This window comes from Homo sapiens, chromosome 2 (assembly GCF_000001405.40).
Source record: "Homo sapiens chromosome 2, GRCh38.p14 Primary Assembly".
Lineage (NCBI taxonomy): Eukaryota > Metazoa > Chordata > Mammalia > Primates > Hominidae > Homo > Homo sapiens.
This window is the reverse complement of record NC_000002.12, coordinates 163,237,075-163,381,253: the sequence shown is the minus strand read 5'-3', so window position 1 is coordinate 163,381,253 and position 144,179 is coordinate 163,237,075. Positions and strand designations below refer to the sequence as shown.

The 144,179-nt window shown below is 35.7% G+C and overlaps 1 long non-coding RNA gene and 1 pseudogene across 1 annotated transcript, besides 3 other annotated features; both read right to left on the bottom strand.

Annotated features, from left to right (window-relative positions):
• Positions 28,636-28,805: an enhancer, noted in NCBI's record as "experimental_55577 CRE fragment used in MPRA reporter constructs". NCBI's record gives its function as "activates a minimal promoter by MPRAs in K562 erythroleukemia cells, with activity observed for the introgressed 2:164209044 variant allele {active_cell/tissue: K562}" and the evidence as "EXISTENCE:reporter gene assay evidence [ECO:0000049][PMID:34662402]".
• Positions 32,014-32,183: an enhancer, noted in NCBI's record as "experimental_55575 CRE fragment used in MPRA reporter constructs". NCBI's record gives its function as "activates a minimal promoter by MPRAs in K562 erythroleukemia cells, with activity observed for both the introgressed and non-introgressed 2:164205666 variant alleles {active_cell/tissue: K562}" and the evidence as "EXISTENCE:reporter gene assay evidence [ECO:0000049][PMID:34662402]".
• Positions 32,676-33,275: an enhancer, noted in NCBI's record as "H3K27ac-H3K4me1 hESC enhancer chr2:164204489-164205088 (GRCh37/hg19 assembly coordinates)". NCBI's record gives its function as "activates a minimal SCP1, AML or CMV promoter by ChIP-STARR-seq in naive H9 embryonic stem cells {active_cell/tissue: H9 hESC(naive)}" and the evidence as "EXISTENCE:reporter gene assay evidence [ECO:0000049][PMID:30033119]".
• Positions 51,835-121,930, bottom strand: LOC105373727 (uncharacterized). The gene is made up of 5 exons (XR_923547.2): positions 121,763-121,930; positions 63,956-64,029; positions 57,676-57,750; positions 55,051-55,137; positions 51,835-52,023 (listed from the first exon to the last, which is right to left on the bottom strand). It is a non-coding gene; the product is annotated as an uncharacterized LOC105373727 (long non-coding RNA).
• Positions 92,158-92,259, bottom strand: RNU6-627P (RNA, U6 small nuclear 627, pseudogene; annotated as a pseudogene).
• Positions 121,931-144,179: the final 22,249 nt, after the last annotated feature.

The window sequence follows — 144,179 nt, the reverse complement described above, 5'->3', positions numbered from 1 at the left end:
CTGGTTCATCAGTATTACTTACATCTTTGGTGGGCACATACACATATATGTAATCATTGTTATGTAATAGATCAGTAATATAGAGGTTGGTGTCAATAATTAATATTTATTTAAAGAGAGAATGCCAGCATATAAACTAATTCAGTTCATTTTTTTTTTGGATCTGAAACTCACTAACTTCTTCCTTTTATAAATTGTTATTTGCTAATATTTCTTATAAAATAATTAAATGAAGCTCTAGAAAGTCTGCACAATGCAGGACGAATAACAAAGCACATATGTTGTTTTCATGGGTCTTTTAAATAATCCATTACATTTTGGGAAATAACTATTTTTTCTCCATTATTCCTACATTTTGGGCCCTGTCTCTGCTCAGTTTATATAGCACCATAGTTTTGGAGGATGCTGAATAAATAATACAGGTCAGACAAGACAGTTGTTTTTCTTGTAAGCAAAACCAGCAAGGGAGAATGTAGAAACAAATGTTTACTGAGCTCCTAGCCTATAGTAAGCATGATGCCTGGCAATGAAGAATCCAGGATAACAAGACATATTACTGTCCTCATGGTCTACAAGGAAAAAACAAAAAATCTACTTACTTTCAGACACATTACAACAGCATGGAGCTTCCTGAACATGAGAATATTGATATGTGTTGGTTACGAGACATAACATAGTGTAAAAAGTGCTCTAAATAGAGTTCCATGTAATGTATTGTCCGAATACAGAAGAAGCAGTTAATTTTGTTTGAGGAGCTGTGGGAGAATTGGCCTTTAAGGAAAGCTGCTGAATAGAGGAGTTATTTGAGCAGAACCCTAAGATGAGTTAGATTATTCCTGGAAGATACTCAGCAAGGTGTGAAGAAGATGGCACATGATGGCAGAGGTGTCTGGTCATAGACGAAATGCATTGAAAAGCCAAATATAGACATGCACTGCTGCATAATGACATTTCAGTCAATGACAGACTGCATCTATCATGGTGGTTCCCAAGACTACAATATCATCTTTTGACTGTCCCTGTTCTATGTTTTGATATGTTTAGATACACAAATACTTTCCATTGCATTGCAGTTGCCTACAGTATTCAGTAGAGTAACATGCTGTACAGGTTTGTAGCACAGAGGCAAATAGCCCATACTATATAGCCTAGATGTATAGTAGGGTATCCTAGCTAGGTTTATGCAAGTACACTCTGACATTCACAGAATGAAGAAATCACCTGAGGATACATTTCCCAAAACATATCCCCATAATTAAGTGATGCATGACTGCATACTGGTGCTTACTGCAGAGGTTTATTGACACCTTGATCCACATAATGGGTCTTTACTTTTTCCCACCGAGACAATCAAATGATTAGAATCTGGAATGAGGAGAAAGGATTGCCATCAGACAACACTATTGTTATAACAAATTCCGTTAAAAATTATATTTTCTCAATTGGTTCTGCAGTCTGCCTCTGATTTCAGTGTCATCAGACGATGCTACAATAAATCTTAACATGGTTTAGTTTCTCCTAAAGTCTAGGAGGTGGGCAAATGTTGATATATAATATATTTCTAAAGCATGTTCCTAGATCGTAAGATAATGCAAAGTGTTGACAGATCTTAAGAATACGGAATTGGCAAGGCAATCCTAGGTAAAAAGAACACAGCTGAGGGCATCACACTACCTGACTTCAAACTATACTAAAAGCCTACAGTAACCAAAACAGCATGGTACTGATACCAAAAGAGACATATAGACCAATGGAACAGAACAGAGACTTCAGAAATAACACCACACATCTACAACCATCTGATTGATCTTCGACAAACCTGACAAAAACAAGCAATAGGGAAAGGATTCCCCATTTAATAAGTGGTGCTGGGAAAACTGGCTAGCCATATGCAGAAAACTGGAACTGGACCCCTTCCTTATACCTTATACAAAAATTAACTCAAAATGGATTAAAGACTTAAATGTAAAACCCAAAACCATAAAAACCCTAGAAGAAAACCTAGGCAATACCATTCAGGACATAGGCATGGGCAAAGACTTCATGACAAAAACGCCAAAAACAATTACAACAAAAGCCAAAATTGACAAATGGAATCTAATTAAATTAAAGAGCTTCTGCACAGCAAAAGAAACTATCATCAGAGTGAACAGGCAATCCACAGAATGGGAGAAAATTTTTGCAAGCTACACATCTGACAAAGGTCTCATATCCAGAATCTACAAGGAACTTAAACAAATCTACAAAAAAAACCAACCCCCTCAAAAAGTGGGCAAAGGATATGAACAGACACTTCTCAAAAGAAGATATTTATGCGGCCAACAAACATGAAAAAAAGCTCATCGTCACTGGCCATTAGAGAAATGCAAATCAAAATCACAATGAAATACCATCTCACACCAGTCAGAATGACAATTTTTAGAAAGTCAAGAAACAATAGATGCTGGCGAGGCTGCAGAGAAATAGAAATGCTTTTACACTGTTGGTGGGAATGTAAATTAGTTCAACCATTGTGGAAGACAGTATGGCAATTCCTCAAGGATCTAGAACCAGAAATACCATTTGACCCAGCAATCACATTACTGGGTATATAGCCAAAGGAATATAAATCATTCTACTATAAAGACACAGGCACACGTATGCTTATTGCAGCACTATTTACAGTAGCAAAGTTATGGAACCGATGCAAATACCCATCAATGGTAGACTGGATAAAGAAAATGTGGCACAAATACACCATGGAATACTACGCAGCCATAAAAAGGAATGAGATCATGTCCTTTGCAGGGACATGGATGAAGCTGGAAGCCATCATCCTCAGCAAACTAACACAGGAACAGAAAACCAAACATTGGCTGTTCTCACTCATAAGTGGGAGCTGAACAATGAGAACACATGAACACAGGGAGGGGAACAACACACTCCAGGGCCTGTCAGGGGGTTGGGGGCAAGGGGAGGGAACTTAGAGGATGGGTCAATAGGTGCAACAAACCACCGTGGCACACACACCTGTGTAACAAACCTGCACATTCTGCACATGTATCCCAGAACTTAAAGTAAAAATTAAAAAGAGAGAGAGAAAGAATATGGCATTGGGACAAAAATACAGGGAGAACAAATTTTGATATTGATGTTAGAAAATTCTAACATGATGTTAAAAATTCATGTGCCACAAGAAGGAGCAATTGTATTTAGGAAGGGAATAGTGTGTGTGTGTGTGTGTGTGTGTGTGTAGTAACTATGAATTTAGCTTTAATCTAGGTTGGTGAACTATAATTGGCTCAGAGGTATTTCACAGTTGCAAGTTACCACTGGCATGACTAAAGAAAAAAGTCTGGTTTAGATACTTGTATTTGATCAGTGCCAGGAGGGAGATATGGAAATGCCAGTGTAGTCTCCAAACAGATACCGGAGAATGACTAGAAATGTGTCACTGTGGTTGATAGAAATTTGGTTCCTATCTATAAATCAAATGTAATGTGACAACTTCTTCAACAAACTATATGACACTGGCATTGCCCCAGAGTTCTTAGTAAAGCAGAAATGCTTAATACCTTTTGTTCATTAAATAAAACTTGAGATTTACTTCTGAATTGTTACATTTGAAGGCCCTGGAGTCTATTTCACTTAGTGAAGGATTCCTGGATATAGAATTCTGTAAAGGCTGCCATTGTTTGGAGAAGCATGGGAAGATGTGGACATGTGTGTGTAGTGGGAGCAACTGCTAATGGCTGAGGGAGCCACTGAGAAAATGTAAGATCCAGGAGACCTTTTTGCTCAGTAATGCCACCTAACCATCCACCCTGGTGGTTTTCTTGTGTAATTCTCACCAAAGGAAGTAAAACTATAACTTCTGACCAGGGAACCAGGCTCAGATTCAGGCTTAGGCACTATCGGCGAAGATTCAAAGCGAGAATGGTGTATATAGCAAGAAAATTGGCCTTTGGATTCTGGGCTGGAAATGTATGGTCTATGGAAAGAGAGTTAGTGCTGAAATTACCAAACTTCCAAGCATTTTTTTGTTTCATTCTTCAAACAAAATAGACACAAGGATTTGTGGGTACATTGCCACTGTCTGTTTACTACTACCACAATCAAGAAACAAATCTATTGGCCTAGATCTTAGCAGATTAAGGTAATGTTATTCTCTTTCATGAACTTTTTCTTTACTTCAAGTTGTCCATGTCTGTGAGAAAACATTAAAAAATTCTTTAAAATTACCTGATTTTCCCCAGGTTTGCCAGATTTATTTCCATGAACTGTACAGAATGGAAAACTACACTGTCTGCAAAATAGGATGAAGACATTGAGGTTTAGAATAATTTCTGTTTAAAGAAAAGTTAGGGAAGAAAATGTATTTTTAAGTGACAATGAGGTCTTATAAAATCAGAGTATTCTTTAAATAGTCATGCTCCCAAATGCTGATCAACAGAACTGCTATCTAAATATGACTATTCTTCTCAAGATGTTAATCTGGAAAGAGAAAATATGCAAGAGTGCAAATGTTCACTTGTCTTTAGAGAAGACCCTGGACTGTTTAAAAATAATTTTTGTTCTGTTCATAGGCATTCTTGTTGCCCAATTTTATGTGAATATGGGTGACAATTTATTTATATTCAAGCCCAACTTAAGCTTAATAAGGTTCATGAGTGGAGAAAAACTTTATTTTCAGCTTGTCTAATTATTAAAGCATACATATCTGCTCTTAATCAGCAACATAACATTTCAGCATTCCAACTTCCTACCAGAAATATACTCTCATATTTGCTGCACTGAGTACCAGACAAAGATTATGTGGTCTGTCTATTAATCAAAATCAGTGTTTCACAATGTTTTAAAAATCTAAGCTCTCATTAATAAACATTCATTCCCAGAGTCTCAAAACCTTTTCTATTGAGCGTAAATATTTTGTGCATATTCCTATCAATTAAAAACTTAGCTTTACATTCCATAGGTATTGTTTTATAAGTATATGAGAATGTGCTTTAAATTTTATGAATATTAAATAATATTTTAATCCTGAATATGCTTCTTCATGATTCATGCTTCCCTCCTCAGATTATTCTACCTGGTTGTAGTGGGGTGGGCAGGCAGGTGAGGAAATGTGCTACCAGTTGAGACTCACTTCTTGAGACATTCTGATGTTCTAAATGTTACCTTTGGACCCAGCCAGAGCATCAGAGATCTCCATAACCAGCTTGCACTATCTCCTTGCTGCTTCTTCAACCTACAACAAATGATATTAAGGAATTCTGTTTTGAATTTTTGCATTGGCTTACATCATGACACCTGATGAACAAATGTACAGAACCTGATCCTGTATTTGCTACAGGATGTTGTCGAGTATAGACTCTACTGTATTCTACATACCCTTTTCATGAATACATGAAGAGATGTATGAGGGGACAGGAGTGAAGATTTTGCTTTTGCTAAGTTAAAGTTTTGTTTGTTTAATCTCAATTTGCATCTTGTAGCTGTTCTGTTTTCCTCATTGCTCTGGCCACTGGGAATGTTAGTCCAAACATCATCCCAACCCTCTTATTGCACAAGACTTTATGATGGACATTTTAGGCCACCTAACCACTAGATGGTTACGAGTATCAACTTTGGAGTCAGCCAACCAGAGACCGGAATCTCAACTCTTGGTATTTGCTGGCCCTGTGACCTTAGGCCAGTGAGTTGAATTTTCTAAGTTTTTGTTTTCTCATCTGAAAATAAGAAACTAAAAATACCTTCCTTACAGAGTAGCTGAGATTAAATAAGATGATTTATTTATAGTGTCTAACAGTACATGGCACATGAAAAACCTATCATTAGAATAATTATGATTTATATGATTTTCCTTTTGCCCTGATACCTTTATTTTTGTGTTTTTGTTTGTTTTGTGCCTTATTTTGATTTCCATCTTGGTGTTGTCATGTTACTTCAGGTACCTCAAATACCTTTTAGAATACAGTCGAACAGAAGTAAATAAAGATTGTATCATGCCTGTGAAATTCTTCCTAGCAACTTAAGGAAGTGAGCTGGAGGCTATAAGGAGAATAGGAATTCTAGTGATGGTGTATAAGCTAGTTTTGGAAGGATTGGTCACACGCCATGCTGTTAAGTAGATAAATTTTTTTTTAATGTTTTAGTATCCTTAGTTTGTTCTTTTAAATTTCTTCTTTTTATAATTTTCTTTTTTCTTTTCTTTTTTTTTTTTTGCTACTTTGTCCTACCCATTCCCAGCAACACCCCCACTGCTTTTAAGAACTGAATCAATGGCCTCCTTTTGATCTCTGCTGAAGTGTTAGAGGCTATTTAAAGTATTTGGTGGGACACTAGGTGGGGTAAATTTGAGATGAGAGTGCCATACCTAAGAATGCTGATTTTTTTTCTTTTTATTGTTAATGGAGTTTCGCTCTTGCTGCCCAGGCTGGAGTGCAATGGTGCGATCTTGGCTCACTGCAACCTCCACCTCCTGTGTTCAAACGATTCTCCTGCCCCAGCCTCCCAAGTGGCTGAGATTACTCACCACCACGCCTGGCTAATTTTTGTATTTTTAGTAGAGACGGGGTTTCACTATGTTGGTCAGGCAGTCTCGAACTCCTGAGCTCAGGTGATCCGCCCACCTCAGCCTCCCAAAGTGCTGGGATTACAGGCATGAACCACTGCGTCTGGCCTAGAATGCTATTTTTTTAGAATTGGCAAAGAATTTCCCCTACTCCATCTGTGTTGGCTTGATGATACCTGGGTATTCAGGGCAGCCTCTGCAGAATAGGGTTTACCTTCCTCTGCCACACTTCCTCTATGGATGTGAAACCTAAGAAGTGAGTCCTAAATACCAAAGCTAATGCTCCACACAGGGCTCAATGTTGAAATGGGATTCCAGCATATTTAAATAAGAATAGTTAAATGCTTCAAGCTTTATGAATGGGCAAAGCCAATTGTATATTTGTTTTTCTTCTAATAGTAATACTGATTAAGATCATATGAGTGACACTGCAGTAAATTCAACTACTAATCATGAGGGCATGAAATTTAGGCAGAAATTTTTTTACATACTTCTATGTTGGAGCTAAATAAAATTGTGTTAGAGCCATTATGCAACTTAGGCATACATTTTCCAAATCTAGCTGAAACAGAAGAAAATAGAATGAAAGATAGTAACTAACAGGGCTATTCATAGACAATAAAAATACTTTATTCTTGAAGTGATTGTCTTTGATATCGATGGCTGAGTTCTTCTTTTACCATACTATCTTAAACCCAGTCTAAACAAGATTTCATTCCCACCACTTCACAAACATTGCTTTAATCTGTTTCCAGTGACCTCTACATTACTAAACCCCATTATCAATTCAGTCTTCATCTTAATTATCACTATCACTTAATATAGTTGATCACTGCTTTTTTTCATATACTGTCTTCATTCAAATTCAGGAACATCATGCATTCTTTCCTACCTCATTGATTCCTCCTTTCTGATTCTTCCTCTTCTACTCTAACTCTTAATACTGGAGAACCGGAGAACCCCAGGGTTCTGTTATTGGATCACTTCTCCTTTCTGTGTACACCCACTTTCCTGGTGATCTCATCCAGAGTTGTCACTTCATAATCTTACTGTAAGCTGATGACTCTTAGATTTGTATCTCCAGCCTAGGCCTCTGCTGTGGACTGTAGACTAATATATTTGACTACCTGTTCAACACCTCCCTGTCCATATCTAATAGACATTTCACATCACATGCCTAAAACAGAATTCCTGATCTCTCTCATTTTGAATCTTGTTCCTTCTGCCTTCCCATCCTTGATGGGTCTCAACTTTGATTTCCCAGTTGCTCAGGTCAAAAACATTAGAGTCATCTATGAGTTTCACTTTTCCTATTCCTTTAATCCCATTCCCCCAATCCAATTCATTAAAAAATTCTGTTGACTTTTGTCTCCAATTTTTTTTAATAATAATTTCAACCTTCATTTTAGATTTAGGGAGTACATGTACAGCTTTGTTACATGGGTATACTGCATGATGCTGAGGTTTGGGGTAAATAAACTGTAAAATTGTAAATAGTAAAACATTTTAATAATTGGATCACTTCTCATCACTTCCTCTGCTGTCATACTGATACAACCCACCATCATCTCTTGCCTGCATAGCCATAATATCTTATTTAACAGGCCTCTCTGTTTCTGCTCTTGCCCAAAACATTTTATTTTCAACACAGCAGCTAGATCAACACTGTTATAATATGGCATTCTTCTGCCCAAAACTCACATCTCCAGCTCCCCATGTCACTCCAAGTGTAAGTGTAGCCATTACAATGCCCCAGATGCTCCATGCTCTGCCTATCTTTTGCCTTACTAATCTCCTCTTACCCTTTGCTCACTCTGCGTGGACAATATTGACTTTTGTGCCATTCCTTGAACATCACAGGCACGTTCTTACCTAAGGGCCTTTGCTGTGGCTCTACCTCTAGCCTGGAATTCTCTTTCCATGGGTGCTTGTGGTGCTATCTTTCTTACTTTCTTTAAGCTTTGCTCAAATATCACCTTTTGAATGAGGCCCACTTTGACTACCTTACTGAATATCACAGCCTGCCACTCCTTAGCAATTCCATTCCCTCCTACCCTGCCCTACTTTTTCTTTTTCCTTCTTTAGCACTTATAATCCTCTAACATACTATATAAATAACTTATATATTGCATTTATTATTTATTGTTTATCTCCTCAAATAAATATAAGTTCTCTGGAGGCTATTGTTGGACATTTAATGTTCCTTTTACTTATTGATTGATTGATTGCGATTGTTTGTTTTGATACAATAAACATCTTTTTCCATAAAACTTCATCTGGTTAAGGGATTATTTTTCTAAAATGGATTCCCAGAGATGGGATTACTAGGAAAAGGACATTTTCAGGCTCTTGTTAAAGGTTATCAAATTGTTTTCCAAGAGGATTGTACTAACTCATGCTCTAACCAACAACGTATTAGTGTTTACTTCATTGCATCCTCAATATTGAGTGTTGCCATTGTTTGACAGTTTAATTGCCAAAAAATGTTTTATGCTAGTTATTTACCTGCAATTCCTGACATTAAATATGTATCCTTTTCTACTTTTATAAATTTCCTGTGTTTTTTAAATTTATTTATATTTTTAATTTTTTGGGGGACGGAGTCTCGCTCTGTCACCCAGGCTGGAGTGCGGTGGCCCGATCTCGGCTCACTGCAACCTCCACCTCCCTGGTTCAAGCAATTCCTCTGCCTCAACCTCCCAAGTAGCTGGGATTACAGGTGGATGTCACCATGCCCACCCAGCTATATATATATATTTTTTTTTTATTTTTTTTTATTTTTTTTGTATTTTTAGTAGAGATGGGGTTTCACTATGTTGGCCAGACTGGTTTTGAACTCCTGACCTCAGGCAATCTGCCCACCTCAGCCTCACAAAGTGCTGGGATTACAGGTGTGAGCCACCGCGCCCAGCCTCTTTTTTTTTTTTTTTTTTTTTTTTTTTTTGAGACGGAGTCTCGCTCTGTCGCCCAGGCTGGAGTGCAGTAGCGGGATCTCGGCTCACTGCAAGCTCCGCCTCCCGGGTTCACGCCATTCTCCTGCCTCAGCCTCCCAAGTAGCTGGGACTACAGGCGCCCGCCACTACGCCCGGCTAATTTTTTGTATTTTTAGTAGAGACGGGGTTTCACCGTTTTAGCCGGGATGGTCTCGATCTCCTGACCTCGTGATCCGCCCGCCTCGGCCTCCCAAAGTGCTGGGATTACAGGCGTGAGCCACCGCGCCCGGCCCCAGCCTCTTTTTATTTTTATAAGTCACCTGTGTTGATCCGTTGTCCAATTATTTACTGGCATTTCATGTTTTTTTCTTGTCAGTTTGTCAATACTTTACTTAATATGTCTTAAAATCGATAATCATGTTATATGGGTAATTGTATAACAGTGTACATATATTTATTATCATTAAAATGGAGTTGTTTAAATTTAAGGAATGTAAATCCTCAGTGGCTTTATTCATAGGTATTACAGAGAGAAGCTTGTTTTCCTTGGGAATTTTAAATGTTTGTAAAAATGTTTGCCATCTTACAGTACATGGAGCTCAATGCATATCTCTAAATGTAATCCTGAAGGAAGGGTTTTAAGTATTTGTAGTAATTACTCTTGAGCAATGTCTGGTGTCCCTACAAAAATGTGGCAAAAGTGCATAGCAGGTGGAGCAGAGAAATAAACAGAGGGTTGGTGCATAGATGAGCGTGGTTTAGCAACGCACTTCCATTGATAAACTGTCAGCATCAATTGTACTTTTAAAATTTCCTCTTTTTAGAATTTATTCTCTGGTACCAATTTCTAGTCGAGGAGAATGACATTGATTGTAGATAATTGAGACTGAACTTTTGGGGTGATTTTAAAGGTGACTTTAAATCTCTTCATATTTTGCTTTTGGTATTTTAAAGATCTGGTGATAATGATCTTCCATTTGCAGCCAGGCCCAGCTAAAAGAATCTCCCATTACTGCAGAGACCCTGTCAGAGACAATTCATTCTATTGGATTTTTTTTCCCTGTATCTTCCGTTAAGAATGCCATATGGCTTCTTTTACTTTATTACATTACGTGTTCTAAAACCTTTACCCTAAAAGTGAATTTATACTGATACTTTGCAGAAGGATCAAGGTTTCACCACAGAGATGCCACCATCCCCAGGGTTAAATGTGGCATCTATTTAGCTATGTGCAGCAATATCACAAAACAGTGTGAAGTGGGAATGAAGAATGTCTTTGGGCCCAAAGAAGATCTAAGTAGGCAGAATGTAATTACCCAAGTTGGACTTAAGCCAGAATGACAGGGTTAACATCCTGACTAACATCCATCCTAATTGAAGAAAATTGAAACTAACAACAGCTACTTTCCCAAAATGTGAGTCATACACCTTTTCTTAGTGTGTTTCATTTTCTCTTTATTGATAGAATCTCCCAGGCAAGGACCGGATTGTATCTAAGTCAACTGTCTATTACTAACTAAACCGTTGTTGTTCTTGAAAGATATGAAAATACAATCTTGTTGTTACTCAAAAGATTTCTGAAATGTGAGGAGACATGGAATTTCTCTTTTGGTTTCCAGGTAAAAACCAAAACAAACAAACCCCCAAGCCCTGATGATGCAAAATGGTATGGAACCTAGATTTGTAGAGCTTGAGATTGGTTTTTTTCTCCAAAGTTAAATTGAATAAAATGATACTTGGCTAATTCTATGGAAACATTAAAATATGTAATTCTGAATAATATCAGCTTTTAAAAAAATAATTCACACCTCCTATAAAGATAATATTCTTTAAAATGAAGTATGTTTTATTTATTTGTATATTTATCTTTGTTTCCCTACAGTAAAAGGCGACCTCTTGAAAGTGGAGACTGGTTTTTTATTTGAATATCATCAGCACAGAATACAAGCTCCTGGCAAAAATAGGTGCTCAATACAAATTACTGAATGCTTCCTACATGCGTTTATTTTTACTTGCACCATGACAAATAACTAGAAAGTTTGCAAGAAATGAATAACTACAATTTCTCTTTTTTTGAAATTTAGCTTTTCTTAGATTCATTAATCCTTATTTTCTTCTTTTGATAGAATATTCCCAACTCATCCTCCGCTAAAGTTCAAATATTTTCATATTTTTCTTTTATTGGAAGCAATTATTATCCTATAATTAAATGCATTTGATTAACGACGAGAGTTTCTAACTCTTATTCTCATGGAAATTATTTTAAACTTCAATCCCAGTTAAAAACAAATGCAAAAAAGACCTTACTAGTGCAGGGGCATATTGATTTACAGTCCAAACTAGCTTTTAGCTATTTGTTCTTCAAGTGACTCTTTAGACAGACATCAGGGTGCTGCCCTATGGTATAGGCTGGGTGTACAAACAGAACAACTTGAAGAACCAGTGAAAATGAGATACAAGGGAAAGATATAAGCTCCTGTGGTTTTCCCTTATGTGCATATTACCTTTCTCATGATGCCTGGCAGTTTTGAAACTCTACTGTAATACAGTTTGTAGCCTGTAGCATAGAAAGACAGAGATGTAAGTGTGATATGGTATATGGGCCCAGAGACAAAAAGAACACTTATAAAAATTGAAGCGACAAGCTTACATAGATAACTTATTTATTTAAGGCTTTCACACTGGGTAGCTACACTGTGATAAGGGTTGAGCAATTTGGCTTAACTCTAAAGGAATATCTAAACTTTAACTCTCTCAAGTCAAGAGTTTTCTTATTTTTTTTTGTCACTTTTCAAAGTTCAAAAAGCCTGGTAATTTATTTGATGCTGCACATTTCATGAAGCTATACATGCATGGCCTGGGATTAGGATAGGTGGCAGTTAGAAATACTGCAATACTGTAAAAAGTGCCATTCTTGCAAAATTTTCAACCTAATTTAAACCTATCCATTCTTGATACCTTATGAGAAATATGTAGTATCATGGGGCTTACAGCCCAATTTTCTGACCAAACAAGTTCAGATATTTTCTAAAAAGCTTCTGATAAGCAACTTCAAAGTTGTGCCCAAACCTCTGACTCTAGAGGTCCTTCCAACCACAATAAACTCTTGGAAATGTCTTAATCTTTGGTTAACCAGCCTTTGATTATCTCTGTGTAGATCGGGGTGTCCAATCTTTTGGCTTCCCTGGGCCACAGTGGAAGAAGAAGAATTGTGTTGGACCACACATAAAATACATGAACATTAACCATAGCAGATGAGCTAAAAAAATTGCAAAAATACCTCATAATGTTTTAAGAAAGTTTATACATTTGTGTTGGGCTACATTCAAAGCCGTTCTAGGCCGCATGCAGCCCTCAGGCCGTGGGTTGAACAAGCTTGGTGTAAATGGTTAATGCCACTCAGCAGGCTTCTGAGCTACCTTCCTCCATGATGACTGGGTGGTATAAGCTCAGAGAATTGCTAGTTTTATTTTTATTACTAATATAGATTTATGTTTTTTACTAGTTTAAGCACAATTAGGGGTAAATTTGTTATAAAAATCACATAGTAAATTCCAATGGCAAATGTAAATGATGCTCACAGTTTGCAACATTTTTCATTATTTGTAATACTGCCTCTATTTACACAGAATTCAATTCAACAAACATTTATTTAACGCATACTGTTTATGTCAAATCCTATGCCAAGAGTGGACTCTGTACATTTCAGCACCTTATTTATTTAGACTAGAAATGCCAACTTATTTCCCCATGGTCAAATAAAAAAGTACAGAGGCATTTGTTGTTTTGGCTGTGCTGCTTAGTTCTGGTCTCTATAAATGGGACAGGAAGGCATAATCAAATGCATGGGAACCCAATGGTAATGATAGAAGTGTTGGCAAATAATTCACCTCTACCTCCTTCCAGAGAGGAGGACAAGTGAGCTATGTGTGCCTAGTCAGGTGTTTCTATCTGAGAGTTTGAATCTTGTGAGCAGGTGACAAAGGCAATCAGTCTGATCAGGGTTATTTTTATAGAAAATCTGGTGGACTTAAGGATTTAGCAGTGTTATCCTCTGTAGTTTTTAGGTGTCCTTAGGTGACATTCTAAACAGAAATAGAAGATTTGGGCTGTGCCTTTCCTGTCTTGGATTCTTGCCAGGCCTTGTGTCCCAGTCTTTCTGGATATTATTTGTGTTTACAGCCTTCCAATAAATTCCTTGTCTGTTTAAGATAATGAGAGAAAGTTTCTGTTGTTTTCAACTAAAATAGTAAAGAAATGACCAATAGTAAAGGAATATGATGGCATGATGATATGACTTGCTTTATATCTGAGATTGGTATTATAAAGTTATAAATATCAATTTAAATTGTCTGTAATCATTATTCAATAAATATTAAAACTGCAACTAGATAAAATTAAAATAAAATACAACTCAATAGCACATTTTTTCTTCTAAAATTATCTTTATGAAATGTAATTGAGGCCAGGTGTGGTGGCTCATGACTGTAATTCCAGCACTTTGGGAGGCCAAGGCAGATAGATCACGTGAGGCCAGGAGTTCGAGACCAGCCTGGCCAACATGGCGAAACTCTGTCTTTACTAAAAATACAAAAATTAGCCAAGTATGGCGGCCCACATCTGTAATCTCAGCTGTTTGGGAGGCTGAGGCAGGAGAATCACTTGGACCTGGGAGGTGGAGGTTGCAATGAGCCAAGATCGCGCCACTGCACTCCAGTCTGGGTGACAGAGCGAGACAAATGTTTGAACAAATGTTTCCAGTTTATCTAAAAAACAGCTGTGGGCCGGGCGTGGTGGCTCACGCCTGTAATCCCACACTTTGGGAGGCTGAGGCGGGTGGATCACGAGGTCAGGAGATTGAGACCATCCTGGCTAACACGGTGAAACCCCGTCTCCACTAAAAATACAAATAAAAGTTAGCCGGGCGTGGTGGCCGGCGCCTGTAGTCCCAGCTACTCGGGAGGCTGAGGCAGGAGAATGGCGTGAACCCGGGAGGCGGAGCTTGCAGTGAGCCGAGATCACGCCACTGCACTCCAGCCTGGGTGACAGAGCGAGACTCTGTCTCAACAACAACAACAACAAAAAACCAAAACAGCTGTGATGTTTGTTTCAAGGCTAGCATGTAAGGAGTATAGAAATTATCACTCCATCCTAACAACAAGTAAAAAAACTGAACAAATGGAATAACAGCTCTTGGTCCATCAAGGAGGTGAAGTCACAAGGCAAACTGCTCCCCCCAAAATTGGAGACAGACAGGCAGATACAGATAATCACAACTACTAGGGCAGAAGCCCCCTAGCAGAAACCTCCTTAAGAACTAGTTTTGGGGGTAAGAGAACATGAACTGTCCTTGATGAATGGCCAGAGGTGAAGACTAGACACTCCTGAGATTTAAAAAAATCCAGGGGACCCCAGTCATAGAAGAGGCCCTACACTTAAGTGAGTTTACCTCCAGGAACTTAACCAGGTTCTCACAGTAAATATTGGAGAAAAATTTCCTCATGCTTCAGACAAGAAAAGAGAGAAGGAATCATTTTGAAATATGACAGGACATTCTGTTCTTCTTAACAAGGACTTCCCTCAAGAGAAACTATTTTTTCAGAGCCAAACTATTGGGATTTTGTCAGAGTCTAAATGACTAGGAAAAAGGGAAAGACCCAATTCCTACCCACTGTAGTTATCCTGCCCCATCTAAGTTGGGGCTGACTCAGAAGTACCTGTGAAGTTCACAGTTCAGGGGCACAGGCCCACTAAAAGACTGAGACATAATCATAGAACTATAGAACACCCCCCCTCTCTCCATACCTTACCACCACATCACTAAATGCCTATGTACCACAGTCCCTTTCACCCAGTACAAGAAGTCTGGCTGTAAAAAAAAAAAAAAAAAAAAAAAAACTTACAAGGCATATTAAAAGGCAAAAAATATAGTTTGAAAGAACAGAAAGAGTATCAGAACCAGACTCAGATATGGCGGGGATGTTGAAATTATCAGACTCAGAATTTTAAAACTATGACTTATAGGCCAAGGACTCTAATGGATAAAGCAGACACATGTAAGAATAGATGGGCAATGTAGGCAGAGAGATAGAAATTCCAAGATAGAACCAAAAAGAAATACCAAAGACAAAAATCACTATAAAAAGCCAGGTGTGGTGGCTCATGCCTGTAATCCCAGGACGTTGGGAGGCTGAGGCGAGAAGATCACTTGGGCCCAGGAGTTCAAGGCATCAGTGAACTACGATTGCATCACTGCGCTCCAGTCTGGGTGACAGAGTGAGACCCTGTCTCTAAAAGCAAAACAAAACAACAACAACAAAACCCACTGTAACAGAAATGAAGAATGCCTTTGATGGGCTCATTAGTAGAGTGGATATGGCTGAGGAAAAATGTCTGAGCTTGAAGAAATATTAATAGAAACTTCCAATATGGAAAAGCATGAAGAAAAAAGATGGGAAAAGCCCAAAAGAGTATATCCAAGAACCGTGGGACAACTACAACAGATATAACATATCTAGAATGGTAATAACAAAAGTAGAAGAGAAAGGAACAGAGGAAATATGTAAAGCATTAATTACTGAGAATTTTCCCAAATTCATATCACACAACAAACCACAGATCCAGGGAGCTCAAAGAAACACCAAGCAGAATAAATGACAAGAATAGGACAAAACAATAAAACCCAAAACCTACAACTAGGTATATCACATCAAAGACAAAGAACATTGCATTTAAGGAAGTCAGAAGATAAAATACCTTACCTAGAGAGGAGCAAAGATAACAATTACATAAGACTTCTCCTCAGAAACCATGCAAGCAAGGAGAGAGTGTAGTGAAATATTTAGTATTGTGAAAGAAAAACAACCACAACATACCCATCTAGAATTCTGTACCCTGTAAAGTCATCCTTCAAGAGTGAAGGAGAAATGAAGACTTTCTCAGATAAAAAAAAATGAGAGAATTTGTTGCCAATAGACCTGGCCTGCAAGAAATGTTAAAAGAGACTTCAGAGGGAAGAAAAGTAATGTATGCCAGAAACTTGTACTACATAAATAAAAGAAGAGTATCAGAAAATAAGTGAAGGTAAAACAAAAACTTTTACATTTTTATTCTTAATTGATCCAAGAATTAGTTTGTTCAAAATAATAATAGCAAAAATGTACTTAATTATACATGGTTATATATCTCTATATATTTATGTATAACTGGAATGGATGACAGTTATGATACAAAAACAGGATGGAGGAATTAAAATTATTTTGTTATTATAGTGTGTTTGTACTATCAGTGAAGCAGTATAGTGTTTTTTGAAAGTGGACTTGGGTTAGTTGTAAATGTATATGGCAAACTGTATGGCAACCACTAAAAAAGTGTTTAAAAAAAGAGTATAGCTGATGTTAAGGAAAAATCTCATTGGTCTAAATACATCAATTAAAAGACAGAGATTGTCAGAGTAAATCAAAGCACAAAACCCAACCTGTTGTTTACAAGAAACCTACTTTAAATATAAAGACACAAAGAGAGTAAAAGTAAAAAGATATAGAAAAACATACTATGCTAACACTAATCAAAAGAAAGTGGGAGTGGCTATATTAACTTCAAATAGAGTCAGCTTTAGAGCAAAGAAAGTTATCAGGGATAGAAAGTGGCACTACATAACAATAAAGGGATCAATTCTCCAAGAAGTCATAACAATCATTAACTTGCCTATGCCTAACAACAGAGCATCAAAATATGTAGGCAAAAATTGATAGAACTACAAGAAGAAATAAATCTATCCACTATTGTAGTTGGGTTCTTCAGCACCCCTTTATTAGAAATAAAGTGATCTAGAAGGCAGAAAATCAGTGAGGACATAATTGAACTCAACAGCATCATTAATCAACTGGATATAATTGACATCAATTCACTAATCCAAGAATGGCAGAATACACATTCTTCTCAATCTTACATAGAACGGTCATCAAGATGGATTATTCTGGGCCATAAAACACACTTTAACAGATTTAAAAGAGTAGAATAAAATCATATAATGTCTTCTCTCAGATTACAATGGAGTTAAACTAAAAATCAATGAAAAAATATTTTTTAAAACCCCAAATACTTGGAGATTAAACAACATACTTCAAGATAATAAATGGGTCAAAGGAGAAATCTCAAGAGAAATTAAACAATATTTTGAAATAAATGAAAATGAAAACATAATTTATCAAAATTTGTAGTATACAGAGAAAGCACTGCTTAGATTTATAACATTGCATATATATATATAAACAGAAGAAATATCTAAAGCCAAAAATCTAAGTTTCTACCTTAGAAAACTTGAAGAATACAAACAAATAAAATCTAAACTAACCAGAAGAAAAGAAATAATAAAAATTAGAGCATAAATAAATAAATTAAAAACAGAAAATCAATAGAGAAAATCCATGCAACCAAAAGGTTATTATTTGAAAAAATTCATAAAATTGATAAGCCTCTAGCCAGACTACAGAAAAAAAGCTTGGTGGGGGGGAAATATGAGCTAACAACATTAGAAATGAAAGAGGGAGACATCACTACAGATCCATTGACCATTAAAAAGGTAACAAAGGAATATTATGAACACCTGTATGGCCACAAGTTTGATAACTTAGTTGAAATAGACCAATTCCTTATAAAACACAATCTGCCAAAACTCACACAAGAAGTTGACAATCTGAATAGGCCTATATCAATTACAAAAATTGAATCAATAGTTAACCTTCCAAAACAGTAAGCATTGGACCCAGATGGGTTTACTGGTGAATTCTATCAAACATTTATGGAAGAAATTATTTTATTTCTCTATAATATCTTCCAGAAGATAGAAGCAGAGGAAATACTTCCTAACTCATTTTATGTGGCCAGTATTACCCTAATATCAAAACCAAAGACATTGCAAGAAAAAAAAACCAACAACTTAAGACCAATAACTCTCGTGGACATAGATGCAAATGTTTTGTTGAAGCAAATCATATCTAACAATGTAAAAAAAATAATTAAACATCATGACCAAGTGGGATTTATCCCAGGTATGCAAGGTTGGTTGAACATTTGAAAATCAACAATTGTAATTCATCACATTAGGCTAAAGAAAAATCACATGATCATATCAATAGATGTGGAAAAAGTATTTGACAAAATCCAACACCCACTGATAATAAAATCTCTCAGCAAACTAGGAATGGAGGGAAGCTTGGTAAACCTGACAAAGACCATCTACAAAAAACCTTCAGCTAACATCATATTTAACGGTGAGAAAGTAGAAGTTTTACTGCTATATTCTGAATCAAGTCAAGAATGTCCCCTCTCACCATTCCTTTTCAACGTCATGTTGTAAGTCTTAGATAATGCAATAAGACAAGACAAGGAAGTAAAGGGAAGAAGGATAAATAAAACTGTCTTTGTTCACAGATGACATGATCCTTGACACAGAAAATCCAAATGAATAAACAAAAAAATTTCTGGAACATATAAGCTATTGTAGCAAGACTGCTAGATAGAAGGGTAATATACAAAGGCCAATTGCTTTCTTATAGACGAGCAATGATCAAGTGAAGTTTAAAATTAAAAACACTATACCATTTACATTAACACCCCCAAAAAGAAGTACTTATGTATAAATCTAACGAATACATATAAGATCAATATGAGAAAAACTACACAACTGTGATGAATAAAATCATAAAATAACTAAGTAAATGGAGAGATATTCCATTTTCATGGATAGAAAAACATTGTCAAAATGTCATTGTTTTTTCAACATCATCTGTAGATTCAATGTAATCTCAATAAAAATTTCAACAAGTCATTGAGTAACAAGTCATTCTGTGGATATTAACAAACTGATTCTAATGTTTATTCAGATAAGCAAAAGACTCAGAATAGCCAACACAATATTAAAGGAAAAGAGCAGAGTCAGAGGATTTCCACTGCTTCACTTCAAAACAATATAAAGCTACAGAAATCAAGACAGTGTGGCAAAAGGGAAGACAAATAGATAAATTGAACAGAATGGAGCAAATATAGTTTTTCAGCAAATAGTGCTGGAACAACTGGGCATCCACATGCAAGAAAAAAATGAATCTAGATTCAGACTTTATACTCTTTACAACAATTAACTCAAAAGAGACCACAGAACTACACATAAAGTGAAAAACTATAAAACTCTTAGAAGATATCATTGGAAAAAAGTCTGATGCCCTTGAATATGGCAATGCCTTTTTATATTGAACACCAAAGTCTCGACCCAGGAAATAATAAATTGATAACTAAACTTTATTAAAATAAAAAACTTATGCTCTGTAAAAGACACTGCCAAGAGAATGAAAAGACAAGTCACCATGGGGAGAATATATTTGCAAAAGATATATCCGATAAAGGACTGTTATTTAAAATATACAGTAACAATAAGAAAACTAGCAACCCAATTACAAAACAGACACCTCAGTGAAGAAGGTATACAGAAGGCCAATAAGCATATCAAAAGATGCTCAACATATGTCACTAGGGAAATGTAAAGTAAAACCATGAGATAAGAATACTACTATTAGAATGGCCAAAACCCAAAACACAGACAATACAAAAAAGCTGACAAGGATGTGGAGCAATTGCAACTTTCATTAACTGTTAGTGGAAACCACTTGGGAAGACAATTTGGCAAAACTGAACATGTTCTTTGCCATATGACCCAGCAACTGCACTTTATATTTACCCAAAGGAGTTGAAAACTTACGTACACACAAAAACATGCACATAGATGTTATAGCAGCTTTATTCATAACTACCAGAATTTTGAAGCAACCAAGATGTTCTTCAGTAGGTGAGTGGATAAACTATGGTATATCCAGACAATGAAATATTATTCTGCACTAAAAAGAAGTGAGCTATCAAGCCATGTATAGTCATGGAGAAATCTTAAATGAACATTACTAGGTGAAATAAGTCAATCTGATAAGGCTACATACTGTATAATTTCAACTACATGAAATTCTGGAAAGGGCAAAACTATGGAGACAGTAGAAGAACCAGTGAGTGCCAGAGGTTAATGAGGGGGCATAGAGAGGAGGAGGACAGAGGATTTTTAGGGCAGGGAAATTACTCTGTATCATACTGTTCTGTTGGACGCATGCTATTATAAAGTTTATAAGTTGATTACAAAGTCAAAACCCCTAGAATGTACAACGACAAGAGTGAACCCTAATGTAAACTATGGACTTTGGGCGATAATAATGTCAATGTATGAGAGATTCATTCATGAAACAAATGTATTATTATGGTGTGGGATTTTGATAGTAGGAAAAACTGTGCATATGTAGGAGTAGAGGGTATATCAAAAAATCTCTGTACCTTCTGCTTAATTTTACCAGGAATCTAAAATTACTCAAAAAAAAGTCATATTTTAAAAAGCAACTTTCAAGGTACACCATGGAGTCAATAGACATCTAAATCAATCACAACATCTGCAACATTTATTTATCTGAGACAGTAAGTAATGATTCTGGATCCTACAATATCCAATATCACATTTGCTGCAAGAAAAGAAAATTCATTTCTCTTCATTATAGTTTGTGTTAAGTGTGTCAGCTTATAGACAAATATTTTAAAATTATTATTTTCTACATGGCACATTTGTAGATGAATAGTTATTAGTTTTCAAAAATTCAGAGTGTTATACAAAATAAACCAGAGTAATCCATTTTCAATTGCTCAACTACTATAATCAAATGACTATAGTGCTAGTGATGGGAACTTCCCTAGATCTAGTGTTCTCAGAGTTGAATTGGCTATGTCCCTAGTTATTAAAGAAAAAGGTGGCCAGGAGCGGTGGCTCATGCCTGTATTCCCAGCAATTTGGGATGCTGAGGTGGGTGGATCATTTGAGGTCAGGAGTTCAAGACCAGCCTGGCCAACATGGTGAAACCTCGTCTCTACTAAAAATACAAAAATTAGCCAGGTGTGGTGGTACACACCTATAATCCCATCTATTCGGGAGGCTGAGGCAGAAGAATTGCTTGAACCCGGGAGGCGGAGGTTGCAGTGAGCCAAGATTGCACTACTGCGCTCCAGCCTGGGGGACAGAGTGAGATTACCTCTCAAAACAAAACAAAACAAAACAAAAAGAAAGAAAAACGCAATACTTCCATTTAGTCATCTTCAGAGAAATGCTATATAGTATCTCCAACCTTCAGTTGATTCACACTTCTTACCTTCAAATTTCTCCATTAACTTACGGGAAATTATTTAGGGGCTGCTGTTTTGGTAAAGTGAAATTAGCCTGCCTTTTCCCTCTATGTATGTGTATGTGAATGTATGTGTGTGAATACACAATGCACGCATATACTCATTTCTATAGTGTTTTATAAATTACCAAATATTTTAGAGTAATTAAAAAGAACTAGTGTCCTTGAGTCAAAAATCTGCTCTGTTTCTTACAATCTATATGATTTTGGTAAGACTATTTAATATCTCTAAGCCTCAGTTTTCCCATCTGTAATAATTTTTTTGTACCTCATAGGCCATTACAGGATTTTAAATGTGATAACATATGTAAGGATCTCAATATCCTATGTATTATTATTTTTAGTTCCCTACTTATATTCAGTAAGTAAATTATACTTATTATTAGTACCATTATTGTCTAATTTAGGCCTTACAAATTTTTGAATTTTATTCTCAGGTCACCCTCACTGTTAATTTTTTTTTCTCTGGCCTGCTCATTAGGCATCACTATTCTCTCTTTGGACTTGATATCACATCAAACCAACTCTCTCTTTCTGTTACCACTGAACTTAATGAACATTTCTACTACTTGCCGCCTTTTCCTACTGATACTCAACTCTTCCCAATCTGGTTTCTCTTTGCCATTGCGTTGAAGTTTATCTCATCAAGGTTGCCGATAACCTCTCAATTGCCAAACTAGCAACGTTTTTTTCCGCACTCGTGTTACTTAATTTCCTTGTAACAATTAATCATGGTATTCAAAATCTCATTATTCCAATGCTTTCTCCATTGGCTTCAGTGAGGCAGCTCTTTGCTGTTTCTCTTATCTTTATGATTTCTTATTATTGGTGCTTTCCAGGATCTTGATTCTCTCACATTCTATGTATTCTTCTTAGTGATATTATCAACTTCTTCAGCTTCATTTGCTTCCTGTCCTCTTGCTTAATTGAAGTCCCCAGTTCTAAGGCCCAACTCAGCATTGCCATCTCCAATTCTATGTTTTCCTAAAAAAATTTTTATTTCTGCCCTCCTACTAAATTGGAGACGTATTCATCATCCTAAGATACTTCCTAAGTATCTATTAGGTCTCAGATTCCCCCTCCCCACTCCTCTGCAGCAGTTTTTATTTAAGTTCTTGTAATTTCTTGCCCATTATTGTTACAGCCTCCAATATCAGAGCCCTGAAGGTATCCAATTAACTCTGGCCAAACTTACACTTTTGTTAAAACAAGTCACCCAACATATAAGTACTTAAAACATCAATAATTTCTTTTCATGAGTCAGTGGGTCAGCTTTCTATGCTGGGCTTGGGGGTTTTGCCGATTTTGGCTGGGCTTACTTGTTCATTTGGTTGATCTGTTAGGATAAGCTGATCTGATAAGCTTCACTCTGCTCCATATGGCTTTCTCCTCCTAGAACAAGCATACAGGCCTGGCATGGCAAAGGTATCGTCATATTAGCAAGAGAAACAATTCTACAGGCCTTTTGAGTCCTAAACGAGGAACTTGTTCAATATCATTTTTGACTATATTATTGCTAAAGCAAGTCACGTTGATATGTATGCCAAGCCAAAGAGTGGGGAAAGATATTCTGCCTCTTCTTTCATGTGGCAAAGGTTAGAGGTGCAGGGATGAATTAAGAATTATGACCAGCAATGCAATTTATAACACTGAGTCTAGCTCCTTCCCAACCCATTCTCTTCTTATTTCCATTGACTTAAAAAGGTAAACTTGACCATGTCAATACCTGGTTGGTTGCTTTTTGAATAAAATACAGACTTCTTCACTTGGCTTACCAGACTCTTTAATTGCCCTAACCTACTTTGCCAACCATAGTGTTTATCTATTGCTTTATCTGCCTAGAATTTGCATTTTCCTGTAGGAAATCACTTCTTCACCATTCTATAGCATCTGTATGAGGCACAGTGATGAGCATCGGATGCAGGTTGAACAAAACAGGTTACCCTTTTCCCTTGCAATGAGAATTCTGCCATTAGTGGAAAAGACTGAAATCCAGGAGAAACAAATTCCTCTTATTGCTGAAGTTCTTGTCAATAATTTTACTTGCCTCCTGAAAAGAGCCTATCAGCAGAATAAAGACAACATACAGAGGAAAGCAGAGCTGAGAAATAGAGACTAATAGAACAAGCTCTAAATACATCTCTTTTCTTTTGCTCTTGAATGCATCCATGTTTGCATCCCTCTTCTCTCTTTTTTTTTTTCTCAACCAAAATCATTTAATTTAGTTTCTGTATTGGGTAATAAAAGTTCCTGGCCCAAGCCCACATACATACATGTAAACACTCACACTTTCCCTATCAGGCCACAAACCAACACCCTCAAATGTTTTATAAACATAATTTTTCCACCTTCCATTGATGGTGCTTTCATTAAATTTTCCAATGATTTACTAATTGTAAAACCCTGAATTGTCTTTTTCCTTTCTCCCAGATAAAAAATTTCTAGTTACTCTAGTGACTCTTCAATGTCAAATGCCATTTTCCTGCAGTCTTTCCTAACCCCTCACACAAAATTAATATGTGGTGTATGCATATTTAGAAGGGGTAAAAGGAAAGAAAAAAAGAGACTCAGACTCTTGTTGCATGTTTCATGAAGTGATATTAGAGCGATTCCTCCTATCTATCAGTATATGCAGTCAACTCTATCTTCACAATCCATCCGGAGTCAGATAACTTCTAACAACTTAATTTCCAACAACAGGGGTCAAGCCATCATCACTTCCCTCATGGACTGCTGCAATTGTTCCTTACTGATCTCCCAGTCTCTGTCCTTCTTTCTCTACACTCGATCCTTAACACACTGGGTCCCTGTAATACCAAGAGAGATTGTGCCATATTTTGTTCACAAACTTACCTAAACTGTGCTGAACAATCTGGCCCCTCTTCCATTTTTCTGATCTCATCTTCTCTTGCTTGTCCCCTTGCTTTCTCTGATCTGGACACAGGACTTTATTGCTGTTTTTCACATACATTACACATGCTCCTGCCCCAGGGTGTTTGTGGTTATTATTCCTTTCTGGAATTCTCTTCCTCCACACACCTCTCCGGGTTTTCTCTCGCCTTCTTCAGGCCTTTCTTGGTGTGTCATCTTCTCAGTTAGACCTTCTGAGACCAACATATTTAGAAGTTGAATCTCCATTCTCCTTCCCTGTATTATATTCTATAGAATTTATAAGTCTATAACATATCACATATCTCACTATGTATTTTTTTCTGGTCTGTTTTCTGGTCACGAGGATATATGTTCAATGAGGTCAGGTTTTTGTTTTTGTTTTGTGGGTGATCTGTTCCGTTCAGTGTTCTGCCCCTGTTGCCTAGAATAGTTCCTGATGTATAAGAGGCTCTTAATAAATATGCGTAAAATAAATAAGTGAAGGGATGCATTTACTTAATATGTATCTCCTCCGTTGCATTGTGGTGTGGAGGTCAGCGAACACATGTTGTGTATCTTACCACCACTGGACACCAGGATGCATAACAGGTACGCAGTGAATGGGTTTTTGTTTACTTTTTTGTGAATTGTTTATTGCCTCATTTTGTTTTTGTTTTTGGTACACAAAACTAGTGAGTGTCAGAGCTGAAAATGGAACGTATATTGTTAAAAACCAAGTCTCTCTATGTCTGCCTCCTTGATGTGACAATGAATCTCAGCCTCAGAAGAATATGGCTGAAGAGGCTTGAGTGCCATCCTTTGACTTTCAAATAATACTACCTCATTCATGATGATTTCTTGACTCTATCAGAAGTATATTTGATGCTTGATTCATATGTAAGAACTGTGTGATCTGGTAGTAAAATATTGCAATGCATGTGGTGAAATTCAAGCAAATTACAGAGTACATTTTTGATACATAGCACAGCTTTTTGCCACATTAATAATTATGTGTCCTGTTTGGGGGATGGGAAATGCATTTTTGGCTGGCAGTGTCTCTACCTATAAAGACTGGATAAAAATGTGTGCCAACCTCCCGTTCCAGGTATTTTCTGACCACTTTGTCCCCTTTCCCACGATTGTTTTGATTTGCTGATGGTCGGATTTGCTAGGTAAATATTTTTCACGAAACAATTATCTTCATGAAAAGTTGAGATATGGAGAAGTGTATGTACACATGCATGCACGCACACACACACGCACATACAGAAAGAAATTGAGCAGCGAAAGTGTAACTTCCTTGATTAGACTTTTTCCATAGTTATCTGAGGCTTAATTTAATATTTATTTTCTCTGTTTTATATTCTTACTGTCTCCTGGGAGAAACTACTGCTGCTCATAGCACAGGTTTTTATAGTTTGATTTATGTATCATTTTTCTCCAGTATATACCAAATAAACAATGTTTCACAGCTTTACACTCCATAACAGAATGCTCTAAATCTATCCCTATTTTTTTTTTTGGTAAAATCTTTGGCACCATATTACTACAATATTTTTTCTGTTAGGAAAATTATAAAAGTTAGAGGATAAAGAAATATTAGTGTTTCCCCTTAAAAGAATGCAGTGGGCAATAATACAGTGTTTTCAAGATCATTCAACATTCTTTTCAAGAATCCTACTCTTGTAAGGGAGATTAATATTACTACAACCACCATGATTATTACCATTACCTCTGCTACGTTAACTACCATTATTGTGTTCTCTTACTTGTATATATTGTTTAATCCTTAGAACTCTCCTAGGAAGTGGGTAGTATTTATTAACTCCATTTTATAGATAGGAAATTAAGGTGCAGATTGGTTAAATAATGTTCCCAAGGTCACAAAGCTAGTAAAGGCTGGTGTTATGATTTGAACACAGCCCTACCTTCTTTCCCTCTAAATGTATGGCATGAAACTCATGACATTGCTACAAATTCCTTAACCTAAATAATTGAGATATTCCAGGGTATAATGAATATATTTTAGCAATCTATTGAAGAAATTCCAATATAATTCATATGTATTCAATATGCTATGTCAGAATTTTGTTCTTTTATTAAAATTTTTAGAAAATTTTTAAAAAGGGAAAACTCTCACAAGATTATAAGCAATAACAGAATTATATACATTTGAAATTTATAATTGTAATAATATTGTAATAAATGAAGGCAATTCAATGAATTTTCTGAGGATAAAATAAACTACAAAGATTTATTTTGAAATCCGATCCCTACTTTAGACTATAATACAAATCATTAGCTTTATAAATTAATTATGACTCTTTGTTTTCAAGAAGAATGTGTATTAGTTCAAAGTAAGAGCTCCTTATTGAATTGGTTTTAAAGGTGATTGAATAAAGAAAAAGAATAAAATTTTACATCACCTTTACATGGCAGGCATATATCTTGTTACATACCATTGACAACCCTTTGAAATGGGCATTTTATTCTAGTTTTACACATGAAGAAACTGATGCTCAGAGAGATAAAATAATTTGCTTAAAGTTCCAAGCCAGATGGCTAGCTGCAGAGCCTGGAAGTGGTCCCAGGATCACCTTGACATTAACCTATACAATTCTCTTCATTTATGTTGCTAAGTGTTGAGTGTCTGATGAACTAGAGGAAGAATGGTAGAGGATGAAGTAAGATAGGTCACCACAGGGGGCTTTGTCGTGTAGGTCCTTTTAGGCCATTATGAGTTTGATTTTACTTTGACTGAAATGTAAGGCACTAGAGGCTTTTGAGTAGATGGTCAACAAAATCTGACTTAAGTATCAACAGTATTTCTCTGTTCTCTTAAAATAGACTCTAGGATAATAAGGGCTAACATATGAGATCATTCAGAAACTATTGCAATAATTCATGCAGAAAATATTATTTAACCCAGCAGGATTTGCTCATGGATTAGATGAATATTCACAAGATCATACTAGGCATAATGTTATGTATCTTCTTAGCTTTCTCCTTCACCCTAAATAACACATTATACCTCTGTATTTGTAGCCAGACCTGTATTTTAGAAAGAACACTGAGGAGATAGTATTTGAAGAAAGTATGACTAGAGACAAGCAGATCTGCTAGAAGGGTATTGCAACAATCCTAATGATAGATCATGGTGGTTTGAACCAAGGCAGTAGTAATGGAGATGGAGATAAATCTGTAGATTTAGGATAAGAATTAGAGACTGATTGGTAGTAAGACATGAAAGAAAAGAATGGTTCATACCTTTCTGACTTTAGCAACAGTTTGGGTGATGATACCACTTTAAGATAAGGAAACACAGGAGAAAGATAATAGGTTCAATGTGGGAGACGGGGGAAGATAACATGCATTCAGCTTTGGACCCACTGAATTTAGAGTGCTTGTGGGGTATCTGGGTGGTTTTCAGGAAAGTGTGGGCTTCCTTAACTGTGGGCTCAGAGGGGGAGATCAGGGCTAGGGTTGGAGAGTCAGCTTCAGAGGATAGATAATTAAAGCCACAAGAATAGCTGAGGTCACCCAGCCAGAAAAGTTTAGAATGGGACAAGCAAAGGGTTGAGGACAGAACTTAGAGGAATACCTCTACTTAATGAGTAGGCAGAGGAAAAGGAGTCTAAGAAACAGGATGTAAAAGTGGCTAAAATGAGTTGGGACAAAATTATGAAGGTGAAAGGTAGGAAAGCCAAGGAATGAGAGTGTGTGGTCAACAGTATCAAGTGTTAGCAACCACCACAGTAAATCAAGGATGGAACATAATTCAGTCGATTTAGCAACATAGAACTAGCTAATTTCAATAGCAAGGAGGGAGAATATTACTATAGTTTGCCTACTGGCTTGTCCACTAGATAAAGAGTTCCTATAGCATGCTGCTGTGTTCTTGAATCTTTGTTCAATTTCCACTCCCTCCACCACTTCATGGCATGTCAGACAGTAAAGATTTGAGATTTGACTGTCCGAAGTGATCACTTAAACTTCAACAATAAATCACTGGCTCCATGTTGTATGTGCTATGCCCCTTATTCCTCTTAAAAATATTATCCTCTATTAATTTTCTGTGAGAGACTTAAGAAAATCGGAATATATAGTGTCTTGAATTGCATTTTTCACTTCCTGCTTAATCATAGATGTCTCATCTTATTTTTAGTGCCACTAAGAATTACTATCTTTGGTTGCTAATTGCTATAGAGTCACAAAGTGACAGTTATTTGTGATTTGTACAATCTATTTTGATGACTACACAACTTACATCCAAGGAATGCCACATTCCACTGAGTACTATGTTGGATGACAAGATCATTTTACACTGAATTCCAAGTTCTCTATACTCCATCACTAGTATATCTAGATGTGAATACCCTAATTTGTGAGCTACATAACTCCTTTGTTTCCTTGCAATAGATGTTGTATTAAACTGTCCTTCATACCCAAAAGACAGTGTTCCTTCCCTATAAAGCACCCCATTATACCCAATTGCAGTGTCGGGCTTTTGTAGTCTTTCTCAGAACTCCATTCATGTCCTCTCTAATAAAGGCCTCTTTGTAACATGCACATTAGGGGAACTCCCTAAATCTCAGGTTGTCTGGAAGGAATCTAAAGAGAAGAAAAGGAGAAATGTTAGGATATATATCTGGCGCAAACATACATAAATAAAAGGTTGACTAGTTCAAGATGTTGTTCCGTTTGCAATAATCCCAATGAGATGAAAAATTTGTGTGCCTGTTTTCATCACATTGTTGTGACTATAGTACCTTTCATTGCCTGTCTTAAAAATGTTTACCTACTTACTATACCTTTCACCTTTGGCCTCACTTTTTTGACACAAAAAACTTATGCATATGCAGAGACTAAAAATTTCCATAAGCTCCTTCGTTTCAAATAAAACATTTGCACAAATATAAGGATTTGGGGGGGGGGTTAGTTAAATTTCATACCCCATCTATATAACATTTCGAAAGAAATTAAGTTTGATTTTGAAAACAAAAGCATTTCCTTATTTTATCTAATTTTTAATATTTCTAATGATTCTTTGTCATTTTTTCTATTTGTTACAAGAAAGAGAAAGAAAACATAAAAGGAAATAATGAAAGAGGGAAGAAAGGATTAAAGAAAGGAAGCAAGGGAGGAAAAAAATATAGCGGAAGAAAGTCAGACCAGCGATTATATTAAGCAGTGGCAAATGGTATTCACCTTTTATAGGCTCTATGTTTTATAATGAAGATACTTCATTGAAACAATGATGCATACTTCAAGGGTTCCCTGGAGAGCAGTGAATCCTGTTTGGAGAGATTCATGAATATGTGCATTAGCACAATCCAACTGGAACTTGCCCTTAAAAAATGAACCACAAGAGAAACTGATCAGTTTTTGCTTATGTATATAATCAGAAGGTTATTATATTATCTCCCTCTCCACGGGAAAAGCAGATGCATATTTTTCTACCACCTCAGATGAGAAATGCCAAAGGAAACAACAATTTTTCCCCTTCTGTGATGTTCATTATGTGAAATGCACATGGAGACTTTTTAATACTGGGTCAAAAGAGCAGAAAATAAATGTAGATTCAATTTTTCAAAATTTTTTTTTGCATAAGATGAATCATAAAATAAACCTTTAAAATACACATTTCTGCCTTAACTTGCTGAAGGTCATTAATAAACTTGCACTGAGTTAAAAGATTGCTAGAGATTGCACCTATGAGACAAATATTTCAAAATCAAAGCTCACAAAAAGTTACATGTAACTTTGTGCCCTAAAGATGAATGAGGGACACATGGCAGATCTTGAAGTAGTAGTTTATTTAAAGTACAAAGAATTCCATGAAAAATATTTCTAACCAGCAGTTGGTGCCCAGTTATCATGAAAAATGGCAGATCACCACTAAGCTATTTACAATGATAAAGAGTATCTAGGTATATTTGCAGAATTTATCTGTAAGTTTTTAGCTCCATTAATTTTAAACAAAAGTGAAAGTATAAAAAAGAAGAAACTCAAAGAAATTTGATCATTGTAAAGAAACAACAGAGAGAAACTGTTGTTACCTAAAGACTGAATGGATATTGTTAAATGGTCACCTTCTATGCTTTGCCAAATAAAAATATTATTAGCAAATGTTAATTGCTGAAGGAAACTTGTTTTTTCTCTAGATATGGAGAAAATGGTACGAGCTCAGAAAACACCTTCTCTTATGCTTTATATATTGTTATTTTTATTATATGTTCTTTGCTCTGAATTTGACTATGTCAGTATTATCAGCACGTTCAAACATAGAGGGGAGAAATAATTGTCTTAAAAAATCACAATCATATTAGTGTTAAAAATGACTTAATTCCTGGCTGTCAATTTCTTTTTTAATGTGACAGTTAGTCATTTCTTAGGCATCTGGTAATGAATTGCCAGAAACGGTTTCAATTCATCATTTCTAGTCACCATATTCATGGAGAAAACTGTGTTTAAATTTGTCCATGATGTTCTCAAACTTCTGGATTCAAAAACTTCCTGGACATTTTAAGTTTTTCAAATGTGATTTGAGGGCCTGCACTATTTTCAGTATGTAGGGAAGGGCCAAGGGAACACTGTTAATTCGAGAGGGCACAATATTGTAGTCAGGCATTTAAATTATTTGTAACTTTTCACCAGAAGTCGTATTCATGTTTTGGAAAATTAGTACTTAGCTAAGCTCCAAGGAAGAAAGCATTTTATTTAGTAATAGTTCAAATAATGCAGTAAAAATGTCTCTCTGTGCATTTGAACTGGCCCTTGTGGCCTGATTCAGTGTTTTGCCCATTTTCTCGGCTTTTTGAGCTTCGCACTCACAAGAAATTGTACAAAACACTTAGCACTATTTTTTTCATAGCTGGTAATGGGGCTTTCACCGCACAAAGGCAAGGAAAAATTATTTGGAAAGGTGAACAGGCTTTTAGAAAAACTAGAAAACACTCCTCATACATTTTAGGCTCAGCTTTCTGCCCCTTTCTTGCATGTTTTAAATCTAGCCACTGGGATCCCTGAAATAATATGCTCCTTAATGTTAAATACTGAATATGATCATTCATAACTGGTCCACAAAAACAAATTTCAGAAAGAAGAATGGTGTTAAAGGAAGATGACTATTTACTGATAGTTTTCTTTTTGTGCCTATGTAAATAAAATATATTTATCGCTTTGTTTATTTATCAAACTATCTCAGAATTCACATATGCATCACCAAAAATGTGGCTTTCGGCTCTTTTTGTAAATAGGTCCTATCATAAAGATTTTTAGAAGTTTTATCTTGTACAAAAAGGCAGTTTTCATCAGCAACGCGGCCATCTGTTTAGTGAAAATAGAGCTAGTTAGTGAACTGCAGACTGTGTGTGTGCGTGTGTGTAGAGGAGGTGGCAGTGAGGGAGTAGAAGGTCAAAGGGTAAATTCCAATTGCTGTGACATATTTTTATGAGCTGAATCATACCCAGCTTTTAGCCTTGAAAGGGGAAGAGGATCTTAGAAAAGGGAAGTCACATGCAAGGGCAGGTCAGGAAAATCCTCAAGAAGTGCTCTTCCAAATTAGCTGTTGATTGTTCTCCAACCCGCCATATCCATCCGTTTGAATTTTATTTTATTGTCCCAGGACTTGAAAAGATCTGTTTTCTATTACGCGAAACCCAGTTCAAATTTGTGTGGCAAAATATACAGTTATCTTGGAGCATTTATTTCCCTTTTATACCTTTGATACTGTTCTCCTCGTTGGAGGGGATGAGGGGGTGAAGCCTCCTTGCAAGTGGGAAAGGAGGAGGAGACTACGCGGGAGTTCTACCCAGCACGAGGCTGACAAAGCATTGCTACCGCAGGAAGGAAAATGCTAACGGGAGCGGGAGAAAAGACAGGAGGGGCCCCAGGAACCAAGCCTCGTTAGAGACCCTAACGACTCCACCTTAGCCTCCCCTCCCTGCACCCACGCTCTCTGGCAAATGTAGAGGCTATTTCTGCTTTTTACAAGAGGTGCTGCCGGGGTGGGGAAAAAAGAAGAAGAAGAAAAAGCTGATGCTAAAATCAAGGAAGAAACAGCAGAAGGGTCAGGGGCAGCAGTCAAGGCAGAAGCAGCTGCCGTGGCCGGCCCAGCCACAGTCATCTCAGTCCCAGCGGCGCGGCAGCCAACAGCGGCCGCCGCGGCGACAGCCCGAGTGGCAACAGCTGTGGGGAGGCTCGACTTCTTCCCTACGCCTGTCCGCGCCAGGAGTCAGAGTAGGGAGTCCCTATCGCTCCCATCTTCTGAGCAAGCAAATTCTTCTCATTCCTTCACTCGCGCCTTCTCAGCGTCAGCTGACCCGCTGCTCCCTCCCTTGCTTCGGGGATTGGCGCAACTGTCCGCCCCCACCGCACCGAGAGGCACGCGAATGACACCCGGGGTTGTTCTAGTAGTAGTAGGTGGGCCTGCGGCTTCAGGAGTGCGTTTCCTGAGCCAGCCAGACCTGGGCCTCTTCGGCCTCTATCACCCTGTTGGCTGAACAAAATGCCCGAAGGCGTTTTGGTGGTGCGATTGCCAGTGACTAAACAGGACCTTAATTTTCAAAGTTGATGGGGACAAACCCAGGCATAACTGGAGAGGGTGACCATTTCCAAGGCGTTGAAAGAAGACGAACAAATTAGGCAATTTCAGTATTATCAGAGACAGCATTATGACCCTTTTTGTTGTAAAAGGAACATAAATGTAGCTACAGATTGAATGAAGTTATAGGCCATAAAAGGGCAGGAGAGAAAAGGGAAAAGATAATAGGCACTGTCCATTTGAGCCTGTTACACTTACTGTTTCAAATCTATTCAGCTAGTGTTAGTGACAAATACATAATTTACCGGCAATAATAAATGAGGGAAGGAGTAAGGATAAATATTATGGAACGCAGCTGTGTGTTTAGAATAGTGACAATTGCTGTTTATTTGCTTTTCACTTATGAAAATTACACAGGGCAAGGTCATATGTGAGACATACATCTTTATATTATTTTTTCTCATATTTTTGAAAGTTAGGGTGAGTGGAAGCATTCAACTTTATTTTCCTTATTTAGATAAGCAAATATCAACAAACCTTTCTTAAAAGTGTAGATTTCTTTCTATTAAATACTTAGGCAAAACTGATTGTACTTTTTTTTGGCATTTAGAGCCATCTTGTTTACCTTCAGTAAGGTTATCTTATAATGATTGCTAAATTCTATCCAAAAGCTTATAATATTTCATATACGTTAACTTTAGCTCTCCCATTAAATTATGTATTTCTTTATGTACTTGGGCTTTTCACGAGGATTTTAGGCACATTATTCACTTGCTGGAAAATTAAATTGATTTATGTTTTTCCTCTTCTGTTTTTAAGTATAAACTCTTTAAAGGCAAAACTGGGGGTTTCTCCATAGGCCAGAAACTACTAGACTCACAATGATCCTTATGTAGATGCATTTTTGGTTGGACCAAACAAATAAGTTAAACTTCAAATTTTCAGTTTGTACACTTAGGGTAACTGGTTTCAATTAAATGGGGAAACACTTTTTTTTTTTAATGTTAAAGAACTTAGTGCCTTAAATTTGAAGAGGTAATTATTTGATGTGGTAACAAAAGAATATTAAAGAAGTAACAGTTTATTTTGAAATTTCAAAATGCATTAATTTTATATTTTGATTATTTGAAATGGAGTGGAATATTTACAAGTAAGATTGTATAGTCACATTAATAAATGTGATCAAGTTATTAATTTATATTAGAAAAACAATTATACTACATTTAGATAAATTATTTTACATAAATTTCAGCAACACTTTGAAGCATTTTATAAAAATTTGAAAAAAATTTCTTAAAGACAAGTGAATTGATTGTCAGATAGATCATTGTAATGTTTTTTCCAATGTACTATTAAGGAATTTTTATAAAATGATATATAAGATTAAATACAAATTTATATTTCATTAAGAATATTTTTTCAATAAAAGAAGAAGAAGAAAGCATTTATATATCTGTGGTGAGTTGGGTTAATATAATTTTTGTGTCTGATTTCATTTAGATATTTTATATTTTTATTCTTTGATTTTAGGATTTTGGTGGTTTTTTTGAGGTTTCACTTAATGTATACATAGGGTTTTATCCCTTATTGTCTCTTTTCATTAGAGAAAAATCAAAGATTTATTGACTCATGAGTTGATCATAATTTGTTATATTATTAAATCATTAATCTTTTCTAGATACAGCAATATTGCATGAAATTCATATTACAGTATTTTTATAAAATAACAAAATGAAAAACTGATTCATATAAAAGAAACAAACTTTTGCATCACATAGTTTAAAAATATGCATCATTTAAAATGTAGACTAAAATTGTATTTTATTTCTTTATAGTCAAACAAAAGCTCTCTGAATGAAGATTCAGGAAGAGATTTCTCGAGCTTTCTCTAAATTCAAAGTGCCCTCTACTGTCAAAAAAGTGTACTGCTCTGGAAGAGAAAGTGACAAATCTGAAATCAAAATCTAGACAGTGAGAGACAGACGGAAGAAAACTACAATAGGTAATGGCGCTGCCTCTCAGCCCTGGGGCGATGCAGTTTGGAATGTTCCATCAGTAAATAGTTACGCTCCCCTTCAAACTTAAAAGTTACATTAAAATTATTTGGAACTTTATAACTGTTGCTAAACTTTTATTTTCTTAGTCTTGCTTTTACAATGAAATTTTACTTTGGTGTTAACATATGATTTACTGTAAAGACTTGAACAATGCATATTGTGGACTACCCGACTAAACTTCAAAATTATGCATACCCAGATGTCTTTACTCTTGAGAAGTATTATTTAGAGGTTCTTTATGTATATATATACATATACAGTATTTTTATTTTTATCTTGGGTTTTATATATATATCAAAAAATAAAATATCATTACTATGACAAAGCTAAATAATCAGTTGATTCAGTGTGTGAAAAGAGATTTTTAGAAAGATCATGTACACAAATAAGGTGTTGCATATTTTGTTCATTCTTAAGAAGGTGTTTAAGCATTATGAAGACAGTCTTAAACATGCTCTGTGTATTTAGGTGCAAGCTTGTTACCTTCTTTTAATTAAATTCAGTGACCCAAAGAAAATTTTGCCGTAAGAAATTCAGGCTATTCCACAATGTTAAGTTGTATTTTGTAACATACTGAAAAGTAATGAAATTTAAGTTTTGCGATGGATATAGGTGAAAAATTTTAGAAATGTTTACTATGTTTTATCATATTAAAAACCATAATATGTTAATAAATGCAGATATGTTAATACAATATTAATATGTTACAATATATTAACAATGAGATAATTCTGATTGAATTCATAATTTTTATAATAATGCCAATAATTTGAAGTTAAATTAAAGAGGTTCTGACATAATTGAGGTGAGGGAAAGCAAATGATTTGTCAAGTCTCCAACATGTGTAACAGGCCTTGGTTAATTAGCTCCAGGAAATAGTTGGTCTGTATTTTAAGCAAAAGCAAAATAAAGATTTAAATAACTTGGGGAGGGATTTTGTATAAAAATCAAGGGCTATAGATTTTATATCAAATAAATATTGAACAAGTTTGCAGTTTAATCGACTGAAATCTATTAAATTGATCGAATTGATACCTACATATTTGTATTACATGTAGGTGTCAAATGTTATACAGTTTAGTGCAAGAAATAACTTTCCCAGAGGAAGTGAAATTTAGTGTATTTAAGTAAACACAAATAATGGAGGGAGCATGTTTGGCATCTGTATGTTTATGTATCTGCATAAATAACAATCTATTTACAACTTGAAAAAATTTTAGCAGTGGCTGTTGGGTGGGGAGAGCCTCCCTGTTTCCAGTACTTTTCTTCTCTGTTCCTCTTCAGTTCCTCTGGTTGACTATGAACTTTGCCCCACCCCAGATGTCCTTGCTGCCTTCTGTGAGGAAGAAGGGCATTTAACTAGCACTCAACATTAATGCCTTCCTGATAGATGGTTGTAATTAAGAGGGGCTTTTGTGTGCTGACAAACAAACAAATGAACATATAAATGAAAGAGAGAGGCAAAATTCAGCCCAAAGCAGTGGTTCTCTGGTGGTGGAATTTAGAGGCAATTTGGAGGAGAAACTTGTTGGGTAAAATAACATTATATGCCATTGAAGTTTAGGGTTGGCTTTACTGTCACAAACAGCACACCAGTCTTCTCAATTGTTTGAAAAATCTAGCACATCCAGTATACCTAAATATTTCCTCTGGTTGTTTTCAGTACTTTAGGGTAAATCAATAAACACAAGTATGTACATGAACCTAATTTCTTTTGAATCACCAGTTCCCTTGATCAGTGCACAATTATTTTCCACTCCTTGAAAACGAACTTTCATTTGTAATATTAATCCTAAATTTAATAAAAATGTGCCCATATTACTAAAAGTCTATTGATATGGTATATTAGATGGCCAATGAAAGGCCCTATGTTTATATTTCCTCTGTTTTTTAGAATCAACTCTTCTTTTCTGAATTCAATTTAAGATAATCTAATTTATAATTAATGTAATTGAATCTATCTAATAAGAGACCCTTGTTCTTGGGCCTAAGAACTCTTCCTCATTATGAGTCCACTTAGGAAAACGTTAAATCAAGGGACTTGATGTCCTCTAACCAATGATGTGCCGAAGTGGGTCCATAGGACTCTTTCCTCTGGGAATATGAATTTTGAGTTAAATGTTATGATGATTTAAAAAGCAACAACATTGCCTTCCAGGAGAGATTGCTCTTTATTTCCTATTACCTGGAACATGGTCGCTGCTTTTTTTGAGTGTGCTTGGCCAACTATCTCATACTTTCTGTGTGCTACACAATATCCTTTTGATAAATTTCATTTCTGCTTAAGCTAGGTTGTCATTTTCTTTGTTTGCAACCTAATAAATCTAACTGACATAATGCAATGTCTTTTTCAGGGGGCAATTTGTAGATTCATAGGTGACATTTACAGAAATTTCACAAATTTTCATTTCAAAGGATGGGAGCTTGGTTGAGTCAGGTCCTTGGCCCAAGCCAAGTAACATGCTTGCGCCGTAGAGTGGGATACAGTTCTAAGCCTCCTGGTGGCTACAGCGTTATGCTGAAGCACGGATTAGTCACTCCCATTCTCATGATCTGCTGGGTTTTATGTATAGCATGGTTGACATAAATTCTTATCTTCTTCATCCTTGCAATCTAATATTAGGAATGTTGATTTCGATGGAAAAAAAAACAATGTATGTAATGGAGATGAAGTAATTTTAGAAAACGAAATTATTACGACAGCATGAGATATTTGTAGTATATGTAGGTGTCAAATGTCATGCAGTTTAGTGCAAGAAGTATCTTTCCTAGATGAAGTGAAATTTAGTGTTTTTAATAATGGAGGGAGCATGTTTGGAATCTATATGTTTATGTATCTGCATAAATAACAGTATATTTACAACTTGAGAGGATGTTCAATGAAATTCCTCTCTTTTTCTTAAGATAATTGTTACACATACAATTATGTGTAACATAATTAAGTATGAATTGTGGAAAATTGTCTTTCTTTAAAACATCAACAGTAACAAAGCATGACACAAGCATTTAATAAAGGCATTATTGTAAACTTTCTTCATTCCTGAGAACCAACAGAAAAATCTCAAGAGACAGACCATTAAATCTTCTTCCTCAGTGTTAACTTAGGCAGCAGCTCAGGAGACATCTCTGAGGGTGCAAGACACTTATTAGAAGCACGTTTAGGAATTTCTGACTGTTTTTCAAAAACTACTTCTGCAGAAAACAACTGCATTGTTACCAAGCATTTCTGGAAACCATGTATAACTGAAGAGATTCAATTCATTAGAAATATGATAAATTATAAATGGTAAAGGTTGGAAAAGGGTAACTTGTGGGGGAAATATAAATTAAATATGAGAGGTATAATGTAACTATCAGAGATCACTTGGTATATATCACTTTATTATGTTTTATATTATACTTTTTGAGATAAGTCAATTACCACAGTATTATTTTATGCCTCACTTCCTTTATAGGAGAAAAAGCAGAGAAAAAATTTGGAAATAAAAATGTCTAAAGTGTGTTTTGTTTTCCTTTTTATACTATTATCTAAACATTCTGATATTCGTAACATAAACCATATTTATTAATCCTTCATCAACTATAATTAATTCCCATTACTTTTTTCTTCCAGGAGGAATTATTACTAAAGCCAAGATTTTTCTCACAAACCATTATCTTTCCTTGATCTGGCATTGTATATTTTTTTCAATGGATTCCAAATAATAAATATAATGTCTTCTATTTGTGTATTGATTCGGATTCAGTATTTTCATAATTAAAGTTTCACTTGCTTCTCTTAATCAACGGGTGCTTCATTTTGATTGGTAAATTTGTTTGACTTCTTCAAAAATGAGACTTAATGATCAGCCCAAGATAACCCACATATTAGGAGATTAAATACGCTTAAAGCACAGATCTTGAGGCTCACAGTCTGGCAATTTTTAATTTACTCACTTACTTATTTAGTTTTAAACAAGTATTTATTGAGCACCTACTTACTCTTCCAGGCACTGGTTAGCACTGCTTTCTATCTGAAACAACTTTTCCTTGCCCAGGAGTAAAGCAGGCAAGATTATTAGAGTGATGTGTTTCACAAGCCACTGCCTCAGGGATCAATTGAGGCTACACCTTCAGGCAACCATTTTATGACTACTTGCTTGTAACTAATTCACAGGAAAGATCTTTTCTGTTTGGTTTTGTTTTAATTCTGTTCTGGACTGTCCACCTGGGCACGTTGGAATTGATGCTGAATATGATTTCATAACAGCTAGGCCCAACTTTGCTCCAACCACTCTTACATCTCCAGACCCAGCTCTGAGAAACCTGAATGTGGGGCCACTTCAATCTCCTCTCCCCACTAGGCCTGATTCACCACCACACAAACCCTAACCTGTCTGGGAAAGGAGTTCTTTATCTAGAGCCAAACCACATATAAATCTGTAATTCTGAACATCAGGAAATGCCAGCTGCATAAGTATTCACATCCCCTCCCCCCGACTTTTTCTTTCTTCTTTGTGCTTTCCTGCTTCAATAGGCTAGATTTTCATCCAGTTGCCTTTTCATTTCCTTTTTTTTTTTTAAATCTCTCCTTCTACTGACCTCTGCCATTTTAAAAATCATTTTTATGCGATGCTGGGCAAGTCACTTAGCCTTAATGCGTCTGGCTTTGTTACCTAGATACGAATAACTTTACCTGAAGAACTGTTGTGATTAATATATTTAAAAGTGCTTCACTTCATTCCTTTTACATAGTGGTGTGATTGGTGAGTGCCTTATGAAGACTGGTCTTCCTGGGATTCCTGGACAAAACCTGCAGACAGCTTCTAAGCTAATTTGAGGTTGGTATAATGATATCAAGTGTTCATTCTATGTAAACAACTTACTCTGTTCTACTACATTGTTATTTTAGACCGCACATTTCAGCTATTCCTATAGTGTTTGCTATCCTATTATTGTTGTTGTTAGATTTTTAATTGACAACTTTCTCACATATTGAAAACATCAGTAACCAAGTAGCAAGTTGGCTATTATATCCTCTAATTTAAACTTCTAAATTAGAGAGTGCAAGGCCTCAGTATTCTCAATTTATAATCACTTGTTAAGAGATCTTACCCTTTGCTCTAAATTCTTGCTATATAATAATAATTTCCAAATGTATGTCCTTTATCTGATCTATTTCCTAAACTTCAAACTCATATATCCAACAGCCTACATGACATCTCCACCTGGATGTCCAAGGAGCATCCCAAACTTGTATCTCTAAATCTAAATTCTTGATACTTCCCCCAAAATCTTCTCCCTCTAAACTTTCTTTGGCTTAATTATGTAGGCTAAACATGTAGAGCCAATTCTTAGATGTTTTTTACACTCATAATTTAATCTAATCTTTAAGTAAATCCTGTCAGTTCAAATTTCAAAATGTATCCCAAACCAACCACATTGATGCTACACACCTAATCCACTCCTCCATCACCCTTGCCTCAACTTCTATAATACTCCTGGAGGGTGTCCCTGCTTTCAGTCTTGCCCCTCTGCAGTCTGTTCATCATATAGCAACCAGACAGGTGTACTTGAAATGTAAATTAAATCATATCCCTTTCTGCATAATACCTTTCAAATGCTGCTTCTACTTAGAATAAAATCCAAAGTTCTTATGTGGACTCAAAAGTTTCTGTCTATTGAACAAATAATCTAAATTAATGAGAAAAACTTGTGCTTACTTCTAATGTATTTCTGACCACTTTTCCACTTTTCCCACTGGCCTCTTTGTATTACTAGAAAAGCATTCCGACTAGTCGCATTGCTCTGATTATTCTATCTGCTTGGAGAGTGCTTCATCCAGATATCTATATAGTTCACATCTTTGCTTCATTCAAGGTTTTGCCCAAATGTCACTGGCTTAAAGAAATATACTCTGACTATCCCGTACATTTTATTCAACCAGATATTTGCCCTTTCTGTCTCTCTTGCTACAATCCTGGTGTTTTAGGTTTCTCTCTAATTATTTCCTTTCCATTTGAAGAACCTCTTTTAGCATTTCTTTTAAAGCAGCTCTACTGGTGACAAATTCTTTCAGTTTTCCTTCATCCTAAAATGATCTTATTTTGTTTTACTTTGTGAAGGATATTTTAATTGGATATAGGACTCTGAATTGACAGTTTTTTTTTTCATTTCATCACTTTCTGAATGCTATTTCATTGTCTTATGGCCTCCATGGTTTCCAGTAAGACATCTGCAGCTATTCATATTTTCATTTTTTGGTACTGTGTGTTTTTCTTTCCCCTTCTGGCTGAATTAAGTTTTGTTTGTTAGTTTTTGATTTTTTTTAACTTATCCTGTTTGGGGTTTAGTTTCCTAAGCTTATATGATTTGTAAATTTGCCTTTCACCAAATTTGGAAAAGTTTTAGTCATGATTTCTTTATGTATATTTTCTATACAAATAAATTTCTCCTCTCCATCTGAGACATTTCTGATATGAATGCAAGACTTTGATATAGTCTGGTCCCTAAGGCTCTGGTCACATTTATAAACTCTTTTTTAAACTTTTTAAAACTTTTTCTTTATATGTTTCAAAATGGATAATTTTTATTGCTCTATCTTTGAGTGCACTAATTCTTTCAATTCTACTATTGAACTCCTCAGTGAATTTGTAATTTTTTAAATCATATTTTCTACTTCTAAAATTTCTGTTTGGTTTTGTTAAACAGCTTCTATTTCCTTGCTGAGAACTTTTATTTTTTCTATTTGCTTCAAGAGTATTTTCACTTGCTTCTTACATCATTGTTACAAAGGGTGCTCTAAATTCTGTGTCTGAGAATTTCAACATATGAGTTGTCTGAGGGTTGACATTTGCTGATTGTGTTTTTTCTTAAAAATTGTTTAGGTTTTCCTGGTTTTATGTACATTGGGTAATTTTGGATTTTATCCTAAAATTTTGAAAATTTTAAACAGGGAATTCTATCTTATTATAAGACTCTTGGTCTTGTTAACATCAGGAAAACATTACTTTTTCATTCTCTCTCTCTGTCTTTTTCTTTTTTTTTTTTTTAAGTAAGCAGTCAATTCAGTGAGTTATAGATTTCAAGTCCATAACTTTTCTTCTATGGCCTCTGGTTCCAATGTCAGATTACTTTCCAAAACTTGTTTCTGGTCTTCCCTGATTATACATCCATCACCCAGGGGTGAGTCTGGAACCTGTGCAGTGTTTTACTCTGTAATTCAGTTTTTAAGTCATTGCTGCATTGATGCCTTTTGCTTTCATTCATGTTCAGTTCAGCTTGGGGGTAATCTCAGAATTTAATAACAGATCCAAAAAGTTCCTTTCTCCAGCTGCATCCTTTCAGTGATCCTGTCCCCAGTCTCTCTTTCTAAGGATTTCCCCTTCTGGTGTTCCGGAAAGAAAGCTGGGGTTTTAGATTTCTATGCTATTGCCCATTTTCCATTTCTTGGCTGGCTTAGTGGCAAAGCTGCAAGACAAAGCATTTGAGAGCCTCCTGAGTTGCCCGTACTGCTGCTGCTGCTGCTGCTGCTGCTGCTGCTGCTGCAGGAGGTTGTTTTTGTTCTTGGCTCTCACCTGGAGGAGGGCCCAGAGAGTAAAAAAAACTTTACTCTTCAGGTACTGCTGTCATAAGGTGGGAATGAGGGGCGCTGCATCTTCCTTGCTGCACTTGTGGAAAGGAAAGTGGTGCTGCTTTATGGCTGCTCTGTTGTTAGTTCTCACCTGGTATAGGGCAGCAAAAGTCAAAAGGGATTGCCACTGCAGCTACCACAATTACATGCCAGTGAGAATATGGAAAGATGGTATGATTATCTCATATGAAGTCTCTTTGCACTTATCTTCTATCTGCTTATGTCACATTCTATGCTTCACAGCACATGTACACACTCACACAAACACACACACACACACATATACACACACATGTAACATAGGAACAACTGAATACTGGATGGTAGCAAGAGTACACAAGGCCTGCTTGTGCTTCCTGACAGGACATCTAGGAGGATCTACTTTCTCATCTTCTTGTGTGTGTACTTGAGATTTTAGTGGGAAGATAATCATTTTTGTCATTGGAAATGCTGGGCAAATGCTTTTCTCCCCACTGGGAATTTAGGGAAACTACTGAGAGATGGGATTATGGAGTTAGAGTCAAATAGGAGAATAAAAACGTAAGACTTTGGATGTACTAGCAGATCTAAAGTGTCTGTATAGGAGATACAATTCCAAAGTAATGATTTCTCTAGAAAAAAAAAAAACAGTGGTTATGCTGCTGAATAGTGGAATTGAAAAAAGAATGTGGCTGAGAAGAGGCAGGCATAAGCAAAACTGCCAAAATATACTTGTCATTTTTCATATCTGAGCAACCAGGCTAAGACTTTTCTGCAACATCCCTTTTCTATGAAAATAAAAACTTATAAAGTTAAGTAGTGTTCTCACCTATAGGAAGCCTAGTGAGTTTTAAGGTGGTCCTCATACAATAAAATTGCACATATCCAGCTTTCTTGATTAAATAATGACAGAAGTGTATTTTTTAAAACATTCTGTTTTCTTTCCATTCTGTGCTGTCTATTGCTGAAACTGTAGCGGTTTCCTTGGAGACTAATAAAGAATGAAACTTGATTGGCTATATTGGCAGAAATATTGTTGGTGGACATTTTGAGAAATATTTACATATCAGCTGTACATAAAAGAAAAAATGCTTAACTCATAGGAGATTTGTTTTAATTGCAGTACGAAAAATCCCGTGGACAAACTAAAATTAGAGATGGGAACAATAACCTAGTATGTCATCTTGTCAATCATCCTGGCTATTATTCATTTAATTATTCTCTTCCTTGTCTGATACAGTTAAACTAATTTTATTCTTTTAGAATATTTTTCAACTAGACAATTTTAAAACAATTTTCTATATATTCTATATCTTTCTCTTTTTAACCAATCCAGCCTGCAAGATTATCAGAGGGAAAAGAAGATGTACAAAGAATGACTCTCAATTCCCTTCTGATACACAAGAGAGGATAAAAACAATCAACAAGCAAAAACAACCTTAAATGTGCATGCTATACAATGTTCTCCAAATCCAGAAGCACTAGATTCAGGTTTATTTATAAGACAATGCAGTAAAGCAGAGGATGGAATCAAGAGGTTACTACATAGGAACCACTTATATTTAAGGTTACAGATTGGAACCAAGGATTCAGTTCTAGCTGCCTCTTCATTTGAAAATAGATAGCTAAGTAGGCTTGTTTCATAATTTTACTTCAAGATTTTGATACAATATTTTTACTGTTTTCTGCATCTGTCAATTTCATTCCCAAAACATTTTCAGTCAAGAAGAAAAGCCCATCAAATTTTTTTCTTGAATAAAGAACTGCACCATTTATTGATAGGTATATATTTTTAAAGGGGAATGCAGCAAAACAAATGGCAAGGGATATTTTATCTATGCTTGATCTTAAAATTGGATTCTACAAAGGACTTTAAGATGGTTTCTGCTGTGTACATTTTGCTTACTTAAGTCAGTTTTTAAATTTAATTCAGTAATTATAAGAGAACAACTGATGTTCCTTACACTGACCTAGGTGCAAATGGAAAAACAAGGGCTCTAAGTGTCTGACCTGAAGGAGATTTAATCTAGTTTGGTAGACAATGAAGACAAGGGGAGATGTAAAGTAGCATGTGATTAATTAAAAAAAATCTGTCCAGATGAGCATATTATTGTGGCCAGACTGCAGTATAGTTAGAAGTCATTATGTAATATTAAAATAGCAAAAAGGAGACAAATACCTCACTATATAAAGTGTTCAATTGATATTTTTGGACAAAATTTACTATTTACTCTCAGATAATAATTTTTATATACTATCGTGGTTTATAGGTTGACATACTATATTGTAAATTCTGTCTCATTGAAAACATTTCATTCCCTGGATGTTTCTTTCAATGCAGAAATATGGTTTATGGGAATACTTTTCTAGTATTTAGAGCTGTTCATAAAAATAGAATGGGCAGGAGGTAGTGAATTTTTCATCACTGAAGGTGTAGAGGAGGGAGTGAAAGACCACTGCTGAGAATGTTGTAAAGATATTTCATGGTTTTGATAATGGCTGGAATTGATGACTTCTGATATCCTTAAAAAATCTGTGATTTCATGAGATTATGACAGTCAATGACATGCTATGACATTCAAATAAGGGGGTCTTCATTGTGAACTAGAATAGTCTGGGAATTCTCAGGCAGATATGAACCATAGGCTAGGTTTTCAATATCAGGTAGGATTTAGGTAGATGGAGGAGCAGTGTAAGATCGTTATAGTGAGAAAGTAAGAAAAAAAAAAGCAGAAAAAAAGAGATACACAAATGAGCTTCGCATCTTTGGAGACAATGAATAATTTGGCCTTACTAGATTATAAATTTGATGCTGGGAATTTAGAAGATAACAAATTGTGCAGCTCAAATTCTGAAGAGCTTTTAGTACTAGGCAATGGGCAGGTCGGAACTTATTTTATTTAGCTACTATAGAACTTTTGGATTTATGTCACTATTAGGATAACCTGTTGATATAGGTAGTAGAAGGGAGAATAAGATAGGTAGGTAATTTAGGCATTAGATAAGGATTTAGTCTTAGAGGATGCCAGTAAGAACACGATCTGTGTACAAATTATTTTGAAATGATTCTATTCATGTTATCTGACACAGAGCAATGAACATAGACTATTATTCCTCTTCTCATCTAGAGTGAAACAATCCAAAAGTGAATATCATTTGCATTATGACACTAAAATCACCTTTTGATCATGTGTATTAGTGAGGATTCTCCATAGAAACAGGGAAGAAAATGAAGAGAGAGGAGAGAGAAAGAGACTGATTTTTAAAAATTGACTCACACAGTTGTAGGGACTGGCAAGTCTGAAATCCATAGGGCAGACTGACAGGCTGGAGACTAAGGTATGGGTTGATGTTGCAGCCTTGAATTCTGAATTCCCCAGGATAGCAAGCTGGAAACTCTTTTGCTCTAAAGGTCTTCAGCTGTTTGGATGAAGTCTGCCCATGTTATGGAGAACAACTGTTTTACTCAAAGCCCACTTATTTAAATGTTAATCACATCTAAAAAATACCTTCACAGTAACATCTAGACTGATGTTTGACCAGACAACTGGTTATCACAGCCTAGCCAAACTGACACATAAAATTAAACATCACAACATGTAATAGTATAGGCAAGAAATGACTTGCTGTTTGGCATTGATGAACAACTATATTTGTATACACTCACACACAGGTATGTGTATAGTTGAAAACTTATTAGAAAGAACTATAGAAACATGATTAGTGGGAGTAAGTTCTCTCTAACTATCCATAACTATAGTTCATTAAGACATGACTTCTAATAGCTAGAGTAATTGATATAACAACAGAGTAAGCCCAATATAAACAGCACTTTTAAACTTACTTTAAAAAAATATAATACAGAATAACAGGAACCTACTACATACTCCCCCCATCTCATCCCACCCCCCAAAAGGAAGTAACTAGATGCTCCCTTCTGATAATTTTCTACATTCCCTGTGACGTGGAGAGGGGGAAAAAGATATTTCACATGGGCTTTCCAGTATTCCACTCCATGGTAATTAGAAATGCCACATCATTATTGCTTTTTTCATCATATCTTCTGATTATTTTTCCTTTCTTAATTGAATTCAATCCCTATATATACACACGCAAAGTTTCTCTTCCATATTTTCCTTACTTTCTAAGTTTCTTTATCTTCACAATTAAATTATTAGGTGTAATTAATCATTACACTTAATAGCTAAAGCTTTAGAATGGCTTGCTCTGACAACAGAAAAAAAAGACTTATTTGGCTAAAAGTTAAATTCATTGATATTCTTATCTAGTCACCACATTTAAAAAATCTAAGAAGAGAGTGAATTTTGCATATGAAGAAGTAATTAGATTATTACAACTTAAAAAAATCAAATTTGCATTCTAGTAGGTTATGCTCCAGAGATACATCGTATAGACAAGTGGTTTGGGGTAGATCATTCCTTCTTAAATCTAACCAGAATGATTTTCACACACCCAGACACACACACACATGGCAGAAAGGGAATAAAAATGGTAATATTCAATTTAGTGACCCCTGGGCAGAACAAACAATTTAACTTTAAAGTAAAATTAGACAATATGGAATAAAATTTGATATTACACAATAAGATACGCATCCCTGAAGAAAGCATTCAATTTGTGATCATACTAAGGGAAAATGTTCAACTGGGAAGAATGCCCAAGGAGAAAAACTTGGTAATGGGGCAACCTAGAAAGAAAGCCCAATAAACGAGTTATGAAAGAAATATTGCTGACAGCATGGTCTGCTTAAACAATAAGAACAACAAAAACCTGTCAGTCAATTTCACTTCTCAGAAATTTATTCACTGAGTCTTGATAGTAAAATGGTCTTAGTGATGACTAAAGAGTCAAGATTTGTTAGTTCCCCTCCCTCAAACACAAGGGTGTAGCAAGTCATTTTATGATAATCATTTTTGTTTTTTAAAAGAAAATAACATCAGCAAAATAAAATTAATCAGATTATTTATCTGTACCTCACAGAGAATATAAGGATTAATGAGTTAATTATTGTGAAATAGTAAAACACTTTGAGACATCTGAATAAAAAACTGGAATAGTTATTTATGGCTTTGCTAGAATGTCTCAGTAATCATAATTACATTTTAGTATGGACTTCTTTTATAGGTTAGTTACCTTATATATATTTTTCCTAGTAAAAATTAAACTTGTGGCATAATTTAGTACCAGAAAACATGTTAGAAAGAACAAAATTACCTGAATAAGACAATGCCAAAAATAACATACTATTGATTCCCTCCTGATAGATTATCATTTTCTCCTATTAACCTAGTAATTTCCTTGTCTATGATTATGGTTAGATGATTAGACAGGAACTATATAGATCAGTGCATGCTTCTTAAAATGAGACATATTTGTGGGCATTTGGTTATTTTCTCCTTAAAAGATATACTTAAAAACACTTTGAAACAATTTGATAAAAAAATTAAATGAAAATGAATAACAGTTATTAGCTTACAAAAATGTAGTATGCTTAGTATTTCTTTAGTTGAATGCAATAGAAAAAGACCAGTTAAGCCTGGACAGATAAAAGGAGAAACAGAGGAGCAAACAGCCAAATAATTCAAGGGTTGGAAAGACCTGGAGAGGTCATGAAGGTTACCACCTTTCTGGCAGGACCACACTAAAAACTACTAAGCCAGTGAGAATGTAGCCTGGTGTTGAGAACAAAACAAAACAAAACAAACTAAGCTATAAACTAAAATTCTCTAGTACGAGAAATAGCTTTAGGTGTCTTCAATTTCCCTTATTTTCATCCTGGCAATTAAAAGATTTATTTTGATTTTAATATTACTCTTTATTAGGCATTGACGATCTTGTTGTAAATGTACCAAGTATATCCTTCTATAGCATTCATTTCATTGGGTAAATAAAATTAAAGCTTTGAGTTCTGAAAAATAGGCTTCACATCTCTCCTGTTCACGTTGACTCTTTGATACCTACGCTCTGGCAGGCTTTAACAAGTTTTTTAAATAACTTGATAATATTTTCTAGATAGAGGAGGACTAGGCATCCTTTGGTATAGGTGTTACTAAAATGCAACAAAGGTGATTTCTGCTGACACACTAATACTTATCAGCACCTCTTTTCTCCTTACTTTATCTTTCTTCTCAACTTTCACACAGCCTCTTCATTCTCTCTGCTCTACCTGCCCCAATTTGCCCTCTTGTTTTCTTTTTCTTTCTTTTCTTTTTTCCTTCTGCAAACCTCACCTTATCATCAGCAGGTATCCTTTTGGCACTTAGGGTTAAAGATGTCGCCTAAAAAGTATGCTCTGCAGAATCAATGACATTGACATCACCTGGGAGTTTATTAAAAATGAAAAACCTTGAGACCCACTACAGAGCTTCTAAAACAAGACCTGCCTTTTAGCAAGATCCCCAAATAATTCATATGCACATTCAAATTTAAGAGGTGTTGGCTAGAGCACCTACATGTCCAAGAGGTATTTCAAACTCCACAAGTCTCAAACAAATCCACCGTCCACACTCTCCTCCTTAGGCAAGACTGTCTCTTTCCCTGCATTCTCTATCCAAGTGAAGAACCATAGATTCACTGGAAACTCAAGTCAGAAAACCAGTGAGTCTTTCTCGATCCCTTTCTCTTCCTCACTACACATGTAAAATATGTCACCAATCTTGTCATTTCTATTTTCTAAATAGCTTTTAAATATTTTCTCAACACATCCTCACAACTGTCACGTCCATACATCCCATATTTCTCACATGGTCTTGACCATAGTCTTTTAGCTATTGTCTCTGCTTCTAATCTCACTTTTCTCTAATTCCATCTCCATGTTAATGGTAGTTTTTTTAATTTAAATCTGATATTAGCTTTGCCACACTCAAAACATATTTTCATGATTTCTCTTTTACTACAGAATAAAATTTGATCTTTATACCTTTTTAAAAAGTTTTATTTTTTATTAACAAATAATAATTGCATATATTTGTGGGGTAAAAAGTGATGTTTTGATACATACGTACATTGTGGAATGATCAAAGCAGGCTAATAAACATGTTCGTCACCTCAAATATTTATCATTTTTAAAAGAAGAAAGATCTCAAATAAGCTAACATTATACCTGGCATAACTTTTTAACAGACCTCATCTCCCACAGCTCCCCAACTCACCCTGTATGCTATAGGCAGAGCCAATGACTTGCATTTTCCCAAATGTTTCATATTACTTGGTGCCTCTACATTTTTGTATACTTTTTTCTGGGACTGAAATACTCTTTTCCACCCAAACTTGTGTACCAACTGAACCAGATGCAAGTAACTGTTGGTTTGTAATGCTTTCTCTCATCACCTTGCCAGATTCATTTCTACCAAAACGTTTATCACACTATATTGCACTGATTCACTTATATCTTTACTCTGAAATGAACTAAACAGCTAAAGGAAATCATATATTGAACTTTTTTTGATCATTGGTAATATAGTAGATGCTTGCTATTATTGAATTGATATAGTTGTTATATTAGAAAGAAATGCTATAAACAAAAATAATTGTCCATATGACCAGAAACCATGCATTACTTATACAAAATCTTTTGTTAAATATATTGGGAAATTACTGAATTTCATGTGATAGACAACTGTTATAGAAATGATGAAAAGCAATATGAGAAATGAGTGAGATTGTTCTTGGACTTAGGCTCTGGAACAAAAAATCTATTTTAATTTATGACTTGCATTAAGATCAATAAATAAATACAAATCAATCTATGAAAATGTGTGTACAGGTTTTTTGTAAGCATATATTTTCATTTCTCTCAGATAAATGCCCAAGAGTACAAAAGAAAAAATTGATAAATTGGACCTCATCAAAATTAGAAAACTTTTGCTTTGCCAAATCCCATGTAAAGATGAAGAAATGAGAAGCTAGAGACTGGGAGAAAATATTTGGAATCACATATTATACAAGTAACTAGTGCATAAAATATATAAGAAACTTTCAAAATTGAATATTAAATATCAAACAATCCAATTAGAAGATGGGCACAAGTCATGAACAGATATTTCACCTAAGAGGATACACAGATGGCAAGTAAGCACATGAAAAAGATGTTTCACAAAATTAATCGCTAGGGAAATGTCAATTAAAATTGCAATAAGAACTGACTACACACCTGTCAGAATGGCTAAAATAAAAAATAGTGACAACATCAAAAGCTGGCAAGGATGCAGAAAAGCTGGATTACTAATACATTGCTTGTGAAAATGTAAAATTTTATAGTCACTCTGGAAAACAGTTTGGCAGTTTCATATCATATCATATCATATCACAAACATCCATATCAGTTTTTAGGAATAGACTGTAACCATCATATAGAACATCAATGTCAAAAAAATCTTCATAGATTAAAAAAAGTAACTTAATAAATTGACATTTAATATCTGTGTATTGTAGATAGTAGATCACATTCAGTAAAATAAATCTGATGTGCTGGTATTGAAAATATATTTAAGTTCATGCAGAAACCACAGAACTGAGCGATAAAATGATTGATGAAAATATGAACATCAATAATGTAAGTGATGGTGGTGTACAGTCTATAAAGCTAGGAATGCTGAATATCTCTGCTATTATTTATTTCACAGGGTCATTGTGAGAATCAAGTGTGGCAATATATGTAAAGTCACTTTGAAACTGGAAAAATAATGTGAACATATGAAATATTAAGAATTATTTTGATAATATTAAGTTAAATATCAGTACATGGAGATTCAGAAGAACATTTAAATATTAATATCTGTTAATTTATCTTTATTGTTCTCATTAATCTTTAGATACTCTTTGTAAACTAATAATTTTAGTCAATTTCTTTTACCTTAATTAAGTGAATATATTATTTACTTTTAAAATATGATAAATTTTCTGGTTATTCTGATGTCATAATGCAGATTTGTTTTTTGACAAATTTAACATTATTTTCTCATATCACTGAGGCCAAACAATTCTTTAACCTCTCAGAAATATTCTTTCTTTGTGATTGCTGTAGCTGTTACCGTAGTCCTAGCCATCACCATCATAGTACATAATCACATTTTAGCTGTTCACTTTCCTTGTGGCCTCTCTTTCTCAAGTCCTTTCTTCTAGAAGGTGCTCAAATTCACTGTTTTCATTGTTTCATGTAATTTTAAATGACTTGCCATTACAGCAAACCTGATAACACAAGGAAAAATATATAAACTAAGTGTAAGAAGGAAGTATATTAATCATCATTTGTAGATTATAGAATTTATACCAAGAAAACCTGAGACAAATAATTCACATTTTAAAAACTTTCAATTAATTGCTTTTCTATAGGACATGTATTGGAAAATGGACTTCCAACATAAAGATTCTGGACTAGAGGAGGGAAAACTGGTTTTGGGGGGTTTTTTTTTGGTTTTTTTTTTTGGTCTTAATTTTGTGCCTCACTTTATAGCCTGAACTTTGATGAAGTTCCACTTCTGTCTGAGGTCTCATAGATTCTCTTATAAGAAAAGATCCATCAATTTCTAACATTTACAATTCTTAAATCCTGTTCAGTAAATATCATGACATCTCTTCAAAACCTTTGGGCCTCACAGAGAAGACATATTTTCTCTAAAGCTCTCTTGGTCTCATGCATAGATAGTATTTATAATCTAGCACCTGGAGGAGTTCTGGTTTCCATTTCCAAAGAAGGTCTTTGGATCCTATTTCATATTTAAAGGACCATTTGGGTGAGTTTCTCACAACTAATCTTCCCTGAAATCTCTATCTCTTGTCAGATAAAAACTTTTTGCTGCTTTAAAATGATAGTTTTTTTTTTGTTTTGTTTTGTTTTATTGAATACTTTCTTAACTTTGACCCACCAAGGTTACAAGAATCATAGAGTCCTAGATTCAGCCTGGACATCTCAAATATTGCTGTGGGATTCAGTAAGACTCATGAAGTGAATTAGTTTAGTTCACCTTCCAGACAGAAAATTGAGCTTGGGGAGCATGGCAACCTCTCCTAATCAGCATTGGCTATAAAATGGATTCTAAGAAATGGAATCTGTTACTAGTATGTCTGCCTAAAAGTACCAGAAAGGAGATGGTTTCTTTGAAGTCTAGTTGAGGCAGTAAGACATAATGAAAAAGAACAGGGGTTTAGACTCAAGTAAATCTAGTTTTATCCCAGCTCCACTTCTTTTGAAATGTGTGGTTCTATCCAAATTACTTAACTTTTCTGAGCCTTTTTTTTTAATTTGGAAAATAGAGATAATAGTTGTACCTATCTCATAGCTTATTGTGAAGACTAAATTAGATATATAAAACACATTGCATGTATTATCGGGTATGTAGCAAGAGCTAGTTTTTTTTTCTATTTATGTAAGTCTGGGAAGCAGAGCCAGTATATAAAAAATAATTTTGACAACTGGTAAAATTTGAAGGTCAAAGAGAAAAGTTGCAGAAATAAAGTTGAGGTGTTGAATGAGTGATCAGAAATGATCCCCTACTTCAAAGAAAAATAAATACAGTAAATGAATGGGACAAGGTGTTAATGGTTGTTTCAAAAAATGTTACACTAACATCAGATCCTTCATGTCCCAGGTGTACTGAGTGGGTCCTGGGACATGTTTATGAAACATTAGCATAGAGTCGGGTGATAGATGTGATAAACACATCACCTTGACTTTTGTATATTTCTGGTTTTGGTGCAAATCCTTGAAAATTAATTGTTTTCTACAATTAATTTTGTGCTTTCTATAGTGCTTCATGCATTGAGTACTCTTCTTTGAACATCCGTGCAATCTGTGACTATCTAAAGCAATGTATATTATTCCCAGGTGGGTTACAGGAGGCTAGAACAGTCTAGTAAAGAGAAGTTAGATACTTAGAGAATGTACTGATCCAAAGTTTATTCAGTTACCTGATTTTACAAATACCAGCTATTTATCTTAAGGGGAAAAAGCTTTTTAATTCTCTTTCATTGTAATCTAAAAAAAATTTTACCATAAGTTTCAAAAGTCTAACATTGCTCTATTTACATTCCTAAACCCTGTTCTAATTTATAGATCATCCTACTCCAAGACATATATATTAGTTTGAGGTTTCCAGAGGAAAACTCTAAAGAGGAACTTTTTAGTGAATGGTAGTTCCCTCTTTTGATTCAATTAGCATGTAATGTTCCAACATCCAATATATGCAATTTGTTTTATAAATTTTAGAGCAGCTACTACAATAAATAATAAATGTACTATTAGAACATAGGACAATAAAAAGCTAATATGTTTAAAATATGTACTCACAGTAAAAGTTCCGTGTTTATGCTGTAGTATTTGACAAATGATAAATTAGCATCTTTCCATAAATTAGTATCTTTCCATGTATTCAATATTGAGGACATGGAGTACTGATTTGCATAAATAGCCAAGGTAACATATGCATATCACTCATAGATTTTTGATTTCTAATTTTAAATAACTACACTCTAAAGACATATTCTTAAATCAGAATGCACAGTGATGCTTAATCATCTATTTTTTTTCTTTAAGAACTCAAAATCATGTGTTACAGCTATCCTGATAAGTCTCAATTATCAGCACACAGTACTCAGAAAATGGTTTTGGTTACTTGAGCTTTATACATTTTGAATGAATTTAAATTTGGGGTTAAGGAAGATTTACAACATATGAAAAAGAAAAAAATCCAAAATTACGTTAATGTCTTCTATAAACTCTTCCCTAATGAAAGTGTAATACTGGAAAATGCATGCATTTGAAATTGGATAGACTGGGCTCAAATCTGAGCTTCTCAATTTGTCAGCAACGTGACTTTGGAAGTCACTTGACCTCTTGAACTACAAGTTTCTCATCTCTAAAATGAGAATAATTTCATTCAGTGATGTGTGGACGCTTAGAGATAATGCATGTAAAGTCTTTAGCACAAGGCCTGGTTTACAGTAGATATTCAAGAATGGAAGCTACTGATATGAAAAATATTAACACTAATAAAATTCTAATCCAGCATTATTATACTAAAACTACTAATTAAATTAATCATAATACACCAAGATATAATGTAGACTCACTAGCCAATAACTAGTTCATGACCAACACTCAATCTTAAGATAGAAAATAAACAGAAACTTTTTTTCTGTCAACCATAAAAATATTTTTCTTGAATCAAGAGTTCCATGTATACCAATAAACTTATGTTTTCAAGTTCTGTCTTTTACCTATTCATCCACTTATTTATTCACTCTGGCATTCACAGCTTTCCATAATTGATGTTCCTCTACCTCTCTGAATTTGATTTTCTTCTCCTAAGTGAACAAAGCAATACCATGTGAAATTCTGACTTAGTAGCTGTTTGTCTCGCTTTTATTTATCTGAAAAATACTCAGTAAATATAAGTAGGCTTAAAGTATGGAAGATTTCCAGTAGCATAAAAGTAAAAATTATCACTACTGTAGGATAGTCTATTGAAGAAGAGTTTGCATTTTATAGATAAATAGATAATACATTACCTACCTATATTTTATATCTATATAATTGATTAGCTTTATTTAAAAAACAGAGATAAATTATTAATCCCTAAGGTTATTTAGAGAATCGAAAGTAAAAGTCTATACAATATGCAATGTTTAGTTCCTTGCAAGTAATAAACATTCATTAATTATTAGTGATTACGATCATTATAGTGGTGATGGTGATAATAACAATGATGATGGGGAGAAGTACCAATAGAATTTTGAGACAGGGAGGAATAGTTCAATGTGATATATTTACAGCTTTATAAAATTTTTCCTAAATAATTGGTGTCATGTTTTGGTATCTTTACATAGAATGGATATCCAAGACAAAAATTCTGCCCTGGAAGATACATATTTTAACATCTAATTATTTAGATGTACCATATAATTAGAACAGATCCGTAAGTGTGTTAAAAAAATAAGGCAACTTATCTAGCTGAGATGTAGCACGTGTAATACTCATACAATTGAAGCAGCACAAAGTATGATGTAAATCATTTTACTAAGTCAGATTAAAGGTGCTATTACTCATAGTTATATAATACTATCTATAATTTCTGTGTTAAACTTGACATTATAAATCCTTTAATCTCCGTATTTAAAAGCCATTCTATGGCTCATTTTTCAAACAGATTCCCGTTAACACATTTACTGCTAATGAACCACTAACGTGTTCTCTCTTTCTTAGATAAACGCTGTTGACCAACATTATTTGCTCCTCGTATAATTATTTTTTTGGCTTTTTAATTTAATTGCTTCAATAAAAAATACCCCAATAATGCATTTTTAATTACACTTCCCAGGTGACCTATGTAAAAAGAGGTTTTATAATGAAGCCACAATAATTAGCCTGTCACAGTCCAGTTTGGGGCTATTGTCTAGTTGTCCTTTCCATGGCTTGGGTGGCATGACTAGAATTCTAAAGACCTTGTGTATTATCTCCCATAATACTTAGGAAGGTATTAAAAATGTGTGCAATACTGGCAGAAGCAGGCTTTCTAATTATTGTCAGCTATTTCTAGTGTGACGTGGTAAATTCCCTGGAGAACAGAAACAGCAGCCCACTCCAGGGTTTGTAATAGGCCCTAGAGCCTAAGTAGTTGTAGACAGAGCTGTTTCCCTCCGGATAGATAATTGGTTTACATAGCAGCTCAACATCTGAATCAAATCCATTTTTTTCTATTGTGATTTCACTGTTTACTCTAATATGCATAAACTATTTTGTTATATTAAATAGCATATGACTCATTCTTTAATGGCTGAGTAAATTTGCATGTTCTGCCTCACCTGGAATACTAATGACTGTGATGTCTGCCCATTTTTCATGCATGAAATATTAAATATTTGGTTTGTTAAGCATACATGCTTACTGTAAATAATGTGTTCTGGCAACTTCTTAAGTATGATTTGTTTGTTTTATTTTTTCTTTTATGAAACATGGCTTCAACTGTAAGAGAAATGCAGGTGATTTCCAAAAAATTTAAGGATGGTTGTCATTAGTGCAGTACAATCAACTACAGAGAATTGTTTGTGAATGTTTGCATACTATTTTTAATAGTAATATAGTGACAGTTTGTTGTACAAAGAAAGTATATAAGATTCTCAAGAATGTGCAGATAACTTGCTTCATAGCAATAAATAAATATATTGCGGTATATTGAAGTTCCAGTTAGACTTGGTTTGAATATCTCTGGTTCTGTAACTGATAGACTGCTATTGCTGAGTGTTGCACCTAAATTCTATTACAAATGCTTTTTCTTTACAACATCAAATTTTCAAGTCATCACTTTTTTCCTCAGGCCTGAAAGGAGTAAAGGTAAAAAGCATTATCACATACAGGGAGGCCAGCGCTCTTCAACAGAATCTAGAAACACTTTCTACTGTTTTGCACTCCTTTCTCCCAGCCCTCACTCCTTCTTTTCCTTCCAATTCAACAGTATAATAATCAGCCTACGCTTTCTTACCCTAAAACATAGGCCTTTTCTATGTGTACTCAGTGGAACTCCATGTAAGATGTTTATTACTATTCAATAAGATAGTTCCACTTGCCATCTGTATTTCTTTCTCCACCACTAAGTAGGCCCTGTAGATGTTTAGGGACTCAAAATAATAAGATTATTTGGCTAACTTGTATTTAATATCATGTGAATGGGCACGAAGATAATATGCTACGATATTCTGTTTTTTAGTTTCACAGAAATAAACACATTATCTTCAATGAATAAGAATATAAGGTTGGAATTAAAATACTATGTTGTTGTATCAGGCAAATTAATTGCTTCTCTGTGTTTTGACATCATGTCTAAGAGAAAAGAACTCCTCCCCCACCTCACAGTAAATGCCACAAGTAGCTCAGTGACTTCAGGCAAGCTCCTTAAATCTCTTGAGCCTCAGTTCTCTCACCTGTTAATGGGAGACAATAACACCAGCTTCACCAGGGGATAAAAATAGTTTATAGCGCATAGCACAATGCTCAAAACAGCATACAATAAATGTTACCTCCTTTCATTTTTCTTAAGTTAATGTTTTTATGCCCAATCCTGTTTTATCAGCTTAAAACCCAAATGTTACGTAAATATAACATATAGTATGACTATCATTTTAATCAGTGATTCAGAATCTGGCTTTGAAAACAAAAATCTCCCAAATACTTTACTTATACTGTATGCATTTGACATCTTATGAAATGTACATACCTCTATGTCATTTCGAATATGAAGTACCTGTGTTTTTATTTTAATAAAGGTTCAATGAGAATTGATTTGTACTTTTATTAGCAGATTATAGACATTTGAAAAATGGTAAAAACAAACTAAGACTAGAACACTTTACTTCATTAGCCAAAAAAAAAAAAAAAAACGAAAGAAAGAAAAAGAAAAGAAATATTTCTTAGAAGTATGGAAAAACAGAGTAAAAAAACCAGTCATGTGAGTGGTCAAATATCACCTTTTGGCATTTTAATAAACTGTTGCTTAGATAGAAATATCAAGCTATTACTAATGGCTATTAATGTGTACATGCTTCATGTAATTTTATAGTATCTTATTTTAATATCTGTAATTTTAATGAATTGCAATTTAGGAAAGAAACAATTTTCATTTACTTTATATAACATAATTATGGATCAAATTAACCCCACACTAGTCTTAATTACATTTAGTTTCATTTGGCTGATCAAGCAATTAACATGCTGCTGTATTTTGGAAGTAAAAACCAAGTTGCTATGGTCTTTCTTCCAAAAAACATGTACTTGTTCATCTCAAGTGTAGCAACCGTGTAAAATTATTCCTTGGAGTATTTTTTTTTCTTTTTCTTTTTCTTTTTTTTTTCGGGGGGTGGGGGTGCGGTGGTTTACCGTACACTCAGGACATTGCTGCCCAAGAATAGGTATAATGAGGAAGTGCTGCACCTGGGGTCCTGTTATATGCTTCTGCTTAATAATCTCTCCTTTATGCCACCCTTTATCTGCTACGTTCAGATTAGTTTCCATGCATTTCTCTTTTAATTGGAACTAATTTTAGGTTTGCCATTACTCGTGATTAAACAGCCTCTTTACCACACATATATTTTCTTCCGTTTAGGTATTGTTACCTTCACAATTTTCTTTAGAAGAGAGTGATTTGTCAGGGAGAGACCATCTTTTTACTCCATTAGCTAAGTTATATTGGTAAGGAGTATAATTTTAACAGCAATAAAAAATATTGAGTTTAATAATAATAGCATTCAGGACCATATGTGTATGACTGCAACTAATCCTTTTCAACTAATTGAAAATGAAAATGGCCCTTTGCAATATGTGTGTATTGTGAATAATCCTAATTAGGATAATGCAAGGTTATTTTAGCACAGTTCAGAGGCAGGGTACAGTCTCAGAAAAACAGCTTAGCTGAAGTGTAGTCCATTTAGAATTACCTTGGAACCTATGAGAAATCACAGGTTTCGAGTCATGAACACCACAGAAGAGAGGTCTTTTCAAAAGCACTGGTTCCCATTGTATTTAAACAGGTTTAAAAACTGAAAAGGCCCCATCTTGTGCTACTCTCGAGTGGGAAAAAAATTTCTAAACTTCATATAATATCCATGATAGAGTATATCTCAAAAAGGCGAAATATAAGATATTTGAACAAACTCCATGAAGTGTATTATTTGCTCATTTTCCAAAGCCTTTGTTTTTATGTTTCATGAGAAGTTTTGTTTCTCTTCAGGCTGGATAAATATAGTAGCTTTCCCTTGTTTTCCTGTGGCATTTCATATTGTGTCTAGATTTGTTAGATTGCATCAGTCACATTTGATTACATTATATCATGTCAAAGAACAATGAAAAATAAGGGATTTTTCTAACTCTTTACTGAAAGAAGGAGGATTCATGGTCTGCCAGATTTCTTTCTTTCTTTTCTTTTTTTTTTTTTTTTTTGAGATGGAGTCTCACTCTGTTGCCCCGGCTGAGTGCAGTGGTATGATCTCAGCTCACTGCAACCTCCACCTCCCCGCAGGTTCATTCTCCTGCCTCAGCCTCCAGAGTAGCTGGGATTACAGGTGCCCACTACGACGCCTGGCTAATTTTTGCATTTTTAGTAGAGACCAGGTTTCACCATGTTGGTCAGGCTGGTCTTGAACTCCTGACCTCAAGCAATCCACCCACCTCGGCCTCCCAAAGTGCTGGGATTACAGGCGTGAGCCACTGCGCCCAGCCCAGATTTCTTATGTAAATATTCCTTTTCATATATAATGATAGAAACAAAAATAGAGTAGTAAAATATTAGCAGAGGGAAACCAATAATGGCTGACAATTTCAACAAGACATGCTAATTGTAACTAATTTTATTTCACTTGTCTGACAAAAAATTAAAGCTCTATTGTGTACAGACCTATTAAGAATTTATTATTTAAAAATTATGGTTAGGGTTTGAGTGTTTGAAATTAGTAATAACTAAAGATAAATTTTATGTATTAATTTTTTGTTTGTTTGTTTTTTTGAGATGGAAACTCGCTCTGTCGCCCAGGCTGGAGTGCAGTGGCATGATCTCGGCTGACTGCAACCTCCACCTCCCGGGTTCAACCCATTCTCCTGCCTCAGCCTCCTGAGTGGCTGGGACTGCAGGTGCCCACCACCACGCTTGGCTAATTTTTTTGTATTTTTAGTAGAGACGGGGTTTCACCATGTTAGCCAGGATGGTCTCGATCTCCTGACCTCGTGATCCGCCTGCCTCGGCCTCCAAAAGCGCTGGGATTACAGGCATGAGTCACCACGCCTGGCCTTCATGTATTAATTTAAACAAGCATTTTGAGAAGTTATGTCATTAGATTAGTAAGATTTTCTATTGCTTCTACTGTTTTGAGTTTTCTTTCACAGTGAAATAATCATCCCAATCAGATATTTTGTCAATAAATAGGTTGTATAGCTAAGTGCATATTGACTATTTTAAATCAAGTCAAAAAGAGTACCAATGCAAAGTGTTTAATACTTTAATTTCTTACTTAAAACAAAGCAGATAAAATAGGAAAATATATCTAGGAATTCTCTTTACTCTCAATGACCTCCAGCAAAAGACTACCAGGAAAATACCTGTACTTGACTAAGTTGTGATTATTACTCTTTGTCATGAAGGAAAATATGCCCACAGGAACTGTGGGGTATCCAGTAAGATGTTGTTAGAAAGGATTTATGAGATTCAGAGTTTAGTTGCATGATGTGTGGGTGGGTCCAAGTAAGTGAAGGTTTGCTCTGGAGTGGGTACTGTCAATAGGTGGGTACAATTCTATGGCTGGGTGTTTCCATAATTCTCATTTAACTGCAGGGTAGACTAAAACTGTACTTGGTAAAGAAGCAGTAGTAACTAGTATTAGCTAGGATAGCGAGATATTTGGTCATTTTTATGGTTTGGAAAATGTTCATGATTTGTTTTCAGGTATGATTACAGAGTGGTCTTATTGCCTAGTTCTGTCATGATCACAGAGTGGCCTTGTCTGATATTGATGTTCTGTGAAACCCTTTGTATTCAACAGGAGAACTAAGTCTTGGCTGATGGTACTAGGCCAGCTCATAGCAACACATCAGGGCTCAGATGTTAATATCAGGCCACCAGTTCCTGATGTCAGAGGCTGCCTTCTCCTTTCTGTTCTATGCCTTTTTATCTTGACCCTACTGTTGATCATAGTAGGTAACTGCCCAGAAGAAAAAGTGAGAAAAATCTTATTTCTTTGTTTCTACTACTCTTTCTAGGACAACTTATCACATCTATGGACACCTCTTACTTGTGTAATGGAAATTTCAATCTATAATGTAGTTTTGATTCCTATCTTTAAATCTAGACCTTCATTTGTGGGGGTGGGGAGGTGGGGGTGCTGCCTAATTCTTATCACTCACTTAAACGTACATTGTCTAAAATGAATCTCCACGTCTACCTTCTTAGATCTGCCCCTCCACAGAGCCACCCTGGACATCCATCTCTCTTCCGTGTCCCATCACCAGGACTTATTGATTCTTCTCCTAAAACTCTGAAATCCATACTTAAGAACTAGCTCAAAAGTTATTGTCTTCATTCTCTAAAACTAATTGCTACTTTCTCTACAGTCTGTATTCCTTTGCAAGGGTGATTATTACATTACTTATGTTTCTAGATGTGTTTGGTCCTCTTCCCTATGTCTGACTCATTTTTTCCTCTTCAGCCTCTTACACAAGAGGAAATATAGCATACAAGTTAAGACCATAGGCTTCAGAGTCATGCTGCCTACGTTCTTATCTTGGCTCGGCCAGTTCCTAGCTGTGACATCATAGCCACATCATTTAGCCTCTCTGGGCTTCAATTGCATCATCTGTAAAATGGGGTTGTTAATAATGGATCTATCTTAGAGTTGTTCAGAAAATTAAATGAGACATTCATGTTCTTGAAACAATGCCCCAAACACAATAAGCCCTCAGTAAGTTTATTATCTATTATTACCACTTGCCTGCCTCATAGACAAGGCTCACAAAATCTTTGTTGAATTGGGTCAATATTGAATTTCCAATCATTATATAGGAAAGGGGCAGTCAGTTAGGATACGAGGACAATATTTCATCTTCACATCAGTTGAGTTATGCTAGTGAGTTTCCAGGTGGGCTGAAGTCTGACCCTGGTACTCTACTGAAAAGCAAGAAGCCAGCAGATGAAGAGGTTTTATAACCACGAAGGGCTGGGTTTGTATCTGGGCTCAGCTTTGAGTACACTCCTTCATTTTGCTGAACTTCCTCTGTAAAGTAAAAATATTACCTAATTCACAGGTTATTTTGAAAATTAAATGGGCTAATAATGCATGTGAACTAATGAGCTAAGTAACAACCAGTTTATTTCATATATATATTTGTTAATTATTAATATTTTACCTTAACTTATCCTTCCACTGTGCAAGGACATACCCACCCACATACAGCTTTCCTAATAGTATGGTAAGGAGCCAGCTAGATAGGGCTACGGTGCAATTCTCTGATGAATGTCTTTGGAAGTTCCCATGAGACATGTCACTTGTTTAAGTGAGGCCTTGATCAGTAATGAAATCCATCAAGCTAGAAGTAATATGGCTTTCGATGGAAACACAGGATGTAAATTGAGGTTGGATTACCTAGTCAGAATAATTAAGAGATGATGAAGTCTGCGTCAGGCACTAGTTAAGAGAACTGGGCAGGATCCAGGCCCAGGTGGAGGGAAGGTTTTAAGGCAAACAGATCAGCATAAGTCACAGCATTTGACCAGGGCTGGCACCACCCAGTGGTAGACCCTATGGGATTTGTAAGGTTAGGAGAGCAAGAGAAGGTCAAGCAGTCTGTCTTTGTCAGGAAAACATAACAATGAAAATTTCAAGTAGACAATTGTCTAAACTGGTATTGGAGGGCAGGAAAGGTAACAGGAAGATACAGAAGTTAACACAGAGATAGTAACAGGAGGGGGCACATACTTCCCCAGGGATTAGGGGTAGGGGACAGAGGGAAGAGCTGGAGGAACCAACAGCACTCCAGGTGGATTGATGTACTGCCAGCCCTCAGATCTATACTCTCAGGTTCCCAGTGCTGATTAGCTCGAAACCTACTCTTCCATATTGTGCTTTGTGATATTGGGACTAAGACCATGCAAATTTCACCTCTCATTTTCAAGCTGTTTCTCTGCTAAGTTCTGCTATAGTATCACTAACGTGATACTATAAAACTGGGGGGTGGAGAAGGAACTTGCTCTGACATGTTTTACATGACTTCCTATGACCAGCACCCTGGCAATGACCCTTCACCTTGAGTATTGGAAACTGGCTAGAGTTTCCAGCTTTCCCCCTGTATTCCTGGAACCAGCACCGTTACTTTCACTTAGAATCATCAGCACTACGTGGAGAGCATTTCTTCCTCAGAGGGGACCCAGCTTTATACAATTCACCCTCCAAACTTCTAAATCTGGTTCCTTCAACCTCTTCTCTCTGTTACCCCATCCCTAGGGAGTTAGCTTCTCCCTGAAGTTACTATGTCTGTGTTACCTCCATGTATTCTTGTTAAAAGTCCAGTTCTCCAGTGCCCAGGTAACCAATTCCCTATCGAAATGCTGTTTCTGTTTTTCTGACCTGACTCTGACCGACATATACTCACATGCCCTTAGGACATCTTCGGATTTCCACACAAAAATTAGATGGCGCCAGCTCTCTTTTGTGCAAACCAGACATCTAGAGAGTGAGAGAATGTAAGAGGGAGTTTGGGAGTGTTATGTTCATAGTAGTATCTCAGATGAAAAGCTTCCTGAGCTTCTCATTCCTAACACCCACCATTACTCTTTTTCCTTGTGCACTGCCAATCTTTTTTTGTATGCTGTACACTCTGGGAGATATAGTTCCCATGGCAGCATCTAGACTGGCACTTATTAAATGTCCACTGATAAATCAAGTAATTAAATAGGGCATGAAAATGTTTTTGTGTATTTGTGTGAAAATGATGACAATTACCTATATCTAATGCCCAATAATATAATCATTAATAGAACTCTGTGCCTGTAATGCAGTACTCTTCCATGACTCATTAAAAAAATCACACAATAGTTTTATTTTTTGACTATAAAGATATTTAAATTACAAATATGACATGATACGTATCTTGTGGCATTTCCTAGGTATTAAGGAAAATAAATGGACCTTGCGAACTTTCTATAGCCAGATTAACAATGACAAATTTGGAAGCAAGTATATAACCCATTCCTTATATTTTCTGTTAACTTCAAATGTATTCAATAGAAAACTCAGATATAGACGGAAAGTCATTACCTATTTTACAAAGAATGCAATCCACATCAAGCACATTTTGAAAAATTTAAAATAATATTATTTAAAAACAATCGTTTAGGAAGTGAGTTTTACTGGCAACTTTTTAAGTTTGCAGTTCATGACTAAAGGAATTTGTTAAAATTTTAGCAGCATATTTTGAAGATAAGTATGTCATTATAATAGAGACAAGAGACAGCCAAATGCCTAGGCAAATAGGGAAGGGTCCTCAGGGAACCTCTGACCTGCCCAGGTCATTGTGCACAGAGGGCTTGCCTAAACATGACCACAGTGAAAAATTCCATCCCTTAACACGTGCGCAGTAAGCTGAAATAAATCAATGTGGGGTGGCTCAGACCAAGGGTTGCATATGCACTGGGAGAATGTCGTGGAGCCACCAGGAATTTGTGCCTTATGGAGAGGAGGAGCCTGGCCCTTTCAACTCATGTGTGGTGGCCTGGTATTCAATTTGTGAGGGGGAACCTGCATGCAGGACCCCTCTTTTAGTTGAGAGCTTTCCTTTTGCTTTCAATGTGTCTGCATGCCTAATTTTTCCTGGTTGTGAGACAAAAACCTGGATTTAGCTGAACTGTGGAGCAAAAAATCCTGCCTCAACTATATGGATGTATGAATTATATTTTGCATATAATGAATGCAAAAGACTTATTCTCTAGTAACTAAAGGAATTAGTGTGTTTTCAAATAGATCTAAAAATATCTACTAAGAAATTATGGAAAAATGACTTAGCACTTAAACATTTGTGGATAATGAGGGTCAGGTAGTTTTGAGTGTTATATGCTTATATAGTTCTTTGTAGTTTTCAAAGGATTTTCACACATGTATTTCACTGAATTTAATTACAGCATTTTGAGGTAAATACATGTACATAGAGGAAACTTCTGGGAATCCCTCGTGTACCTGGCTTTCCCTGACTTAATGCACCATATAACAAAACTCCCTTTAAATAGCTACTAGATTAATTACTATCTTAAGCTTATGGGCTTAAAATTGTTATGATCATAGAACCATTGACTTGGATACAGACTGTATGTTTGGTTAGGATGGAGCAGAGAGGTAGCATGGACTGTGGACATTTCTGATGAAGACTGATAAGACCCATTCAGTCAGTCTTTTAAAGGAGAAATAAAGCACAATGTCTGATGTGGCAGCCTGACATAACACAACTTGGTTCTGGCATGCTAATACTACTGTTTATGCTAGGAACTGTTGCTGGAAGTTCTCTTTCTTCCCTGACCAAAAAAAGATGACTTGTTATTCTGGAAGACCCACTGGCTCCTGAGCTTCTATTTCCCATTCATCTTTATTTTGTTAGATCAATGAGCTCGGGCCTCCCTAAGTGTCTACAAGAGTGCCTAGGGTATATTTGCAGGAATAAAATAATTGGACAAATCCAAGAGGAAAAAAATGTACTAGATTTTTAAGCAAGTGTTTAATGCAAGCTATGGCTCCTGGCTCACATCCATTAGTTATGGATGAAGAGGCAGAATGTCAGAGAGGATAAACAACTGGTCCCATTTATGTCCTCTAACTCCTAGTTCTAGGTTCTTTTGCAATGGTGTGCACCCATTGGAGAAGAAAATTGGTAGGAATCCACCCTTACTAGCACTTGCACAGATAATAGGAGAGCTTAAGTAGGTGTGTATATGCACACACATACACACATATGGTATGTTTTTAAATCTTATTACGTCATTAAATAATGTGACAAGATGATAAAGGTTATACAAGACTTGAGGAGAAAATACTCTGAGGCTGAATTTTAAGACATGATTTGGGAATGAGGGACATTGTGGAAGATCGATAAACTAGGGAGATGTAATCCCCCTCAAATAGGTAATTAGGATATTTATAGGGCTTGAATAAAAAATATAAAAGAAGAAAGGCCTCATTGGTTTAGTTAAGATGACCTAATAATTTCTTCCAGTCATGCTGTAGATTTTTGGATGGAGAGAAACATATACAGTTAAAGCATACACACAACATTGAACTTGTTTTCCTGGTTAACCCCTGGGTAGAGTGTGTGGACTGTGGAATGCTTTAACATTAGAACCTGGTTATAGAAAACAGGAAATGGTTGAAGGACTAAAGATGCTGCCAGGTTAAGTCATTCTCCCTACCAGATAGAATAAAAAGATAATTTTACATAGAAAAATTTATGAATATTAAATAAATAGTAATCATTCATAAGACTATTATAAATGATGATAGTTATTTCACCTTCAAAATAAGCATGTTTGTGTAGTAATGTGATAGGTTGTTATAAAATTCTAAATTTGCAGTACATGAATTGGGAACACTTACTCAGTTCTATAATTTGTGGAGGCAAATGAAGCCTTTCAGATTTCTAGAGCAAAGAATTATTGAGATTTTCTACATGAGGTGGGAAATATATATAAACCTTTTTCCCTTGCTAATATGTGTGGGTAGATGCACTCTGTGAATGCCTCCTGAATTTCTAGCATCCGCCACTGTAATGGCCACTTGTGTTAGTTTAGTCTGCTATAACAGAATACCTACCATAGATTGGGTGGCTTAAGCAACAAACATATACTTCTGGAAGCCGAGCGTTTGAGATCAGGGTGCTAGCATAGTTCGGTTCTTGATGAAGGCCCTCTTCCTGGTTTATAGATGGCTGTCTTCTTGTATCCTCACATTGCAGAGAGAAAGATAATCTCTTTTGCCTCTCTTCTCAGAAAGGCACTAATCCCATTCAGGAGGGCACCACCTTCATGCTAATTACTTTTCAAAGGCCCCACCTTCTAACCATCACACTGGGGGAAAGAATTTCAGCATATGAATTTTTGGGGTACACAAGCATTCAGTCCATTAACACCACTAAACCATTTTGAAGAAACAAAATAACCCATTTTGGCACTGTCTTAATCATCTCTAAGGAAAACATGTACTACCAGCTGTGGCTTGGTCATTTTCTGTAGGAATAGACTATTATAAGCTATATATACCCTTAGAACCATAGACTGTCAAAGTTGGAAGGGGTATTTAAAGTATTTGATCTAACCAAAATCCCAATGTCTTCCACCTTGCTTTAAGCTGATCATTCAGTTTATTTTTAGATATCTGCAGTGACAGAACTTTATCTTTCGAGGTAGTTTAGACAGAAACCATGATTTTTGTGACCAGTTTGACCTCAGGAGGCTAGAATGAAGCTAATTCTATCTATGTGAAGAGAGTGTTATACCACTTTGGAGTAAGTATTTCCATGAAAAGTATCCATTTTTGTATCAATTGTTTCTCCTTTGACAGTTTCAAGTTCATTTTGTATTTTGGCCAATTGTTTTAGAGGAAGAGTTAGCCTTTCCAATTACCTACTCCTCTACCTGCCTCCTATATTTAAAGATGCACGCAGCAGTCACATTACAGTTACTTAGTTCAGTGTTTCCTAAATTAGGTTCTGGGGAACATTATTCTCATAAGCATATTCTGTGAAAAAAGTTTCAAAGGACAAATGCATTCTGGAAGTTTTGCAAATCTATATGCTTTTCGTGGGGATTCACAGTGAATATTATCATACCAAAAACTCTAAGAAGCCCTTGAGAAAAGAAACCTGTTTAACTTTCTATAGTTTAGTATTTCCCAAACTTATCTGATCTCAGAACTCTTTTTCAAGTAACATCTGCTAGTATTTCTTTGAACCAACTGTTCTTTAGAAATGCATGTTGAGAAATGCTGGCCATAAATTTACTGAGATGTCAGATCACAGGAGGAGGGTGGAACAAATATTTGGTCGAGTAAGTTTTACTAATGGGAGATATCATGTAATGAGAAGAAAAGGCAACATAATCACTACAATACAAGTTTTTGCCTTTGCTCTTCCCTGTTTTGACCAAGCCCCACTCTGTGCCCTACTGTTTTGCTCCTGTTTGTTTTGACCAATGCATGAGCACCATAGCCTCATATAGAACTACAAGTCAGTGAACATTTGTAAGAGCTCTATGGAGCCTTAAAACATCATAAATAAGATCACAACTGTTCTTTTTTAAAGAAGGGCAATGGATTAGAAAGAATTAGCCACAGGGAGTATTACAAGCATTCATCTTCTTTCATTATACTTTAGAGACACATGGTTATATGGCATGCAATTCCTTGCCAGACAAAAATAAAATGGCTAAAACCCTCTATGAATATTTAATAATTAAAGATTATTTATTATCAAGCAGAATCGACCAGAGTGGTTTCCAGAAACAGTCCCTTTCATTTGGATAGCAAGTTATAGGAGAAATGTAAAATCTTAATAAGCCAAACCAAGAAAGAAAAAAAAGAGGCCTATTATTTAAACCATATTTTACAGGTAAATGCTAGCAATTGTGGCTTTCAGATGATATTTCCCTGTTATGATTTGGTAATATTTGCAACAAGGGTTTAATACTTTTGACCTGTGTTTTATTACTTACCAGTAATTTTATAGCTAACAACCAAACTGAAGCAAAATCAGAGAATGGACACAATTACAGTAGAATTTACAGAGCACACAGTTCGTCTACCTCTGACTAGCCAATATAAAATGTCTCCATTAACATAAAGGGTCACCCTCAAATCAGGGTTCTCTAAATTGTTTGATTAGATAATATTTTAAAAATTAAGAGAAAATATTGTTATAATAACAGGGTAGGTTTATTGACTAGAAAATAAGGATTCCTTTTTAAAATCTCCTTTTTGTGGAACGTTAACCAATACTCTTCATTACGATAATTATTGTATTTCTAAATTGAGGAAACTGGTAGAAAATAAAGCCTTTTTTGTTGACAGTCAATAAATGTTAAAAAAAAATAAAAAATGAAAACTGCAACAACCCTGAAAAAAGAAGCAGGATCCCTCAGAAGGTAGAACTGAGAAAATGAGGTTGACTGAGATGTTAACCAACAATAATAATTGATAAAGTGCGATGTTGTTTCATATCTATTACACACGCACACACACACACACACACACACACATCAGCTCCAAGAATGTATATGAAAATATGATAGAAGAAAAAAGGAATAGGGGCCTCCTTTATTTTGTGGTTTTAAAAATAGGAATTTATAAGAAGGGAGTTCACATAAAATATTAAGAAAAGCAGAAGAGAATATCTCCACCTTTATTTCAGTGCTTTGACAATGACACTAGCAAGTATTGATTAAGAGGTGTTATCATACTGATAAATACTCAATATATCCTGTGCTGAGTTAGTATTTTTAGATCATAGAATACTTACACAAATTTTTCTAAACGTAATACAATTTCATTAGAGATACTACTTTCCTCCCACAGCTTTTGAGAAGCGGATACCCTCAGTGATTAAACTGTGTGGGATTTTGAATCCTAGTTCTACCACTCGTTGGCTGTATGATGGAAGGTAAGCTCTTTACATCTTTGAGCCTCAATCACTGGTTATTTGTATGTAAAATGTGTACCAATGCCATCCTCACTGTGTTATGGTCACAATTTATACAAGACACCAGTGTGTCTTTCCTTTTCTAAGTGTGTCGTAAACCTTATATCTCTTTCTTTGCTCTCTTTCTCTTTCTCCTTTTCTTCATCCTTCTTGTCTTCTTTCTACTTGTAATTTCCTCCCTCTGTCTTCTTATTATTACTACTACATTCCCTGCTTCTGACATCTCATTTAGAATCACCATATGATTTCTGGCCCCTTTTGAATCAAAATTCACTAGATTAAAGACAAATGTGGCACCACAGCAGTAGCTAAAAATAGTCACCTTAATGGGTTAATGAAAAAGAAATGTTGGGAAGAGAATAGTGGTATCTCAGTTTCTCAGACTTTCTTCTTCCATTGACTCCACCTTTAAAATAGGCCCAGTGATGCAGTGAAATGACTCTGAAGGAGCCTGTCAGAGAACCTGGCCTGAGGATTGCATTGGGTGGTATATGTCAGACTGAACAGCCTTGCTACCAGCAGAACTATATACATGGTACCTCTTCTAGCTTCTCTTCTGCCCCAGTATACTCACAGGCTGGGGGCAGCGTGGGGGGTTGGGGAAGGAGTTAAGAATTCAGTGGCAAAAGTTGAAGAAATTATGAGGATTCTGACATTTAAGAATTTCTTTTTGCTGTGCCTTATAATTTTTAAATGTCAGAGAGAATTGGAATGGCTACTAAGTCTGAAGAAATTAGCACAGAGTTAGGTCAGTTTTTTTTCACTAAAATTGGCTTGTTTGTTTCTAGCAAATAAGCATTGTACTCTAATACGACCATTTCTTTTCTTCCTATGTAACTGCTCCACCATTGGTTGTAAGACAAAGGGCCACAATTTCAAAGACAAGGCAATAAAAACAAAAGCAGATTTGTTTTATTGAGTATAGAGACTTTTGCCTATTGAGGCAATAAAACAGGAAAGAAGCTAAAATGTTTGATGTGTTTCACATTCAAATAGTTTTATTATTGAGAGGCTTATCAATAAGGCATAAGTGCACCTATTCAGAGACCCTGGGGTCAACTTTAAAGTAATATTGATATTTAGATTTTCTATACTAATCAATTAGGCTGTAAAATAGTGTTCTTTGAAAAGTGAGCCCAAAGAAAAAACCCAGTAAACTACATTTTCACTAGATTTACTACCAATAAAAGACAAGAAATTTCTGAAGCCTGTAATAAACATCAACTTACTTAGGATTTGACTTGCCAGTAGGAGGGAGAAATTCTGGATGTAAGAACTTCTGCTCTTGATTTTTTTCTGTTATCTTGTCCACATACAAAGAATTTTGATATGATTTGTTCTCCATCCTTAAGGCTTGGTTCAAAGGCCATATTCTTGATGAAACCTTCCATGTGTGAGCTCCCCTATATGGGAGCATTTTATCCTTACTCTGAATGTCCAAAACACTTCACACTTCTTGTTCACTACTCATACATATTATTTTCTATCTTATGTTGTCATTATTTCTATACGATTTGTATAATACCTATTAAATGTTAGTCTAGGGAAGCAAGACGTTCGTCTTACTTTTATATTCACCACAGTGCCTTACACAAAATAAACCATCAAATTACTAAATATATGAATGAATGAATGACTCCCCGCTTGAGGTCTATCACTTTGGGGCTAAATGTCAAGGGGAGATACAACACACACACGTACACGCACACACACACACCACATGAAACAGTCTGAAATGTGTGCCATAAACAGAGATTGAGATTTTAGAGTCTCGAGAGAACCCAGAGATCTTCTCTTTAACTATTGGCCCATATTTGACTCAATAAGATGCTAAAGCTCAGGGAAATTAAATACAAATAGTAAGATGAGCAGTATGCCTGAGAACATAAAACAACATAATATATAATAATATAATATTTATGTGTAAGTTGATATTATTATATTATTCACTTATACTGTTCACTTATTCAAGTGTTCTTGAACTGTAAGAAAAGTTTAGATTATGTTGTTTTATGCCTTTATTATTTTCTGAACCATTTATATGTGAATGTATGTATATATGTAACTATGTGTCTATGTGCGTACGTGTGTATTTACTATTTTTAGTGAAAGAGGTCCTAAGAGGCAAGTGAATAGTAAAGGCCATATCAGGAATTCCTGGCAGAGCCCATACTAGAATCCTGTCTCCTAGCCATGGGTGTTTTACATCCTGGAAATATTACTGGTACTCTATTGCCTGGACCTACTAGTTACTCCTCTATCTGGCTCAACTAAAACACCCAGCTCACAGATGTTATATGGGATCTGGAGTTGAATGAGGATTCCCAATATAGATAAGTGTAGGAGACAGGTAGGATAACACAGATTTCCAAGATTGCAAAAACAATTTAAATCTCATGGGCTACCATTTATCTTTATATTACTATATCACTTTACTCTTCTTAGAAAAGAATCTTTCTAGAGGTTGTTGCAGCTATAAGGAACTCTTCTTAGAAAAGAATCTTTCTAGATGTTGTTGCAGCTATAAGGAACTCTTCTTAGAGAAGAATCTTTCTAGATGTTGTTGCAGCTATAAGGAAGATATGAATTCTCACAAATCTCCTCTCACATGTGATGAGGAAAGAGACACAGAGTTGTTTTTAGGGTTACATACGTAATTGCAGATAGAACCAGGATTTGAACCTAAATGTTTAAAGTCATGGTCTTGTGTCCTTTCATCTTCTGTTGATGCCTCCAAATATGTCTGAATAAGGAGCATATGAAATGAAGAATGATTACATTTATTTAGAAATGTAAGCAATTGTCCTAACAGATTACCTTTCTATTGAGGAAATCAAAACATTTTATGAACATGCAGCATGAAAATGCCAGCAGCTATATTACATAGGTCATGAAAGTTAGAAAAGGTACTTTCATGTCGTATTCTTTATCCAAAGAGAGATTCAAGCATAAACATTCAACTTGTATTTATTAACAGATTCCATTGGCTTTTGTTTACCAAGTATTGCAAATATCTAAATGGCTTTTTTCTGTAAACAACAAAAACAACAATAAAATAAAACAAATCAATTTAGTAGGTGTTATTTTTCTGAATTAGTCCATTCTTGCTTTGCCATAAAGAAATATCTGAGATTGGATAATATATTTAAAAAGAAGCTTAATTGGCTCACAGTACTGCAGGCTGAACAGAAAGCATGATGCTGGCATCTGCTGGGCTTCTGGGGAGGCTTCAGGTAACTTAGAATCATGGTGAAAGGTGAAGGGGAAGCAGTCACATCACATGACCAGAATGGGAGCAAGGGAGAGAGCAATAGGGGTGGGTTGACTACACATTTTAAACAACCAGATTTCACAAGAACTCACTCACTATCATGAGGACAGTACCAAGAGGGATGGTGCTAAACCATTCATGAGAAATCTGCCTCCATGATCCAGTCACCTTTCACCAGACTCCACCTCCAACACTGAGATTACATTTCAATGGGTGGGGACACAGATACAAACTATATCATTCTGTCCTGGCCCCTCCTGAATCTCATGTCCTTCTCAAATTTCAAAATACAATCATGCCTTCCCAATAATCCCCAAAGTTTTAACTCATTCCAACATTAACTCACAAGTCCAAAGTCCAAAGTCTCATCTGAAATAAGGTTAGTCCCTTTTGCCTATGAGCTTGCAAAATCAAAAAAGAGATACTTCAAGAAGCAATGGGGGTATACACATTGTGTAAATACTATCATTGCAAAAGGGAGGAATTGGCCAAAAAAATGAAGGGCTATAGACCCCACTCAGGTTCAAAACCCAGCAGGGAAGTCATTAAATCTTAAACCTCCAAGATAATCTCCTTTGACTCCATGTCCCAAATCCAGGGCACACTGTTGTAAGAGGTGGGCTCTCAAGGCTTTTGGCAGTTCTATCCCTGTGGCTTTGCAGTGTTCAGCCCCTGGAGCTGCTCTCATGGGCTGGCATTTAGAGCCTGTGGCTTTTCTAGGTGCACAGTGCAAGCTGTTGGTGAATCTACCATTCTGGGGTCTGGAGGATGGTGGCCTACTTCTCACAGCTCCACTAGGCAGTGCCCCAGTGGGGATGCTATGTAGGGCCTCCAGCCCCACATTTCCCCTCCACATTGTCCTAGTAGCAGTTTTCTGTGAGAGCTCTCCCCCTGCAGCAAGCTTCTGCCTGGATACCCAGCCCTTTCCATACCGCCGTTGAAATCTAGATGGAGGCTCCCATGGCTCAACTCTTGCACTCAGTGCACCTGCAGGCTTAACACTACATGGAAGCCACCAAGGTTTACAGCTTGCACTGTCTAAAGGAGTGGCCTGAGCTGTACCCCTCTGAGCCATGACTGGAGCAGCCACGATGCAGGGAGCAGAGACCCAAGGTTGTGTAAGGCAGCAGGGCCTGGCCCTCGCCCATGGAACCATTCTTCCCTCCTAGGCCTCTGGGCCTGTGATGGGAGGGGGCCCTGTGAAGGTCTCTGAAATGCCTTTGAGGCCTTTTTCCCATTGTTTTGGATATTAGCACCTAGGCTCCTATTAATTATGCACATTTCTCTAGCAAGTAGTAGCTCCACAGCCTGCTTGAATTTCTCTCCAGAAAAAGGTTTTTTTTATTTATTTAATTAATTAATTAATTTTTATTTTTTATTTTTTGGTTGTTTGTTTGTTTGTTCATTTGTTTTCTGTGCCACAAGGCCAGGCTGCAAACTTTTCAAAGTTATATGCTTCATTTCCCTTTTAAATATAAGTTCCAACTTCATGTAATTTCTTTGCTACTGCATATGAGCATAGGTTGTTAGAAGCATCTAGATCACATCTTGAATGCTTTGATGCTTAGAAATTTCTTCTGCCAGATGCCCTAGGTCATTACTCTCAATTTCAGCCCTAAAGCAGGGTCATAATGCAGCCACATTCTTTGCTAAAGCATAACAAAGGTGACCTTTGCTCCATTTCCCAATAAGTTAGTCCTTTCCATCTGAGACTTCAGCAGCCTGGACTTAATTGTCCATATTATTATCAGCACTTTGGTCACACCATTTAACCGGTCTCTAAGGAGTTCTGAATCTTCCCTCATCTTCCTGTCTTCTTCTGAGCCCTTCATAATCTTCCAGCCTTTACCTGGTAACAAATTCCAAAGCTGTGTCCACATTTTCAGGTATCTTTATAGCAATGGCTCACTTCTGGTACCAATTTTCTGTATTAGGCCATTCTTGAATTGCTATAAAGAAATAACTGAGACTGGGTAATTTATGAAGAAAGGAGGTTTAATTAGCTCACAGTTCTGCAGGCTGTGCAGGAAGTATGGCAGCATCTGCTTCTGGGGAGGCCTTAGGGAGCTTTTATTCATGGTGGAAGGCAAAGCAGGAGCAGGCACATCACGTGGTGAAAGCAGGACCAAGAGAGAAAGGAGGGAGGTGCCACATACTTTAAACGACCAGATCTCGCAAGAACTCACTATCTGGAAGACAGCATGTATTAGTCTGTTCTCACCCTGCTAATAAAGACATACTCAAGACTGGGTAACTTATAAAGGAAAGAGGTTTAATGGACTCACAGTTCCACATGGCTGGAAAGGCCTCACAATCATGGTGGAAGATGAAGGAAGAGCAAACGGACGTCTTACCTGGTGGCAGGCAAGAGAGAATGAGAACCAAGTGAAAGGGGAAACCCCTTATAAAACCATCAGAACTCATGAGACTTATTCACTACCACGAGAATAGTATGGGGGAAAATGTCCTCATAGTTCAATGATCTCCCACCAGTTCCCTCCCACAACACATGGGAATTATGGGAGCTACAGTTCGAGATGAGATTTAGGTGAGGACACAGCCAAACCATATTACAGCACCAAAGGCATGGTGCTGAATTATTCATGAGAAATCTGCCCCCATGATCCAGTCACCTCTCACCAGGCCCCGCCTCTGACATTGGGGATTACATCTCGACATGAGATTTGGGTGTGGGCACATACAAACTGTATGAGTAGGTGAATACTTGGATAAACACTGTTGAGCATTTGAAGTATCCTTCCAAACATTTTTATGAATATATAAACATAAATCTAAACATGGGATATTTAAAATTTTAGTCAAATGTATACTATTCTATAACTGGCTTATTAACTTCATGATTTGATGTCTATAATGTATTTAATCACTCTCCTATTACCGGATATTTAGCTTGTATTTTTTTCTTTTATATACTAATCTGTGAAGGCGCATTCTGCCTCTTACACCTTTATACACTTAGCACTTATTTCCTTATGATAAAGTCTTAGATATAGAATAGCTGGTCATTTCAGATTAGGTTTCCCAATAGCATACTTGGAGGTGAAGGTGAAGATCGTATTTAGGAGTTGTATTTAGGAGTGCTGGTAAAGTCAACACCTGTGGGATATAAGGGAGGGGAGGAAGCAGGATTAGTGATGTATTGACTGCCTTACAGTCTCTCAAGGAAAGCTGAAATCTCTGCTTTTCCCCCAGGGAAATTTTAAGCTGGAATGGCCTCTTAGAGTCACCTCAAGTTGGAATGAGTAGATTGGCCCTGAATTGATTAGTCACTGGCTGCAGTCTGCCCAAGGAAGGGCTGTTCTGCCTTTGAGCAGGTGGCTCTCTCCTCCAGAGAGATTCCTGAAGACAATTGACAGCTGAGGGCTATCTGGTAGAAGCACTCCCAGGAGCTGGGGAAATAGTTCCACATTTCTGAAGGGGGCTGGGCTGGGCAGTGCATCACTGCACTGGGTCGAAGGCAATACACGTGACATAATTGATAAATTGTGCAAGATTACCATCCAAAAAGTTGCTGAATTATACTCATTTCTTTAGCAATGCGCGAGAGTTTTTGTTGTCCCATACCCTTAACATTGCTGAGAAATATCAATCTTTATATTTGCCAACATGGTAGACAAAAATCTTCATTGCTGTTTTAATTTGCATTCATTTATTAATGAGATTAATATCTTTTCACATATTGAAAGGCCATGCATATTTCTTTAGTGACTTGCCTATTTATGTCTTTTTTGCCATTTTCAATTATTGTGCTAATCTTTGTGCAGTAAGGATATTAACCATTTACTTGTTATATACGTTACAAGTATTTTTTTCAAGTTTATAATTTGTTTTTTAATATTCTTTATCCATCACTGTAGTCTTTTATATAATCAAATCTATCTTTTTCTGATTTCTACCCTTTATGGTAAGAAGACACTTTTCTTACTCAAGATTATAAAAAAGTCTTCATATATACACTTTCAATACTTCATGGTATGTTGAATCCATTTTGAATTTACTTTCATAAATATATATAATGTGATACTAAAATTTAAGTTGGTGTTCAGACACCAAGATATAAAAGATCCCTTATTTCTTAAGTATCTAGAGGCCAGACATATGCAGCCATACAGTTTTATATTGTGATGGTTGCAGGACTTTGACCTCTCAACCACATCAGGAATACATGAGGGTCAGGAGCCGCTGACTGAAGGAGAGTCTGGTCTTTGGATAAAGCTCTTACTGTACTAGTGAGACTAAAGCTCTTACTGTACTAGTGAGACTAAAGCTCTTACTGTACTAGTGAGACTAGGAGTCTCACTATCATTCTGGGGGAGGAATGGTATAGATGGATCTCCCTTTGCTTTAAGGAGACCACTTAGCAAGTACAATGAGTGCCCTCTGAAATTTCAGGATGTGGTGGATCAGTGTCTGATGCATGATGGAAAACGTAACTTCAAGAGCATGTTTAGGTCACTAACTTCTTTGATATTAGAATGAGGGATGGGTTGCTGCTGAATTGTTGATTTGCATTCTCAGAATTTCTCAAAACAGAGGTTCCTTAGTGTTTCTCATGCATCAGAGGCAGATACTTGCTCCTCCATTATACTCCTCAACACAAAAGCACACAACGTGGGACCACTTGGGTCTTGTCTCGAAGGGCCGCCAACAAGGGTAAATAGATATTATCAGACATCAGAGTATATTTAAAGGAGAAAAGATAAAGTTGGTTTATAATTGCAACCTATGAGTTCTGCTTCTTCAAAAGAATAGTTACAGTGGTATGAGACAAGGCTGTAACTGTTTTTTCCCCTCCAAAGTAGCCAATTCTTTCAATATTATTTATATAGGGATATACCATTTCACCCATGGATTTGAAATGCCACCATATTTATATATTAAATTTAAATATCTATGTACTTGTTCCTGTATTCTATACTGTTCCAAGCATATAATCATTATTCTGCGTTATAAATCCCATTAATATAATTAGTCTATAAAATATTTTAATTACTGGTCATAGAAATTCAGTATTATTTTTCTCCAAATATTTTTGTCTATTTTTTTGCAAATCTTTTATCCAAATGAAAAACATAAACTTTAATCAATCCTCCAAAATCATAGATTTTTTTTTGGAATTACATTAAACTTACGAAATTATTTTTGGGGAGATTTGACTTTTTTACAAAATTTAGAATTCCAGTCAAATACCTGGTATGTCCTTTTGTCCTTCAGTAACTTTTTATGACTTTCTTCATATATATTTGCACAATTTTCATTATATTTATTCCTAGATATCTTATATTTTAATTACTATAGCTAATTAGATTATCCATTTTTATATTTCAAACTTTATAGGAAATTTTATATATATTTATATGTAACAGAGATATGCATGCAGTGGCATACTGATAAATGCCTAACTGCGGACTTTCTGGAGGAAATTTTTTTCTTAAACTCTGATTTTTAGAGTTTGCTGATTTTTCACTGTGTAAATATTTTTTCAATGGCTAATTTCAAGATGTCAGCACTGATGCTACTGAGTGTGGAATTAGGAAAAGTATGCCTAATTTATCATTAATATTAAATACCAATTTATTAATCATTTAAATGTAATAATTATTTATTAATAATTTATTAATAAATTTATTCTTGTGAGCTATGATAAACCAATTTCAGTATATCACTGTCACACATTTTCTAGTTAAATAATCCTTAAAATAATTACAATTGACTACTTGCAAAGTTCAAAGTGAGCTTTAGAAATGAGTTTAGAACCTAAGACTTAGAATCTAAAAATTAAAATTAGAAAGCATTAAGATACATTGTTCTTAAATATTTTTTTCTTTATTTACTACTCACTACTATTTTGATGTAAATTAATTAAAAGACCATTCATGGTCATTGTTTATCATGGACTCCCTCTTAAGAGCTCTGATTCTGTGGTTTTTCCTTTTCCTGTTGGTGCTTAGTCTACAGTTGGACGTGTTGATGAGTAGAGTGTGTCGCATCAGATGCTGAATTCTACTGTACTCAACACACTCAGTCTCCACTCCACTATGCAATCTCCCTGTACCAAGAAAACATTGAGAGAAATCACTTAAGGCATAGGGTTCTCACACAATTCTCAAAGCTTTTCAATGTATTATCTGCTGGGCATGCTCCCCAAAGTTTCCTCCAGCATCTGCTGGTTGGATTTTAGGGGGGTCTGTATCAAGTCAGAGAGGAAACTTGTAGCCAGACAACCAGGAATGCTATGGAAATTCAGGAAGTTCTGGATCTTTTTTGTTGTTTGTTTTAACTCATTTTTGTTGTGGTAACCCAAAGCCACCTATTAAGGTTCTGGGCTCACGTTCTTTTATCCTTATCTCTCATATTAGGAGCCATCGTGTTTACATTAAATGAAATCTGAGGACAAACGCTGCTTTCATTTGCTTCAGGCTCAGCTAAATCTGACTCCATCACCTTTTCCTGCTACCTTTTAGCTCCTTCCAAGTTAAGGTTATGGGGCATCTTCCCAGCCACTATTATGCTTCAGAGTTTTTAGAGCTTTGTTTGGGAAACACCTCCACTTAGTTTGGAGGTAGGTCAATCCTTTGACAGGTGAATTAGTTTTCTAGGGCTGCCATAATAAATTACCACAGATGGGATAGATCACACAACAGGAATTTATTTCTTCAGAGTCTGGAGGCTAGGAGTCCAAGATCAAGGTTTCAGATTGGTTTCTCCTGAGGTCCCCTCTTTGGCATGTAGCTGTCTTCTCCTGTGTCTTCCCCTGGTCTTTCCTCTGTGTGTGTCTGTGTCTAATTTCTCCTTCTTATAAAGACACCAGTCATACTGGATTAGGGCTCACACTAACGAGCTAATTACCTCTGTTGAGACCTTATCTCCAAATATAGTCACATTCTGAGATGCTGAGTTTTAGGACTTCAATATATGAATTTTCACAATTCAACCCATAGCATCAGGGTTAAAATTCAGATTATTGTCCATTAATTGACAATTTACTTAATCAGCTTCAATGATGATATCTAATCTGGTTTGCTATCTTTAATTCTTTCTCACTTATATATTTCCCTAGACTTTTCTATAGGATTTACAGTGAAGGAAAAGATAAACACATGGACTCAAAGTGCTATCATCAGAAATCTTCTGATATTTTCTAATGCCTGTGGGAAAAACAAAGGGAAGAGAGAGCACACCATCAGTGACCACTAAAGTGTACTACTCTGCCCTAACCACGAAGGAGATGAGCTGTGTGCATGTACACGAATCTTCAGAGAAGAATAAAGCTGAAATTCTATCACATTTAGTGCTCATTGTTTGAATTGCTCCAAAATATTTATAACCCACATTTTAATGTTGTTGATTAATATATAATTAAGTATTAACACAATCTTTAAAGTTAAAGAATGAAGTACAATGGAATATTTGTGAATTTTCTGGGATCATGGCCAGAATGTCACAGTAACATTTATTTTCTTGGAGTAATTACTGTACATACACAGTAATTTACAGCGTTTCTTTCTGTCTACTTGTGTCCAATTTGCAATTTTATTTTTTAGTCATATCCAGACATGAGTCTTTATAAACTACACATGCACTGTTAACAAGGGTGGTTAAAAATGGCTCTTAAACTTTCATATTGTAAGAACATTTTCTGTGAATGTATTCTATTCTTTCCTCTTTGATGCCTCAGCCCACACAAGTAATACAACTGCTCCCTTTAATTAAAATGGGAAAATATATTACTTATAAAGCTTAGTCTTAAGCAGAGCCAGGTGCAAAATCTATAGTTCCCATAATAGGAGACGTACCATAAAACGGAATAAAATGATAAATTGATAAATACAGCATATAATTATTTGTTTTCTGTTGTTATCTTTTTTTTATTAGTGGCAAGAATGTACAAAAGAATTACAAAGTCTCTGTTTAATGCAGTAAAAAACTATGAATTGTATAACTTAGGGGATCTACAGTTAACACAAAAAAGTCTTTGAACTTAAAATTCTCCCTATAGCTTTTCACCCTTGATCTGTGTTTTCTCTTCTCTTTATAAGAATTAATACAATCCTTTTAGATAATTTCTCCTATTATTTATCTCATAAGAGGCAATTTATTTAAGGGAAATGTAGTTTCAATGACATATACTTTATTTTGTATCTGCCCATAGATGCTTTGGCCATACATTGGAAAAAGGAGAACAAACGCAGTACTGTTATGAAATAAACTTTAAACACCAAGTAAGTATTCCCTGGAAGAGAAGAAACAGAAATATAAGCTGCTTATTCTGGGAGTTGTTCAAATCCTGTAATCTGTTTGAGATTATTTTGATGTTGTGATTTAAGGTGAGAGTTTGGTTGTTGCCTGCATGCCTCACTCTGCATTCCACACCCGTGCTGTTTTTCAGTGGTTAGGATTCTGGAGTCAGGATTTCCCTTCATTCTGCTATTGGGTGTTTCTGTACAGTTGGATGTTTCTACTATTACATTTTGACTCTAATGAAATTTTCACATTTCTGCCCATAAAATACATATTTCCTGAGAGGAAAGAGAAAGAAATGTGGAGACTGGGGGAAACAACCCAAATAGGCTATTATGGTCACATATATCTGATCATACAGATTGATGAAAATATGCTTCTATAGCTTTTTCTACTGTAAGTTTCATTACAATGAAAAGAAACAGTAATGCAGAGGTTTATTTAGAAATATACTCAAATAATTTTGAAGATGTTTCTACCACAATATAAAAATACAAATATTGCACCATTTTTTTTTTTGTTTATCCATAGGCTAGTATGTAGGGATAGAAGACTTAAAAGCTGCTCCTTAGGGAAGTAGGGTACATAATATATATTTCATTTTCACTCTGTTTAAAATAAAATGTCAAGGTGCTACACAGCTGTAGAGGACTCTTGACTGAAGCCCCACTTTGTAAGGCAGTTTCTGAAACTCCACAGTCTCCAGCTAGCTCCTGGAGAATAACATAGAGACTAGGTTGAATCTATCATCACCCTCCAGTAATGAGAAACAGAATAATCAAAATAGCATTTACTGAATTCCTACTAAATCTCAGACCATTTTCCCATTTTTTTATAACCCTCAATTACTCTGTTAAAGTAAGTTATTTTAGCTACTTTCAGAGAGGAAAAAAATGGACACAGAGAATAATGGTGGTGTGAAGATTTGAACATAGGACTGTTTTATTCTAGGGCTACAATGATTCCAACTCAAGTAGTCGTCTCTGAAATGCTACTCAAGAGCCTGTACTGATTCTATGGCTTGAAGTTACCACAGAACCTATGGAATCACAAGAATAGGGGTGAAGCATAGCTGAGGTGGGTCACAATTCCAAAGGTTCTTCCCAAAAGTTTCAGCCTAGCAGTCATAATCACAGAAAGGAGTGAAAACATCTCTGTATAAATTCTATTACTTATTGCTCAGTGAGTTCTTATCATCCACAGCAGACCTTCCCAACTACAGTGCCTGACAATTCCTCAGATGAAACAGATGTGGTGAGATGAACAGGATTGTAATATCTGACTTCTTGAGATGGTGTGGCTGGTCCCCGGCCCAAGCTGCTTGTCTGCCCTCCTCTCAACTACCACAACATGGTTGTGAGCATAGGAATCCTTCACAGATCAAGAACATTTTTCACCTAACTTGTCCAGTCCTATCTTCTGCCATTCTTGGCACAACAATATTAAGCTACTGGCATTTCTAGAACCTACTGTGTTCTTTTAAATCTCTGTGTCCCTGATCAAGCTGTGATGTTAACACCACACCTACCTTCTTATGAACACAGCTTGCTATGTCAGGTCTCAGATCAAAGGCAATTGTCTCTGTGATTTCTTCAATAAACCCCTACATAAATCAGAGCAGTCCTTGTAGGGTCCCATATACTTTGTTTATGTCATTATAAAAGTAATAATTACTCAAATTAAAATTATTCAATTTTATATTTCATTAGCATCTTCATATTATACTCAACTCATTCTGGACAGAAACAATATCTTCCCTACCTAAACTGGTGACTAGATCAGACTAGAAACTCAATAAAATTTGTTTAATTAATTACTTAATAACCGATATAAAAATAAGTCCACAGGTTCCTTCTTTTCAGATTTTTTTTGGCAATGAAACCCCATTATATATGCCATCTACCTAATAAGTAATCATACCTTAATAAGAATGATAACATGCCTTCCCAGGAATATGCACTACTATATAAACAAAGTGTTCACCATAGTTTCAAGATCCCATTTGATAATAAAATTAAAGAAACAAACTTACAAAGCAATCAAACATTCTTTTAAAAATGTTTGAAATAAGAAAAAATCCTATACTCTTTAAAAAATTATATTGATTATTCTTCCTTTCATGATATTTATTTCAGTGTTTTATAATTTAAACACTTAGAGTTAAGTGACAACATGAATATAAGGTAAAAGAACAGAAATTTTTCTACTTTATGTTTAACAGTAGAATCTTCCAAAAGGAAATACCAAAGCACTAAACCATTTTCAATTAATTGCCATCAAAGGGGCTTTTGTATGCTCCTTTCAGTTAGGGTTTTCAAATTCATATTCAGAAAGTTCTGATACTGCTTTATTTTTAAGCAACTTAAACTTGAATTATTTTGAAAAACATAATCACAAGGAAACATTAAGAATATGCCTAAAATTATTGCCATTCAGGGAATATCTTAGATACTTGTATACCTAACATAAATATTTTCTTAAAATGTCTTGGAAAATGTCTTGGAAAACAGGACTTTAGAAATTATTTTTCTATGGTTAATTGTACAGCACTTATTTACACTGCACGTAAACTTTTTCTTCTATCACTTCTCAAAGATACCCAAGAGTCTAGCAATATAAAATGAATCCCATAAAATTCAGAGAGGAACTTTTATACTGAAGGCTTATAAAAGTCTAGACATGTTGTTTAGTGAAAGTGATTTGTGTGGAATTAGAGAATAAGCACGGGGAGCCACACAGGGGTCACCAGGAAAACTTTATCAAAGTTATCTCATTTTGCTTTGCCTTGAACAGTGACAGGATAAATATCCTTGTAATAATATTCCTTTCTTGCTCATAATTACTTTCTTTTGAAAAATATTTAGAATTTTGGGTGAAAACACATACAAAATTCAAAGGTTTTGATCTATGTTCCCAAATTATTCTTCAGAAACTTTTCATACATTTTGTATACCCTCAATGGTATATGGCTATTTGTTTTATGTATTCTCATCAAAATTATGTGTTATTTTTAAAGAATATTTACCTCTTGATCACTGAAAGATATGTCATATTTAATTCACATTTTTGATTTGTGAAGTTTATGTTCACCAGCTATTTGTATCTATGCAAGAGTACATAAGTGATTATCTGAAAATTTTCTCAGTGTGGAAAAACTGAATGTTTACCTCTCTTGTGAATTTCAAAGGCTTTGTATATAGTACATGTGTTAACTTTTGCCTTTAATATAATTTTCAAATTCATTTTTTCACCTTGTTACTTGATTTTCAATCTTATTTGTATTGATTTTTGACATGCAAAATTTAAAAATTTTAATGTAATCAAAAATCAACATTATTTTCTCATATAGTTTCTGGGTTTCATTTCCTGCTTAGAAAGATTTTTCACACAGTGAGATAATGTTCACCTATATTTTCCTAGAGTGTGTTTGGCTCATTCTGATGTGGATAATGGTGTGTGTGATTTTATTCTTATATAGATGCACGCCTTAGTATTGAGCATAAACAAGCCTATGCTACTGCTTTCCAATTACACGAGGTTTTTTTTTGTTTGTTTTTTTTCTTTTGAGACAGAGTCTCGCTTTGTCGCCCAGGCTGGAGTGCTGTGGTGCGATCTTGGCTCACTGCAAGCTCCACCTCCTGGGTTCACGCCATTCTCCTGCCTCAGCCTCCCGAATAGCTGGGACTACAGGCGCCCGCCACCATGTCCGGCTAATTTTTTTTTTTATTTTTAGTAGACACGGGGTTTCACCGTGTTAGCCAGGATGGTCTCGATCTCCTGACCTCATGATCCACCTGCCTCGGCCTCCCAAAGTACTGGGATTACAGGCGTGAGCCACCGTTCCCAGCCTACATGACGTTTTATGCCTATGGATGTTTAAAGTTACTTTCAGTTGAGACATGCATGGTCTTAATGTTTGTGTCACCTCCAAATTCAGATGTTGAAATCCTAACCCCCTATGTGATGCCATTAGGATATGGGGCCTTTTGGAGGTGATCAGGTCGTTAGGGTGGAGCCCTCATAAATGGGATTAGTTATAAAAAGAGACCCCAGAGAGATCTCTCATCCCTTCTGCCATGTGAGGACACAACTAGAAGATAGCTATCTTCAAACCAGGAAGTGAGCTCTCACCAGACACTGAGTCTGCCAGTGATTGATCTTCAACTTTCCAGTCTCCAAAGTAGTGAGAAATAAATGTCTGTTGTTTATATGACCCAGTCTATGGTATTTTGTTATAGTAGACTGAACAGACTAAGACAAAACATTTTCTAATTTTATGATTCTGCATAGTAACATTATTGCTACCAGCATAAACCTTCATAAATTACTAAGGGCATTGGATGTTAGTTCTGACCAGATTTGGGGTTTTGTAGAAGTTCCTTTCTCTGGCTATCCCTTCCATGATGCGGGCATAATAACTTAAAGGCATACAGTGCTTCTGTTACAGATTAGGAAAAATAAAATAAAATCATGGGAATTTTGACAGAAAGGCGAGTGAGTTTCTTGCCATTGCTCCTGTAGACGAAAGCAGCCAAAACTACCACCAGAATGCTGCTTAGAAAGCTTTTAGTCTCAGAAAGAATTGTTTTCTTCTGTGCTACCACGTCAGTTCTGGTAGTCATATCTTATTTTGTCTCACAATTTTTCCCCTTTGATGCTCACCTTACCTCTATTTGCTCTCATGATTATTTTACTTGAATCATGGACACAGGGACTATGGGGAAAATGACAGGTCATTGTATTCAGACCTCTGTACCTAGTGCATGTTATTGCCAGACACTTATATTATTCCCTTTAGAATTATATTTAATCTCTTTCTGAATGTCTTATTGATGTTTTCTCAATGACCTCTTCGGGTGGCTATTCCATTGTTAAATTACTCTTGCCTTTAGGACACTTTCTCTTGTAAGTAATTTAAACATGCCCTTCTTATTTCTTGTAAAACATTCTAAGTCAACCACAAACAATTCTTCACTTTACTGTATATTATTTCTTTCTTCTCCAGTAAAATACCACATGTCATGGGAGGCAAACTCTCCATTCAACATGTAGGCCATTCAGAAGAAACCTAACAGATTTATGCCATTTCCACATCTATAAAAGGAACATTTAAATGCTCTTTAAAATTCCTCTCAGCACTAATATTTTGTGATCCTATGATTTCTACATGTGGTTGTAAAATGATTTCTAAATCTGTCTGTGTTCCAATTTGTTATGACTGTGAAAATTTAAGTATTGTGTACTTAAATCTATTATTTTTAACTTCCAATAATCAAAAACGGTAAATTATATCATGTAGAATTATAAGTGCCTAATTTTATTGAGTACTTTTTATGTACTAGTTTGTTATTGGATATTTATATATTTTAGATTTATCCTCTAATGATATTTTATAGTATTTTGTTAGCGTTAAATATACATACACACGTGTGTGTATATACATATGTTATATATATATATTTATATATTTAAATTTATTCTATTGGAAACATTACATTCAATACATTCTTGTTGTATCTTTTATTCTCTTAAGCCATCATATCTTTTTTGTTTCCTTTTTATGGAGAATTTCTGAGGACACTTGTCCCACGAAGACACTTTACAGAAGTCTTATTCTATTTCCTACTACATTATTTTCTAATACTTTTCCCTTTATTTATGGCTACTAAGAATATTTGTTGACACAGGTTGATGGAAGAGAATAGAGAACTCAGAAATAAAGCCATGTATCTAGAGCCAACTGATCTATGACAAAGTTGACAAAGACATACACTAGGGAAAGAACACCTAAAAATGTGCTCTCCCTTTTTTTTATCATACTCAGCTCACCGACTGGCAACATCAGTTATGCCAGTCTTCTTCAGAGTGGGATGCACAGCCCACAGGGGAGCATCGAAAGTGGAGAGAGAAAATATTAAAACATCAAGAATGAAATCAAGCTTTTCAGACAGTTAAAACTTGGATTGACACTGGCTTCTGCACTGAGCCATGAGAGAATGAAACAGCCTCTAAGAAGAACAGGAATCCACAGCAAGTCGTTGATCATGATGTCTTCCCTCTTGCATTTGCTTTCAACATTTTGTGACACACTGCAGCTTTCCTGCGTCTGATTAAGCTGGTCTGGCTTATACACCAAATGGACAATTTGTCGAAAAAGGTTTCTTCAACTAAACCATAGTATAAGACATAATTTAACTTTGTGACCTTAAACGCTTACCTACAACATCCATTGTGTCTCTAATTCAGCAAACTCCAATGTCTTCACTCAGTCTTTATGCCCACACCTTAGTTGAAACTCTCCTTACTTGTAATCTGGATGGTTAGTAGATACTGTCCTAAATGATCTTCCACCTTCAGTTTTACTCCTTTTGCAATCTACTAGCTACCCTAAGCACACTCTTCATTTAATACACATCATGTGACACACATGCCACTCTCTTGTTTGACATCATTTGTCTTTGTAGGCGCAGGTTACTGTAATAAAATACTACAGACTAGATGGCTTAAGCAACAGAAACCGATTTTCTTACAGTTCTTGTATCTGGAAGTCTGCGATTAGGGCATCAGCATGGTTGGGTTCTAGTGAGGACTCTCTTCCTGGCTTTCAGATCCAACTTCTCGCTGTGTCCTCACAGGGCCTTTCCTTGGCACATGCACTTGGAGAGAGAGATTTCTCTCATCCCCTTCTTATAAAGCCACCAATCCCATCAGATTAGGACTCCATCCTTATGACCTCATTTAATCTTAATTACCTCCTAAAAGCCCTGTCTCTAAATAGTGACACTGGATGTGAGGACTCACCCCATGGGACTGGGGGAGCAGGTATAATTCAGCCCACAGCATCATTCATTGGTTCTCTATCTTCCCTCTTGTTAGATGCTGGGATCCTGGTCATGGTGTCTAAGGCTCTCCATGATCCCATGCCAGCCTGTCCCTCCTGACTCAGCTCAAACTGTGCCTGATCCAGTATGTTGTGTTCAAGCCCTACTTAGCAGTTCCCCAGGGTATACCATGTTTTCTCTGGATTCTCTGCCTTGTTTGTCATCTTATGCCCATTTTGAATATTTTCTATTCATCCTTGTGAACAGGAAGTAGGCACATTTTCCTCCAAGAATTCTGCACTGGTAATAATTTCCTTTTACTCTATTCCTTATCCTTCTACCTTAAGTCTGTGTTAGAGGCCCTTCTTCTCTGCTCTCTGTGTAAGTTAATATCACACTACATTATAATAATTTGTTTACTTGCCTGCCCCCCATTAGATTATAAACTCTTTGAGGGCAGTGCCCATGTTTTATTATTCTTACTATTATTTCTATTCTCAGTGGTTAATATTGGATGGTTAGATGTTAAACGAATTCTTCTTACTGAAAAGTGTTTTAGTATCACCTGTAACTGTATAAAATAATAAGCATGAATATCAATATGGCTGTTATAAGCTACAAAGTCTCTTACTCTCAGTAAGTGTGTTGAATAATGTCACTGCTCTTTATTGGACATGGGTATGGAGTGACTGGAAGGCAGACAGTAAGACACTGCTTAACTGTGCAGAAACGATGCCGAGGGCTGCGGGTCGGGGACAGGGCAGGGAAAAGAAATATAAGTGAATCTGTTATCATTGAACAAAGCAGAGTAACACATTTAGGAAGTTTTACCTAAACCACAGCTGAGTATCAACCACTAGGAGGCCTGGATTCCCTACAGTTGAATTTCTGTCCTTTGGTCGATAAGTACCTAATCACTGCCTAATCACTTACAACCTACCAACACTTTCCCCTCTGTAGCCCATGCAATCCAAGGCTATCCTGGCTTGCTTTGCACCGACCTCCCTGCAGAGTGGGTGTATATTAATCTGTTCTCACACTACTAATAAAGACATACCTGAGACAGGGTAATTTATAAAGGAAAGAGGTTTAGTTGAGTCACAGTTCCACATGGCTAGACAGTCCTCAGGAAACTTACAATCATAGCGGAAGGGGAAGCAAACAAGTCCTTCTTCACATTATGATAGGAGAAGAAATGAGAACCCAGTGAAGGGGGAAGACCCTTATAAAACCATCAGATCTCATGAGAACTCACTCACTATCATGAGAACAGGATGGGGGAAACAGCCCCCATGATTCAATTCTCTCCACCTGGTCCTTCCCACCACATATGGTGATTATAGGAACTACAATTGACAATGACATTTGGGTGTGGGGACACAGCCAAAACATAACAGGGTGTAACACTGCTTCTCTGGATTGATTTGAATCCCATCACTCTAGGAAGGCTGTTAAAATATTCCACTTACAATGCCTCAACTGAGAGGGTTGAAGAAACCATAGCAATTCCATATGTATAGGGTAAAGGATAAAGTACTCTTGCTAGCCCAGGATAGGGCATGAGGCCAAGGCCTTCCCTTGCCAAATTTGCTGCTGTATATGCTTTCCTGATTTTACTCTCAGGTCAGAGGAGGTGGATAGATACTCCAGTGAAGTCTTAACAATTTTTGCTTGGTTTTGAATTCTCTCTTCCTGGGACTGGAGTTTGGGGAAAAGCCTGAATGAAGCAATCCCCTACAACATACACACACCTGCTAACCCCACTCCCTTGCCCCATAGCTAAGAAAGACTGTATTTACCCATAGAATTACCCTGGCTCCTTCTTCTTAATTGATTGTATTATACAAGAACAACTCTTTCAAGGGTAGGTCAAAGGCCATCATTTACTCCCTTCCAGTTCTCTAGATGACAGTGTCCTTTCACTTTCCTCCTACATCAGGTATTTTTTTGACAACTATCAACCTTTCCTAAAAAAATTGAAGCTATTGAGACAAATGTTTAGTTATTAGAAGTTATTTCCACAAAGAATCAGTTTCCTTGTAGGTAGTCAGTCATCTTTAGTGTTGTTAGGAAGATGAATATCAGGGTATGGCCAATGAATTACAAAAATGGTCAAGTTAAAAATAACTCCTTCATAATCATTGGTGAAGTGTTTTCAGAGTTCAATAATTTCCAGAATTTGTACCTAGTAGTGGATAAGGGAAGATAAAACACAGTAGTTGGATAATTCACTTACAAGATGTTTTTTTTACAGTATCTGCAAAATGCAGCCGTGGGTTCTTTCTTCAGGTAACATATGTTTCTGTGTTTTTGAAGTGATGACCTGTTTTGCGCTTCTCACATACCAGTAAGACAAAATTCCCTTAGAATCGAAGAAATTTTAAACATGTCAAATAAGACATGAAGTTGAGAATTCTCTAAGGCAGAGGAATTCAGTTTTTAAGAGGGTAGAGAAATAAGCAAAATGACCCAGACATAAAACTTACCCTAAGAAAGAAAATAACTGGGAGTGGAAAACCGATTCTTCAGAGGACAAAGATAGGAAGATAATTGGTTCAGAAGAAACACTTCCACCTGAAGTAGAGAAAAAGCAGGTTGATAACCCTTGTGGAACTATGAAGGAAGAGAACCAGTGCTGTCTTCATAATCGTGGAGGCTGGGATGGCCCCCAGTATTAGAGATTCTATTGTGGACATTAAAAAGGTAGAAGAAAAAGAAGTCATTGTTCACTTGGAAAGGAACTAAAATGTTACCAGCCCAAAGAAAATTCAATACTCGGATTGAAACTATGAGGGAAAAAAAAAGATAATTGAAAGAGTTAAAAACAACAAAAATTAAAAACTTTTAGAGAAATTATTGAAAGAATAATATGTATTTCCCCAAATTATTGAATTTATTTACATTTCTATTTCTATCAAACCTGTGTATCATTTCAAAATAAGTGAAGTAAGTGATAGTCTTTCCCCTGTCTACGTACCAGTCTATAGGTATGTATTGAATACTTACATATATCACATGTGATGCCTGCAGAGACCACTCAATGCTATTTAAAATGGTTCAACAGCTAAGCTCTGAAGCAATTAGAGTTGGAGTGAGAGATGTCCATGTGTTTACATATATTATACTGGGAATGGAATGGTATCTATGTAATTCTGTGAACAGTTTATATTTGGACTACATCTGGATTTTTTGTCTTTCTTTCCAAAAGCAAGAAGAATAAAACTCCAGTACAGCAAATTATGGACTTGGAGAAACAGAAATAACAGCAGTAAAATAAAAAGGCAATTCTTGGATAAATTAGATGTCATTAAATGCCATTTTAAAAGATTATGTAATTAAAATTGAAGAGTGACAGATTTTACACTAGTTTAATAGCGTTATGCAAAGAAGAAACCATCCTAAGATGCCCCCCAGAAATGCTTTGGACATAGAACATGGATATTTGGAAGAGAATCATTAGAAGCTGAAGGTTTCAGGAGAAAAGTACAGATCAGTCTCTCAAGTAACATATTCCCTAGGCCTATCTGTATGAAGACTTTCTTCTCTTTTTCTAATTTTTAATATTTGTGGGTACATAGTAGTATATATATTTATGAGGTACACGAGATGTTTTGATACAGATATGCTATGTGTAATAATCACATCATGAAAGATAGGGTATTCACCCTCAAGCATTTATTCTTTGTGTTACAAACAATCCAATCAGACTTTTTAAGTTATTTTAAATGGTATGATTAAATTATTATTGACTATAGTCACCCTGTAAAAATATGTATATATAATGCTTCACAAATGTGCATGTCATCCTTGCACAGGGCTATGCTAATATTCTCGGTATTGTTCCAATTTTAGTATATATGTTGCCAAAGCAGCGCTGTATAAAGTCTTTCTTACAAAGAATCAATTCCTTGTGAGGACAAATTTAAAGCAAAATAAAATACTGTCATGCCATTCAGGAGACGGTGAGAGTTTCTCTGACCTTCAGAAATTTATTGAACTTGTCTTGAAATTCATGTCAATTTCAGAGCCAATGGATGTCCAAAGTCCACAGAGGAGATGATGTTGGTAACCTGCCCATATTCCCTAACCCAAATTTCAGCTTCAAGCACTTGCATATATTTATCTTATTTGTTGGGGTCAGAGGTGCCAAGGAATCTCCTCTGTGAATAGCCCTCAAACAATGACCCAAAATAATTATATATACATACCCAGTTCCTCAGAAAATACTTCTGAGGGGTGTGTTTTACATGAACTCCTCTTGCCTAACATGATGAAGTCCACATCCATAGTGGTAAATGGCTTAATAATGAACGTCTTTGACTACCTTTTCTTCCTTGTCCCAGTTCCTCCCTGGCCTAGTGGTGGTTTTTTCTCCTTCTGAGTAAACAATTTGCACTATAGCCTGGGCGAGGTGGCTCACGTCTATAATCCCAGCACTTTGGGAGGCCGAGCTGGGTGGATTACCTGAGGTCAGAAGTTCGAGACCAGCCTGGCCAACATGGCGAAATCCCAGCTCTACTAAAAATGCAAAACTTAGCTGGGCGTGGTGATGCATGCCAGTAATCTCAGCTACTCGGGAGGCTGAGGTAGGAGAATCACTTGAACCCAGGAGATGGAGGTTGCTGTGAGCCGAGATCGCGCCACTGCATTCCAGCCTGGGCAATAGAGCAAGACTCTGTCTCAAACAACAACAATAACAACAACAAAAAATTTGCACTGGAGTTCTTGTCCCAGTGTCTGCTTCTGGGGACACACAAACTATGGCACCTTCCCTGAGATTTGTATGTATTCCCTGGGTGATTACATTTTCATAGGCCATGCATCCTCATAAGCTAACTCAGTTCCTCATCAGAGGAACTCAACTGCTTCTTCAGATTCCAAAAATAAATATTCACTTCCACAACTTTTATGAATTCTAAAGGCTTTATTGAAAATTTGGAGAGGCCAGGCCTGGTGGCTTACACCTGTAATCCCAGCACTTTGGAAGGGCTAGGTGGGAGGATCACTTGAGCCCAGGAGTTTGAGACCAGCCTGGGCAACATGGTGGAATCCCATCCTTACAAAAAATTTAAAAAAGTAATTAGCTGGATGTGGTGGCCCACACCTGTCGTCCCTGCTACTCCACACACTTAGGTGTGAGGATCACTTGAGCCCAGGAGGTTGAGGCTTCAGTGAGCTGAGATCACTCCAGAAAGAAAATTTGGAAGGCTCTCTGGAAGTAGTCACTTTGTACAATGTGCAGCTACTCTTCTTCTTCCCTTCCTCTTCCTCAATTTCTCTTTTGCAGACTACTTGGGGGAATTCCCATTCTTTTTATGTCTAGAGAGCAATTTCTTTCTTTCATAGTTTAGGGCCAGCCAGCCAGGGTCTGGAAGTCCCACATACTACTCCAAAAATTTTGTGCTCTTTTCTCAAAGATAGCTGTACCCTTAGAGGAATTCTGTAGTCATCAGTTGAAATAATAACATTTTATACACTTCATTATGGTCAAAACTTCCCTGTATAATCATCCATTTCTCTTTTTTTTTTTTTTTTCCTGAGACAGGGTCTTGCTTAGTCACCCAGACTGGAGTACAGTAGTGTGATCATTGCTTACTGCAGTCTTTAACTCAAGAGCTTAAGCAATCTGATTCCTCTATTTTAAAACTATTATTAGTTATTCTTATAGAATAAGAATAAAACAGTTACTCTCAAAGTTTTGTATACAGTAAACTGAATAAATTATTTTTTCTCAGTATTCAATCTTTCTCAACTCTTCTTTTTGTCATCTTGGTAAACTGAGCTAAATAAATTATCCTAGTATAGTTATGAATAATTATCTGGAATGGGCCCACCAACCTTGACCAGAGGTGGAACTAAGTTTTACCAGGCTCAGAGTTATACAATTTGGGGTGTGCTCTTAGGAAATAAAATATAAAAAAATGTAGATGAGACTTGGAAAGTCCAGAACCCTGAAATTCAACTCTAATTAGCTTCATAATAAATCTGCTTTAGTACCTGGCTCTCTGACAAGAATACAGCATGTTTTTAAATCATCCCTTCTAAAGCAAGAAGGGGTATGTAGAACATTACAGGAATATAGCAAGTCTTAAAACCACTCCTTCTAAAACAACTAGAATATTGAGTACTTACAGTCTTCCAGGCATTGTTGTAAGTAAACAGTTTGCTAAGATTAATTTTTTTAATTTATTTTAATCCAAAATGTACAGATGAGGATATTGTAGGACAAAGAAGTTAAAAAACTTGATTAAGGCTGCACAAGCTATAGTTTGGACAGTGGTAGTGGCTCTAAAGCCAGTAGCCATAACCTATACAGGTGTACCTTGTTTTATTGCACTTTGCTATATTGCGCTTCACAGATAATGCTTTTTTGTTGTTGTTCTTAACAAATCGAAGGTTTGTGGAAGCCTTCAGAAATTCTATTGGCACCATTTTCCCAAAATCATATGTTCACTTAATGTCTCTGTCCCATTTCGGTAATCCTCACAATATTTCAAAATTTCTAATTATCATTGTATCTATTATGGTGATCCGTGATCAGTGATATTTGATGTTAATATTGTCATTGTGTTGGGGCACCAAAAATGGTGCTCATATAAGTTGACAAACTTAATTAAGAAATGCTGTATGTGTTCTGACTGCTCCACTGGCTGGCCATTCTCCAGTCTCTTTCCCTCTTCTCAGGCCACCCTATTCCCTGAGACATGACAACATGGAAATCAGGTCAATTAATAACCCTACAAAAGCCTCTAAGTATTCAAGTGAAGGAAGAGTTTCATGTTTTTCACTTTAATTCAAAAGCTAACAGTGATTAAGGCTGGGTGTGATGACTCAGGCCTGTAATCTTGGGACTTTGGGAGGCTGAGGCAGGCAGATCCCTTGAGATCAGAAGTTCGAGACTAGCCTGGCCAACATGGCAAAACCCTGTCTCTACTAAAAGTACAAAAATTAGCTGAATGTGGTGACTCACGCCTGCAGTCCCAGCTACTTGGGAGGCTGAGGCATGAGAATCACTGGAATCAGGGAGGCAGAGGTTGCCATGAGCCGAGATTGCACCACTGCACTCCAGCCTGGGCAACTGAGTGAGACTTTGTCTCCAAAAGTAAAAATAAAATAATAAAATAATAATTAAGATTAGTGAGGAAGGTATGTAGAAATCTGAGAGAGGCAAAAAGCTAGGCCTCTTGTGCCAAACAGCTGAGTCATTAATGCAGAGAAAAAGTTCTTGAAAAAAAAAAGTGCTGTTCTCTTTCAGTGAATACATAAATAAGAAGACAAACAGCCTTATTGCTGATATAAAGAAAGTTTGAGTGGTCTAGGTAGAAGACTAAACCAGCCATAACATTCCCTTAAGTCAAAGCCTAATCCAGAGAAAGGCCCTAACTCTACAATTCTACGATGGCTAAGAAAGGTAAAGAAGCTGCAGAAGAACAATTTGAAGCCAGCAGAGGTTTGTTCATGAGGTTTATGGAAAGAAGCCATCTCCATAACATAAAAGTGCAAGATGAAGCAGCAAATGCAAAGTAGAAGCTGCACCAAGTTATCCAGAAGATCTAGCTAAGATTATTGATGAAGCAGGCTATCCTAGACAACAGATTTTCAATGTCGACAAAACAGCTTTCTATTGCAAGAAGATGCCATCTGGGACTTTCATAGCTAGAGAGGAGAAGTAAATGTCTGAGCTTCAAATCTTCAAAAGACAGGCTGATTCTCTTTTTAGGGGCTAATGCAACTGATGACTTTAAGCTGAAATGAATGCTCATTTATTACCCCAAAATCCTAGAGCCCTTATGATATGGTTTGGCTGTGTCCCCATCCAAATCTCATCTTGAATTCCCACATGTTGTAGGAGGGAACCAGTGGGAGGTAATTGAATCATGGGGGCAGGTCTTTCCCATGATGTTCTCGTGATAGTGAATAAGTCTCATGAGAGGTGATGGTTTTAAAAAGAGGAATTTCCCTGCACAAGCTCTCTTCTCTTGTCTGCCACCATGTGAGGCATGCCTTTCACCTTCCACCATGATTGTGAGGCCTCCTCAGCCATGTGGAACTGTAAGTCCATTAAACCTCTTTCTTTTGTAAATTGCCCAGTCTTGAGTATGTCCTTATCAGCAGCATGAGAACAGACTAATACACCTTAGGAAGTATGCTAAATCAACTCTGCCTATGCTCCATAAGTGAAACAAAAAGCCTGGATGACAGCATATCTGTTGTAAGCATGGTTTATTGAATATTTTAAGCCCATTGTTGAGGACTATCACTCAGAAAAAAATTCCTTTCAAATATTACTGCTCATTGACAATGCACCTAGTCACCCAAGAGCTCTAATGGTGATGTACAAGATTAATCTTGTTTTCATGCCTGCCAACACAACATCTATTCTGCATCCCATGGATCAAGGAGTCATGTTGACTCCCAAGTTTCATTATTTAAGAAATACATTTTGCAAGGCTATAGCTGCCATGGATAGTGATTCCTATGATGGACCTGGGGAAAGTAAGTTAAAAACCTTCTAAAGTATTCACTGTTCTAGGTAATAATATTTATGATTCATGAGAGATGGTACCAGTACCATGCTGTTCTGGTTACTGTAGCCTTGTAGTATAGTTTGAAGTCAGGTAGCGTGATGCCTCCAGCTTTGTTCTTTTGGCTTAGGATTGACTTGGCGATGCGGGCTGTTTTTTGGTTCCATATGAACTTTAAAGTAGTTTTTTCCAATTCTGTGAAGAAAGTTATTGGTAGCTTGATGGGGATGGCATTGAATCTATAAATTACCTTGGGCAGTATGGCCATTTTCATGATATTGATTCTTCCTATCCATGAGCATGGAATGTTCCTCCATTTGTTTGTGTCCTCTTTTATTTTGTTGAGCAGTGATTTGTAGCTCTCCTTGAAGAGGTCCTTCACATCCCTCGTCAGTTGGGTTCCTAGGTATTTTATTCTGTTTGAAGCAATTGTGAATGGGAGTTCACTCATGATTTGGCTCTCTGTTTGTCTGTTACTGGTGTATAAGAATGCTTGTGATTTTTGCACGTTGATTTTGTATCCTGAGACTTTGTTGAAGTTGCTTCCCAGCTTAAGGAGATTTTGGACTGAGATGATGGGGATTTCTAAATATACAATCATGTCATCTGCAAACAGGGACAATTTGACTTCCTCTTTTCCTAATTTAATACACTTTATTTCTTTCTCCTGCCTGATTGCCCTGGCCAGAACTTCCAACACTATGTTGAATAGGGGTGGTGAGAGAGGGCATCCCTGTCTTGTGCCAGTTTTCAAAGGGAATGCTTCCAGTTTTTGCCCATTCAGTATGATATTGGCTGTGAGTTTGTCATAGATAGCTCTTACTATTTTGAGATGTGTCCCATCCCTACCTAATTTATTGAGAGTTTTTAGCATGAAGGGCTGTAGAATTTTGTCAAAGGACTTTTCTGCATCTATTGAGATAATCATATGGTTTTTGTCTTTGGTTCTGTTTATATGCTGGATTACGTTTATTGATTTGCATATGTTGAACCAGCCTTGCATCCCAGGGATGATGCCCACTTGATCATGGTGGATAAGCTTTTTGATGTGCTGCTGGATTCAGTTTGCCAGTATTTTATTGAGGATTTTTGCATCAATGTTCATCAGGGATATTGGTCTAAAATTCTCTTTTTTTGTTTTGTCTCTGCCAGACTTTGGTATCAGGATGATGCTGGCCTCATAAAATGAGTTAGGGAGGATTCCCTCTTTTTCTATTGACTGGAATAGTTTCAGAAGGAAAGGTACCAGCTCCTCCTTGTACCTCTGGTAGAATTTGGCTGTGAATCCGTCTGGTACTGGACTTTTTTTGGTTGGTAGGGTATTAATTATTGCCTCAATTTCAGAGCCTGTTTTTGGTCTATTCAGGGATTCAACTTCCTTCTGGTTTAGTCTTGGGAGGGTGTATGTGTCAAGAAATTTATCCATTTCTTCTAGATTTTCTAGTTTATTTGTGCAGAGATGTTTATAGTATTCTCTGATGGTAGTTTGTATTTCTGTGGGATTGGTGGTGATATCCCCTTTATCATTTTTTATTGCATCTATTTGATTCTTCTCTCTTTTCTTCTTTATTAGTCTCGCTAGTGGTCTATGAATTTTATTGATCTTTTCCAAAACCAGCTCCTGGATTCATTGATTTTTTGAAGGGTTTTTTGTGTCTCTATCTCCTTCGGTTCTGCTCTGATCTTAGTTATTTCTTGCCTTCTGCTAGCTTTTGAATGTGTTTGCTCTTGCTTCTCTAGTTCTTTTAATTGTGATGTTAGGGTGTCAATTTTAGATCTTTCCTGCTTTCTTTTGTGGGCATTTAGTGCTATAAATTTCCCTCTACACACTGCTTTAAATGTGTCCCAGAGATTCTGGTATGTTGTGTCTTTGTTCTCACTGGTTTGAAAGAACATCTTTCTTTATGCTTTCATTTTGTTATGTACCCAGTAGTCACTCAGGTGTAGCTTGTTCAGCTTCCAAGTAGTTGAGCAGTTTTGAGTGAGTTTCTTAATCCTGAGTTCTAGTTTGATTGCACTGTGGTCTGAGAGAGTTTGTTACAATTTCTGTTCTTTTATATTTGCTGAGGAGTGCTTTACTTCTAACTATGTGGTCAATTTTGGAATAAGTGTGATGTGGTGCTGAGATATGACTTTATTTTTAAAAAGATTTATCCATTTGTAAATCCTCATGTCATTCATTTTCACTTCAAATAATAATCTAATTTTTAACGCATATTTTTAATCCATTATACTCCTGGTAAATATCTAGATTGTTTCCAGGTTTAAAAATGTGTTTGTTTTTGGTATGACTATGTTGTTGTGAACATTCTTACATTTGTTTGTCTCTCTCTTTCGCTCTCCCTTTGTGTGTGTGTGTGTGTGTGTGTGTGTTTATGTATAAAATATGTTGCTCTAAGCTATATATTTAGAATTAAAATTGCTGAGTCAAAGGATTTGTGCACATTTGAATTTACTAGATAATTAATGCCAATTGTTTTACATTTTATGCTATTTAGTAGTTCCAGCCTTATGTGAGAGATTCCCTACTCTAAATAAGTCAACACTAATATTTACTGAGGTTTTAATTGTTATCAACCTAATGAGTGAGTGAATGATATACAGCACATCGTTATGGGTTTAATTTGCCTCTCTCTGATTACTAAGGAGGTTTAATAATTTTTTAATACATTGGCATGCTATTTGTTTATCTTCTGAAAATGTTTGTTTACAACTTTTGCTCAATTTTCCTGAGTTTATTATTGACTTGTAGGAATTCTTTATGTATTACAAATGTTAATTCTGTGTCACTTAACTGTTTTGCAATTACTTTCTTCCAGTACTACTTATAGTTTGCATTTTTCTTCTTATGGTGTCATTTAATGAATATAAAATATAAGTTTTAGTAAGGTTAATTTTACATTTCCTTTATGTTTTGAGCTTTAGTGTTTTATTTAAAAAATACTTTCTAACCAGATAATAGTTTTCTCTAAAATACAAAAAATTTTGTTTTGATAATGTATGTTCCTAATTCCTCTGTAATTGATTTTTTGTGTAGGTTTAAAGTAGCATTTTTTTGTTTTTATTTATTTCTGTGTAGATACCAATTATAACTATACCAATCATGGGATGGTCTATTTATTCCAACCTATCTGAATATCCTGGTCTCTCATTGCTTAAGTCTCCATGTACTCACGAGGCTCTTTTGGTGCTTACTTCCAGTATTGCATTGACCTCCCTATTCATGCATCAATATAACACTGATTTAAACATGTTAACTTTATTCTTAACCTTGATATTTAATAGCAAAGTCCTCTATCTTGCACTTCTTAGTAGTATATTGGATACTCTTTCTCTTTAATCTTCCATATATATAATAGAAATAGTTAATTAACCTCCATTAGAAAAAAAAGTCTATTATTTGGTTGAAATTGCCTTCAATCTACAGACCAATTTGGGAAAAATTCCTATTTTTACAAAATTGATTCTATCTATGTACATGCTGTACTTCTGAATTTGCTTAAGTCTTTAATGTCTTTCAATAATATTTTCTAATTTTCTACATAATGCTCTTACATATCTTTTTCAAGATTTACATATAGTACCTTATTTTTTTAAATGCTTTTGTAATTTACTTTCATATTAAATGACACTTTCTGAGTAATTCTGTTACATAAATTTGAACTTTCATACATTTGTATATTGAACTTTCTAATATTTTTCACCTAAGAAAATTCTTTCTTAAATTCCAATAGTTTGTCTGTAATAGGTCATGTCTGTTCTTTGTAGAAAGTCGTATCAGTTGAAATTATAGCAGTTTAGTTCCTTCTTTGTTGAATCACTCAGGATAAACTAGATTATGCTGAAGTAAGTAATGACCTCAAGATAACAGCAACTTGGCTGGGCGTGGTGGCTCACGCCTGTAATCCCAGCACTTTGGAAGGCCAAGCCAGGCGGCCTGAGGTCGGGAGTTTGAGAGCAGTCTGACCAACATGGAGAAACCCCGTCTCTACTGAAAATACAAAATTAACCGGGGGTGGTGGCACATGCCTGTAATCCCAGCTACTTGGAAGGCTGAGGCAGGAGAATCACTTGAACCCGGGAGGCAGAGGTTGCAGTGAGCCGAGATGGCGCCATTGCACTCCAGCCTGAGCAACAAGAGCATAACTCCGTCTCAAAATAAAATGAAAATAAAAATTAAAATTAAAAGAGTAAAAATGTTGATTAAGATTAACATCCACAAAATGGAAACAAATAGAAAACATGAAGAAAAGAAGATTCTCTCCGTCAAAAACATTTGAATTGTTTAATAGTTGTTATTTGCTCTTACACTTTTCTTGATCAACTGGGAAGTTATACATTAAAATTTTACTAATTTAGGATATTTAATCATGTGTGTTAAATGTAACAAAATCTAAAGTTAATAAAATCTTCGTCATTCTCTAAAATAATGCTAGAATTTAAATGTTTTAAATCTGATCACCTGCTTTTTAATATGCTATTGTTGTATGGGATTTTTATTATTTCTTGATTTTATACCAACACCACAAAGTAGTTATTTTCATTATAGTTTTATAGAGTAAATATATCTAGTTTAACATTTTCCTCCCCCAACTCCCACTGCTTTTTTTTTTTTCTCAGACATTTCTTCTTGAAGGAAGTATATCCTTGAGAATTTCTTTTTTAAATTTTTTTTTTTTTTTTTTTTTTAAAGAGACAGGATCTTACTCTGTCACTCAGGCTAGAGTACAGTGGTATAATCATAGATTACTGCAGCCTAGCACTCCTGGGCTCAAGTGGTCCTACAGCCTCAGCCTCCTGACCAGCTGGGACTACAGGTGAGTGCCACAATGCCTGCCTAGTTTTTTTAAGAAATATTTTTTAGAATCTGGGGGTCTCACTTTGTTACCCAGGCTGGTCTCTAAATCCTGGCTTCTAGCAATTCTCCTGCCTTAGCCTTCCAAAGGATTTTGTTTCATGAGAGTCTTTTACCTTTGCACGATCAATTTTCCTAATTAAAAAAATCTTTATTTTCTCTTCTTTGAATATTCTTTCTGCTAAATATGTAATTCATTATTTCCAGTTATTTAGCTGATTGACAATATTTAAGCTTCTTTCTCTTTGTTGCTCTTGTTGAAAAACCAGTTATCTCTGTAATTATTGTTTCTTTTTACCTAGTCTGTCTTATATTGGGCTACTTTTAGAATCTTTCAATTTAATGATTTTCTCTTTAGCTTTGTCTAAATGTTCTTTTTAGTTATCTCATGATCTTCTTAATACAATAATTACATCTTATTTTTCCAGATATTCTATTTGATATCTTTCCAAATCTTCCCAATGTCCATTTCTTCATCACATGAATGACCCTATGTTTTATTTTTAAAAATATGTTAAATATTCTAATCTAATATCCTGTATCTGTTAGTTCACATACCTTCAGTCTTTGTAAGTACGATTGTGAAGTTTTTTTGTTCTGCTTTCACTCTTTCTTGGTGGCTTCTTACCATATATTTTAGGAACAGTTTCAGTTATGAAACTGTGTTTTTAAGTCTTGAAATCTTATCCGTAGTAATTCTTTGAGAACTGGATTTAAAGATAGATTTTCCATAGAAGATTTGTATATGCCTATACTAGGAACCTGGAGAAATAATTAACTGAGGTATATTTTAAACTAAACATTTGCCTTGAGATTTTCAGGGGCCAAATAGGAATTTGAATTCCAGTTCCCAAACCCTATCAGTATAGAGTTACAATTAGGAATTTTTTTGGAAACTTTTCTCCTCATTTTTTGCTAAATTAACCCAGAAGCAAAGCTAAAAAGGCAAGTGTTCTTTACAGTGGTAGGTTGTTTCTTAGATCACTGACAGAAGGCTTTATACTTCTGGGGGTCCCATCTTTTTGAAGAGATTATCTTACCTCTAACTAGTTCTGGTCCTAACTTTGCCCTGCCCTGTTTTCTCAAATGGCACCTTTGACCGGGACAGGTCAGCAAATGCCTTCAGGGCAAAAAGCCTCAAGGCTTCCTTGCTACTGCAGATTGACTTTCTTGTGATTCCTTGCCTCTGAGGAAATCTCTTATTTTCCCCACTATCTCAGACATTCTTTTTTATCCAAAATTTTTTAGTGTTTTCTATTGGGAAAAGTTTCTTTACACATTTAGAATTCTCTTTTTTGAGAAATTAAATTATTTCTACAAAATTTAGGGTATTTGGGTGCATCAGAGATTATAATTCTGAACACAAGCATGGCCCCTGGCACTATTACCTTTTGGTTCAAAGTTGTGCTTTGGGCACTTATTAGTGGTATAATCTTGGGAAAGTTACTTAACCACATCTGCTTCAGTTTCTTTATGGGGTTAATATTAATAATTGTGCCTAACTTACAGGGTTGTTAAAGTTATTAAGTGAATTTAATATTTAAAATGGTAACATACACATTGAACATACTCAATAAGTGCTAGTAGTAGTATTATTCTCAATGATAAAGTTGGGAAAAAACTGAATGTTGTTTCTTGTTAGGTCAGTTTGCATAGGCAGGAATTTTTGAGTTAGGAAAGTCAAACTTTGTAAAATGTGTACTTGTAGGTTGAGTTAATGATGATGGGATCTTATGAGTAAGAAAAGCTGTATCTTGCCTTTTTTACTGTCTCAAATTGGAGGTTGTACACTTTGACTTTAAACTTGCTTCCCATAAAGGTCAAATCATTGATCTTGATGGCATTAAGCTCACGTTGCCAAGTTTGCCAAAGCTTTTTGATAAAGATCACCTGGATCCTTGAATAAAATGCTTTTTCTCAGAATCCGTCCCTGAAGATTCTGATTCAAAAGGCCTATGCTGGGTCCTGGCAAACTTATTTTAATAAGTGATGCAAGGGAATCTGGGAGCTACAAACATGTGTCATCAAGTAACAGAATAAATGCAGCATGTATTCTGGTTTCGCCTAAGATAAAAATGTCTCAGAGAAGTCATTTGCTTTTCATTGAATTTTATTTAACTATAAAATGGAGATAATTCTTATGGACCTTTGTCATCAGCCAGTTAAGAAAAGATGGGTGTAAAACAGCTTTGTGCATTTTTGAGAAGCAATAACAAGTTCAGTTGCAGCCAAATGATTTTCTAAATTATAGTTTTGGCCCTCCTTTTGGAGTTTGCATTTTAGTTATATCCTATGAATGTATCCAGCTGAACCAATAACATTTTCTTGAATCCTCTTATACTATAGTACAAGTTCCTCTTCCATAGTTTCCCTCACATTGTCTGAAACCTTCTTCTATCACTCCAGAGATGCTTTAAAAATGAACATCTTAAGGAACTTTATTTAAAGTGTATTTGCCATGAGAATACTGAGTTTACAAATAGATTGCCATCAGATCAGCTCAAATCTCATATATTGTGGGTTGGTTGAATCCAAGATAACTAACAATGGTTGTCTTACTTATTTTGCTTTGTAAGGGCAGCTTTGTGAAAATATAGGTTGATATTACTAGGTTTCTACATTCATAAAGCAGAAATATGTCATGCATATTAGAAAAAGTGTTTTAGCTACTAACATAAAGATATAACTTTCTGCTTTCTATCATATATTCCTGATTGTACTTCACCAAGTTCTTATGAATTGTTTTCACCATGGCTCCCTCACTTTATTTAAAATTTTAGGACCACGAGGTACCAGATATCTACATACTAAAATATATATTTATTCAAAAATGTTTCCAAACCGTAAGAAAAGTTGTCATTTAGATACTTTCAGCCCATTTAGTGAATGTTGTGCATGTTATGTTGAAAAAATGGAGAAGATGATGTGGTTCCTGCTCTTGTACTAATGTAATTTTGCTCCCACAACTCCACTCCCCACCAACCTCACTAGAATAAAAAAGTATGAATGACTTTTAATAACAAGATTCTTCTTTCTTCCATATATTGAATCAGTTCTGATTATTGAGTATAGCCTTATGATTCATTTGTACCCAACATTGTGAGTTCTGAGGAAGGAGCAATTAGACTCTAACAATGGGATTTCAGAACATAATGGACAATATGCCAGGTATTTAGTTTCAGAATCTTCATTTCTATTCACATCTCTATGTACTGTGCTATTTTTCCTTAATTTAATTTTAGTGCCATTATTGTATCTTGTTTAATTTTTTTATAGCTTGCTATAATTAAGCCTTTATTTGGAAGTCATTTTAAAACCACTGCATCGTTGTCATGGAATTGTTGGTAATATGTGATTACATTATGTTGTCTTTTGCGGGGACACTCTTGTAAATGAAGCATTATCCCCAGAGATTTTCTTGGCTGAAAATGTTAAGTAATTAAAAATGTAAACAAATATTATCTGTTACATATGCTGTAATAACAAATACTTCAGTATAACACAAGTTACTATCTCTTTTAGGATACAGTTTAATCCTTCTACAATATGTTTTATAAATGGACAAATAAACAAATAATCACTTAATATCTTATGTACAATGGCATGCAGATGCCCAGGGCTTTCATATGCTCTGTCTTTGAGTACTGTACATTTCTTAACTGACATTATCAATAATCTTTTAGCATTATTTTTCATTTTAACAAATGCCAGCTAAGGAGATGTAAAAAAATAGAATCAACTATCAAAAATTCCCAAATAATACACAATAGAACTATTAGTCCAGGAAAATGGGAATTATTTGTCTATAGCTGGTAGGGTGAAAATTAATACATCCTGTTTGGAAGGCACTTTGGCAACATGTATCAAAGCCCTAAAAATGTGCATAACCTTTTACTCATTAATTTATTTATTAAATATTATCCTAAAAGTCATTGAGATACACACAAAGAAGTGTGTACATAATATTTATCATTATATTATTTCTAATGTCAAAATATCATTAATAACCTAAGCATATGCCTGCAGAGAATTGGTTAAATAGAATGTGGAAATCCAAAAAGAGTATACTATACAGTTATTAAAAATCAAAATGCAGGGGAAAGTAAATAATATTATAGCATAAACAGTTCATATTACATGGGTAAGCAACAACAAATAGAAATAGGGTAAACAAAGAACACTTTTCTAATGATTATTTAGATATGTGTAAAATAATTCATGATGGGAACATCAGCAAGATAGTGGAGTAGGTGATACCAGCTTTCATTCCACCACACAAAAACCAGAAATTAGACAGCTATCAAAAAATGAAAATAGCCTTAGGAGGGCTCAAGAGTCCAGTTAAGAACCTGCAGCAATACAATGGAGCAAAAAGCAATGAATAACCACACAGATATGATTGCTGGGGAAATTAGCATAGTGGAGACATCTACAGATGGCTAGGAACAAAGTAGCAGAGTAAGAATTCTCAGTATCAACCATATGGTGGGTGCCACTATTGTGCCCAGTGACTTGCTTTGCAGAGGACTCCAACAGCCTTTGCTGCTAAGTACCTCAACATCACCTGTGGCAGCTTTGAACTCCCTGCAGAGTGTCCTTAGTGTTCATCAGTGCAGACCTCAGTGGCCTGCTCCACAGAGGATATCATCACCTTTTACCAGTGAAGTAATTAACAGCCATCACTGTTGCAGACCCCCTGGACAGAGAAACACTACTCTGCCCTTTAGCTCCAGGAAGGAGTCGGAATCGCTATTACACTGCTCTGAGACAATTCCACACCCTGCACTCTTTGCATACTCCCCAGACCCTGGAACTGTGACCTTCCATGTGCATCTGTGCCTCAAACACTGAAGCTACTACCACTTTGTGCTAGCATGTGCCCTAGATACTAGAGATATGGTCACTCTGTGTATACCTATGCTCCAGATGCTGGCTTCACAGTTACTCTGCCCCACACATGGCAGGCAAAAGAGCTACCAATGCATCAGGCCATCTGCATTACAGACTCTGGAACTGTGGTTGTTCCACACACACCCCCTTTCTGGACCCCAACTCTGTGGCCACTACATGACAGCCCATGCCTAGGACAGAAAAGCCACTGCTAGGCCGGGCGCAGTGGCTCACACCTGTAATCCCAGCACTTTGGGAGGTGGAGGCAGGCAGATCTCAAGGTCAGGAGTTTGAGACCAGCCTGGCCAATATGGTGAAACCCTGTCTCTACTAAAAATACAAAAATTAGCTGGGCGTGGTGGTGGGCACCTGTAGTCCCAGCTACTCAGGAGGCAGAGGCAGGAGAATCACTTGAACCCGGAAGGCAGAGGTTGCAGTGAGCCGAGATTGCACCACTGCACTCCAGCCTGGACAACAGAGTGAGACTCCATCTCAAAAAAGAAAAGAAAAGGAAAGAAAAGCCACTGCCACCGTGAGAGCTCCCATGTCTGGATTCTGGACCTATGTCTCTTTGTTTGCCTGCACTCTGTACCCCACACCCGAACTGCTTCATAAGCATCCATGTCTTGCACACTGTTACTAACATTGCAGTGGGGGTGCTTGCATGCTGGGTACTGGCATCACTGCTGCTCTGGACCCTGGAGCTTCAATCCTTCCACATGAGCCTGCACTCAAGACCCTGGCTCAATGGCTGCTCCACAGTTGTCACACATTTGGCACCAGTGATGCTGCCAATGTGAGCATGCATGGAAGCTACAACTGGTGCCAAGAAGAATCTTCTTGGCCATGACATCTTCCATAAACCAAAAGAGAGAGAGAGAGAGAGAGAGAGAGAGAGATTGGGAGGATCCTAGCAGTCTTTGCCACCAAAAACCCAAAAAGTCCTCACTGCTGCTGTAGAAACCCACAGCCTTGGCCACTGAGGATCCCTGACATCTTTGCCAATATTAACCTCAGGTAATGAAGCTACATAAAGACTATGCTCTTCCCTCACCAGAGTCAGAACCACCACATTACATTGAGCCAGTACTCTCACACCCACTCATGCTGAAGATTTTTTCCCCCACAAAACCAGTCTATAAAGTCTTCAAGACATGTAAGCAAGGCTACAAGAAACAAACAATTAAGAAAACATGACACCATGAAAGGAACACAACATTCCAGTAACAGATTTTAAAGAAATGGAGATCATAAACTGCCAGAAAAAAGAATTAAGGAAGCTCAACAAGCTACAAGAGAACACAAATAGGTAACTTGAAAAAATTAGGAAGGTAATGTATGAACAAAAGGATGAAGTCTACAAAGAGATAAAAATAAGAAAGAATAAAACAAATTCTGGAGCTGAATAATACAATGAATGAAGTAAAAAATATAATAGAGAGTATCAATAGGAAAATTGTCAAGCAGAAGAAAAAAATAGTAAACACAAATACAGGTCATTTGAAATTATCCAGTGAGGAGAAAAAAAAAAGAAGGAAAGGGAGCAGTGTTGAAAGAAGGTGAATAGGAGACAGGGCTAATGTGTAGCTCCCATATGGATGGATAGAATGGTGTGTGGAGATTCATGCCATGATCTTCTACTCTGAGAACCACACCAGAAATGTACTAGGAAAACCAAAAGAATTCATAGATCCTTTTAAAGAAGTGGCATGCCACTGCAAATTCTGTGAAACAGATGAAAAACTGTGAATTCCCAAAGTGTGAAAGGGGGAAAAACCTACCTCTGAGCACACATCCCCATGGAAAATTTGAAAATCCAGATCGTGGGAGAAGAATTTAACCCTACCTAGAGATAAAATGGGTTTAGGGAGTCATAAGAAATATAAAAGTACAAGTAGCAGTGGGAATTGCCTTAATGGACACTGAGATGACACAGATATTAGAATGACCTGATAATGAAATTTTAGCAGCTAACAAAAAAATTCCAACTAGCAAGTATGAACATGCTTGTAACAAATAAAAAATAGAAAGTGTCATCAAAGATATAAAAGTATTTGAGAAAAGAAATAGAAGAGGAAAGAAAGACTAAATGAACATCTTAGAACTAAAAAATATAGTAACTGAGATAGGAACTCAATGAATGAGCTCAACATCAGAATAAGAAGAAGAGAAGAAAGGATCAGTGAGCCTGAGGATAGAACAATAAAAATTACTCCATCCAAACAACAGAGAAAATAGATGGAAACAATGAATAAGATCTTAAAAAAATGTGGGACAATAACAAAATATCTAACATTGTGTCATCACAGTCTCAGAGACAGGAGAAAAAGTGTGGCCAAAAAAGTATTCAAAGAAACAATAGCTAAAAAACCTCCCAAATTTCCAGGAAGTATATATCTATAGTTTCAAGAGCTGAGCAAACCACTAAGAGGATAAATTCAATGAAATCTATACCAAGACATCTCCATATCAAATTTCCGAAAAGAAAAAGAAGAAAAAAATGTGGAAATTAGTCAGAGAGAAATCGCGTAATTTGTATAGGAAAGAAACAAATAAAATGACAACAGTTTTTTTAAAAACAAACCATGGCAACCAGAGGAAGTTGGCACAATAGTTTTGAAGTGCTAAAAGGAAAAAAATGCTGTGAAATTATCATTCAGAAATGAAGATATCAAACAGTTTCAGGTTCTAAGACAACCTATCCTAAATTAATGACTAAAGAGAAATCTCTAAATGGAAAGGAAATGATAAAAGGATACACTGTCAACATCAGGAAGAAAGAAGAATACAACAGATAGAACAAAAATATGCATAAATATGACATATTCTTTTACTCTTCTTAAATGTTCTGAATTCTGTTAGATGATGTAAGCAAAATTTATAAAACCATCGAATGTAGTTACATTAAGTGTAAATTGTGAAAATAATTGAGACCATATCTAAAATAATATTCTTTCCAATATAATGGTATAAATAGCTTAAAACTAAAAAAAAAAAAAAAAGACACATCATGTAAAGATTAATCCAAAGAAAATAGGAGTAGCTATATTACTTGTTTTGATATAGCAGATTTCAAAACAAGGCAAATTATCTGGGATAGGTAAATATTTGATAATGACAAAGGGTCAATTTATTAAGAAAACAGAGTTTTCTAGGCGCTCAAGACAGTGTGGTGATTCTTCAAGGATATAGAACCAGAAATCCCATTTGACCCAACAATCCCACTAATGGGTATATACCCAAAGTATTATAAATCATTCTACTATAAAGACACATGCACACATATGTTTATTGCAGCACTATTTACAATAGCAAAGACTTGGAACCAACCCAAATGCCCATTAATGATAGACTGGATAAAGAAAATGTGGCACAAATATACCATGGAATACTATTCAGCCATAAAAAAGAATGAGATTATGCCCTTTGCAGAGACATGGATAAAGCTGGAAGCCATCATTATCAGCAAACTAACACAGGAACAGAAAACCAAACACCACATGTTCTCACTCGTAATTGGGAGTTGAACAATGAGAACTCATGGCACAGGGAGGGGAACATCACACACTGGGGCCTGTCGGGGGGTAGGGTGTAAAAGGAGAGAGAGCATTAGGACAAACACCTAATGCATGTGGAACTTAAAACCCAGATGACGGGTTGATAGGTGCAGCAAACCACCATGCACATGTATACCTATGTGTCTATATATGAACCTGCATGTTCAGCACATGTATCCCAGAACTTAAAGTAAAATTAAAAAGAAAACAAAAGTTAAAATAAAGAAAACATAGTATTCCTTAATGTGAATGCACCAAACAACAGAGGAGTATGTGTGAAGCAAAGAGATAAAACTGAAAGGGGAAATAACCACATTCACAATAATAGCTCGAGATTTCAACACTCTTCTCAACAAATAGAAAACTGAGAGATAAAAATCAGTAATGATACAGAATTCAATAATACCATCAACCAATAGGATCTAATTGCCATTTATAGAAAATGCCCATTTAAAAACAGCAGAATATATATTCTTTTCAAGTATCTGTAGAACAGGTACAAAATATACAATATCCTCATATATAAACCTAAACAATAAATAAATAAATAAACCTCAATAATGATAACTATTGAAATTATTCAGAGTTTTTTGACTGAAGTGGTAGAAAACAACAGAAGTTTAAAATGCAATTTGGCTCAGTGGAGAATGGTACCCATTTAAACATTTGATGCTGGAGCAATTGAAACTCCATAGAAAAATCTCCCAATTTTTGTTCTAAACTTTATAATTTTTACAACAATTAGCCCAAAATATCTCACAGACTCTCAGATTTAAAACTGTAAAACCTTTAGGAAAATAAAGCAGAAAATTTTCAGGACCTAGGGCAAGGTAATGAGTTCTTAGCCTTGACATCAAAACTACTATTCATAAAAAAAAAATAGATTGATGAGTTGGATTTCATAAAAATTAAAAGCTTGCTTTCTGAAAGATTCCGTTAGGTTTAGAAGACAACTGCAGACTGGAAGAAAATATTCACAAAGCATTTTGGATAACAGTTTGGCAATTTCTTTCTTTTTGTTTTTTGTTTGTTTGTTTTGTTGTTGTTGTTGTTTTGTGTTTTTTTTTCAGACGGAGTCTCGCTCTGTCGCCCACCCAGGCTGGAATGCAGTGGCGCGATCTAGGCTCACTGCAAGCTCCGCCTCTGGGGTTCATGCCATTCTCCTGGGCAATTTCTTTAAACATACAATTACTGAACTGAAAAATGCTGTCTTGGTGTTTTTCTTGGAAAAATAAAAACCTATGTTTATACAAGCACTTGTATATGAATGTTCTTAGCAGTCTTATTCATGTAAGCCCCAAACTGAAAACAACCCATATTTCTTTCAAAGAGTGAATAGTTAAACAGACTGAGGTACATATCTACCATGGAATACTACTCAGATAAAAGGGAATGAACTACAACAATATGGATGAATTTTGGAAATTTATGCTGAGTAAAAAAGGCGATTACAAAAGATTGCGTAATTTATTCATTCCATTCATGTAACACTTTGAAAAGTTAAAATTTCAGAAATAGAGAACAGAGTATGAGTTGCCAAGGGTTAGGGCATAATGGGAGGAAGGAGGAGATTGAGTGTGATTATAAAAGGGTAACTCAAGGGACCCTTGTGATTAAACTCTTCTGCATCTTGACCGTGATGCTTGATAATACAAACTTACATGTGTTGAAATTGTATAGAACTGAACATCTACACATGCAAACACACACATAAATAAAAACAACTAAAATTGCAGAAATCTGAATAAGATAAGTGGATTGTATCAGTGCCAATATTCTAGTTGTGGTACTGTAATTTACTTTTGTAAGATGTTACCATTGGTGGAATTACACAAAGGGTAAAAGAAACCTCTTTGTATTATTTTTTCCAACTGCAATATTTTAATAGTCAATATTAAAAATCTATTCAATGTAATTCCCCATATTAACAGACTAAAAAAGTAATAGCACATGATCAAATAAACTGAGGGAGAAAAGCATTTAACAAACCATCAGCTATGTGTATAAAACCGCTCAACAAACTAGTAATAGATGGGAACTTTATAAAATGAGAAATAGCATCTAAAAAACCATACAGCTACCATTATTCTGAATGGTAAAAGACAAAATGCTTTCCTTCTACAAGTGTAAACAAATCCAGGACGTCCACTTTTTCACCACTTCTATTTAACATTGTACTGGAGGTTCTAGCTAGTGCAATAAGATGAGAAAAAAATGAAATAAATTAAAACATACAAAGTTTAAAGGAAACAGTAAAACTGGCTTTATTTGCAGATGTTATCTGCTATGCAGAAAATCCTAAAGAATCCACACATATTTGTCGCATTTATATTTATATAAATATATATAATATATATATAAATATATAATCTATTCAATGTAATTCTCCATTAGAGACTTATATACTAGAAACTATAAAACATTGTTGAGAAATATTAAAGGAGACTGGTATAACTGGAGAGATTTTCCCATGTTCATTGATTGAGTCTCAATACTGTGAAGATGACGACTCTCTCCCAATTGATCTCGAAACTTTTTGTAATTCCTATTACATGCCAGCAAACTCTTTTGATAGAAATCGTCAAGCTGATCCTAAAATTTGTATGAAAAATAAAAGTGCTAGTGTAGTTAAAAACTTTTTAAAAATTGAAGTCTCTCCTTATCACCCATGATGGCGTGTAGTGGTATGATTTATTTATTTAGAGACGGAGTCTCACTCTGTTGCCTAGGCTGGAGTGCAGTGGCGCGATCTCGGCTCGCTGCAAGCTGCGCCTCTCGGGTTCACGCCATTCTCCTGCCTCAGCCTCCAGAGTAGCTGGGACTACAGGCGCCCGCCACCACGCCTGGCTAATTTGTGTTTTTTGTATTTTTAGTAGAGACGGGGTTTCACCGTGTTAGCCAGGATGGTCTCGATCTCCTGACCTCGTGATTTGCCCGCCTCAGCCTCCCAAAGTGCTGGGATTACAGGTGTGAGCCACCTTGCCCGGCCAATGGTATGATTTATTATAACTCACTGCAGACTTAAACTCCTGAGCTGAAGTGATCCTCTCACCTTAGACCCTTGAGTAGCTGGCACTCAGGTGTGTGCCACCATGGCTAGCTAATTTTTAAAATCTTTTTTGTAAAGACAGAGTCTTGATTTGTTGCCCAGGCTGGTCTTGAACTCCTGGCCTCAAGTGATCCTCCTGCCTCAGCCTCTCAAAGCTCTGGAGTTACAGGTGTGAACCACCATTCCCTGCCTCAAAATAACTTTTAAAAAGAACAAAGTTAGAAAACAACAATACCTGGTTTAAAAACTTATTAAAACCATATAAGACAGTGTAGTACTGGCACAAGGAAAGGAAGATAGATAATGCAACAGAATTTAGAGTTTACAAATAAAGAGAACTCAATAAAGATGACAAAAAGAGTCAATGGGAAAAGGATAGCCTTTTAAAAAAGTAGTGCTGGGACAATTGGATATCCACATGTGTTAATTAATAACTTAAAAAAACTTTGACTCCTTCTAACACCACCACAATTAATTAAAAATAGACTTCAGATCTAAATGAGTAAAAACTATAAAACCTCTAAAAAAATAGAAAAAAATATGGAACAAACACCCTCATAACTTTGGGTTATGCATCCTTAGATATGCAAAAAGCATGATCCATAATAAAATAAAATAATGATATATTGAAATCACCAAAGTTCAAAACTGTGTTTCAAAAAACATGATTAAGAAAATAAAAAGACAAGTCACAGACCGGGAGATAATTTGGCAAGTCATGTGCCTGATAAAGTAATTGTATCTAGAATATGTAAAGAACTCTTACAACTCAATTAAAGGAAGACATACAACACAATTTTTAAAAGGCAAAATATATTAATAGAAATTCCACCAAAGAAAACATGTGAATAGCATACATTACATCAAAAGATGCTCAACATCTTTAGTCATAAGAAAAACGCAAAGTAAAACCACAGTGAGAGATTATGACACATCCATTCAAATGGCTGTAATCCAACAGACACACAATGTCAAGTGGTGGCAAAGATATGAAGAAACTGGAATTCTCACATATTGCTGGTAGGAATGTAAAATGCCTCAGGCACTTCAGAAAACCTTTTGGCAGTTTTTTAGAAAGTAAACATTAATTTAGCATATGAAACAGAAATACATTTCCTAGGAGTCTACCCAAGAGAAATGAAAATATACTCCCACACAAAGATATGTACACAAGTGTTCATGACAACATTATTCTTTAGTACTAAAGTGTAGAAACAATCCAAATGTCCACTAACTAATAAATGGATAAAATGTGGTGTATGTGTACAATGCAATCTTATTTAGCAATTAAAAGGAATGAGCTACTGATACATGACCATCAAAACCATTATGCTCAGTAAAAAAAGCCAAATGCAAAAGACTGCGTATTATATGATCCCAGTTATTTAAAATGTCTAGAAAAGGCATATTTAAACAAAAGCACATCATTGGTTGCCTAGAACTTGGGCACGAGAGTAAGGATTAACTGCATACGAGGCACAAGGGAACTTTTTGGGCAGTAGAAATGTTCTAAAACTGGATTTTGGTGATGTTTGTACATCTGCATAAATAATATACCGATATCATTAAATTGTACATTTATATAGGTGACTATTATGGTATGTAAATTACTTATCTCAATAAATCCATTACAAATGAACACTGATATTACCTATGGCACTTATTTAAACAAATGTATACTACACAGGTTTTGCAATAACGTCATTTAGTTCACCATCATTTCATTGTAATGTTGATGAGAGAAAGATGGATTCTCTGCGGGCCACAGTCTGTGTGGAGTTTTGGCTTCTCCCCATGTCTGTTTGTGTCTTTTCTGGGGACGCAAACATTTATTCCTTGATTCAGCTCACTACCACTATTACTATCGTCACTCACTGATTCACCATAAATTGGGTAATTGTCTTACTTTTTTTATTAATCTTTCTTAAATGTATATGTAGCTCACATTTATTTCAGTGTTCAATCTTGGCAGTGTTTTGGGTCTTTAGAAGTTCAGTGATGTTTTTGTGACCAGAAATATGCTATAGGAACTGAACTCTCATTTTTATCAATTAGGCTATGGTAAAATTGGTTTCATTATAATCATTTTGCCTAAAGTAGCAGTTTCCAATAACCTATCAAAGACATTAAGTGAGGTCTTACCATATACTAGGGAAAAAACCTAAGTCCTTCATTCTACAATTTTATGATCCAGAATTTTGATGACTACTCACTTACTTTGTTTTGTTTTCTATATTGTATGATGCTCATTGTTTATGTCATCATTTTCACCTGAACAGATTCATTTGATAAATGAATAATATGTGCTGTAAAAGAAATTTGAAAACTTAAATTTTATGTTCTTTTTTCAGCTTACATTTTTGTACAATGCATTGATTCTATCATTTGTTAGAAACATGGTTCATATTCTAGTTTTTCCTGATGCTTCTATAGTTCTTTGAGCAGGTGAACATGCAGATATGTAGCTATCTTTATCAAGAAACATTTGTTTAATGTCTCCCTGTGCATACTTATATTAAATATTCAATTTATTAATTTTGTTTTTTGCATCCTTGTAGGGTAAAACTTGCTATAACAGTATTTTCTCATGCAATATTCTAAAAGTATAAATTAGAGGAGGCCTCAGTAATGCTGCAGTACTAGCAGATGCAGAGTGAGAGAACGACAATAAGCTAGAGGAAGCACTGAAACCAAAAAACTTTGCTCCTGAGGATAGCTAGAAACAAATCCTGTTTTCTGGTCTTTAATATCCAGCTCTGTTTTACTAATTTTACTCATTTTCTCTTTACTCATTATTTTACTCATTTTCTCTTTAGGTTAATACACACACTTTTAATTTTAGTATCAGATCATCACCTAAAAGCCCTTTTTATGCATCTTACCTGCACCTAATGGCATGCAGAACTGGTTAAACATATGTGGTCTTTAACCTCTAAAAGCATATAGTTTAAGACAAGTAGCACATATATGAAAGGCATCTGAACAATTAAATACATATTATTCTAATATTAGGTTTTAGTTCTTAAATTATGCTTTAAATATGTACTTTTCATTAATATTTTATGAAACTATTAGCGGGCATTCACACAGACATTAAGTCATTTCATTTCACATTAATTTTTATTCATTTTTATAGCTCCATATAAGAGTTTCTCAGTGAGGTATGAAGAAATGTAAGGGATGGCACAAAGACTTTAGACAGATAGTTTAAAAATTAGACATCATTTTTTTGTTGCTGTTACTTTGATTTATTTTGAGGATGTGTCTTGTTTTTGGAGGGTTTTTTTTAGTCTTAGAGAAAATGGCCAGCCAGTTTTAACAGCCCTGCCATATTCCCAGGTGTCTCCAGTAATGTTGGAAGTCTTGTTTCTTTGCTGAATGTGTGGGAGTTCACTGGCCAAGCAGTGAATCACGCAGGGGAAGAGGAGGAAAAGAAAGCCTAGTGGGACAGAGGAATAAGTACTCATTCTGTAATCATCTTCTCCACTGCAGAAAAAAATTGGCAAATGCTGTCATGAATTAAATCCCTCATATGAAGGCAAAATATCTTCAAGTAAAGCCCAATGGAAGTAAAGAATTTTGATGAAAGGAATGTATGTTAAACATACAGATAGTGCTATCTCCAGTTCTCTGGTGGTGAAACCAACTGATGCTTTTAAAGAGTTATAGGAATCTCAGCGGGGACCCATGATTGCTGTTCCAAAGCATAAAAAAGGAAAGAAGGGTATTATTGATCAGGAAAAAATTAAATTAACTTTACATGAAGGGGAATGGAGAAATGAGCCAGTGGAATGCAGTAAGATATTTATATTGTGTTTATTGAATACCACAAATGCTTAATAAAAGTGCCTCATATTTGTATGCCACTTCTTGATAACGGTTGGAAGTTTGATAAAAAAAATAATGACCTATTTTTTACATCAACAGGAAGAATATCTAGAGTAGGTAGACTTTTGTCCTTATTAATTCAAAATTGCTACACTTTTTTTTTTCAGGCTCAGACCACATATCAGACGTTAGCCCTCCTATACTCTTATTTCCTTTTTCCCCTTCCTCTTTGCTCTGTGGATGATAAGCTATTGATGAAATCAATAGCTGTGTAGAAGAAGAAGATATAACATTCCCAGAGACTCTGGAGACAGGAAATAGAAGCAACAATTCATTTTTCTGTCTCAGTTTAGATTGTATTTATACCACCTGCTATGCCTGTGGGAATGGAATCTATAGTAGCGTCTTTAGACACAAACTTTCTCTTACTGACTTTCCTCTTTTTATTCAGTGTGATGGGATTTTTTTTTCTAAGAGAAGTAGCCTATGGCACTTGGCTAAGAGATGAGACTTCAATGAGATATAGGAGACAAAGAGTGACAAATTAAAATGACAAGTCTGTCTTATAAGATTGTGATCTAGTGAAATGAAGTATTTCTGGCCCAGTCAATGTAGACAGCATTATGCTATGTGGTAATAGATTGCAAGACCTGGGCAGCCTGTATATGTCTTTCAGATAACTGAGTTTGTCACTATCAACACTCTTTCAAATTGTGTCTTTCCTGGCTTTTGAGAATATGAGTTTAGACAAAGGTTTTCATATACATCAAGTATTTAGGGATAATTTATTTTTTGTTTAAAAGTCTGTTTATCAAAGAAAAATTTTAATAATATATTAGTCATTGGCATAATATTAATCCAAGAAGAAGCCTTAAATTAGGTAACTAATAGCCCTAAAAGTGATGGTGAACTTTGGCACTGTGTCTTATTGAATGTCTTGTTACATCTGCTTCCTCATAACTCTAAGAGGTGGTTGACCACACACTCTGCTGAGCTTCAGTCCTGCCTGCTGGATATCTCCAGCTGGTGTTAACACCATCATTCCAAATTCAATATACCTTAAATAAAACATATAAATTTCTTCTTTAAAAATTAGTGGAAATGCCTTTGCACATTATCATGCAGAAGTTTAAATTGAGTTTAATCTGTATTTACCTGCCTAGTTCCAAATGGGGAAGAGAAAGAAAGTAGATTTAAGCACACTCTAATAGGAGAAAATTTGGAATCATCTCTCATATGTCCTTCTTTTTCATCCCCTGCATATGACTTGGTAAGTCACCTAGTCTTATACAAGTATTTGTTTTTCTGCAATGTTTCTTATAGTGTTCCCCTTTCTAGTCCTACTGCTTCCTTCCTGATCCAAACCGTAATTTATTTCAGAAGTAAGAAATATAATCCATATGAGTCCTCTAATAGTGTTATAAAAATACTTTGGAACACTGAGCATGCATAAGAGTAATTTTTTTTCCTTTTATTAAAGTTCCTCCTGATAATTGTGGCCAATTATATTAGTACATAGAAAAACCAGCCAACCATAATAAGTTATATTTGTTGTATATCTTAGAAATATTCTAAGATTTATTGACACTTTGAGCCAAGAGAAAGTGATTCTCATAAAGTAATGGGTATCTCTAGTTGTAGATGGCCATGTTTATCTCCCTCTCAAGGATTATACATGTATCCTTTGGCTGGTTGCAAATATTTAGTTGTTTCCTAGCTTATTGATGCAATCACTGTGAAAACTAGAGAACAGTGTGCTTCTTTCAGAGCTATGTGACAGTTGTAGTAATGTCAAGAATATTATTATATTTGTGTCTTTACTTAAATGTCATGTTCATTTTCCCCAGTAAGACTATGCATTTCTTTTTTTCATATACAGTATGAGGAGTATTTCAGATGATTTCTTTTCTCCAAAACTAAATACTAAAAATTTAGATAGTAACAAAGTTGAATAAATTAATGTTGCCAGAATGAATTGTTGCAGAAGTCTAAGACTTCCTAAGATTCAGGAATGTTAGGGCATCTCTTTCATACCCATCTCTAGGAGTGAGTTTGTAACAACAACACTGGATACAAATGGGTTTGAGCAAGGCAGTGTTTTGAAATTCAGAAAAAAAGGAAAAGTCAAGGTAGAGTTATCATTCTTGGTAATAACTGAGTTCCTTATGCTGAATAAGGAAAGTTTCTATACATGTTTCCATAATACGAGGAAATAGGAATTACTCCTGAAAGTCCCCATCTTTACCCCATTGTCTTATTTTTCAAAAATATATATTGTTTTAATCAGTTCCCATTTTTTGATGTTTCCAGTGTATTCAGTAGAAAAAAATAAAAGGTAAATCATAAAATGTCAAAAAGAAATTTTAAACACTCACATAAAATACAAAATCCAATTGTGGATTACTTTTCAGAGCCAGGCAGAGGCAGATTAGAATGGTTACATGTAATCTATCTTTGGTAACATTAGTGTTTTTAAATTATATATTGTCCAACATTTTTTTACTAGTACCAATGGGGGAAAAGATGAATTACACTGACATCAAAGATAATACTATATGAATGAGCTCAATTATGGTTATAGTAGGCTCAATTAGATTTAAGATGAATAAACAATTTTAATAAATTGAATTAATTAGATTGGGCTTAAGTGTGCAAGTAGTCAATTTTCTGAAATAATGCACAATAATTTCTTCAAGAAGTGATGGTGTGTAATTGCCTGAAGTCAGAGGATAAAAAAGAGAAAAGGCTGAAAATCCATTATGTTTGTGTTAACAGTCTAACTAAACTAATTAAATGCTATCTGAATTTTCACACCTCTATTTCGTGATCTTTCTTGCCCCAAACCTCCCAGCCTCAAAAGCAACAAACAAAAAAAGCATTTGAAAGAGAACAGTACTAAATATACTGCAAAAAAATCCCATTTTGAAAGTCATCTACTCTTATTTTATCCACCTTTATGTGTTTACATTACTTGACAACAACTTTTCTTACATACTCTATATATAAACTTATGTAGTAATCATTTATGTGCACACAGATAAAATAATATTTTCTATACAGCTGTCAACTTACCCTGTCTGTGTTATGTGCATAACTTTTTTTAAACTTAGTACTGAGAGAATGCTCAGATATTCTTGAAAAGCTTGGAAAATCTGCAAATTTGAACTTTTAATAAAAATTTCACATCAAATACCAATACTCAGTCCTCCACGTTTGTTACAAAACATTGTAAATGTGTAAAATGATTTCTTTAGTTTCTATCCGGATTTCGAGACATTAATCTCTCAATTATAGCTAGAATTAACTTTCAGACAGCTTCACTAACTAAGATCCTCTCTTTTATACTTGATTTTTAAAGAAAAAGTTATATGAAAATAAACAAGTTTTGTATGTAAGAAGTTATGTTTATTTAAATAGGAAAGTGACCAATAGCCAACAAAAATCAAAGCCAAAGTTATTACATTGAACCATATAAAATAGCTAATATTTAACTATTTCTGTCTTACACAAATGGTTCTTTAACATGACTTAACTTGATTTTATTCTGGTTGGAGTAAGAATTCCTCATTTCCTCTGTATTCCAGTTAATGGAGGCAGTATAATATAATGAAAGAACTCCCAAAAGCCTCACAATTTTTATTACCATTTTAATAAGTCAAGATACCAACTGTACCTTTGAAAATTTGAAGAGTATTCTATAATATATCTTGATTTCCAAATAACACTGTCTTCTATGTCACTATAATAAAATTTAGTTTATTCAAAGTACAATTATTCCCATAGTATATTTTAGTTTCTCTTCTAGAAGATATGTTGATATTGCTCAACAATTAGTTTTAGAAAGATATGTCTAATTGTGATTTGCTTTGTATAATGTAATTTAAATTTCACTTGTAAGAAGAGAGAATATTCATAATATTTTATATTTCAGTAATTATATTTGCATTAAAATTATTTAATACAATATTTATAACATGTAAAATATAATAAAATCATGATGTTTTTCATGGTTCATCTATAATTTCTGAAGCACTTTAGAGTTGATGAAACAAATCTAGCTGTGAACAATTTTTATATTGTTATTACTAAAAATTATTTGTTGATGACTTTTCATCCATGATCCGTGAAAAAAACTGATTCTGAAAATACATAATGAATTTAAACTGAAAACACATAATGATTTTAAACAAATTAGATACTCACAAACCACAAATAGTGTTATACTCTAAGAGATGAAGCTGCTATTAGTCAGTGTTATATACATGAACTGAAATCTGAAAATGATCTTGTATTGCTATCCCAAATCTGAAAATGATCTTGTATTGCTATCCCTCTTTCATGCTCTCTGGTGTAAGATTTGTCTGGCTAATCTCTCAGGTTGAGTTCTGACCAAGAAGTGACATTGAAGTTCAGCAGGACACATTTCCTGTATATATCCATGGCTGGTTGCTCAACTGATGAGAACACATAGCTAGTAAACCCAAGGTCAAGAGTTCACTACTGTGTGGACCCATTTGCTTTGTTGTATGCAATGGTTATGGATCACACCCCACATCACAGGTACTTGCACTTATATGTTAGCTGTCACAAGGGAAATCCATGTGATGGTGTTTGGAAGGATGAAAGCAAACTCATATGCACAACTGAGAAAATCACTCAGTAAGTACTCACTGGAGACACAGTCCACATCTTCTTCACCCTGAATTCCTGCTGTTCTTTTTTCACAGACTCTTCCCACCTTCCTCCATCCCTCAGAGCAGGACAGTGATGGGACTCTTCAAGTTGGTGGAAAGAACTACTCACTAATCACATTCTCCCACTCTGTCACTGTTGGGAACAGGCCCCCCAAAATCTGGCCATAAACTGGCCCCAAAACTGGCCATAAACAAAATCTCTGCAGCATTGTGACATGTTCATGATGGCCATAATGCCCACGCTGGAAGGTTGTGGGTTTAGGGGAAGGAGGGCAAGGAACAGCTGGCCCACCCAGGGTGGAAAACCGCTTAAAGGCATTCTTAAACCACCAACAACAGCATGAGCGATCTGTGCCTTAAGGACATGCTCCCGCTGCAGATAACTAGCCCAACCCATCCCTTTATTTTGGCCCATCCCTTCATTTCCCATAAGGGATACTTTTAGTTAATCTAATATCTATAGAAACAGTGTTAATGACTGGCTTGCTGTTAATAAATACGTGAGTAAACCTCTGTTCGAGGCTCTCAGCTCTGAAGGCTGTGAGACCCCTAATTTCCTACTTCACACCTCTATATTTCTGTGTGTGTGTCTTTAATTCCTCTGGCGCCGCTGGGTTAGGGTCTCCCTGACCCAGCTGGTCTCAGCATGTCACAACCACAGTAATGAAAGGGTGAATGTAAAACTATTCGTAACTATTACGAATTTTGTTCTTCTAGCCTTTATGTATGTATTTTGAGTTTTAAATAATGTCCTTAAGAATACAAAATTTCTCAAATCAAGAGTCATAAACTCCACAAATGCAGGAAATTCTCATACATTGTGAAAGAAATTATAGGGGTCAAAAATGAAATTGTTCTTTCTAATCACTTATAAGATGATTTTATAAAACCGTGCCTGCCATCACCATTTAGATATAATCTCAGGGAATATTATTTAGAGATGCTTGTTTTTAAAATACAAACATGAAAATAACCAATGATATGAACGAGTGTGGTGGTGCACATGCGTAGTCCCAGCTACTGAGGAGGCTGAGGCAGGAGAATTGCTTGAGCTTGGGAGGCAGAAGTTGCGGTGAGCTGAGATCATGTCACTGCACTCCAGCCTGGGAAACAGAAATGAAACCATGTCTCAAAAAAAAAAAAGTAGTTACTGGTTAGTGCTGGAATGGAAGCCTCCGAATAAAAAGACATGGAATAGCTCCAAACCCAAATAATAGTTTATAAGTAAATCAGAGTAAAATTTGCAAATAAAATTTTGAAGGTCTAAATATAAGATTATTAAGATAGTATTACTTAGGCATATTAATCTACAAGCTTTCATGTAAATGTTAAAAGTAATGTCACTACCAAATAGGATAACATCCTTGTGGTAATGAAGTATTTCTTACACACGTCTCCAAAAATACAAAACAGGATCATATTTTACACTTAATAAAGAACTTATGAAATAAAAATAGAAAGACAGGAAACAAGCTAGAAAAATGGGCAGATAGAACATTGCTATTAGTAAGGAGAAGAATGCAAATTAAAATAGCAATACCTCAGCTGGGCGCAGTGGTTCCTGCCTGTAACCTAGCACTTTGGGAGGCTGAGGTGAGAGTACCACTTGAGCCTAGGAGTTTGAGACTAACCTGGGCAACATGGCAAAACCCTTTCTCTATAAAAAATATAAAAATTAGCTGGGCGTGGTGGTGTGTGCCTGTATTCCCAGCTACTTGAGAGGCTGAAGTGAGAGGATTGCTTCAGTCCAGGAGTTCAAGGCTGCAGTGAGCCATGATGGTGCCACTATACAGAGGCTCAAAAAAAAAAAGGGAAGAAGAAGAAAGCGATTCTCTACCTGTAGTAATATGCTACTACATATGAAATGCATTGTGCAAGTTTCCTACCATGGGACCTCACAATCCTACCCTTGCTCGTGTCCTCCAGACAAACTCTTGCTTGCTTAGGTTCATAAGGGGATATATACAAGGGTGCTTTACTGTGTGCTGAGCGGGGAGGGCAGAAGCAATCTAAGAGTCCATCAATAAGGAGACGGGTAAGTAAATGTGTAGATGCACAGAATGAAATACAATGCAGCAATCAGAAAAAATTAACTAGAAGTAACTAGAGGGAGAAAAAACTTTAAAACTTAGGGCTGAGTGAAAAAACAAACATACAAAACCTAGAAAATAAAAAAAATAAGGACTATAGTATAACAGGCATTACATAAATGTAATATCTTGATGTACTCAAAACAATCTTTTTAAGGATTCTTACATACCTATTTACCTTTATATTTAGAGTGCATGCCTATTGGGAAGAGGAAAAGAAAAAGAAAAATGAAGACAATGAAGAACAAAACAAATAGATTTAACAGAGATGGAAGACGATAGTGTGTCATAAACTGAGAAATTTAACTTTTTCCTTTACATCTGAGGTTATAAAAGAGAAAGAAAATGGAAGAGGAAAAAAAAAGGTAGAAGTTATAGAAGAAGAAGAGAGGCAGGAGCAAATATGTTAATCCTGTGCTGCGTAAATTGTTAAGGATATCATTTTAGGTAAATGTTTAACTCAAAGCAAAAGTGAAGTCAACTTTCTCAGAACATCCACTGACACCAGTGTGTTCAGGGGATGGGAATGGTAAGAGTTTCCCTTGTGCTTTCAGCAAACATGCTGCTCGTTCTCATTCATCACAGGCTCCCTATGCACATCCTGGCAATGAAAGTCTCTGATTTTATTAATTCAGAATTGTTTTTCTGATAAAAGTATTTGTGTCATGACATGCCCATATGACTTTGAATACATTTGATGAACTATTAGAATCTTAAAAGAGTACTTTGGGTATATTGAGTGTGATTAGAAAAAGTGCTACTGATTGCCCTACAGCTAAACTCTTTATTAATTTGTACCATGCAATTTCTCGTTTGAAATTCATAGGCATTTAGAAAATTAATTCTTCACAGAGAGAGAATAATTCAGGTGGTGAACTCAGTAGAAGAAAGGCCTTTTGGGTATTTACTTTGGACACATTATCCCCAGCAGACCTGAGTGAAGAGCACTCTGAACAATTTGCTGCAAGAATTCTTTCAGCAATTCAAGTTCAGACATTGGCCTTCATAAGCTTATGGTGAATGAATAATTCTTGCATTTACATAGGTCTTTGCATTTCAGAGTCCTAAAGTACTTTGCATCGTACACCTGATTTAAGTGGGCAGAAGAATGAAATCTCAGAGGCTAGGGGCAAAGCAACCTTGATCTATTAATGACAAAGACAGAAAAAAAAAAAAAAGAAAGAAAGAAAGAAGAAGAGAAAAAAAACCCACCAGTTCTTCCTCAGTGGTAGAAATCAGTGTTGACAGGATAATCTTTCACAGAGAAGCCCACTGTGATATCACAAGCATAAGATTATAGGCAAATTTTCTGCCAGCCAGTTATGTGAAAACTTCAAACTGAATTCTGTTCTTGGTGATTTCAACTCAGTTCTCACAGGGGTATTGTGGCAGAAATATCAAAGTGCAAAATTGACTTTGGAGCATAAGGATATGAAATAAGATCTGGTTTCCATAGAAAAGGCAGTGGAATGATTAAACTCATATGCAATAACTATTTAATGGTTCCATGTTTTTTCACATAACTCAAAGTAACAAAAATAAATTCACAGGGCATCACAAAATCAGTGTATATCCAGCTGAAACCATAGTTCGAAGATACTAATCTCTAAGATTTTTTCAAAGCGAGTAAGAACAGACATACCTTGGAACTCAGTCTTGGCCAGTAGAGTATAATGTGGCTTTATACTGTATGTATTTATATGTATAGCTACACACTTATACTTTTAGAATACAACACAATAACACTAATGCACAGACTTCATACACACACACACATAGACGCACACCATGGGCAGCTTCCTGTGAAATAAAAGCATAAATTTGGTGACACTTGAATTAAACACACTTGTGTCTTTATTTTTGCAAAAAATCAATATTCAGTTGACTAGAGAACATTAACAGTATCTGTCAGGTAAAATATTTTAAGTTTTGTTTATTATATTACCATTGTTCATGCTGACCAAAATTCTTAGAAAAGTTAGTGGATGATACCTTAAAACATTCTTTTCAAGTCTGTGGTTTCTCCTTTCTCTGTAAACATGTTTTAATATTGAGACTAAGCCAGTCATGGAGAGACTGATTTTTTAAGTTGATGATTACATTGTTCATGACACTATTGGCAAATCAAAACTCTCTCCTGAGCCAAGGAAAGGGACAAAGTGTATCTGTTTGCTTTTTGTTGGTGATGTATTAAGAAACATAAATGGTTCTTAACAATAACAATTTCTAATGAGAATCTATGTTGGGAAATGTGTGACAGTGCAAGTAGAAACTAATAATTTGACCTAAGTTAGGCAGTTGATTTACATTAGCTGAGATGTATAACATTCAAGGTATGTCTGTGTGAGTGTTGACTATTTACTTATTAATAGTTTTATTAGTTTCTTTCTTCCTTCTTTTTTTTTTTTTTTTTTTGTGGCAGAGTTTCACTCTTGTTGCCCAGGCTGGAGTGCGATGGCTCGGTCTTAGCTCACTGCAACTTCTGCCTCCAGGGTTCAAGTGATTCTCCTGCCTCAGCCTCCTGAGCAGCTGGGATTACAGGCACCTGCCACCACAACTGGCTAATTTTTGTATTTTTAGTAGAGACAGGATTTCACCATGTTGGCCAGGCTGGTCTCAAACTCCTGACCCCAGGTCATCCTCCTACCTTGGCCTCCCAAAATGCTGAGATTACAGGCATGAGCCACCATGCCTAGCCAGTTTTTATTAGTTTCTTAACTGCAAATAACTCTCCCATCCTTTGTTTGTTTGTTTGTTTGTTTTGAGATAGGTTCTTGCTCTGTCACCTGGGCTGGGGTGCCATCATAGCTCACTGCAACCTCTACCTCCTAGGTTTCAGTGATCCTCCCGCCTCAGCCTCCTGCATACTGGAACTGCAGGTGCATGCTACCATGCCTGACTACCTACCAGTCTTTAGCAAAATTTACATCTGTTAATATTTGTACATAGGATGAATGGTGCTGATTCATTTTTGATAATGAGATGATAGTCAAATATGGCAAGCTTACCCTCCCTGCCAATCTTATGTCTAACACTTGCTTTTCTGATACTTTCTTACTACTTACTTTAAAATAAAATAATATGGTCTACTACTAATATGGTCTACGAATTTCCTAAATAGGTGTCCTGGGAAAAGAGTCAGTTTTAGAAATAAGTAGGTTAGAAAGCTGTTGCACATCTGTGGCCAATTCGGAACAGATATCTACAACCTTTCAGCCATAGACACTGCTGTATGTTGCCAGCTTTGTAAACATCTTTAAGTAACAAAGTGAGTGAGGGGGTGGGGAGTAGTGATACTGTAGCAACCAGATTAACAGCACACAGCATTGTTCTCTTTAATTTCTAGTTTTTTAAAAATGCACGAATTATTAATTTTCTTAGCCCATATAGAAGAACAAAAGAAATCATTCAAATGTCTATTACCACCTATTATCTGAGACTGCATTAAGGAGGTGCTGGTCAGCTTGGCTTCATTTGTCCTCCAGATGCCGCAGAGATGTGAGGCCAGGCCAATTGGGGTTAAAGCAGGCAGGGAACTGATACAGCTGGGGATCATTAAGAGTGATCAAGGGCCAGCAAGGAGAAAAAGTCAGCCGAAAACAAGGCTGAGAGCTCTTCCAGGCAGAGCAGCAGAGTAATGTGCGTTCAGGAAACAGCCTAACCCCATCCAGTGAACTTTGTTGATTTAATTAGATTTTGTTTAAAATTCCAGAGTGGGAGAGGCTTGGTCAGCTTTGATGCAAAAATTGGCAGGGGAAAACGATTGCTAATTTTTAAAAGTAACATTATTGGAGCATTTAAGAAATGTTAAAAATCTTCCTTTTGCTGATAAAATATTATCATCATTCCTTGACCAATTGATATCGTGTATTTTAGAGTAGGAGCCTGCTCATTTATGCACTTTAATTTATTGGCTTTCCTGCTGTATCTGTCTTGATTTTCCCTTCTCTCACTATACTTCCTAGATGACATTCTGAATAAATTATTTGCATGAAAATCCTTGTCTTAAGTCTATTTCATGAGACTAAATCAAGACACTGGAATCCCAGTAATTAAATTTGATTTTTACCTCACAGGGATATTTGGGGATCACGTTTGATAATACAAGCAAAAATGGTTTGTTAATAGTAAAGTGATACAAGTGGAAGTTATTCAGTTTCCTCCACCAAAACTATGCATTTAAGACCCCAAACTGATCTTTCTACCTAATATATATGGCAGGTGTATCAAAATAGAGAAGCTTAATAAATATCTGTAGGAAAAATGAAAGACTAAGCTAGCACTCTTGACACTTACTTGGCTACCTGAACTGTTTGGAGAATAAAAGGGCATTTGTTGTCCTCGTAGTCACATATCTACAGAAGATGCTGCTACTGAGTTGTAGCTTCCTCTGTGTTTCTATGAGAGTAGGGGTATAACACAAAACTGGGGGAAAGGAAGGCATCTAAAGGGGAAGATAATGTAGGTAAAACTAGATCCTCATCTATACTGACCCTTGCCTATATAAATATTGCCCTGAGGACAACACAAAGACATAAACAAATTCTGAATTTCTAGAGGCCAAATTATTCTCCAAGGATATGTTAAAACCAAGAAATTTAATGAAGGAAGAGACAAACTCAATTCGTTTTCATTGGTTTTCCATGAAGGCCTGAAACTTTCCTCTCTTCTAGAATTTTGGCTGTTTAGGAATAGCCTACACCATTGTTTTCAAAGTGTAGTCTGCAGACCACAAGCATTATCATCACCTGGGAACTTATTAGAAGTGTAAATTATTGAACCCCACCCCAGACCTATTGAATTAAAAGCTCTGAATTTATGGGCTCAGTAATGTGTGGTTTAACAAGCCTCCCAGGTGATTCTGATACACATTAAAGTTTTAGAATTACTCACCCATAGTGATCTCTTTGAGTTCATTGACGAAGCCCTGCGTTTAATGAGAGAGTCCTGGAACCAGTCCAGTCTGTTGAAATTCTACTGGACCAAAGCTTCCACGTGTTATTAGATCATCTAATGTTGGAGATCTGAGTCACATTATCCAAGATTGCAGGTACCAAAGCAATAGAAGGAAGCATTCAGGATTTCATTGAATAGGACATTGGGAAATCAGGTCATGTATAACTTGGTGAGAATAAGGAAAAGCAGTAGTCTGTGTACATTTCCCAAGGAGAACAAAGTTCAGTTAGCAGTGGGAAAGGATGTGTCTCTCCTAAATGACCGTGGCACAGTTAACAGTCAGGAAATGATACCTTCCTAGTGCTGTATGAACAGCAAAAGAATAGCCTTGCTAATGTACAGCTTCTTTCCCCCAACCTATCTCAATGATATCCAAACGTATCATTTTCTTGGAAATGAAGAATATCACATATTATTATTGATGTTGGTTATTTTGCTTGGTAAATGTCTGGGTGTGACTTCTGTTTATGGTGACTGCTAACATTCTTAATAAACACTTGCTCTTCAATAAGTAAATCTCTCTATTATATTTGAAAAGTATATGAAAGTTGGATATATGGCGGTTCATTTGTATTTACTATTGTGTTTTAATACTTGTCAATATGTTTAAACTTAGTATTCTATGGCCAGTTTAGTGCTTGTACACTGTGGTATTAAAGTTGGGACTGTATTAACATCTGAGATCTTCACATTAAGCTAAATGTGGAAAAATGAAGAAAATATGAACAAAAAAGGTGGAAATAAACAGAGAATTTGTAAGCATACTTTATGAAGAAGGGTAAAGGGAGTTCAGATTAAATGATTTAGAGAAGGGAAGACTGAAGGGTAGCCTACCACTTTCCTTCAAATTTACAGAGAATAGTCACTAGCAGTTCATCTTGTTCAAGGAAAAGAAAATAAAGAATGAGCTGAAATTTCAATATGTAGGATATAGGTTAACTAGAGTGACCTTTTTGGAATTAGGTTAACAATGGAAGATTTCTTCCACAGAAAACTGGGCAGTGACTTGAAGAGAAGGCTGCCTAGACATTTTCATTCCTAGTTCAGGTAAGGGAGTGTTACTGTGGATGACCACTCTTAGAAAGTCTACAAATGGGAAGGTATTATGGGAAGTGACCAGTTATACCTCATAAACTATTCAACTCCAATTATTCATGGAGGTTAAAAGGTATTTACAGTCTTTCACTTAGGAGGTTTTGAATCAATGGCCTACCATTCAACCAAATAGTTGTGTTTTTTTCTAAATTTGATATACTATAATAGCCATCATTATCAAACATTAGTGTTTGAATATTCTCCCTTTGAAATTGTTCCATTTTCAAAATTGATTACTAAATTTTGTAAAACTGTTGTTGAAATTCAAAGACATTGATTAGGATCCAAATAGCTCCTTATCAAAAGGTGTGTTCTTCTTATAATGGGAAGATTGGCAATGTGTCCTGTCTGAAAGAAGGATCAACAAATACCCACTGGAATTCAAATCCAAAGAACTTTTAAGCTCAATAGAAAATCTGAAATGTGTTTGTACTTATTTTTTACACATTTTTGTGTTTAAGCTTATTTTTCATATAACACAGGCATTGAGGAATTTATTAAATTCATCACAAACTTGCTTCAGTAAGAAAAATGTTTGGCATTCATTGTATTTTTAAGTGAAAAAAAAACCTATTAATGCTTGATATTCTTCAGCAACTCTAGGGTAGCTGAAACTTCATTCACATTTGTCGATGTAGCTGGGAGGTAGATAGGTATATGCATATTTCAAAATTTTAAATAGTTATTAAAAACTGAATCCCTCAAGAAGAGTAATTCCAGGATATAATTGACATAGATGAAATCTTTAGACTTGATAAATGATGATACACTGGAGAAATCTTGGTTTGGGATTACTTTAATAAATCCTTGATTTTTAAGTAGAGAACAGTCTTGTATTATGTAACCATTCAGAAAAGTATAGAAACCAAAACTATAGTGCTTCATCCTTATAAATAATTGAATTTCAAATTGATGGACTTATATTCTGTAGTTGTAAGAGTTAACATGGAGGAAGTATTATATGCCAATTTAGATAATAATGATTTGAATGTGTTCACGATGATCATTGCATTATTTTATTACTTGCACATCTGTTAAATAACATTTACAACATAACTATATAAATCCATTAAATAGATAAATGTTTTGATTATCTTTTATTGTTTATTTTTCATCTTCAGGGATTCATTACATTGACTATACCTTTCAAACCATAATCTACAGCTTAATTAAGCCTTGCAGTTATAAATTTTGAGCCAACATATTATGAGAGAAGTTATTGCTTTTGGGGGTACAATATTACTAATGAATGTTTTGCTTGGCAACACCACTGCTGGCATAAAATTCTAAGTCTATCCAAAAGAAACTGGCTTTGATTTCACTATTTAGGAATCATAAGTCAACTTTTTATGTACTGTAAGCTTCTTAGAAATAAAATTCAAACCCATTGATGACTGAGTAAATTTCACAGCTTGTAGAAAAGACACATACCATTGTAATGTGTGAAATTTTAATCAAAAATGTTATGAAGGAGAAAGGTAAACTGACTGCTATAATTAATGTGTTCTGACAGAGATGTAGCTGGCACATTTGTGGACTCTGCTGTGCTATGTTAACTGTTCCATTGCTTGAGGACTGTCAGAGTTTGAGGAGTGCCTATATTATGGTTTCCACGCTGGACACATTTTCCTGATGCGTCAGCTTTGTCGTGATTTGAAATGTGAAGTCATTTCTTCCATGGCTTTTCTATTAATATTTAGTTAGGTGTCATGGGTGCCTGGTGATAGATATGTTATCTTCTTTTTAAAAGCAGCTTCATTTAAAATTGAACTTTATAAGCATTGCTTTTAAAATAAACCACCTTGAGGTTTATTTTTCTGCTATTTAAATATTATCTAGTGTCTTAAAGGTGAGTAAAACTAATGGAGGTAATGAAAAAACTGGGAACTGGACCCTCATACAGCACATCATAATAATATATTTTCATATAATGCCACATATATTTCATAATTAACTAATACTTGCTTGGTTTCACAAAGTAAACCAAATATTTATCCACATATGAAATAAGCTCTGATTTTAAAAAGGACAATTGCTATATACTTATTATATGACAGTAACATCAAATTCATGGATATTTGTAAAATGCTGTTAAAATATTCTCCAAAAGAGCTTTCATGTCAGACACTGGCTTAGATAGTAGCTCTCTATTTCAAAGAGATTCTTCTGAAAATTATAGTAGATTTGGTTCTTGGCTCCGCTGTGTCAATATCCTTGCAGAGATCCACTGCAGACTGTCTCAGAGCACTGCCAGTGTGGTTGTGCAGTAGATAAAAGACATACCTGAAAGGGGAAGACAGATCTGCCACTTAAATTAAATAGGAAATGAATTGGCCAGCAAGTTGGCATGTCTGCTGAGACAAATCATGGACAACATGTCTCTCAGCAACAAAACTTATTTGTTTTCTCTTGCCAACAGATTCATCACTGCCCAGGCAAAACAGGCAAAATACATTAGTGTCATGGTAAACTGATAAAGAGAAGTGCCTCAATCTAGCATCCTCAATGGCGAAAGTCTTAGGGCAGTATTGATCTGTGTTATATAAATCTTGTTTTCTGTCTGCAGAAGTGAATCAGGAATGACCTGCAAGGTTAACAAACATTGTAATGTCTTTCAGCTGGGGCAGATGCCTGTGAGCTCCACACATTGTGTTTGGTCAAGTTCCATCTTGTCATTTTACCGCCAAGAAGCTTAACTAATTGCTGGCAATCATAAGAGTGTTTGACGGAAGGAGAGAATTCCTACAATTTTACCCCCTCTTTCCATCCCCTCTTTTTTTTTTCTTAAGTCTTAACAAGCACTCAAACCCAAGTAGCGGAAAACAATCAACACTGAATTAGTCAGCAGGAGTCTTCACTTAGTTGAAAGTTTATGTAATTGGCATGTCATGTTCTTACATTGCCAAGAACAGACCTGATTAAGCTGATGCACTTTGTTTCAGTAAAGTTTGACAAAGAAACTTTCTCATCCTTTTGAGTTGCATGTCAGGGTATGTGCTTAACATGATTTTCTTCCCCTCACAAGGAACTAATGGCTAAATGTGTATTCTATGAACTGATAAAATCAAAATTCTTAGCAAATAGAGGCCTGATAAAGTTCGTGTTCTGGAGAGAAGGGGAGAGAATATTGGTGGTAAAAGACAATCATCAAGGAAACAAAAATTAGTAGAAAAAGTACAATCAGCCATAAAATATTCTTTATTTTTATAAACAGAACACTCATAAAAGAAAGCCAAAGTCAGTGCTATTTTATAAGCAGTGGTTCATTTGACCACGTGTTTTCACTACATGCAGTGCCTTAAGTTATTCCTTATAAAAACATTGTCCCTGGAGCCTTAAAATTTTTTTTTTTTTACAATGGAAGTGCTTTTTAGAGATTAATCAGCCATTGAATTTGGTCTGCTAACTTTTTAACAATGCTTTATTCGGTTGTGTATGGATGGATTTTGCCCTTATTTGGAAATTCAGCCTTTATGGTGAAAAAACAAATGCCTAGCATTGGAAGAGCTACCATAAAGCTTATGGGGTTTTATTTCTATTTGTTCACACTAGTGTTCGCTTGTCATAAGCCTAAATCAAATGATAGATTTGAACTTGGGTTAGATTATTAAAGCTAAAAGAGAGCAGTTGCTGAGGGAATAGTCCACGCATCTATTACGTCATAGTTGACAGTATAAAGGCAAGATTCAGGAAACTAATGGAATTTCTTTTTCTTCTCCCTTTTTGTCATAGAAAGGTCAAGCTAGTTTTCAACATTTTTATGTATGTCATTCTCAATATAGCAACAGAATCTCTTATGGAAAACAATGTAAGTAAATGTCTTCACGATGCTACTAGTCACCTGATCAAAAGCCAATGTTGAAAAACACTTCTAATGACTGTCTCTTATGCATCAGTGCACCTACTAATGAGCTGCCAGAAAAGGCTTTGTAAAGCTTTGCTAAGATAGAGCAGGAATGTGAGAAGCCTGAGATATAACTTCCCTGCTGTGATCCCTGCCTTTCTACTAACAGGGAGCCTAGACTGGGAGCTGCTAATGAGCGTGCTGGAGAGAGTGTCCAAACCAATGCAGGCTGGAGACAATTCACCTGTCTGCTTTCAGATCCAGGGTATGATGCATGACAGTAAGACACTCGGTAGTAGCTTTTCTTTAAATAATTTAGGTATTTATTGATTTTTTCTCTCTATCCCCATATTTTTATTTAGCCCCGGAATTTTATTTTCTTTCAGTGATTTCTAGCACCATCAGAGAAAAAGAAAGAACAAGGATTATTCCTTCTGTCATCTTACTTTGCCACCCATATATATATATATATGTATATATATATATATATACACACATATATATGAAATTAAATTCATTATGTCATATTATAGCAATAGGAAATACCTAATTAATTTTTCTGTATGAAAGAGAAATATGTGATTTTTAGAGGTGTTTATAAAATGAGATAGTTGAAATTCATGGCTTTTTAAAAGCCAATATGTGGCTTATTTGAATTAAAGGATTTCAAAATATGGCACATCTTTTGACACTTAAAACAATGTCCATGGGATAAGTTAAAGACTTTTCTTCATCTAGCAATGCCTTGTTCAACATCTTTATCCATAGGCAAACCCAGCAGGATCTTTGTAAAAAACGCTTACTTAACTTGATTTGTAGAAATTCCTGGCCTATAAATGAAATAGTTAACTGCAGGATACCTTTCAAGTTCAATGCTAAGCTATTCACATTACACATTTTGATGTTATGCTTCCTTTGAGTTTTCCTAGAGGCTATTTTACTAGTTAATTTTTTTTTTAGTCAAACAAAATTACAGAATACAACTGTGTAATTTCACCAATTTGCAATGCCACACTTATCCTGGAAAGAGAATCAACATCTCCATCCATTAATTACAATCCTGACTATCTCCTAGCCTCCCAGGAGGCAGCCGGTACGGTTCACATGGGCTAGTGCTATCTGTCCATTCCAGTTGCCGGGGCTCCTATTTTCCACAGCTCACCCTTGCTTTTTCTCCAGTTGATACCACATGCCATGGGAAATCGCAGACTCCGTGGCAACTGGGGAGATAAGAAAACTGCGTGCCTCGGCAGCCTCTTTTATCCAAGGATCTCCAAAGAGCTTTATAAAAATCTATTTTTTAATCCTCTGGATACCCCCGTGAGATAGGTATTAGCCCGACTTCACAGCTGACAGAACTAAAATCAGGGAGCATCTAACTGCATCTCAGCCCCTGAACCCTTCTTGGTGTTGGATATGGTGCAATGAGAATTCCGAACCCAATTCTGACAATGTGAAGAAGAGGTTGGAGTACATGTTTCCTGCCAGGAAATCTATGAAGTCCCAGAGAAACTGAGCTGCACAGAAGTACATTTTTAAAAAAATCTAGACAGAAATACAAATAATAGCAATTTTTGAGGTAACAATTATATTATAATAGGGCTTATGTGGACTTCATTGCCAAGAAATCCTTACCTTCTCAAAGGCGATACTCCAAAGTAACAAATTTTAATACTGTGTTTGCTAAACAATTTGCTAAAAGACTAGGGGAAATGGGGATTAATCTGCAAAGGTTTTTGAGCAAATCTCAACTCTATACAGAGCTACCCAAGATGTAAAAATAACTTCCTGTTCTCAAGAAACTGACAATCTAAGTGGAAAGAGAGAAAAGAGTTTAGCTTATGAACAAAGGTGATATGCATATCATGAGACCTGCTGCTAAAAAGTTTAGAATTTCACTATCTGTAGTGGTAAAATATTGAAGTCTTCATTTATGATCCTCTTTGTGTAATTCTGTCATTGCATGTCCACGTCTAATGGAAAAGTAAATCCTTAATTAGCAATAATTTCTTACTAAGAAGTGATCTTGAAATACCATGGAATGCCCTATTGATGCCTGCTGAGAGACCCAGGCTCAATACATATAATATTGCCATTATCCTATGGAATGTTACATTTCATATGTAAAATTTTGTTTTAATATCAGGTGTCATCTTTTAATCTCAGCTATTTGTCAAAATACATATAAAGTTCTCTTTAACATTTCTCTCATTTTAGATTAGTATTACTTCTTTGTCATTCTGTGGCCAAATATTTCAGTCTAAATAAGTGCCTAATAAATTGTCAAACTAAAACCATAGAAAATCTGCCTTTTCTTTCTATTTTTCTTACTCTGAGCTTGTGGAGAAATGTAAGTACCCTATTATCTTAACCTACAATAGATAAGCTATAGTCTTTTCTAAGCAAGGGAATCTCCTGATAGTAAGTTAGGCTGTTTGGAAAAAATGTTTATCTTTTGAGCCACTAGGGTTCCATTATATAAGGATCTCATTGACTGGTGCCTTACACCAATTGAAATTTTTAGATTTCCTACTTCTATCAGTAAAATATCTGAGCAAGCATTCTCAATATATTTGTATTTAGATATAAATTATGTATATACTATTATGCTTAATATACATTCTAAAATATAAAGAGAATGCTAAGAAAGATAAGAGATAATTGAAATATTTTAATATTTTATTTATCAATAGGGCAAGACATATTTTGCTTCCACAAATAGTATCAACTATAATATTTTGGTAAACTGCATGTAATTAGATGATACTCATTATTTTTTGAAATCTTGGTTAAATTCTTAGAGGTATAGCAATTCCAAAGAATGGCTCTAGATTCAGTTTTAGTATTTGGTTTTAATTGTTACCGTAATTGAAAATAATACCTCACAAAGTTATTACATAAGAAATGCATTTTTTTTTTTGAGATGGAGTCTTGCTGTGTTGCCCAGACTGGAGTGTAGTGGTGCAATTTCGGCTCACTGCAACCTCCACCTCCCAGGTTCAAGCAATTCTCCTGCCTTATCCTCCTGAGTAGCTGGGATTACACGCATGTGCCACCACGCCCGGCTAATTTTTCTATTTTTAGTAGAGACGGTGTTTCACCATGTTGGTCAGACTGGTCTCGAACTCCTGACCTCAGGTGATCCACCCACCTCAGCCTCCCAAAGTGCTGGGATGACAGGCGTGAGCCACTGCACCTGGCCAAGAAATGCATTTATAAAATCACTGTACTAGTTCTATAATTCTATCCAAACATATGCAAAAATTTTCATTTGAATGTTGCTTTTAAATTTCCATCTGTTTAATAACAATTATTGTTGCATATTTGGATTGAGTAGCATTTTAATATTTTTAACAAGTAGCTTCTACATTGCTGAAATTCTTTGTTTAGGGTATTTCAAAATATGTTATCAAATTCTCTTTCCATGTTTTTATTTATTTTCTAATATGGACAATCTTTACGGGAAATATATCACTTTGGCCACAAAAACCCAGAAAGATAAATCCTCTCCAAATATCTATTTTCAAAATTCATTTTCATTATATATTTGATATGGTTTGGGCCTGTGTCCCCACCCAAATCTCATATCAATTGTAATCCCCAATATTGGAGGTGGGAACTGGTAGGAAGGGATTGGATCATGGAGGTGGGTTTCCCGTTTGTACTGTTCTTATAATGGTGAGTGAGTTCTCCTGAAATCTGTTCATTTAAAAATATGTGGCCCATCCTGCCTCCCTCTCTTCCTCCTGCTGTGGCCATGTGAAGTGCTCGCTCCCCACTTTGCCCTCCCACATGATTGTAAGTTTCCTGAGGTCTCCCCAGAAGCCAAGCAGATGTCAGCATCACACTTTCTGTACAGCCTGCAGAACCATAGCCAACTAAACTTCTTTTCTTTATAAATTACCCAGTCTCAGGAATTTCCTTATAGCAATGCAAGAATGGACTTATAAAATATTCTTTCAAAATAAAATTTCTTTATTATTCATTGATATAAAATGCCTGTATTTTAAAAGCTATAATAATTGTGTTTACTTTTTTAGGAAATAAGCTTTGCTAGTTATTATACCACTGAAGCCATTTGTGATCATAGAAAAGATCAACACATTTGGAACACTTGCCCTTTTGTAAAATAAAAACACACATTTCTTCTAAGAACTTTCTTGTCAGATAACCAGTATAGATTTTCAGCGCCTTCCTCATGTTATTCAAAACTACTATAAAAATGGATTGCTTTTATAAAAATTAACCCACTTTTTATCTTACAGGTTGAAAACTGCAATTTGTTATAATATGTGGAAGAAAAACAACTGACAAAGACCATCTCTGTCAATCACATTGTGGAACACTATGCTTCCCTCAGGATGGTCTCCTGCATATGCAGCAAATGACCCTCTTCCACATGGACAAGTTACAATCTCTATTAAATAATAATTTCTGTCTGTTTATTAAATTAAAATGAATTTCACTATAAGGTTTTATATTTTTCCATGTCTTAGTAAAATGACTTGTCTGGGAGGCCAGCATTCCCAACAACAACAGGATGGAGTGAGAATACATAGGAAAGCTAGCAATCTAAATAAAATTTTATTATCAAACATGAAAGTGATAATGGAGACATTACAAGAATTAGAATTTATTAAGGTATTTGTTCCCTTATGCCTTCTACTTGAAGGTAGTCAAAAATCCATTGAACATTGTTGGAAACATTAAGAGAATTTGGTGTATTGGCTGATTATAAAGTCAGTGTACAAAAGTCAATAGATTTTTTTAATATTGCAGATATATTGGATCAAAAAACATAACGACTGATTGTCATTTTTAATATTAACATAAAGATATAACAGCAAGAAGTAAGTCTAAAAAGAAGTGTGTAAGATCTATATGAACAACACTAACATGTTCTGAGAGACATAAAAATTAAACAAAGAGCTATGCAATTCTTGGATATGAATACAGGTATACAGAAATATGGAAATAGTGGTTGCCTCTTGGAAGAGGAACTCAGTCAGAGATGGGAATTTTCAATGTATGCCTTATTGACTCTCTAAACTTTTTAAGCCATCTGCAATTATTATTTTCAAACAAATATTAAAATAGCTTATACTTGTGCTGTACTCATACTACGTGACATGCAGTATTGTAAGTACTTTACATGTATAAACTTATTTAAACCTCAATGCAACTCCCTGAGATGAATACCATCATTCTTATTTTATAGGTTAGGAAACTGATGCACACATAGCTTATGTAATTTGTCAAAGGTCACACAGTTAGTGGCTGGGACTTTTTACTCAAGCAGTCTGATAAAAGGTCCAAGTTCTAAGCATTACCATATGCTTCCTCTCTAGAATAAACACCTCTAATATTATTTTTTCTCCAAATACAAGATAATTTTAATAATCCAAAATAGTCAAAGAAAACTTATAAACATTTTTTAAAGTTCTAGAGTGTGATATCAGCAAGATGGTAGAATAGGACTTTCCAGTATTTGTCCCTTGCAGAAACATTAATTTGAACAACTATCCACACTTAAAAATACCTCCACAAGAGCTAAGGAAACAAGGTGAGAGATGACAGCATATAGATGTTAAACATAAATAAGAAAAGGCATATTGAAAATGGTAAGAAAGACAGTTTTACATTACCTACACTACTTCTCCCCTATCTCCAGGCAACACAGCACAAAGATCCTCTCTACATATGGGAAAAAGAGTGAAGTGAGCACCAGACTTTGCCTAGGACCTCAACACTGAGGCCACCCCAGTAATAACCAACACCAGGCAGGCACAGGCCTCCATGGCCTTAGGCTCAAAGCTAATACCTGAGGAATAGCCTCCAGGTCTGCCCCAATGCCAGGCCAGCCCCACAGATGCAGTCCACAGACCCACCCCAGTGTCAAGCTAGCATCTATGGCCTCAGGTACCATGCTAGTACATGAGGACACAGCATCTAGGGTGTAATCCACTTCAGGATTCAGGCCCAACACCACAGACCCAGATTTCAAGCTTAGCCCAGAGCCAAGCTGATAATCATGGCCCTAAACTCTAGACCAGCCTCTATAGCACCAGGCCAGCCCCCAAAGACCCAAGCTCTGTATTGGCCTCTATGACCCAGGTTCCAGGCTGCCCCAACTCCAGGGCTGCCCAAGGGTCCAGGCTGGTCCCTGTGTCCCCAACTTCCAGTGGATGTAGAGTCCAGGCCCACACCAATATACCTCTGAACACAGGCTGTGCCCCACAGGTTAAGGCTCAAATGCCACCCCCTATTGAATCAGGCTCCAAGCTCACTCCAGCATGGACCAGCTTCCATAGACTTAGGCTTCAGGCTATCTCTGTGGACTCAGGCACCAGACACATCTTAGCATCTAGTCAGCACTTAAAAATTTAGGTTTAAGACCTACCCTAGCACCAGGTCAACACTCATGGATCAAGGCTTCCGGCCTATACTTGCAGATCCAGTCACAGGCCCACTTCAGTGGATTCTGGTGCCAGACCATCCCCCTGTGGATCTGGGATCTAGGCTCAGCCCATCAGACTCAAGCACTAGGTATGCCCCAGTGAACCTAGGCTCCAGGCCAAACTGCACAGACACAAGCATCAGGCCCACTTAGTTGCTTACCCAGCTACCATGCCAGCCTGCCTGAAGAATTTATCAGCAAGCCTATGCATGGACCATATCAGACGACTTGTCCAGAATTTTTAGATAAGCTGACTGGTCAAAGTCCTTCCTATAGATGCCAGTCTATAAAGACTAAAATAAGTGCCTACATTTTCAAATGCGCAGATGCCAATGCCTGGTCATAAGTATCACAAACAATCAGGGAAACATGACACCACTAAATAAAGAAAATATAGCCAACCTTAAAGAAATGAAAAGTTACAAACTGCCTGACAATTCAAAATAATTTTAACAAAGAAGCTCAGAGAGCTATAAGAGGACATAGACAATTAAATGATATCAGAAAAATAATGCACAAACAAAACTAGAAGTTCAACAATGACACAAAAACCATTTTAAAAAATGGAGCTAAAGAACACAATGACTAAACTGAAAAATTCCAAAGACAATTTCAGCAGCTGACTTGAATAAGCAGAAGAAGGGATCAGTGAGTTTGATGTCAGGTCATTTGAAGTGATTCAGTCAAAGGAACAAAAAACAAAAAAGAAGTAAAAAGTTTCAAAAAATCTATGGTAATTATGAAACACCATCAACTGACTCTATCTATATCTATATCTATATCTATATCTATATCTATATCTATATCTATGTTATTGGTGTCCCAGAAAGGACAGAGAAAAATAAACATACAGATAGTTTATTTAAAGAAATAATGACATAAAAGTTTTTAAATCAGGAAAGGAAAATGAACAATTAGATCAAGGTAGCCCAAAGAACCCCAGGTGGATTAAATATGAAGAGATCTTCACTAAGACACATTGTAATCAAACTCTCAAAAGTCAAAGACATAATAAGGATTCCAAAAACATCAAGAGAAAAGTAATCTATTACACACAAGGGAATGTCCTATATGACTATCAGTAGATTTCTCAGCAGAAACCTTGCAGGCCAGGAAAGAATGGAGTTATATATTCAAACTGCTGAAAGAAAAACTCCCCATAAAGAACTATATACAGCAAAGATGTCCTTTAGCAATGAAGGAGAAATAAGGGCTTCCCGTCAAAAACAGAAACTGCGGGAGTTCAGCACAACTAGACTGGCCTTACAAGAAATGCTAAAGGGAATCCTTCAAGCTTACAGAAAAACAATACTAATTAGTAACATGAAAAGATATGAAAGCATAAAACTTACTGGTAAAATTAAGTACATTGTCAAATTCAGAATACAGTTGACTCTGAACAACATGGGTTTGGACTGCAATAATCCATTTATACACCCAATTTCTTCCACCTCTGCAAGAATGTAAGGCCAACCCTTCCTTTTTCCTCCTCCTCTGAGCCTACTCAATGTGAAAACAATGAGAATCAAGATCTTTATGATGATCCACTTTCACTTAATAAATAGTAAACATATTTTACCTTAATTATGATTTTCGTAACTTTTTTTCTAGCTTACTTTATTGTAAGAATAAAGTATATAATTTTTATATATGATTGAAGTTAAACTGTTATCAGCTTAAAATAGCCTGCTGTAAGATTTTTATGTAATCCTCATGGTAACAACAAAGCCAAAACCTATAGTAGATATACAAAAGATAAAAAGAGAGGGATCAGCACATTCTACTACAGAAAATCATCTAATGGCAAAAATAAGAGCAAGAGAGGAAAAAAATAAAAGATCTGCAAAACAACCAGAAGACAGTGAACAATATGGAATTCACAAGGGTTTATCTATCAATAATTATACTGAATGCAAATGAATTAAATTTCCTAATCAAAAGACATAGAATAGTTGATTGGATACAATAAAAAATAGGACCTAAATATATGCTGCCTACAAGAGACTTAATTCACCATTAAGGACACACATAGATTAAAAGTAAAGGGATGAAAAAAGATATTCAATGCAAATGGAAACCGAGAAACAGAAGATTTGGCTATACTTACACTAGACAAAATATATTTTAAATCAAAACCTGTAAAATAAGACAAAGTAGGCAATTATATAATGACAAAGGAGCCAATTCATTAAGTGGATATAATGATTGTAAACATATATGCTCCCAAACTTAAAGCACCTAAATATATAAAACAAATATTAATAAATATAAAGGAAGGAATAGATTACAATACAATAATAGTAAGAGACTTTAGTACTCCTTTTTCAATAATAGACATCCAGACAGAAAATCAATATGGAAACAATGAACTTGAAGTACACTTTAGACCAAATGGACCTATTAAACCCATATAGAACATTTCACCTAACAGAAGGAGAACACACAATCATTTCAAGCTCAGCAGGAAATTTTCCAGGATAAATAATATATTAGGCCACAATACAATTCTTTAAAAATGTAAGAAGATTTAAGTCATAGTAAGTGTACATATGATCCCAATGGTATATAACTGAAATTAATAATGGGAGGAATTTCTACAAATTCACAAATATATGGAAATTAAACAACATGCTCCTAAACAGCCAATGAGTCAAAGAAAAGTCAAAAGAGAAATAAGAAAATCTCTTGAGACAAATGAAAATGTAAACGCAACATACCAAATCTTATGGACTGCAGCAATAGCAGATCTAAGAGGGAAGTTTATAACAATAAATGTCTACATCAGAAAAGAAGAAAGACCTCAAACAACCTGACATCACATCACAAGGAATTAGGAAAAGAAGAACAAACTAAGATGAAAGTAAGTTCAAGAAAGGAAAAAATAAAAATCAAAGTAGAAATAAATGAAATAGAAATTATAAATACAACAGAAAATAATGATAAGGCAATTGATTTTTTGAAAAGATAAAATAAACATTTATAAGAAAAAAATCAAATTAATAAAATCAGAAATGAAAGAGGAGATATTACAATGGATACCATAGAAACATAAAAGAACCTAAGAGGCTACTATGAACCATTACACACCATCAAACTGGCTAATGTAGAAGAAATAGGTAAATTCCTAGAAACGTACAGCCTATCAAGAATAAATCATGAAGAAATAGAAAATCTGACCAGACCAATCATGAGTAAGAAATCGAGTTAATAATAAACAGTCTCCCACCAAACAAAAGCTTAGGAGCTGATGGCTTCACTGCTGAATTGTATCAAACATTTTTTTTAAAAAATAATACCATCCTTTGGGTATATACCCAGTAATGGGATTGCTGGGTCAAATGGTATTTCTGGTTCTAGATCCTTGAAGAATTGCCACACTGTCTTCCACAATGGTTGAACTAATTTACACTCCCACTAATAGTGTAAAAGTGTCCCTGTTTCTCCACATCCTCTCCAGCATCTGTTGTTTCCTACTTTTCAATGATCACCATTCTAACTGTCATGAAATGGTATCTCATTGTGGTTTTGATTTGCATTTCTCTAATGACCAGTGATGATGAGCTTTTCTTCATATGTTTGTTGGCTGCATAAACCCAAAGGATTATAAATCATTCTACTATAAAGACACTGCACATGTATGTTTATTGTAGCACTATTCACAATAGCAAAGACCTGGAACCAACCCAATTGCCCACCAATAATAGACTGGATTAAAAAAATGTAGCACATATACCATGGAATACTATGCAGCCATAAAAAGGATGAGTTCATGTCCTTTGCAGGGACATGGATGAAGCTGGAGAACATCATTCTCAGCAAACTAACACAGGAACAGAAAACCAAACACCACATGTTCTCACTTGCAAGTGGGAGTTGAACAGTGAGAACACATGGCCACATGGGGGGAAACATCACACACTGGGGCCTGTCAGGGGGTCGGGGGGCTACAGGA